Source organism: Polyodon spathula, chromosome 16, assembly GCF_017654505.1.
Source record: "Polyodon spathula isolate WHYD16114869_AA chromosome 16, ASM1765450v1, whole genome shotgun sequence".
Taxonomy (NCBI): Eukaryota; Metazoa; Chordata; class Actinopteri; order Acipenseriformes; family Polyodontidae; genus Polyodon; species Polyodon spathula.
This window is the reverse complement of record NC_054549.1, coordinates 10,222,312-10,359,679: the sequence shown is the minus strand read 5'-3', so window position 1 is coordinate 10,359,679 and position 137,368 is coordinate 10,222,312. Positions and strand designations below refer to the sequence as shown.

The window sequence follows — 137,368 nt, the reverse complement described above, 5'->3', positions numbered from 1 at the left end:
AAACCAGAGTACCTAGCAATACAAAGCAACAAATACATTATTTCAAACGTGCACAGAGTAAGGATTTTTAAGTCAGGGTTGGTTTTATTATTTTTTTTAGCATGCACAAAATTAACAACAACAACAAAAAAAGAAATCAAATGAAACAGGAGTTAGTAGTAAGTTCTTAATGAAGTTTAGTTTAAATGTCAAATTCGAAACGCATTATAAAGCGTGACCCCCCCCCCAAAAATCGAATTTACTAAGAATTCTTCCATAGCTGAAGAATGCACCCGAAAGGGAATTCCATAATACAATCATGGAATTTCCTATCTGAAATAATGCCCGACTCCTTTTTATTATGCCAATTGTATTATGCTGTGACTCTGTAATGCTGAGAATGTTATTTATTTCCCTTCTTTACAATGTTTATTTAATTTGCAATAAAAAATAAAACCGAGTCAACTCACTGTAGAACTCGCAAGTCTTCTACAGCAATTCACTTGATACACTGATTACAGTAACGCCTAGACAGCATCACCTGACGCGCCCTGCTTTGTAATGTTTCTGTGTTATTATAATTAAAAAAAAAAAAAAAAAAACATGACAAAGTTTACTGATTTGCTGTAACACTCCCCCACTAACCCGGCTTCAGCAGCTGTAGTTGGACCCTAGCGCCTGCAGGAGGCAGAGCCCAGATATAGGAGTGGTGCATTGGAGTTACTGAAGTCAGAGCAGCAGAGACTTGTACTGGTGTAGAGGAAGGAGATCTGTAAGAAGCATTACAGCATCAGCAGTCTGCGTGTGTGTGTGTGTGTGTATAGTCTTGCATGCGTTTACCAGCGAAAATTACAGCAATGGATGCGCCACTCACCGCCGCATACCCATCCTTAGACCGGGGGACGGGGAGATAAATTAACGGGTTTATTTTGTATTATGGTTTTGTACTTCTGATTTAAAAAAAAAATCGCTTTCTTTTTATTTATTTATTTATTTATTACAAATACAAAAGCTGGGCAGACAGCAATGGTTGCTCCGCAGCGATCCCAATTGCCAGCCTCATTCCAAGGGATTCGAGCATAGGAAACCCAGAGGAGGAACCGGGTGGTCTCATTTTTTGGGGGAAAACGAAAATATAAATCACAAGTGTGCAATCTGCTGTATATAGGAAGGTTCGAAAGGAAGACGGGACTTTTAATATAGCGGTTTTTTTTCTTGTTTTTTTGTAACACAGATTCATGATAATGAACTCGTTGCATTTCGCCGAGTTGTCTCAAGCATCTGGGTTCTCCGTGGTCCCAGTAGCCGGGTCTGCGAGCAGGGGTGCGCGCCCGGCGGTCACCACTGAGCTGCGAAACGACTTGGGCTCCAACATCCATGTTCTGAAGACATTAAACGTGCGGTTCCGCTGCTTTCTAGCCAAAGTGCACGAATTGGAGAGAAGGAACAAGCTGCTTGAAACACAACTGCAGGAAGCCCTCCTCCAGAAGTCCCGCTACCGACCCTTTTACACCCGGAACCAAGCGGTCCAGACCGACTTTTCGTCTTCGGAACCACCGCCCCCTGGGCTCTACCACCACTCTCGGCTGCCCGGTAACATCTGGAGCTTCACCCACGTTCGCAAGCAAGGGGAGCGGTTCGAGACGTTGCAGGGACCCGGGGTGACGTGGACGCATCCGGACGGGGTAGGGGTACAAATCGACACCATCACCCCAGAAATTCGGGCGCTTTACAACGTGCTGGCCAAAGTCAAACGAGAGAGGGACGAGTACAGACGAAGGTAAGTGGGGTCTCTCTCACTCCCACGCCTTAATGATAGTGAGCAAACCTCAAACATTATATTTGTGTGTTGAGGTATATTGGGTGTTTGTAATTTTAAACCCAGCTGCAGTTTTGCAGATTTCAATGAAACGATCCAATCCATCTGCAACGATTTAGCTAAACCGGATGTGCAGCTATGACCACAAGTTTCGCATCGCCTTATAGAGAGAACAGATTTTTGCTTCATAAAGTCCATTGAAACCTTCTGAATAACGACACGTTTAACATATTGAATTTCATGCCGCATTGTAATTTTCCCATGAACTTAACGAAAAACTGACAATTGAAAAAAATGTGACATTTCGAAATCTAACATGACCTACTGTATGGCTTCCGGTAGATTTTTGCGGTATCATTTTGTAGTTTCTTTGATTACATGGTGTTAAGAGATACATTGTGTGTGTGTGTGTGTGATTTGTTTTTTCTTAGCTATCAAAAAGCTCACTTTATTAACATTCTTTTGGGGTCGCTGCTAGTATTATCATTGGAGATGTAATCGAATTCTGTTTCCTTTTGTGCAACGTCCTGCTTGGACATTTTAAAAGTGATGTTAATACACACCTTATTATTACATTGCCAAGAAGTTAATGGATTCACAACCAAATGTTTTGCCATTCAAGGTTCCCGGGGTAAATTCTTCGCAGTTGACCTTTTAATATTTGATGCCATCCCTTTTCTTAAATAGGTTTGTCCGTGTTGTGCTCAAGTTGCACATGGTGTTAGGTGTGAAGTAAACCAGGCTGTGTCACTGTGAAGCAACTTCAGAGCTGGAAACAAGGCTGTGATTGTATATAGCTGGTTTGGGATTATTGTAGGTGACCATTTCTCATGAATTACTTTTAAACTGTTTACTTAAATTCCCAGTAATTGTGTGTTTTTAAAATGATCTTAATTACACTAAATACTGTCCAAAAAATGTACAGGTTTGTGCACCTAGCAATTACAGTGAGTTCACATGTTATGCTGTTGATGTGAAAGACCCAAGTTCATGATGAGTTAGGCAGAGTATGTGTTCACACCAGCTACAAAGCCCATGTATTCTTTAAACGCGATCCACTTCAAGTGCAATGAGCCATGTTGTGCTCTTGGTCTAGTGTCACGACACAGACCTCTATCACGATATGATATATCATGCAAGGAAAGTATCGTGATTCATCGGTTACACCCGGATCAATCGTGTCGTTCCTGAGATAGGCGTTTCTCGTTTAAATAGACTGTCTGTATTTTGGGTTAAAATGAATTAGCAGAGACTCGGAGTAGGGATCTGCTTGAGCAGGTAGTTTGGTTCCTAGCTGAGCCGCTCAGATAGATGGCAAGTATAAAGATCCCTCCTATTGCATAAATAAGCCTCCCTGTGTTTAGGTCTTCATTTGACATGACAGCAGGTACCAGTAAAGTAATTGTGCAACTATGTGGAATATGTACATGAATCCACAGCTTTCCACTTCTTGGCATGAAGTTTCAGACCATGTTTTTTAATTCACCCCATTACAGCTCATATGTGCATGTGTGTGATTTACCCAACTGAAGTTACCATTAGTAATATTAGTATTATCTTTTATAACTTGAGTGTTTTGCAGGTATGCCTTTTACCTCTGAAGACCTGACTGCACAAGCTTAATGATAGGAACCATAAAGTTATAAATATGGTGTTTAAAGTCTTGGATTCCTCAAAGCTAGTCCCTGTTTAAATAGTCTTTTTTTTTTTTTTTTTTTTTAAATAGTTTTTTTAGTTTGGATGACTTCAGCTGTCATGTTTTAATATGATCTCAGGATAGCCTGCTGCTGTTGAAGCAAGTTTTTCTTGACCAGCTGAGTGGCTGAGGCACATGCCAGGGGGACATTAAAAAAAAGAGAGACTTTCTTTTTTTAAATGTAAATGTTTGGCGGTTGTCCTGGATACAGAAGCTAAAGAGAATTAAAAAGAATACCTTTTGGAACATCTGCCCCTTCTGCTTGAGCCCCTGAAAGTCAGCTGGGGTGGACAGGACAGGACAGATGTTTTAATGGGCCAGCATGCAAAAGTAAAGCATGTGTACAAATAATAAGCTTTCATAGTCTTCATGTGTGCCTAGCCCCGGGGAACCGAACAACACATCAAACAAGCAGGTTGTATTTTATGCTTTGCAGGTATGGATTTTTTTCTGTCAGCTTTTTTGCTCCAGCAACTGTTTTTCAGGCGTGTGTGAACCACCACTGCATACTGCTGTCTGCAACTAGCAAATACCTGGTTTGATTAGACCTGCTGTTCTGCTCGAGTAACTAAAATGAGTGAATGAAAATATATTGTGTTAACTAACAGGGGTGGGGAAATCCTGTGCAAGGGCTTTTTTTTAATGTACGCTGTTAAGATTGAGTAACCCCTGTTGGAATGAATGAAATCTCAAACAGTGTGGGAAATTAAACTGTTTTTACAGTGCAGTGTGATCCATGTGGGGGTTTAGGAGCATGATTGGATACTCACAAGCCTTTGACTCAAAGTGCACCATTAATAGAGGTCTCTGTATGCAGCTTGTGGTACAATGTGGTCTGGCCAGATCCGCAATGGAATGGGGTTCGTACTTCTCGCCCGTCCTCTTGTTTACAGCAACGGTTTGACCTCAATAACCCGATTGTCCTGAAATTATACTTACAGGAACAGCTGACCTGTGTGGAGTTCTGTCACAAACCAGACAGACATAAGCTGTGCTGAGCCGGCTGTGTCTGTAATCTTCAGAAACTTAAAAAAAAAAAAAAAAATCACTTCCAGGAATAGTCTTGCAGCTGTACCATTTCCTGCAGGTTGATTTTTTTTTCCCAGTTAATTCACAGTATTAATCCTCAATCAGCCCAGGATTCTTGCTAGTTATTTTCTTTCTGTTGCTTGCTGTTCCTGTGCCATTTGGCATCACGCAAGCTCATTGTAAACCCTGCAGTCTTGTGAGGACAGTTTCACAGCCGGGAGAAGCAGGAGTACGTGAATGAAAGTAACAGTTTGAACATACATTGGTTCCAGTTCTTGGACAAAGCATAGAGCTGACAAGAGACCTCAAGAGGCTCCCAGTAAAACTTGGACTGGTTCAGACCTCTGTGCAATGGGAGTCTTTAGCCATCGCTCCACATAAAACCACAAACATGTGCTGGAAAGACCAGCCTGCAAGCCTGGGACGCAGCTTCAGCAACAGATGGAGCTCATTGGACAGCACAGGGTGTTGAAAGAGGGGGTTTGCCTGAGCACCCCAGCATATGTAGAACAGGATAGGAAACATTCTGTATCAAGACCTGGCATAGTCTTCACTTGCATAGCAGTTTGAGCCATGTGTGCTGTAATTATTGGTAGCCTAATCTAAGGGTGCATGGTTGTGTCTAACTAAGCACACACTAAAAAATGCTGTAATGTCTCAAACTGCAGTGGAGGGAGACACAGACAGGGACAGTAATTGCTGGAAGCAGCTTCTCTGTGTTTGTCTCTGTATACACTACAAAGATCCCTATTCATTCAAGCTCTTTTCTTTTTCTCTAGTGTGCAATTTGAAATATTTTGTTGAAGGGATACAGTAGCACAGTGATGTTACGAATCCTGAGAGAAGCGATAGCAGTTTTGTTGTTTCATTGACTTTAGTTCAGGGGTTCTCAAACGTGTGTGCGTGTGTGTGTTTGAGAATACATATATAGCTTCTCACATACCTGACCCAGATCTCAAAGTATTTAGGTAGATGGTAACCCGAGACTCCAGCAGTGTGTGTCATAAAAATACCCCTCCACCCTCCTCCCCCTGAGGCTTAGCAATCCATCTGTTACTTCCCCGGTGTCTCGTCTGTGATCTGGTCCTTCATATCTGATCTGGAATGTGATTAATGCAGCAGGCTCAGTAATAATCAGGGTGAAGCCTCTGAGCTGCACTCCTGTTTTGTCTCCAGATTTCAGAGGGCTCTAGGAGGAAGTGACTCTGTGCTTCCTGGGCTTTGTGCTCTGCGGCTGGGTGGGTGAGAGGGAGGGGGTCGGGTTGAGTGAGGTCATGCTTTTCCTGTGAGAGACTGTCTTGCTTGTGACGGTTCACTGGAGAGGGACTAAAGCAACCCCTCCAGTGTTGGGAAACCTTTTTTTTTTTTTTTTAGGGAAATGGTCCCTATGGTAATAGTATGTTATTTGTGTAGGGGGTGGGAACTCTTCATACCAAACACTGGACAACTGGTCATTTTGGGAAGTTTGTCTGGGAGGGCGGAATGAATAATATCATATTACAAAAGTAAAGGAGAACCTGAAACCGTTTTCCAGATATGGGGGCACGTTTATGCCGTATAGAAATGTCAAACATTGACTGCATACTGAAAGGGATTATCCCCATATAACCCCTCTTAAGGGATATTTTATAATGCAGCTGCCTATAAAATTCACTCTTGTACATCACTGCTGTGATTCTGTCTTGGTTTGTGACACTCTGTAATATTTTAAGCCTGCGTTGGGATCTCTGTTTTCCGGTACAGTGTGGTGGCCCTTTCATCTGTTAATGTATACAGGTCTTAAAAGGATTGCTGCACCGTGCATGAAACAGAATTGCAAAAAGAACGCTGTCGATTTGAAGATTAGAGAAGGACTGCTGGCTGTACCAGTTCCATTCTCTCATCAGACGCAGTTTATAAAGGAGGCTGGGCAGGAAGCACTCAGAGTCTCAGCATAAAGACCAAGATGTGACCTGATGCTCTGCCGGACAACTGATCAAAAGGCATTCTGTCAGTTTCTTTATATGCACAACATGAAAGTTTTATTGGAAAAAGGTTTGTACAGCAGGCAGGGTATTTTTGCAGTGTAAGGGGTTACTCTGTGTTAAATGCCCCGAGCAGAATCCACCTCTGACACAACATGAAGTAATACTGCGCTTATGTCAAATATTGTGTTATCAGACATTGTAAAGCTTTTTCCAGTCCCAGGCCTCCAAAAGGAAGGGTGGATATTTGTATATGTAATAGTGGCATGCACTGATAATGAAAGAAACAGCACCCTAAGGGCTAACCTTTTAATAAAAAATATTACACCTTTTTTAAGATTTATGGCTGAAAAGGAACTTGTGTATCTGTCAACAAATGCTGCTTTTAAAATAATATTCAATCACCAGAATAGATTGAAAAATAAGGTCCACAGTCCACATAATTTCCTAGTCTCATCTTGGCTAAGTGCTTAAACATAACTAGGTTTTGGAAGGGACTGATAGCATTTAGCCGTTTCTAATTGAATCAGGACAGTGCAGTAAGGTAGGTTTGGTGGGGGTGAGGTTCATATAGGGTCATTTCTTGACTAGCCTATAGAGGATTCCCTTCAAGAGTTCAAGAGTTCTTTAGAACTTAGAATGTCTGTCGTCACTGGGATCTACTTCAGTGCCCTCTAACGATATATTAAAAGTGGACCAGAGTTCTACTGCAGGAACCTGAAGGGCTGCAGCTGCACTTTACCCATTACAGAGACAGTTTTTAGGCTCTTAAGAAAGATAGTATAAATACTTAATTATTGTTTAGTTGAAAGTCTGTCAGTTGAAGAGACTTTTCCATGGATTCTTTGGGCATACTTGCTGATAATGGCAATTGTGGCTTCAAGCGACGTGCGTGCCGTAGCGCCCCCTTGATTTATTAACATTCGTACTGTACGGCAGCTTGTAGCTCTGCTGCTGACTTCATGAACTGAACCTCGAACAAAGGAATCTCTGTGAACACAGCAACGTATTCATCTGCATAAGAATGGGACCGGTTATCGCAGAGTTCTGCTGTTCTTTTTAAAAAATAAAGCTTGAAAAAGCAGGTTCGTCAGTGCAAGAGCTTAATTAATCCTTTGTTTTGCCTCATCGATTTAGTGTGGCGGAGGACAACATGCCCTTTGATTTGCAGGGATTAATGAGGGAAAAGCATTTTAAAACTTCAGAAATGCTGTGGTAAACTTTTATAAAGGTACTAAAAGTCCTGTTGTTGCTCGTTTTTTTTATTCCATTATCAACTAACCATTTTTTGAACAAGCTGTCTGTCCAGAACACCAGTGTAATTGGTCTTCATAAAACACCTTCCTCCTCAGTGTTTTATGAAGACCAGTGATGCTCTGCCCTTGGTGTAGTTGTGTCGGTGTAGTGCTTTCTCATGTAGGGGATGCAGGAGGCATGGGAAATGGTCAACCCTAAAGGCTAAGAGTTTAAGATGGTATATTAATCTCCAGTGTGAACGAGGACCCCACAGCCTCATCACTGTTTGTCTAGATGGAAAAGCAGGAGTGAAATTGTGTGGAGGTTGCAGCTGAGTCTTGCTTTGGGCAGTTCAAACCCGCATTGCATCCTGGCACTAAAGCAAAACGCTGTTTTAATTTGATTGGGCGCTTGTTGTTGTTTTTTGGGAAATAGACTGGCATTCTCTCTCTCTCTCTCTCTCTCTCTCTCTCTCTCTCTCTCTCTCGCTGTCACGCTCTTGTTTAACCCAGCTATCCTGAAGCACAGACCCGTCCGATTGGTTCTGTGTGCTGACACTGTCCTGGCACCCGTCCAGACCTCATTGAAAGACAAGATGAGGGAGGGGTTTCATAAATATGATTTTGACCCATCTCTCTGGGTCAAAGCCTGAAGTCTTGTAAGAGTGAGATTGAGCTTTCAATTTTGGTACAGGAAGTGACAAAATAGTGTAGCTGATCCCACACACACTGCTATACACTCAGTATATTCCTGACCTCCAGCTTGTGTTCCTGTAACTGCTCAGTCATCAGAGTCTGCACTTTACTCACTGTGCTGCAGACTCTTCTGATTTAAATCCAGAAGCACAACGCTGTTCAGGAATAACTTGAAGATGTGTCATTTTCACCATGAAGTAATGCTTATTTAATGAGCCGAGGAGTAATAGTCTTGAGACCACAGTCGTTGCAGCCATTGCTGAAGCAGGGAATCTCTAAATCCTGCCTGTGTCCCGATACTGTTTCACTGGGGGCCGATTCGGTATTCTGTCTGGTCGGTATAATTACGCTGTCAGCTGCAAGCAGTGTATCAGCTGTTTGAAAGGTCGTTTTCACGGGGAATATCTGCCTGGGTTATTTACATCTCACCCAAGGAAACGCGCCAGTTTGTGTGGCGGGGACGGCGAACAGCAGCTAATGAGCTGAGGAAAGTCTACAGGGCCGTGCATACTATTAGCAGCAGGGCTGTGCGTTTGCTTTGCTGAGCCCTGATAGAAACACGGGATAGGGACACAGCAATTGCTGTTTGGTATTCTGCAGTGGAATTGATTGTTTTTTTGTTTTTTTTTTAAATCAGTTTTATGCTACTTTTAGGGTTCAGTGCTGAGTATTTTCTAAAGCAATTTGAAGTGATGTGTGTGTGTGTGTGTGTGTGTGTTCCTGTGCACTGCTCCTGCACGGAGCACTGTGACGGCAGTCTCTTCCTCCCAATTCATTTAGCCTGCTTGCGTCTTGCCAGCTACCTGTGGATAAAGTCACGGCACTGACAGCCCTGTTCACTGCAGCGTCAGACCACTGCTGTGAGGCTGCGGATCTTGGGCTGGGTAAATGTAATTGATATCGCCTCCCTGTCCACTGTGTGTGCCAGTCGGCCCTTGGGCAGCAGCGTGTTTAACGAAAGCACCAGATGAGCTGCGATCAGGTGTTTCCTTGTTATTTTATTTGCCTGTCTGATAAACAACCAGGTCAACGGCCTACATTAACTACACTGCACTCTGTTAAGATTATTCAGTTATAGATCATTCCTCGTACTGCAATTTCACATCAGACTGAGGGAACCTGGTGTAGAGTGAAAATGTGTTGGCAATCGCATTGAAGAAAATGTGTTGGTGGTGTTAAACCAGTTTGTTGGAGGTGACTTTGAGGTTGCTAAGGCAACTGCACTTGTCCTTGGGCTTAAAACGATTGAATGATAAGTCATGTGCTAGAAAGTGTGGGAAAGGAGAGATTAAACAGTTAGCCACAGTAATCTTGAAAAAGAAGGTAGTTGGTGGTTGGTTGCACCTGTGCGAAGTAAACAGAGGAGAGAAAAATGAAGAGACTGATATGATGAGTTCATTTAAAAAAAAAAAAAAAGGGAGCAGCCAGTACTTGGTGCACAGATCTGAACTCCCTGCCCTCCAGCACACAGTTGCTTCCTGCAGAGATCACAAGCGGTTAGAATAATAAAGGTAAGGAGCACACATGGTTTCTGTACTGCTGCCCAACACTCCCTTTTCCCAGCTGGGCATTAGAAAGCGCAAGTCCTTTGCAGTTGTGTTTTTTTTTTTTTAAATCAAAAGACAAGTAAGCAGCATTGTTGCAGATTATATTGTGAACTTCAGCCTCTGATGTTGGAGGACAGCTGTGTGTTATGTTGCATGTGTGTTTTTTTCCGGGGGGGGGGGGGGGGTTTGCTTTGAGTGCTCCATTTCATAGAGAGGTGAGGAGCAGGTAAACCTAACGCAATTGGCATCAATCCCTGCAGGGTCTTCCGATCTTAATGAAATTTAGATTTATTTTGTCTGGTTTTATTTAATCTAATGCTTAAAGCATCCCTGATAATGTTCTTTTGATTCGCAGCACGATGCAGTATTATTAGTGTAAGGTGATTTTATTAAGGCAGCATGGTCATTACTATAACAGACTTGCCACTGGCATCTTGTTCTTGGATCTGGCCAGTAATGGGTATATCTGGGTTGCTAATGTAATAATGCTCTGCTGTTACCCAGTCGTGACGTCTTTAACCCTGGTTTAAAGTCTCCACCATAGGAAGGCAGCTGTACGAGAAACGAATCCCCCATTCTAGCCATGTCAAGCTGTGTGTGCATCGGACACGTCCCTGATATGACTGTAGAGCCCCCAGTGTAACCTGAGGAACCTCCGGCACAGAACCACTTATAACGTGGTAGAGTCACGGCTCCCGTTTGCACCAGAGTGCCATTCCACTGGGATCTGCATTCTCGTTATAAGGTGAAACGGCGCTATGGCTCTGGTATTGCTGTGTTACTGTATTGTCAGTCCTTCAGTATTTCCCAGCTGAGCCTTTTAGTATTGAGGTTATGTAATTGGTTTGAGGTAGAGCCAGCCCTGTACCTGAAACTCCAATTACTGCGAAAACATTATCCCAAAGAATTTCAGTGAATCCAGTTGGGGATGTAGACTTGTTGTTGTAATAAGCATTCCACAGCCTGCTCTGTGCCGGTACATGCCAAAAAATCAAACGCCTAACACAGAAAACGCAAGTCTGTGCTTGGCACCTTTTTAATAAGATGATTGTTCCGTTTTAGAAAGTAATCCTCTGTACGTTCTCCAAGTTCTAATCACACGCAATCCACTGTGTAAACACCTGGCCATGCCCGTCGCTTTGTTATATGAATCAGTCTTTTTTTTTTTTTTTTTTTTTTGGGAGGGAGTGGGGATTATGTGTAACAGGGCGGCTCAGCTGGGTAAATGATTACACTTGCATTATGATAACTGAGCTTTTCTTTTTTGTTGTTCTATGGATTACAGTTTGCGCCTCCATTCATGTTGTTTTTTTAAATGATAAGGATGCGTTTGTGTTGCTTATAATCTGGTTTTAAATTGCGCCATTGAATTAAAATAGCTTTTAGTTCAGGGGCTGGGGAAGTGAATTTAGCCGTCCCAGTGACTTGCTTGGGTCATTGTGGTGTCATTCATACAGACAGACATACAGTGCATTGAATCGGGTCTTACTGAGCAAGCTATTGGACCTTCAGATCCAAGAGCCCTAATAACTACTCAGCCAGGAGATTACTAAAGTAATCTAAAGTCGTCCTAAACCATTAAATTGCTGGGGCAGCCCAGGCCATCATTGCAGCTGATGGTTTTTTGTTGTTTTTTTTTTTTTTTTATAGAATGATCTCATAAGGAGTCTTGTAGATGTTGCCAGGGAAAGTTTAAATGGAACAGCACCCTTTAATTATGTTGAACAAATTCAGCAGTCTTCATAGGCATTTCCATTTTAACGCACCCTGTAATCTGTTATCTGTGCTAGCTTATGTTTGATAGATCTTTAGAGGTAAAACGAGGTTTCCATAGCTATGCATTTTAGTTTTTTTTTTTTTTAAATGCAGACTGGATTTATAGACTGCCAGGCAATACTGAACTGTAAGTTGACACCAGTGCTTTGAGCTGGTTCGGATGTCTTGGTGCTGGTGTACAGAGCGCAAAACAAAACAGAAAAAGAAATCTTTGTGTGTGTGAGAAGACTCGCCAGCCCCCTATTGTTCATCGCTCCCTGGGGTAACAGTTATTTGGCTTTGCGTGAGAACCTAATAGTTAGATTTCTAGGGGACAACAGGGATTAGTTGCCCCACCCAGTACTGTACCTTTTATACCTAATTATATAATCATTAAGAATAGGCACATGTTTGAATTGAACACTAGCCTGCTGTATAATTAAGGACATGCCTTTTGCTGAAGGGTACAGTGATTTCATGGTGCTTTCCACAGGTTTATGCCTGCTTGCCACCTCTTATGGAAGAGTATCTCAACGTTTTCGAAACGTAAAACTCACATAGGTGCGAATTTCAAATGGTGAGACCTGCAGGGAAAAGGTTGATCGATGAGGCGAGGGGAAGCATTTCTTGGTAGCACAGTCAAACAAAAGGGTGTTTATTCCAATAGAAGGGGTCTCGGAACGTTTGCATGAGTGGAGCATTGTGATTGATTTGAGAACATTCCGTGTTCTCACCTCGTACGCACCAACGAGGTGCATGAACCTGAACCCTTGGGACAAAACAAGCCTCGAGTCACCATAGTAACCCTCTGTTTGGTGTGCATCCCCGGTATGTGCTTGTAATGCGTGGGAGAGCCTGGGTGCTGCTTTTAATAGGGGAGTGAGGAATTGAGCGACCAGCTGCGAGACGGCTGTGGTGCATTGCAACTCAAGCCCGAAGCGCTAATGACGGACCTGGATTGGAATTCTTCGTGGTCAGTCTGGAACTGGAGATAAGAAGCAGAGGAATCCAGTAAAATGTGACCTTCGTGTCGGTAGCTGTCTGGGGGGCTGACCCTGCAATACTGTCTGCAGGGTTAGAAAATGTTATTTAAAAAGAAATCTGAAATCAAATGGTTTGGCAGCCTTTAAATTACATTGACCCACCACCCACACCCTTCACTGCCAAATGCCTTGAGAATCTAATCTAGCTCTTGCCAAGCAACCAATGCTATTTTATTTCCTTCTGAGTACCAGTGTTACTCGGCTCTGTTCATCGCATGTCTCTGCGTCAGGCACACAAAGGGTCGTTATGTATTTGTGTTTGTGTGCTGCTTTTTATTTGTGGATAATGACAGTAAAGTAGAGTTTGGTAGCACACTGTTAACATGTGGCAAGGACATTTTCCTGGGCAAGCCTTAAAATGATCTTCTCGCAGCCTGTAATGCTGGTTTTGTTTTGATACTTTTCTCTCTGTGTATTTTTATTTGTTTTGTTTTGTTTTGGAGGCCTGCAGTGAGCACTGGAAATGGGGTGCTTTGGCAAGCAAGGATCTCTCAATTAATCTCTTTGACAGGTTGCACAAAGGTTGCTTTGAAAGCAGAGCTCAAAACACGGCTTGAAGCGGGCAGGATTATTATTATTATTATTATTATTATTATTATATTATTATTATTATTATTATTATTATTATTATTATTATTATTTCATTTTATTTAATTTATTATTATTAAATAGCCTGGAACTGGAACTGCTTCCTTGAGAATACAATAATCCGAGACAAATCCAGGAGAAAAAGCAAAGTCTGTGATAATTCAAAACACAGCATATATTGTGTTCTTTCAGCCCCGACAAGCCACTTATGCATCACTTCAGCTAAGTGCCGTATGAATCAGAAAAAGTTGACAATTCACGATCAATCACTGCACACTGGATCAATTAAATATACTGATTTGATACGGATTTAGATCTTGGTATTTTAGTTTTTCAACCATATACAGTATTACCTGCAGCTGTGGATGCATTTTCAGCGCTGGGCTTTGTATATTCAGTTCAACAAACTCGAGCTTGGAGGAGATCTGCAGCAACAACAAACTCGAGCTTGGAGGAGATCTGCAGCAACAACAAACTCGAGCTTGGAGGAGATCTGCAGCAACGACAAACTCGAGCTTCGAGGAGATCTGCAGCAACGACAAACTCGAGCTTGGAGGAGATCTGCAGCAACGACAAACTCGAGCTTGGAGGAGATCTGCAGCAACAACAAACTCGAGCTTCGAGGAGATCTGCAGTAATAAGACGTGGGTCAGTCTTAATTGAATAAGTCTAAACCTTAGATTGTCATTGAGGCTCCTGGAATTCGCACTTATGGTCTTGAAGTGGTATATGGGGAATTAGTCTGGAACATAAAGGAGTTAAATACTACTGAGTGTAATAATATTGGATTTTACTATAATAGCAAGAACGACGTTTAACCCCTTTTAATATGGGACTAGGAAGGGAAGGGAGAACATTTGCATAGTTGGCTCATATTGTACAGTTCCATTACCCAGACATTCTGTGTGATTGTTGGGGATGATAAGCAAAGAGAGCTGAAAGCAAAATCCTGGTTTGGAGCTGTGATCGTTTAAAGTTTTAATCTGAAAATGTAAATCCGCAGTCTGATATGGTGTATGTTTTATTTTTGAAGTTTAGCATGTAGGAGATGACATTTAAAACGGATGTTTATGACTCCTGTGCTAAAGTAGCTCATCCTAGCCTAGCATGCATGCATTTGCTTAAATAGCTTCCAGTAAATCAAGTGTTTGTTGGAATGTGTCTTTGATGTGAAAGGCTTTCCCAACAATGTTTGAAAAGCCAGGGCTGGTCCTGTGAACCGTACCCGATAGTAAAATGATCAGATGCCTCAGATTCCAAGCGTGCCGTTGAGTCTGTCCTCTTACTTCTCTAGTGCACAGTATTGTCAGGGAGCTGAGCCTAAACCTCAGGAGCGGCTACAAGTGGAATTCACTTTCTTTTAAATGGAAACTGTTGCATCCTCGTTTTAGTACTTTGCATTCTTTCTACACAGATTTGATTAATCTTCATTCAGTGGTAAAAACAGGTCAAGTTGTCAAATATTAGGGCTGGTGGCTTTACCAGTGTTATGGCCGATGTTAACACCAAATTCTCATTTATATAATAATTGCACCACTTAAAAGTAATCCTTATGTTTTTAAAATAACAAAACATGTGTCAGCTAATCAGTTAGGGATTTATTTAATAATACAGTTTACCTGATCCCCCACCCCAGTACACAGTGCCATCTATGGAGTCACCTCTCCATAGAGATTAGTATATCCAATCCAATACAGTATGATACTCTCTGTTAAAAATGAAAATATTTTGATGAACCCTTTTCCTTTTCACAAGGATGTGCTGACGGTAAATATTCCAGCAGTGAGCCTTTTAGCTTCTGCACATCGTTGTGACTAATTTAAAACGGGATGCTGTCAAACCGAAGTCCTAATAATGAACGGCCTGATAGTTGGTATGACAGCCCCTTGCAAGTCTAGTGCTGCTCAGCAATCAGGGGGAGCATGTAGCATCACCATAGACTCACCTAGAGCTGCATCTAGCAACTAAACTGACAGCTGCAGAGTTCATCGTGCAATTATGATGTAGCGTGAGGCTGTCTGGGAACCCAAGCTTGAAAAGTTCTCTGTGACTTTTTAATGACAGATTGTATACCTTGATATCAGAGAAACATCTTCGCTGTCTATTGTTATACCTGGAAAAACAACCTGCTAGAACAGCAATGTAGTCAGCCGTAGCCTTTGGATCTAATTGGCCTACAGCAATAACGTACTTCAGTTACGTAGCTGAACACTGTTCAGGTTGCACTGCTACACAGAAACGTTCACCTAACATACAATGCTGCCTTGGAGATCAAAACATAGTTTTGTTTCATGTTAATTGAGACTCTTGAGCTGGTTTAAAAGGTAAGCCGCTCATCCCATGAGTAACACAGGTGCAGATTAACTTAGTCAAACAATTCAAAGCAGCTTCTATAGACTTCAGCACAACAGAAGGGTCTGAGTTTCAAAAGCCTGATAAAATATAACATACAAGCAAAAAATGATGAAACCTTGCTGGGCTGTTTTATAAAGAGTGCTTGGAGTTTATTCCTGTGGGGGTTTCAGTTTGTTATGCTTAGGGGGATTATCTAACCTCAAAGAACAAAAGAGGGACTGTCTCTGTTGTGATGGGTTTCCCCTATGCAAGTTTGAGCTCTTCTCTTCACTTCAGTCTCGCGCACAATTCCAAACTTAAACTGTTTATACTGTGACTTCCAGTTCTAACTGTTAGGCTGACGTCTCCAGGCCTGTCGCATGCAGTCATATCCCAATCGGAAAGAATGCTTCTGCAGTTTATAAACTTTATATAAACACAAGTTCAGCATCAAGGTTTTCCAAGCTACTGTGTGTGTGTCATGAGTCTCTGCTACCCTTGAGAGAGAGAGAGAGAGAGAGAGAGAGAGAAAATACCCTGGAGCTTCTGAAAAGAAATTGAAGGACTTTCACACTGGCTATTTACTGTAGAGGGCTCTCTGCTGCCATGCACCCAGACCCTGAAATTTTGAAACAAACTGAAAACCCCAAAATTGGACTGGCATTTCCTTAGGCATTTTCTACCTGTGCAGATTCGGACAGTAAAGGCCCTGGGGTCTGGGTATTCCTGCCGGTACTAATTAATCAGTCTGCTGTAGTTCAGCATGTATTAGGCTAGAATTACAAAAAAATAAATAAATAAATAACATGAGACTTAGTCGTGTTACTGGCCCATTACCCCGTCCCGTGTGTGACAGTTTGGAGCACATACACCCCCTCCGGCATTGTAATGTAAGATGAAAACATGATGTAATACATATATTTATAGTTATACAGCCAAAAGCTTTCTAAAGGATATTCTTGATTCAAACTTTATAGTGATTTCCTGTAATGAGTGTGAAGCGGGTCTGCTTTTTTATATAACACAACGTTAATGTGGATGACACTACATGTGTACAACATTTGTGTGTGTGGAAACAACCGATGAAACGTTTAGGAAGAATTCTAAACTTTTAACACTTGGAAAATGTTTAAAATATAAAGTAGTAACAGCGCTGTAATGGTATTTGTTAGGAAATCTGATAATCCGTTCTACACATAGGAAGTCAACTGACACAAACCCCTGGCCACTCACCTACATGGTGTTCAGAAAGCCAAGCAGCCATCTCCTCATGACTCTTAGATGTATGATAAGTTCACCTCGGGCTCCTGCCCTTGTGACATTCCCTACTGTAAGAGCTGTTCTCATTCAGGCTGGGTTGTAATGCAGGGAATGATTAAAAACATTTAAAAAGTAGGAACCTCATGCTATGCATAGTTTAACTGTCTTGTGTTTTATTTATGGCAGCCTTTTGAGTTATTACAGTGCTGCGTGTTTCTCCGTGGAGAAGTGTATTTGGGTGATGTGCAATAAAGACGGTGCGCACACAGCTCATATCATGCCTTTCAGGTCTGAAGTCAATTCTGAGAGTTTTTGCTTATGAAGATGTAACAGCATTCTCGACCATCTGTCAAAGTCAAAGGCTCTGATCCTAATTTACAGCTTAAAAAAACTGTGGTGTTGGAATGGTATAACACAAAATCCTGAAGCCAGATTAACAGTCAGCATTTATTAATGTGTGTATTTTGCACCAAGCAAAAACAAACCACTATAAACGGTTGCCCAACTAGCAAAACATGACTAAAGGGTCCAGGTTTTGGGGAATTGCCTTTGATCTCATAATATAAATCATATAGTTTAAGACCTGGCTACTGTATATGAGGAGCCCTGACCACACAGCGCCCCCTGATACTATGCTGGGGGTATTGCAGATTATAGAGCCGATCAAGATTAACCGTAAAGGCAGGCAGGATTCCAGGGCAGTTAAGTTCAGCCCCTGCGTTGTTTGCCATGTTGACAGTGTCTGATGTTTTTTTTTTTCCAGATGGGAGGAGGAGGTAGGCAGAAGACAGGAGGTGGAAGCCATGGTGGAGACACTGCAGGAGGTGAGTGCTGACTGCAGTGTGCAGAACATTTGAAGAAGTCATTGTCCTGCAGTTACAATATTTGGCCAGTTGGTGGCACTCTGCTATGCCAAATTATAATTCAGTGTAATTTTTTAATATATTGTACTGAATTTTGTGTCTTCAGAATGCACAGGAGTCCGAAGTCATTCAAGAGGAGCTGAATGATAAAGTGGAGCGGCTAAAGGCAGAAGTGGTGGTCTTCAGAAGCCTCATGACCGACGTGAGTATCTTATTATTCACAGGTGCTCCCATAAAACTCATAGAGATAAGGCCTTATTGTAAATCTGCATATTCCAATAGTGCTTGTGAACGCAAGGGCTTGTGTTAACGAATTGAAAATCCTAACCGGGATCGCACCAGTCGAGATGCAGCGCTTCACTAAGGCTGGTTCATACTTCAGTCTTGCGCCGCGACCACCTGGAGTTGAACTGTGCCGACCAGTCTCCCTGTGATCACCAGACAGTGGCTCGACGAGAAATTGCTCGCAGAGGTGGCTGTGTGATTTTGAGGGCTGAACCAGTCTTTACAGTGGAACTGAAGAACAGCAGGTGTCACGTGAACTAGAGCAAGAACGAGCCCAGGTCCGATGCTGAGCCCACAAGTTGTAAATATTGACCTTCAGATGCTTGTGTTGCATTGACATTTGAGGGATCAGGAATGTAAAGATAGCTTTTAATTTATATTATAAACGTGGATTAACTTGGATTCTAAACTAATTGGAAGCTAGGAGTGCAAGCACTTGTTTTCTTATCTTTTAGTGTCTTAAGAGGTTTAAATGTGTTTCAAATGTGTCAATGAATCAGACTCCTCTGAGTACAGTAGCAGTGTGTATAGTGCCTAGTCACAGAAGGAACCAGTTTGTTCCTATTGCAATAACAGCATGTCAGGAACATCAAAAGCACATTTCTAGGTGCTACATTTTTTATTTTATTTTTTTTTAATATAAAGTAGAACTTAACACTTCCAAGCACTGAGGGCTTCTGTCAATTTAAGGTCCTATAACCAATAGGCTAAATTGTTTTCAGTTAAAGTAGTACAAACACATTATGTCCCTCCTGAGTATGTGCTGGCTTCGCTCCACCCCCCTGACGACTATTGGAAGAAACTAAGCAGGACAAAGTATTGTACTCCCTTATTTGGTATTGTAAGCAGCAGAACAATGGCTTGAAAATGCAATAGGAGAAAGGATGACTCAAAGAGAAAGGTTAAGCTCCTGTCTGAGTAACTGGCAGGATTTAAAAATATACACAGCCAGTTGCTTTCAGGAAATCCTGTACTGTATTTCTCTTGTTGTTGCTGTGCTAGTCTGCCTCCCCTCCTTGCCTAAAGCTGCTAGCTGGATTGGAATGTGCTGTAGCTCTTTTGGCAGGGGCTGCATCTGGTTCCAATTTTAACATTTTTGTCTTGATTTTTAAATTCATTCACGCAACTGTTTGCTTCTGCGTCACTCCTCCAAAATACAAAAAAAATAAGATTTAAGGAAGCAAGCAGTGCCGACCTGTAGTTGGAGACCAGGCCTGGGTCTCCACCCAATCTCGGCCTCTAACCCCACGTGTGATCATTTAAAAGTCTCTAGACTTCCATGTGCCTACGTCCTGACTCGGCTGTAACTAATCGGAGCTTTGTTTCTTGCGCTGTATCATCCATAACTAGAGTCCTGTAACATGAGAAATACTAAAAGTTCAGTGACGAAGTTTCAGTGTTTCTTATGTGGGGTGTCCTGTGCCCTTCCCCATGCTATTTTGAACACCACATTTCTGGGGATAATTCATCAAATGTGATTTATTTTCTCATTACTTATGATTAAGGGTATCAAGAGGCTGCCATGGGCTGCCCAGAGTCCCGGTTTAAAGCTGATTGAACGTAGCTGGAAACATCTTGACATGAAAGTAAGAGCCCCTAAAAAAAAAAGAAACAGCATATCCCTGCCAGTGTGGAACAGCTGCAAGATCAGGTGTGGCTGAGCCTACTTTACGATGAATTATCCCCCCAAATAAATGGGGTGTTTCAAAATGACTGGGTGTTCAAAAACAAATGGTGTCAACCTCCATTACTTTAAATGCAATTAAAATCGGCAACACCGTATTGGAATGTCTGCTTAAGTATAAATCTTTAATTCTATTAATTAGTAATCAATACGTTCATTATGACAGTTCAGTATCTGGTGTATCTGTTCCACATTAGGTGTCGTTCCCCCCCCCACCGTTGTCCTAAATAATTACCATAGGTTTAAAAACAAGAGTAACGGTACTCCTTACAAAATGCATTTAGGGCTCAGCCTTTAAAGTTTTCCAAATTTATTTTCCTAATAGGAGAAAATAAAAAAGAAGAAACTGGAATGCATGTCAGTTCCGGGTGCATGCACGGTATGTTTTGTCTCTAGTTTTGTTTCGCAGATCCTTTTTTTTTTTTTTTTTTTTTTTTCTTCGAATTTGAGGGGAAAGAGCAGTGTGAAGTTTGCACTGGAGCAAAAAAGCTTAGCAAGTCGTTTCATCTCACAGTGTGCTGCTGCCGCGGCCTCGTCCTCATATCCTGTTTCTTCCTCCTCCCTTGTTTAGCAAATGTCTGACCTGGACACAAAGATCCATGAGAAGGCGATGAAGGTGGACATGGATATCTGCAGGAGGATTGACATCACGGCCAAGCTGTGCGATGTGGCGCAACAGAGGAACTCTGAGGACATGTCCACAATGTTCCAGCTGAACCCACAGAGAGCCCAGTCCGAGCAGAACAGGGTACGCACGTCCTACTTCTCGACACTGCACTGCTTTCTTTTTTATAGATTAACGTGTTGTTCGTTTTCTGTGTGCTAAATTGATACCTCACTAGGGAAAAAATAAACTAAAATAACAGTACCCTTTATAAAAGATCAGATCACAAGGAAACATGAGGAAAAACATTTGGTGTTTTAATCTCTGTACAATAAGTTCATGTATTCCTCCAAAAGCTGTATTCATCCAGTATTGGGAAATTATACATTTTGTTCCCATATAACATTCTAAAATCAGGGGGTCAGACAGGCTCCCAGCAGATTAAAACACTGAACCTTCCCTTCTGTTTGTTCCTAGAAACGTGATACCCAGATTGCTTGGCCCTTTTTGTCTTTGTGCTGGAGCTTTGCATTTTAGCTGATGGTCTGCAGAATAGCTGCTTTGCTTGTGGGAGTACTTGCCAGTGGCCAGGGGAGGCTGGCAGCCAAGTCTAAACCCCGAACTTTTAGCTTTGCAGAAGTTCAGCTGCTAAACAACAAAGTGAGAGTGAGGGGCTGCTTGTGCTGATGCTGTAACTTGTCTCCCAGCACTCAAGGAGTTTAGTATTGTGCAGTAAAGTGAATTACCAAAAGTGGTGCATTGTCCTTTCTTGTGTTGTAATGTAAACTGAGAAGGTATGTTACTGGCATTGCTGATGCCCGGGACAGCAACATTAAATGACACGCCAGCACTTAAAATTTTACATATATATGTCGATTGTACAGAATCCAACTGTGATGAAATGTGCTTGGGCTCTCCTTCAGCAAGTATTTAAGAGTATCAAAATCTGAAGATACATGGAGATGCATGCCCGTGTGCCTTTATGCACGTACGTAAGACACATCTAGATTTGTATGCATACTGATCATCCAAATGTGATTTGGTTAGAACTATTTTTACAACATATTATCGAGAGCATCAGAATCTGGGGATATGTGGAAGAAACTGTCCGCCACTCTTGAAGCCTCACGTGCACAGACCGTGTATGCGCTGTAGGTCCCGGGGATCTAATTCTAAAGGAATACATTCCCTCCTGCGTTTAGGCAGTGGTGTGCAAGAGGAAGGCGCGCAAGCCGGTTTCAGACGAGGAGAGCTCCGAGATGGAAGCAGAAAGCGCCTGTAACTCCGACGACGAGGTCCCCGGATCTCTGAACATCACGGACGAGATGAAGCGCATGCTGAACAAGCTGTAAGTGTGCACTGGCTTTGAGCTACACCCTGCAGTGCGCGCCACACAGCCTTTCAATGGGACATCATTGGAAGCCTCTTCAATAATATGCTTTCAAGAAGATTGGGTGGAAAGATAGTTTTGCCTAATAACTTTCAGCCCATCTCATGAAATACACCTTTTTTATTATTAGTAATAGCTAATTTCACCAACTTAAATGGCTGCCGAATGCCAACTTCACTAATCTTCAAGCGTCCTGATGTGGCTCCTGATTGGCTGAACATAGTTTATTGTTAAGGTGAACAGTTGCTCTAACTGTAATACTGTTTTTTAATGTGTTATAAAGAGAGTAGCCAGTCTTGGAGGGGTGGGGAATAAAATGGTTTGCACATGCACGGGCATGCCATTAATAATGCAAAATGACAGTCCTGCAGTGGCACCACCAGGTCAGATCAGGAACTGCATCTATATCAGAATGTACTGCAGCTAGAGCATCACAGTGTGTGATTGTGCATCCTCTATGGAAGGATGATTGTACTGCTCATCATATTGTGATGAAAAAAACTTGTCTCCTTTGTGAAACTCGCCTTCTGTTTCTGGGTGTCTTTCTACCAGTTTAATAGCTGGGTGTGCATGGTGTTTTAATATCCCCGTGGCTGTCGTCTCTCTCTGTCTGTCGTAGTGTCTTTCTTTCTCTGTCTCTCTCTGTGGACTCCAGTTGAATGTGGTGGCTGTTCTGTTTGTCTCCCCCCTCTCTCTGTCTCTCTCACTCTCTCGCTCGCAGAACTAGCTCAGATTCTTCATTTGTTGCCAGGCGGGAGACGTATGACTTTGAGGATGACGACGACTGTGACAGTCTGATCTGGGAAGAGAACGAGGAAACCCTGCTGCTGTGGGAGGATTTCGCCAACTATAACACTCCGGCTGCTATCGGCCCCTCTGCTTGCGCCAATGCCAACACCGAGGCTCAGGGAGAGGTGAGAGCCCCTCCACCCTTGTAAAAGACTCCCAGAGTAACAGCACAGCAAAGTGTCCTAAAGCCTAGTGAAAGCAGGGCAAAGTATAGTAAGCATTGTAAAAAATAGCTAGGTATGTGAAAGCATATTCATAAACATGGCAGATCAGGGTAAACCGAGTTAAATGCATAGTATACTGATGGGAAAATACCATGGTAGTCTTTTTATAACAGCAGCTACATTCACACTATTAAAACATTTTCATGCCTGGTGTGTCTGATAGCGTGACTTATCCTTTCTTTCTTTTTTTTTTTTCTCCTTGTTTTGTTTATGAACTCACAGGAAGAAAGTTTGGGAAGTCTGATTGATCAAACAGAATCCCTGTTCAAAACCAGAGAGCAGGAGTATCAAGAATCAATAGGCCAGATCGAGGTGAGGCAGTTTCTTTAAAACCGGTGCTGTGTCAAGGTTTCTGTGTCTCTTTTGGGTAGCTACTAGGACAGTCACTAAAAATGGTCCTGTAAGGGGTGTAATTATTTGTGTACGACACTCAGCTACTTATAGTCCACAAAATGTGTCTTCGATGATGAATAAATGTGATTCTACATATACCTCAACAAAATAACCATGATGTATTACTACACATCATAAACAGTATGGTTAACCCTAACCCTACACATCGTAAACAACAGACCAGCAGGACCTGCATAGCGGATATGCATCGTGTAGTGACTTTAGTATGTGTGGCTGCAGCCCTGTTTATCACACTTCTTCCCAGGTTGTGCTTCAGCCCCTGTCGCTCCCACGCTAACCCCGACCCTGTCTCTCCCCTCCCTCACAGCTGGAGCTCGCCACAGCCAAGAGCGACATGAACCGGCACCTGCACGAGTACATGGAGATGTGCAGCATGAAGAGGGGGCTGGACGTGCAGATGGAGACCTGCAGGAGACTCATCAAGGGCTCTGGCGGCAGGTGAACCTCTTCTGCTTTTGAATTGCAAGGCGCCCAGTGGGCTATACCTTTTATAAAAGTTCCCCAAAGTAAAAGATCTCTTTGAGCATTGCCGTTGTTGATACAAAAGCCAGCTTAAATGCCATACTTTGTGTGTGTGTTTTAAGGCAGTAATAAAATCAAGGGGTTTATGGTCGCTTGCATAACCGGTGTGACTATGAAGCAGTAATGCAAATTTGAGCAAATGATGCAAATTCTGAGCATTATACAAACTGAGTATTCGTTATTTTCAATTTTTTTTTTTTCTGCTGCTACAGAAACTCTCCATCTGCTAGTTCGGTGGCCAGCAGCGACTCAGGGAACACAGATGAAATCCAGGATGAACTGGAGAAGGATGGAGAAGGGGAAAGCTCCACCAGTTGATGAAGAATGGAACTGTGGACAAAATTTACATTAATAAGAAAAAAAAAAAGAAGACTTTAATCCATCTTTTCACTGGTGACCCTGCTTTTGTCCAGGGTTCTGAAGACCTCCTTAAACTAGAACCCTCTCCCTGTTCCACCCCCACCCAAAAGGATTGGTGCTGTACATTTCTATTCTTGTACAAAATTATTAATATCCTGCTTCAAGAGTGTATATAAAAAAAAATAAATAAATAAATGTAGTATTAAGCTGTACCCCTTTCCTTAAGCACTGCAGGTCCAGCACATCCCAGACTGGCTTACAGGTTGTCAGGTTGTGCATAATTAAGAGCAAGGTACCACTGGGGCTAAAGACTATACAGTACGTATAGCAATGTGCATATGTATCACAGTATATGTGTCCCAATTTGCCTACTTGTGTGCTGCATAATAAGATCCTAAAGGTAATTTTTAATGCTGGACCATTTAGTTAAAAAGGCAAAAATTGTGTGAGGTAGGGAGAGTGTGTATCGGTACGAACTATAAAACACTCTTCTTCATTCAAGAACCGTTTGCTCTTGCTTTTGCTCTTGTATCTCGATACAAACGATGCATACTTCTGTTACGATATACATCACGTACGTATCACTGTTCACTGATTGCCAGAGAAACTGTTACACTCCTACTGATAAGTAGTCCGGTTACACGGGGGATTGTGTGCAGCTTTATAGCACAGTGAAAACCGGATCACTTTGCTGTGTGAAATACGCAGGCTGCTCACTGCACTCTTAACATGCTAGAAAGATGGAACTTGGTTGTGTTGACAATAGACAAAACCTACCTACCCAGGTCTGCAGTGCTCAAGGATCTCCACACAGCCGATGCAGAGTAACACAGTGTTAAACTACTATGCAATAAGCTAGCCTTATTTATGGAGAGAACTTTTTGCCTTTCTTTTGCTAGGCAGGAACTTCTGGATGTGTCAGTGAAAAGAACGCTTCGATCTGTTTTACAAGTGCAAAGCAAAACAAGGGAGCCTTACCTTTTGTGTAAAGCTGCCTTTTATAAAAGGAACGGTGTCCTCAAGACTATTTCTTTATCGAGAGGGAAGGTGAGCAAAACCATAATTCGGAGAGAACAGTGTGTAGGAACTTTGTAATCGCCATGATACTGAGAGAAACATAACCGGAACCCATGGGTCAATGCATTACCAAAATGTATTAAATCTGAACGCTAAAACACATGCGTACTAGTATGTTATTGGAGATCTATGTAGGCTACCTGCCGTTTTTGTTTTCTACAGTGCACTTCGATTAAGTATGGATACAGTACTTGTACAAAGACGGTATTTGACAATCAGTTTCCATGTTACCAGTTCAATTCACTTCACCCAGTTAGGGGAGGGACTGGAGTGTGGTTTCAGCCGAGGGGCTGCTGTGATTGGATGCATTTTCTCATGTCGCTGAATCCTTCTGAGCTCTTCAGCTTGCTGATTTAAAGCCCCTAGGTGGACCAGTGATAGTCAGTCTTGTTTCGAGGGGGGAGGGGGTTGCTTCCTGCGTTGTTTTATACATGTCCCTCAAAGAAATGAATGCCAAATGGTACGCCGTTCCTTTTGAATGCTTTTACTTCAAATAAACTCTTAAAGCCATTTCTTGTATATAGAGATCTAATTAGTGTTTTTTTTTTTTTTTTTTTTTTTTTTTTTTTTTTATTATTTATGTATCATACCTTTAGTGGCCTTTTTAAAAACAAAAATGGTTGTATGTAATTTTTATTTTACTTATTTGTATATTGGCTTTCCCTGTGTTTTCTTTTTATTATTATTTGTATTCCAAAGCTTTGATTCTTAAGCATCGCAATGAAACTAATATAGCCAAAGGGAGGAGGATGGTGGTGGGAGTGTTTGTGTCTGTTAGTGGGGGGGGGCAGTCTCTGTTAACCATGCTTTTAAATCTGTGTACAGTACAGTAGTAGATATTATGAAACAGTCTTTTGTTCAAATATATATGGTCAAGGAAGGGACTATTTGAGTATTAGCCTTTTCTGAAGTAAGGGTGGAAGTTATAGGTTATACACAGTGTATGGACAGCATGGCAAGTTTTAAGTTTGTTTTTATTTTGTGCCTGGTTTTTAACTGAGTCAAAACCAAACCTACTTCAGAAACTGCATTGCGGTCACACTGTTCAACAGTAAGTTAGAATCCAAAGGACTTATTGGAACTCATAAATGTTTCACAAACGAGAATGTCTGGGTTTACACAAGGTAATGATTGATCGCTGTGGGGTTTGTTTTGTGTGCGTCTCAGTTCAGACAGTGTCATATTGACAATTTCTGTTTTTTAGGATTTCAAGTGTAAGAATTCTTACTGTACTAAGAGATATCATTTAAGAACCAGTCCTGCCTTAGTACAAGTAGGAGCTAGAGGAAGAAGAAACTTAACCAAACCTTTTTAAGTACAAATAATATAAACACATTTTATCTGTATGAACATTTCAGCTGAGTGGCCCCACTCGCGTCCGATTTAGAGAGGATGGCGTGCTGCTAGAATAGTTATTCTGTGCCTTCTCAAGGGGCTTTGTAACACAAAAAGAAGCAAAAATTGTCAAACTAAATGGGCAAAAAATAGCAAGTACACATAGCATGTACATTACAACATATCCTTAAAAGTCCAGCTGGTGAATGTCTTGCTACTGTCTGTTGCGCGGGGATCCTCATATGTATGTCATATAAGGCCCCCTTTTGCACCAGTTAATTCCTCCCTTTATTGATAAGGGGACTTAGACATAGTTTATATCCCCCACTATTGTGGGGGGAAATAGAGATCGCTCACACGAGTGAGTGTAGCTGTTTTCTGTTCAATTTGTTTTTTTTTTGTGTAATAAGGGAGATGTCTGAAAGTGCATGGACAGTAAGAAACAGACATCACTGTCATTTGGAGGGGCTTGTAATTTCTGCTGGACTGTCCTCAAGTTCTAATGTGTCCTGTTAGTCATCTCGTAGAGGCCAATAGATAAAAAGTGCTGTCCTCACTTAGGGGTAAAGTAGTTTGGGGCACACTGCCTGTGTTCGTGTCGACTCTAGGGATTCGTAGGAGGTCAAAGTCTCTGTACTTGACACACACAGTACAGGGGTGAAAATAAGACTCCCATTGCATAGCAGTTTAATCCATTCCTGGTTTTACTTTGAGTTTAATAAGACACACCTGGGCTTGTTACATACACGCTGTGGCTAATCCAGCTTGTATTAAATACTAAAATCTGGAATAAATGAATCCGCTATGCAATAAGAATCTTATGTCCATCCCAGCAGTGCTCCTGTGTTACTGTTTTTAGAAGGTGGTAGAGTCATGGCTCTCGTTTGGCCCACGTCATTCCACCAGTACAAACTCACAACTACAACTCCTGACTATAGAACTGGGGAGCAATCTACAGCTGATCGAAGCCTCTTGATTGACTGTCATGTCTGTTTTATTGAGTTATATATATATATATATTTTTTTTTTTATTATTTTATTTTAATTACATTTTTTTGTTTTATGGATTTTCGGTAAGAGTCCAACGGGGTTGGTTTCACAGACCCCGATTAGCACTAATCTTAAGTAACAAGACTGGTGCTAATGAGGGTCTGTGAAACTGTCCATAATGGAATTCATGTTATTTCTGGCGATTGTTGCCCTGGGAGTAAAGGCACCATTTCATGAAATTCTGTGGGAACCTGAATTAGCTGCCCATTTCACAAAATGTACAAGATTCTGCACTATACTGAAAACACGGTGTGTGTGAGAGAGTCGTTTCTACAGGAGCAGTGAACCCATTCAAATGCATTTTAATAGCAGCTGATACACCTGCCTACCGGGGTAGGTGAGGTGAGCTTGTGGCAGACAGACAGCCAGCACAGTCATGCAGTAGGTGGTCCTGGTTTTTAGATATCGTATCATTGTTTTATCTGAAATTATTGTTTTCCCCAATCACCTGCCTTACCGTTGCTGACTGTCTTTTTATTATTATTGTTATTATTGTTTTTATTTTGTTTTTAGGATTCAAAAAGAAACTACTGATTTAAAAGCTTTTGTTTTACTGTAATGTTGTAAACAGTTTAACTTTTTTTTTGTTGTTGTATACAATATATAAAAATGGGCTTCCTTTAAAAAAAAAAAAAAAAAAAGCACTTAATATTGATGAGGATGTAAAGGAGAGAAATGAAATAAACAAACGGGATACACAGGTGCCATTGATTTTGTCTGAGGTCCTAACAAAGAGTTGTGTCCTATTTCTGTTTTTGAGTGTCTTATCGTCTTGACTGTTAACCCAGTCAGTACCGAATATTTTTCTTTGCAAAAAAATCACAACACAAGCTGTTTTCATGTAATTCTATACATTCTAAATCAATGTTTCTAAATTGAAATCCTTGGTTTTTACTGCAAAATGTGTCGTCCCATTTTGAGGACAGGACAGTGAGATGTAGCAGAAATCGGACCAGTGAAATTCCACGCCGGCTAAGAAGCTTTTTAATCGTTTAAACAGCGACAGATCTTAACAGCGCCGCCCCAATATGGTCTGTCGCGAATCTCTCACCCATGTGTTTTTGTTGCATTCAAAGAAGAAACATAGAGGCTTACAATGGGCCTACAGTCCCTTCATCATTATTATTTAAATTACACGAGCGGCAGCAATTTGAGCAACCTGAATGATCACAGTCCTGAGAGGTGTTTATACAGTACCGAGCCTCACAACCTGTCTGCAAGCCTGTTACATTGAGGGAGAAGACCACTAGCCAGCTACATGGGAGGAAGTATAGCCCTGCTTTTTCAAATGCATGGATCCTGCTTATTACAATGATACCTGAACCGCGTTTCCAGACACTAGGACAGTTTAACACTGTTCAGTATTTTCGACTCACACCCCAATGCATCCTGCTAAGCGTAGTGCTGCTGTGAAAGGTACCTGAGAGGTCAAACGTACCCGAATGCGCTGCGATGCGAGATTAAAAAGCCTGAATCATTTGACCTCGTTCATACACCTGCCACAGTTGCCAGATTTCTCGTTCCCGTTCTTCAAAACGAGCCCAAACAAGACCAAAACAAGCGCAACCCGTGTTAGAGCATTGGCGTTTATGCAAATTACAACCAGCGACTCTCAAAAATTAATCTCGTTTATTATAAGCGGACTTGGCAACTCTGACATGTGCCCGCTTTATTAATAGAGCGAGTGTATTTGGCGTAACTACTATTTGATTGGCTGGCTGGATTTCCAGCGACGCTGAGTGGCCATTCAGAGACTCGCCCATGCTACGCCTCCCACAGACCAGTCCAAAAACAGGGGTGGTGAAAGAATCTCAATTGAATCTAAAATAACTATAAAATACAAAATTAAGAATTACCAAATAAATTACACGATTAAACCTGAAAAAAAAGCTATCTATGTGTCTATGTGATTTAAAAACAAACTGAGAACAGAAATACTTTGTTAAAAAAGGCTCCCCCACCCCCCTTCACAGATGTTGCTGCCCGGACCGCCCTTACTGTCATCGAAGTCGGCTGGCTGTACTTTCCTAAGAGCAATTGGCTGCTTTATACACGGTATAGGGTTTAGGGGGTGTATTAAATATAGTGCAGGATTATATTTATAATTATATTTTATTCATTTACAAATCTAGTTTTTAATATTTTACTGAAATATGCTGCGATTAGGAAGAGCTGCCTGTCTTTCCCGGAGAGGGTATGTTGTTCCTTTTTCATAATTATTCCAGTAATTTCTTGTACCTGCTGTCTCCTTGAGGCGTCTTTCACATGCACACCAAAAACCGAGAGCCTTTCCGGTATTGGCAAATAACGAACCTCGTTATAATTAATAATAAGATGAGATAAAAAGCGTGCTTCGAAGCAGCCCAGCGTATGCTTATGTGTTCTCCGTGCTGTGTGTCAGTCCAGTGTTGGAGTCGTTAGTGGTTGTGGAATGCATTACTTGTTTTGCTTGAAGATTACCAGGATAATTGTATTCAATGCGAAAAGGAGGTCGCCATACCGGTTATACTGTTTCATTAATTGTCCTGTAATGCAGCAGCATCCTTTCGTCTATGAAGTCACAATGCCGTCACGCTGGTTTTAGTTCAGTTCATTAACAGCATTATAAGAGACGCAGAACCATGCTAAAAACAACACCCACTGGTATTATTTCCACTCACACAACACTGTGAGTGTATAGACCAGTAGGACTGCTCCAGTGTTTTGTATACTGTACAAATCAATACATTGACTGGTACTTTCCCAATGTAAATGCATGGCATACATGATCGTGCATCAGCAGACTTTGCTGTAGATTTGTGTATGATTCTTTTGAGATGATCGCCTGGTAGATTCTAATATTCCAGGTGTGCAAGAATAGCCTATAACCAGTACACCTGCAAGCATTTCATTGTTTGTTTTTCTCCCTGTATAAGCTACTCCTATATAAACACAATTAGCCTGATTGTTTTATGGTACTGTAGAGAGTTTATAGTGATAGGCCCAGATAAGACAGCCGCTGCAAGACTATAAAGAGTTAACTTGCTGGCTATTGTATCCTGATGGGAAATCCTAGGATTAGAAAAGGGGCTGGGTTCCACAGTGGCCTGTCACTTTTTTGCACTTGAGTGTAAAGTACAGTGTATGGATTTTACATTACATCTACAACACTATAAGTTTACTAGTGATCCTGGGTATGCCTCTTTCCACTAATTCTGCAGAAAAAATGAGGCCTTGCTTGCGTCTAGAGTGAAAATAACATCAGTAAAGCTAAGATCATCAGAAAAAACAGTAAGGGACTGGCGAGGAAGGGTGTTCTGCTGAGGAGAGGTAAGAAATGTTCCTGTTAAGCAGATCAGCATCTGTCATGATAAGAATTCTAGCTGTTCTGCAGCAAAATGTTGTGTCCTTATCAAGGCTACTGAAATGATCTGAAAAGAGCCAATCCTGCTGAGCTTCAGGGGTCTGAGCAGATCAGATTACAAGCTGTGACTGTACAGTAGTGACCCTTGTCACGGTCTAGGTGGATTTGCCTGTTGCTTTACAATTCTGGAAAAGCAACGTCATGAATGCAAATCTTGTTTTGGGTCACGGTAAGGCAGTTGAACCCCTCCTTATTTACGCACATTTTCACAAATGAAAAAAAACTGCACATTAAATTGTGATAAATAGCAGGTGTAGTTAAACTGCAGTTTAATCGTTTAGGCAGGTAATGCACATTTTAACTAGCACTGCCTAAAAACGTGGTTGCATTTGTGGGTTAATGGGCTCATAGAAGTTACACAGACGTTGTGCAAAAAACAAACAGTGTCTGGTGCCGTTTTTCCAGCTGTTTAAACTTCTCTGTGGAATATTCAAGGTCTTGGTCTGCCTTTTATAATAATTAAACAGATTGAAGTAACTTTTTTTTTTTTTATAGTGATTGTAAATGTTGTGCATTATAATAAATATTTAACTGCAAATATAATGTTAACTAACTACAAAACAAAATCCTAGTATTGTTTTAGCATAATTCTGTATCTTGCAATGAAAGTGCATTTAAAAGGGGACAGAGGCATGCATAAACCACATTGGGATCAAGCTAAATAAATCGTCGATAAATCAAAATAAACCATTCGATTTCCCCAAACAGATTTTCAACCCAGTGATTGAATTTGGCGCTGCTGCTCATATGTTTCCAGTGCGGTTGTTTGTTCCAGGGTTGCAGCCAGTTACCAGTGAGGCACACACTTTGCAACCCTCTGGCAACTGCATACAAATTGCAACATCGATTTTTTTGTTTTTTTAACTTGACCAACTGCTGCTCTCCTAGTTTGCCTCTGTAAGGTCAAGCTTTTGCTGAGTTGTGATATTTCTTTTGTCACAGCTCAGCTGTCAGTTTTTAAACATTAAGACGGGTGTAATGATTAACCAGCCACTGAACAGCAGGGTGTTTCACTGTTAAAACTGCAAGAGCAAAACCTGTGTGTGACTCTTTTTCCCTGCCATGATCAACAGCAGTGAGCAAATGATCATGTGAGCAATGTGTTCAGTTTTAGCTTGATTAGCAGCAATAGTGTAATCGTAAACCTTAAGGTACTGGAACGCTTTTAACAAAGTGTCTTTCTCCATCTTGTCAGAATGCTTTATGTGTGTCAGTGGCAGAACGACAGCCAAATCTGAGCCAAGTTTTGGCATAGCTGAGAGGATTCCACATGGAAGAGCACGTTTAGCCTTCTTTAAGAAGTAGGTTGTAATAGAAGTTCCTCATGCTGTTTTCATTGCTTACTGAATCAGCCTAGTATTATCGGCTTGACTCCACCTGTGATCAGCAGCTGCAACACCCAGCAAGAAGCCATACTGCAACACTGACCCCCCTCTCCACTCTGCAGGTTTAGAACTTATCCCTGTGCAGCTGTGGAAGTTAAAAATGAGCCAATCCTTGATTTCAAGCCAGGAAGCTCTGAAAGGGACGCACTCCAGAAGGTAAGTGTATGGGCTGTAGGGAGAGCTCATGACCATGAGGAAATAACAGGTGGCAATATTTAGTATTTTTATACCTCTTTGCAGTTCAATGGCGTATGAACTTTTTTTTTTCTGTTGGCTGGCATACTGCGTGTGGCCAAATAATTGTAATAAGGAACATTACACTTGCAAAAACTGTAACGTGCATGAGAGAATGTGTTAAATAACACAGTTTAAGAGCGATAAAACAGTTTAACCCTGTGGGATAGGGGAAGTTGCCCAGGCAAGAAATAAACAGGTATCTATTACAAAGTATAGATGGGAAACTTAACATGGAACAATTATACATGCAGTGACTGAGCAGCATATAAGACAAACTGGGGTTGGTATAGATGCACTTTTTTCTGCTTGACAAACTTTCCTAAAGTTTTTTTTGTATTCATTTTTAACAGGCACTGAAAGAGTTAAAGGGGAAGACGGAGGAGATCCCATGTGTGATTGGAGATGAGCATGTCTGGACGAAGGAGATCAGATACCAGCTTTCAGTGAGTGAACTGTAGGGTTGCAACTAAAGATGTCCCGAATGTAGATATAAAATCACAAAAAACAAAAAAATATAATTTGTATCGTAAAACATTGGGTAACGCCAGACAGCCAAATGTGTTTCAAACCTATTTCTGCTTCTTGCTTACTTTGGTATAGGTATATTATTGACCATTAACCTGTCCCCCTGCAGCACTGTCCCCAGTAAAGAAAGTGTTGCAGTGGGGACAGTTTAGTGGTTAGTATACCAGCTGAACTTGGGGAGATGTCTGAGAGCCCTTTTTGAAGTCACAGGAATGTGATAGCTGAAGCAGAAAAGAACTTCAAAAGAGAATACATTAGTTAAGCTATGTTATATATTTTATGAGCTGCCCTTTAAATATTCCTATGAAGCCCATCAGACCTTAACACTTGTGTTTTGTATCTGTTTTTGCAGCCTTATAATCATTCTCACAAACTGGCCAAGTTTTGTTACGCTGATAAGGTGAGTAAAACAGTCAGCTGGTTCAGAAGATCTGTGAGGTCCATTGTTGTTTCCTCTGCTTTAACCTAAGGACGAGGCGATTTGTAAATACCAGGTATGTGCTTTTTTGTTTTTTTTTCATTACTATTATTTTTTCTAGGATTTGCTCAATAAAGCTATCAATGCCTGTATGGCTGCCCGGAAGGAGTGGGACCTGAAGCCGATTCAGGACCGAGCGCAGATCTTCTTCAAGGCTGCCGACATGATCAGCGGACCCCGGAGAGCAGAGGTGCTGGCAAAGACCATGATCGGCCAGGTGAGCACAGCAGCAGCAGCAAGCACGGAGGCAGTATAGGTCTTGGATTTGTACACAGTTCATTTTTCTTTCGGGGACACTGCACAGACGGTTGGGAATCCATATTTATCAGGGCATATTTCCAAAGTGTTTTCACAACTGTGTTAATTAATAGTGCCTGTTAATATTACAAAACCAATACCAAACTTCTCGGGTAATAATTGAAAGTCTCCTAAATGCTCACCATGGTTTAATGTGTAATTTTCTCTTTTCAAGAGACTTGTCCCAAGTTTTTTTTTTTTTACCTTTTTATCCCTGGATTGGTCTACTTCAGATACTCTCCAGTGATTCCCCCTGCAACAGTACAAACAAGAATGTGCTGTTTCAGTCCTGTCGCTTTAGAACTGCAGCAACCAGTGCATGACTTTTATAAATGAAAGCAGGGAGCTTTGCAGATCGTCGTTGTTAGATTGCTTGTGCTCATTAATATCCTGTCCTGCAAAGGGATCGGTGCTGATCTCTCTCAGCTTTGCTCAGTTCTAGCGCCCCCTCTGTCTCCGCAGGGTAAGACCGTGATCCAGGCTGAGATCGACGCCGCACCTGAACTGATCGACTTCTTCCGCTTCAACGCGAAGCATGCTATCGAGCTGCAGCACCAGCAGCCTCTCAGCATAGAGCCCAGCACCAACACCATGCTGTACCGCGGCCTTGAGGTGAGCGCCCCCTAGAGGAGGCGTGGGAGACAACATCACTGTCACGTGTGCACCTGTGCTTTTTTAATTTTATTATTGTTTTACAGTATTACTTATAATATGTGGTTTCTATTTTAAAAAATAAAACTACAACATATTAAACTATTAATCTTTTTTATATAACCTTACACTATTTTATATATTTTTTTACACTAGGGATTTGTTGCAGCTGTTTCACCCTTTAACTTCACTGCTATCGGAGGAAACCTGGCAGGGGCGCCCGCTCTGATGGTGAGTGCGTACGTGCAACAGCTGACTCCAGCATGGAGCAACAGCGACACCTACTGGCAGACAAATTCCATTTCATCTGATCACCGCTTGAGACAACAGCAACTTGCTGTAAATGCTGAATGAGCGTGTGTGGCTTGGGGTGGTTGTGGTGAGACACTCTCTGAGGACATGTTTGGGTGTTTGCAATTATTTACCGAGCAAACAGGTTTTCTATATAAATTAAGTAAATGAATGACGAACGTGTCTCGAGGCTCCTGAACCCTGTTACTGTGTCTGATTGCAGGGTAACGTGGTTCTGTGGAAGCCCAGTGACACGGCCATGTCTGCCAGCTATGTCGTATATAAGATCCTCAGAGAAGCCGGTCTGCCCCCAAACATCATCCAGTTTGTGCCGGCGGAGGGGCCAGTGTTTGGGGACACAGTGACAGCCTCCGAGCACTTAGCGGGCATCAACTTCACTGGCAGCGTGGCGTGAGTATACCGGACATGAGCCCAATAGGAGCTTTTCTGGGATTTTGCCCATCTGGCTCCTGTGGTCACTCATACTGGAATTGGGAATTGTACAGTCAATGCAGAATGCCCTAGCGTTATCCTAATACAGTGAAATACATACAGTACACTGCCGTTAAGGATTCTGCCCCCTGTCTGTGAGATGAGATGAGAGTAAAAGCTCTAAGACGAGGCCGGCTCTTTTTTTAATTGTGGGTTAGACGGTCGCTTCCATCGTGCACCTAGCATCCACCCTGTTACACATGCATTTGGAATAGAAAGGTTCATTTATGATGTTTTTTCCTTCTTCAGAACCTTCAAACGGCTCTGGAGACAGGTAGCAGAGAACCTGGACCAGTATCGAAACTTCCCTCGCGTTGCAGGAGGTGAGCTTTCCATAGATTTACATAGTGGAGGTAATGGAGAGAGTCTGTCACAGCTATGTCGCTTTAACTATGTATCTAATCTTCAACTGCTTGTCCAGTTGTCATGGTAGGGCTGTTTCATCGTGAGATTTTGGAACCAGGTTTCAAGGCACTATCCCTGAAAAAGTGGCTTTGTGTTCCCTCAGCTTCATGCATGTATTGCTGGGTGATCTGAAGCGTTCTGTTTTGTAGGGAACATGTTTGTTAGTCTTGTTCGTAGTTGCCTGTACCTGCACTCTGACTTCCTTCCTTCATTTCTTTCTTCCTTCTTGGGCTGCAGAGTGTGGGGGGAAGAACTTCCATTTCGTGCACAAGTCTGCGGACGTGAGGAGCGTGGTGAATGGGACGATCCGCTCAGCCTTCGAGTACAGTGGGCAGAAGTGCTCAGCCTGCTCCAGGATGTACGTCCCGGACTCCCTGTGGCCCCAGATCAAGAAGCAGATGCTGGAGTTGCACAAGCAGCTCAAAATGGGAGACGTGAGTCTGGCTGATTCCTACATGCACAGTACCAGCCGCATTTTCAACCTTTTTGGTTTCCAGCGCTAGCGACCTCTATATCATTTTCATTCATCATGCCAGTTTATAGAGGACATCTTAGCAGTTTGAATTGTAATTGTATATATAATTTTTTTTGCCTTTTTCATGCTCACAAAACAATTTTTTTTCTCTCTTCTCTGTGTAGCCTGTTGAGGATTTCAACAATTTCTTGTCTGCTGTTATTGATGACAAGGTAAAGGCATTACTGATTATTATTATTATTATTATTATTATTATTATTATTATTATTATTATTAAGAAATATGATTTTTCCTGTTAAAGAAATGGTATAATTACAATAAGCAACTCCTGTTACAGTGGAGTCAAGCACATGTCAAGATCACTTTGAAATAATGAAACATCAGTAATTTAAGACTACATTTATTTCATTTGCTCGGAACAAGTAATGATTTCTTGATTCTTCATCCCCCCGCAAGTCTTTTTCCCGTATCAAGAAGTGGCTGGACCACGCGCAGTCCTCTCCGAACTTGACCGTCGTGGCAGGGGGGAAGTGCGATGACAAAGTCGGCTACTTCGTGGAGCCCACCATTATCGAGACAAAGGACCCTCAGGACTCCATCATGAATGAGGTAGCAAAACGTTCAAGAATAGCTAGAGAAGGGGATCCAGCACTGAATAGGCAGGGGAACCTCGATCTTGAGTCTGACTGTAAGAACCGTGCTTGCAAAGACCAGACTCTAGATAACATAGTGGGGGGACCCTTGAGAAAGACTGGATCCATCACCATAGAATAGGCTTCTTAACATGTTGCTGCTTTCCAGTTCTCATGTGAGATTGGCTGTGAAACGCGTTACTTGCTTTACATGAGATCACAAAAACATACACAATATAATGAGACTAATATTGAACGTTCCGTATTCTGAACATCTGAACCGGAGGGCTGTCTGGATAATGGTAGTGCGGAAATTTTCAAATAAAAAATCTTCAATATACTGAACAAAAACTTGTATTATTTTTTTTTTTTTTTTCCTACTCATAGGAAATTTTCGGTCCAGTCCTTACTGTGTATGTGTACCCTGAAAAAGAATACATAGAAGTGCTGCAGATGATTGACAACACTTCCCCTTTTGCCCTCACGGGGGCAGTGTTCGCCCAGGACAAGTAAGTGTTTATACCTTTCTTAACCTCTCATTTCCAATCACTGGTGACACTGCAGTCTCTCCAGAGACAAGTAATTGATTCATTTATTTATTTATTGATCCCTGGTTTTGTTTGTAGGAATGTTATAGCCGAGGCATCAAAGGTTTTGAGGAACGCAGCCGGCAACTTTTACATCAATGACAAATCAACGGGATCCGTCGTGGCCCAGCAGCCGTTCGGAGGCACACGTGCTTCAGGTGAGGAGTCCAGGGTCGGGCTAAGAGTCAATTAAGTCATTTTAGGACTATATAGGAACAAAGTCATGGACTGGAACAGACGACAAGATATATTGTATGGTGACGTGCAATTAAAACGCATTTAAAAAGAAAAAGTCGTTCTTACTGCTTGTGGATGTTTTTTAAATTTGAATTAAATAGTTTTTTTTTTTTCTTGTGTCAGTGACCAAAATCATACATTTAAATAAAAACTAATACAACATTCTTCAGAAAGAATTCCACTGATGTGAAATGTGGTATATGAATTAATATATCAGCAACAGAAGATTGAATCCTAATTGCAGTATACATGTGTTTGGGGAGCTGTAATTACGAGCAGTTTTCTAATTGTTATTTCTCTGGCTTTACTTCCAGGCACCAACGACAAGCCTGGCGGCCCCCACTATGTGCTGCGCTGGACCAGCCCTCAGGTGGTGAAGGAGACCCACGTCCCCCTGACTGAGTGGAGATATCCCTACATGATGTAAACCAGACCTTCCCGGCAATTTCACGCAGGAGCACAAAGTCAGGACCTTCCCAGACAGTGACAGGCTTGTCCAACTACTTTTCAATCAACTATTTAAAAAAAAGAAAAAAGTACCAGTATTTAAAAAATAACGTAACCGTTTTTGGACTGTTGAATACTTGAGTAATGCAAACCTTGCTCAGCATACACTTGCCTTGTGAATTCTGAACCCTGCTACAGTAGCTACAATGTCCATAACAGCAGGCTACCCTGAACTTTGCTACAGAACTATGTTGAAAGTGTTTTTTTAGGCCTGGTGAGAGTTTCCAGTGTCCATCTATTGCCGTCAAGTCCAGTGACCTAACCTGTAGTGCCTGAAACTCCCACTAGCCCCAGGCACCCACCATGGGTCTCAGAACTGCCTTTGTTTTAGGTATACAGTATTATTGAAATGATCACGTGCCAGGAGTTTGAACCTTCAGGCCTGTGGTAAATCAGCTCTGAACTGATTGCGCTGTAGGTTTTACTAATAGAAGTAGTTCATGCAGCAATCAAACTCATTGTTTTAAAAATATATTAAATTGACTGTAGTTCTGAATCCCCAGACTGAGTGCAGGGCTCTGTGCACAGCTAGTGTGAGTTTAAAGCCATGCTTATGAAAGTGTACTGTGGATGTATATCATGGTAAATGCATAGTACTATATATATATTTAAGTAGGACTTGCGTAAAGAGAATTGAGGAATGGTTTGTTGGTGCTGGTCTTGACTGATATAAATACCTACAAATGTGTGTTCTGTTTCTATAGCGGAGCAGATAGAGGGTCAGGCTAATGCTGCAAGCCTGTGATTTAAAAAAATTAGCCTGGCTCCACCAATGCAGGACTGCAAACAAATAGTCACACAGCCTCCTGAACCCTAGCAGTCGAGAACCACCGAGGTAATGCAGTATCTCTCTGTGGCTTCTAAAACGCAGAGTTCAGAAAATCTTTTGGCAGCTTGTTTTTAGCAAGATTAGGGTTTTTCTAATGTATAATACGACAGGCATATAATACAACATAGATTGTATATGGTTACATAAAAAAGGTTACCGTGACTCAGATTTTAATCCTAATTATATATATATATATATATATATATATATATATATATATATATATTAATTAGCGTGAGTAATAATGTTTTGATGATTTGCTGCCTAACATCATGTTTTGTTATGTAGATTTTAATTGCATTGCTCCTGTAGTAATTTGCACTTCCAAATACTGATTTATTTTAGTAAAATATTTAAAAAGTTACTGGTTTACTGTGTGTTTTTACTTATGAACTGGGGAAGCAGTAGGAGCCCGTGCTGGTGCCCTGATCGAGCGTCTTTTGACTGAGCTGGGTTGTTTTGATTCTGCTGATACCACAGTGCAACACACTCCTCTGTGTTCTCAATGAGGGGATTAATTCATGTAAATGGGGTCCCATAACAATCCAGCATACTAGGGGCTTTTTTAGTCTTGTGGTTGTTTTTTATTTTTTATATTTATAACATTGCAACCTTGAACTTGAACACTTACATGATGCATTTCTGCATTCTGTCCTAAGAGCTTACTGCAGGATAGCATGGTAAAAGTGGAGTGCCTGGACACTAATTAGGACCTGTCCATACCCGACTGGGTTTGGCATCACCCTGGTGTGGGGCATGTTCTCCTGGTATACCACCGGTCCTTTGATTACTCTGGAAGATGGAATAATTGGCGTATTTTACTTAAGCATGTTGACTGTGATCAGGGAAGACGGCACCAGCACGATATTAGATACAGGTCCTAATAAAGTTAGCAGGCAATGTAAAGGAAAGCGAATTCATGCTAGAATTGCCAGGCCTGCTTCAGGAAGAATTTACCATCCATGAGTTCCCCAGCTTGTTTTATTGTGATGAGACTTGGTAAGGACATTCCAAAGCACAAGTAATGGAGAGTATCGGAATATGGGAATATATAGCTGCCATCCATAAGTCCATCCAACTATACACATGTAGCACTTGCTTTGTGTACATAGTGGAGGGAAGTCTTGCATGACAAATGATGTACAATTAAAGAGTACATGAGCTGTTATTACACTATGTAACACAATTTTTGTTCCTGGGTAGTAAGTGTTATTTCCTAATTGCTTATGTCTCCAAAGTATAGAAAATGGCTATTATTCCCCACAAACTTTGCTTTTGTGACCAGGACAGTGATATTTCAAAATATCACTATTTCCAATGGGAGAACAGGCAAATTTGTGTCTTTTCGTTCACATAAAGTCAGAAAAAAACAACATATAAATCCAAATTAACATGTATTTATACTAAAGTAATGCAAAAATGACTACAAAAGATTTAGAAGTGAGTAGTTTTTCGAGAGTTACGATTATACTGTTGCGATTATACTATAGTGTTTGTCCTTTACCTAGTACCTGCGTCGACTTGCTCTCTCACATTCCCACACAGATATAGCTACCATTCTCCACAGAATGAGTTTATACAATAGCCTATCTAACATGGTAGCTTTCTCTAGTGGTCTGCACGTATCTGAACATTGTAACATATTCACTTCTAATCTCTGCTTCCTTTACTGTAAAATACCTGTCTATTCCTTTCGTGCACCAATTGAAAGGGAGCTACGTCTGTGCTTTTGCAGAGATGTGGCTGTCTTACACAGACATAATGACAGGTTTTACAAGCAACGAATCCAGTCACATGTTCATTATTTTCATTCGCTATAATTCCAAAAGAATGCTATACGTCTGATTTACCTGTTGAACTATTATCCACTAGATGATATAAAGCAAGCGGCAATACAAACCGAGAACACTGCTTAGTCAGCTAACTCCTCCCTAATCGCCTCCTGCTTTAGTGCAGGAAACACTGGGGTAGTGTTATAAAGTGGTACATCGTCACAATGTGGTACATGTACCAAAATGTGACACATGTAATGTTAGAAAGTGGTACGTTGTGAGATATTGGTACAGGTGCAATCAATTGTCAAACAGAGGTACATTTACCATTAATTATACATATTTTTTTTTTTTGCAAACTTAAACCGGAAACAATCATTTTTTCTAAAAAGAAAAAACAATTAATGACGAACAAGACAAAATGAAGTCCACCACAAAGTTGCAGAGGTAAAAAAATGTACAAGACCCAATCTATTGCGTATTATAAATATTCGCATGCAATGGTGGAAAAATATGATAAATAAATTTTAAGATGAAAAAGACTGAAAACAGCATAAGGTACCAGATTTGAATGGGCACTTCCATGCTTTCTAAGTGTAAGTTGTTTAGTGCGCATACCTGAAAATAACAATACAGATGACAGATCCAGTTACAGATGAGTACCCTGAAAGGACAGAAAACATTTTTGGTGATTCAAATTCAGACCCGAGCCTGATCCGAAAGTTACATTTTGTTTGACCCGAACCACAAAAAAGTTCACATTCCAACCCGTTTCTGCGGGTCACCTGCAGGCCCCCGCGGGTACCCAACCCGATGCAGGACTCTAATTCACAGTCCCTCTATTATTATTTTGATGCTTGTTATTCTGCTGTTCTTATTTTACACTAATTCAGGGTATGCAAATATTTAAAATGCAACATTACATATAGACTGCTGCTGGCACCTAGATTAACTCAAATGTGGAAAATACCGGTAGTATGAACGTTGCTATTGTAGAGCTCTTGACTCTTAAATAATGTTCAGTTTGTGTTGCTCTATATCTTTGCCTAACAGCGACCTACATTTTTAAAATCATTTTACAATCCTTCCACAAATCAGACATGCTGTTTTTCTGATTATGCAGTCCCCAAAGTGGTAAGCAAATTAATTTTAGCCTCAAACTGGCCAGTATCCCACAGTATGTAAATTCTACTATAGAAAAGCACATGCATGCACACGGTCAGTGTAATCTATACCCTGAGGAACAGCAGTCATGGCCTTTTCTTCTGTTCTCTTATTCACACACTTGTGTGCTGTGACCTTGGCTTACTCTGAACCCAGCTGCACAGAAACACCCAGATCCCAGTTTGAGTTCCAGCAGTACAGTGGTTATTTGATTGCTGGATTATTCCCGTTCATGAATCACTTGGTATAACCAGTTCAGTGCCTGAACTGCTGGACTGCAATACGTAAGTGATCCATTCTTTGTTTGAAATGTTTAATACACGTTTCTATACACGTTGTCCCAGCATGATTGTGCCTTCTCTACATACTGTGAGGTAGAACTTACAGAACTACCCGTATTCCCGGCTTGTGTTATGAATGGGTTCATGTACATTCTAGAACTACCCGTATTCCCGGCTTGTGTTATGAATGGGTTCATGTACATTCTAGAACTACCCGTATTCCCGGCTTGTGTTATGAATGGGTTCATGTACATTCTAGAACTACCCGTATTCCCGGCTTGTGTTATGAATGGGTTCATGTACGTTCTAGAACTACCCGTATTCCCGGCTTGTGTTATGAATGGGTTCATGTACATTCTAGAACTACCCGTATTCCCGGCTTGTGTTATGAATGGGTTCATGTACGTTCTAGAACTACCCGTATTCCTGGCTTGTGTTATGAATGGGTTAATTTACATTCTCAGTAGATGCAGAGTGTGAGATGGGATTCATTAAGTACAATAACGAGAGAAAAAAAAATAACGTCATGTTTGCAGTTTTTTTTTTTAATTTTCATGTTAAACGATCATTAAAACATTACACTGGATGTATTCAAGTCATCAATATGATGAAGGGCTAACAGCATCATCAGTCCTTGCTACAGCGTCTCTACCCAGACTTTACAGGACGACGAAACACTTCTCTGAGCATAGAAATTCACACAGGGGGTCACATTCCCGACACACGTCATCTGGGCAAGTTTACATTCAGGTGTTTGTTACCCAACAAAAAATATACCTTACAAAGGCATGAGAACATTTCTTCATTATTAATGTATCCGATTACATTCTGAAATAACACAATTCACACATCGTAAGCTCTCTATAAATATTATAGAGCCTGTTACAATTTATACAAAAATAATTTTAAAATACCTTCAATATTGAAGGAAACAACACTGGCATTTTTAATTTTTCTTTTGCAATGCACAGATTCGCGTAACTCTAAAACAAGCAGCAAAAACAAAGCTTTTCAACAGAAAGCGGAACCCGACAAACTTTTGCAAAACAAAATGCCTAATTTAAAAAGGGGGAATTCACATTCCCTACTCGGAGAGGATTTCTTCATGGGCTGTCACATGCAGTCACGGCAGCACCCTCTTGATGTTTAAACGAAGGCTGTGTGTGCGAGTTTACCAGGGTCTCCACAGCACCCCTCTTGATGTTTAAACGAAGGCTGTGTGTGCGAGTTTACCAGGGTCTCCACAGCACCTTGCCGTCGCCCTGGGAAGAGCCTTTGAGAAGGTCGTGCTGGGAGCCCAGTGCAGCTGCAGAGCTGAGCGGATCCCGCCCGCCCGCCTGCGTGTTCTGGAAGTGCTTCAGAACTTTGAACTGGGATTCCTTCGTCGGGTCTTGGAAGGACAGGAAGCGCAGCGTCTCCTCCAAGCACTGGTAGAAGCCGTCGCTGTAGCTGTGCTGCGGGGTTGCTATCTTGAAGGAGGCCGGCTGGCTGTTCTGTCGCAGGTAACCCACGGCCATTTCTAAGATGTCGGCTTTCTCCAGCTTGGAGCTGGGGTGGTGCGCCTTGAACTCGCTCTCCAGCAGTTTCTTCAGCTGCTCGATGCTGACGTTAATACGGTCCCTGCGCATTTTTTCCACCACTGGTTTTCTCATCTGTTGGGAAAGAAGATAAAAAGCAGATTAAACAGCTGTGTAGATTTCTGGTCTATCAGCATCGATATTCGTGTATGCGCACCGTTTAAAGCGTCCACATGGCTCAGTACTTACTTTGAGTTTGTCTTTAGCGCTTAGAGCTAGGTTGCACACGTTGATCGGAGCCATGCTGTATGACAGCTGCTTCAGGCAGGCAGGCAGGCAGGCAGTGCTGTGTCTGTTAAAGGTCAGGGTGCGTTAATGCATCTCTGTCGCTCTTGCTGTCCTCTATTTATATCTCTGCGGCTGTGCAAGAAAGTGTGGGTCTCCGTCTTGTAAGGCTTTCCCACACTCGGGAGCCAATCAGTGCCCCCGGAACGACAATAGAAGCGGTTTCAATTACTTCACGCTAAATTGGCTGCGTATTGCTCGGGGATAATACGCGTTTTCTTGTGAACAGGTGGAGTGTGTGCAGCACAATGGAGAGCGCAATGGTGGGATGGGACCTGGGAACGGGCTGACCCCGAGGGAGACAGAACCGCTTTCACCATCGCGTTCTGGAATCACATGACGTACCATTCATTAAACCGGAGTTCTAAAAGTGTGGACATGGCGGGAAAACTACCAAATGAAACTTTTTGTACTGTTTTGTTTTGGGTTTTTTTTTTTTTTTTTTTTTTTTTTTTTTTTTTTTTTTGTCGACTGCTTCAAAGGATTTTTAAAAGCCTAATGCCCCCCTTTTTAATTGCGGGGGATTAAGTGGGATTTCAGGCATTCTTCTGTGAGTTCCCGCTTAAAACTTTCTCAGAGTTTACTGGCAGATGTGCAGAATTTAGCTGATAATTTTAGTAAATCGACTTTATTAATCTAAATACAAAAGTCTAAAATAATATAGTTAATAACAGACCTATCAATAGCGACAAACCTAACAACAACAACAACAACTAATTAATAATAATAATAATAATAATAATAATAATAATAATAATAATAATAGTAATTCTCAGTATAACTCTTTGTGTATAGCAGAATGCATTTTTATAAATTCAGTGTGCATTATTAATTACACATATTATAGGTCGCTTTGTTTCAGTCCTTTCTAATTACATTTCTTTTAATTCACAGTCCTAGGCTGTAAGTGGCTTTCCCTGTTAATTGAAGTATACCGCACACGTTGTGTTCTAAACATGAACTGCACTGAACCACATTCAATACCCTTTTAATTAGCCAACAATAACTAGATGATTGCTTGCTAATTAAAACGTGTTTAGTAAGTTTGGTTTAAAGTTCTCTGCAGCATTGTCCCTCTCACTTCCTATATGGAATATTGAAACTACGAGACTAGCTGCCCCAATCTGCAGTGCTGGCACATGTTTGAATTGATAACAGTTGAAATGAACCGCGTTGATTCCTGTCCAGATGCTCCATAGGGAATTGAACGCTAAACAGAAAAGCATGGCTAATAGGCACGCTTCCATTGCTGTCTGTGTGAATACAGCGTGTGGGAAAGCAAGAGGAACCCGGACTCCAAGATTCCTGTTTGAAGAAGAGGCATCTGTTACACAAAAGAGCAAGCGGTATGTGGTTATATCTGTGGCTGTGAATAAGGGGGGGAAAACAGACGTGTTAATCAAGCCCAGAGAGTGTTTCTATTCAATCTCTGATAACGAGTTTGTCTTGCATTAACACGTGGGTTTTCTCCACAGTGTAGAAGCGTACAGAAAAAAAAATAGTTCATTGCAATACGATAAAACCTATTTTAACAGTCAAAGCAACGCGGGAAGGCAGATGAACCAGGACACAAACTGACAGATGGTTTAAAGATAAGAATGGTCTTTTTGGTTAATGGACAGACAGACAGGTGGAAGTAGAATCAGCAGTCCAGGTTACAGGGAACCGGGCCTTGGACCCGTTCTGGCTAATCCACAGAGCTAACCCATTCATCCTGGTCCCTCTGAGTCTACGTCCATTGGTCTAGGGTCAAGACTTGGTCCAGTCACGACTTTGTCTCAATCCTTGGTCTGGCTCTATCTCACCCCTCTAAATTACTCTAATATGAACATCTCATCAGATTCTGGGTCTGAAGCCCATTGGTCTTGGTCTATCTGGGTTCCAAGTCCACTGTCCTGGGTATTTTCTGCTCCTAACCGTGCAAAAAAAACCCAAACAACCTATAATGTATCCGGATTTGTGTGTGTAACCCCTGTGTGTCTAAGTCCTGCATGACTCCTTGAGCAACACAACATGACTTGTTTAATTTAGATGTGAAAAGAGCATGTGGGTTTCTGGTTGAATCGAGTAATCACATTTTCTTTTTTAAATTCTGTTGTTGTTAAGAATATTCACCAAAGCGTTTGTTTGACGGTGTTGTGCTAGTCCAAGCATGCTTGTTAGTCTCAAGAGTCAGCGCCAGAAGGGCCTGTGCTTGCTTTCGCCAAGTCTGCTGATATTTTCTAGAGAATTCTTTCTGAAGCACCATCCCTGCTGAGCACTGCTTTGGGTTACACAGAGCCTTTCAGATATCTGTTTCCCTGGACGGTAGAGAAAAGAAAACAATACAGAGCTGTTATCCACAAAGGTCTGCTGCTAATTCAGATGCCTTATTCTTTTTTTTTTTTTTTTTTGCTGGGTGTCATATTCATCATGCTGAATGTCTATTCACTAAAAATAAATGTGGAAAGGGATTCCCACACTCGGGATCTTTCAGTGATTCCAGGGGGGGCACAATAAGCTGTCGCTGTAATGATGACAAGAGCTCTCCAGCAGCTGAACAGGTGCTGAATGCTGGATCCAAACAAGGGGAATAAAGATGGTCAAATAACCCCCTGTGGCATTCCAGTATCACGTGGTGTGCCATTCACAGGGACGTAATGAAAGGGAACTGGCGGGAAAATTGTCCCTTATCAGAATTACTTTGAAATATGGTACTTGGGACACATTGCTATGATTTAAAATTGTAACTATACAAATAGCACGTTTTAATTAAAAAATATATATATATATATATATATATATATATATATATATATATATATATATATATATATATATTATGCTTTTATTATGGTTTTTACGTGTTGCAATAAGTATACTTTGCAGCTGTGCAAAAGTAATGCTATTTATCATTTACAAAATGCACTTTATTTCAGCAACTTTTAATGTAGGTTAAAAAAAAACCGTTTAGTAACTCCTTATTGACTGTCGTAGGTGCACTGGTGATTTCCCATTGTGTTCAATGCGAGATTGATAAGTGATTGACACTGCTGTGCTGCTGATGTCCAGATGGCGATTGAAGGTGAAGGCTGGGCTATCTCTCTCTAACAGCCGCACTTCCTTTGTGCGCTGCCCCGGACAGTGAATGCACTGTGTGTGGGAAAGCAAGGCAGGCCCGGGCTCCCACATTCCTCCGGAACACATGCGCTGCTGGGTCTATAGTGGGGCTATTCATAAAGCTGAAGCTTGTCACTTTTATATTCAGAGAATGCTTAGATATGGAATAAATACACAGTTTGACCTTCCTGAAAAGTATTTAACGTGATTACCGGTACAGTTGTATTTTACATGAGTAATAATAATAAAGTATCTGTTTTGTAAGCAAAAGCAAAAAAGGCACATTTTTCTGAGTAGGAAACGATATAAAGCTCGCAATTACAATTATTGCAAAAAAAAAAAATGCCTTTGCCTTTGTTTCAAAGCATGTGAAGGTGATGGTGCACATCCCCGTGCAGACTCCAAACAGCACCAGCAGAACAGTCGAGAGCAGGAGCCTTCGGCTGGTCAGGCGCCAGCTTACTGGGTGGGCCCCCCCGTGCTGAAATGTGAAGGGCGAGCTGTGCCGTGAGCCGCACAAGATTCAACGGGTGTGGAGCTGACGCGCGGGCTGGGGTTGCTGGGAGACAGGTGTGCAAAGTAAGAATTTCTGTCTTGCATTGCAGATGGTTCAGGTCCTGAGATGAAGCATCTGTTGTGTACGAGTTACAGTTGTGAAGTGTTTTCAAAATGGCATTGGGAAGGATATCGCTGTCATTTGGAGATTTAGCGCACATACAGTTCATATAGTTATATTTCATTTCTTATATATTTTTTATGTTCTTTAATTTCCTTTCTCACTGTATATTTAAAAAAAAACAACATATTTAAACCGATATTTACACAATTCAAATTCGCCCCTTCTTTCTATGAAAGAATACGTAGATGCACCTGTCTGCTATAAACCGTGGTAATCTTTTGAAAAGTGCCCCGTGTCCTCAAATACCTGCAGCAACGTTCTGCCTGTTCCACGCGTCATTTTCACCCAGGACACCTGGCCCTTGCTTTTGGAATGCTACCTGTGAGAATCCGAACGCTTCACCTTTCCCACGCTCGGTAGAGTGTTAGCTTGACAGGTGTAGTTCGTGTTGTGCGTCTCTCTAAGTTCATTCAGGTGTGTACCATGAAGACTGATAAGCTGAACCAATAAACTAAACAATAGCTCCTCAAGGGGCAGCAGCCGGCTGCTGTTGCGGTTGTGTGTCAAGAGTTATCGGTTTTAACGGCTTGGTTACACAGTTTAAAATAATGCGTGTATTCAGCCATTGTTTTGTTGTTGGGACTGGGTGTTTTTCGTGTGGATCTGCTAATATTTGCAGTACACGCATGGTCTTGCAGGGTTAGGTGCGCGCAACAATTCCGCAAGGCAAAGCAGATGGCTGTCCCTGGTCTGTAAGCAATGGGGTAAAATAAGGGTCTGTGGTTCTTTAAATATCTAATCTCCGCAGGTATGATGAAAGTGGCGCCTGTCGTTGTGAAATCTCTCCTATTGACTTCAGGGCGTGTGGGTGAGAGCTTGGCGGAGTTTCCCACACTGTTCATCCATTCATTGCTCAGTTTTCTCAGGGAGCCGGAACAAAAGAAGTGTGCCTTTTATTGATGGAGATTGACAGCTGCCTTTTATTCGACATTCCCCATAAGAACGCGTGTGTGTGTGTGTGTGTGTGTGTGTGTGTGTGTGTGTCTAAACTAGAAACCGGAATAAAGCCCAGATTTCCTCCCAAAGTACCCCATGATTATGCAGCCGAATTAAAACGATTCTGTGTGTTTTTTTTGTTTGTTTGTTTGTTTGTTTTTTCTGGGGGGGGTTGTATTGTTTGTGATATACTTCAGACGCACTAAGATAAACATTACAGTCGCCTTAAATGTTAACCACAGTAAAAGCATAGCAAACTATAATAATGCATGGTAAAGCATAAGTAAACATTTAATAAAAAAGGAGAGGATTGATAAAGCATATTAATAAATCTGGCAAATTGGGGTAAACTGTGTTAAATGCATAATATAACCACGTGAAAAAGCATAATACACACTTAAGGTTTACTGTTGACAATTCTAATAATTATAATTAAGAAATACAGATTGAGCTCTTACTGGGTATGGTTTAAATATAGAACCACGGTTCTTCAACAGGTTCACAATGCCTCTATCAAGCATTGGGACAGTGTGTGCAGGTGTAGCCTCAAAGGATCTTACAGTTGCGAAGTCCAATCTGTTTGGTTTTCACAATACTCGATCAGCTCTGTGTTTGATCTCGGCTACCTGCAACCGGCTTCTGTTATAGTGGGTGGAACTTTCCCAGGTTATTAAAAAACCGACACATGACACATGCCCCTGTTTCATGCTGATAACCCGCAGGACGAGTCGCTTAACCATGCAGTAATCGATGTGTCTCCTATTGTTCTGCGGGATTCGCCGATTGGCTGCTGAGTGTGGGAAACCTAACCGAGCAAGGGACCCATGCATTCACATGCAAATCGTGCGTCATACATACAAGAGAAGAGCACTCACTCGAACCAGAAACCGCTCAGCGCGCTCTGAGAACTCAGCGTCTTTACCTCTCAGCCCCTTTGCTCAAACAAAAATGTCACCTTGCAATTTCGACAATGAACTCTGTGACCTCAAGCTCACCAATAAAGAAAAAAACAAAGTAAGTAGGACTAGACAGGAAAGCAACATTTGCAATGCGTTAATGAAGTCATGTTTGTAAATGTATTGTTGCGCTCCGAATGCACAGATCGCTAAACGCGTTTGTTATCGTTTTTGTTTCTGTGCAGCTAAGAAAACCAGTGGTGGAAAAAATGCGCCGAGACCGCATCAACAACAGCATCGAGCAGCTCAAGACGATCCTGGAGAAAGAGTTCCAGAAACACGAGCCCAACAGCAAGCTGGATAAAGCCGACGTCTTGGAGATGACCGTGAGCTTTCTGAAGCAGCAGCTGAAGCCTGAGCCGGTAGCCCCGCAGGCGGACTACAACGAGGGCTATTCCCGGTGTCTACAGGAGACCGTGCACTTCGTGTCCCTCTGCGCGCCTCAGAAAGGGGAGCGGCTGCTGAACCACTTCTACCGAGACAGGAAAGCCGCCACGAGTTCCAGTTTCCCTGCATCTCCGGTGACTGTTCCCGCTGGCCAGACCTTCACCAAGCCAGTGGTCCCCAGCCCCGAGAGAGCAGTGTGGAGACCTTGGTAGATCTGCCACTAAACCCGGGGAGGGGGGTGTAAACCCTCCGGTAGTTTGGAATGTTTATTTCCGTTTTTAATATTGTTTCAAGCTGCCTTCATGTTGAACGGCGGTTGTATAATACATGTGAGCACATCGTTTTACAATATGTTTAATATGTACGCATTGCGTTTACAGGATGGTTCTTTCTGTAGTTTGTGACAGCGGTCCTGCACTTATTAAGGTTTCTTATACAGGAGAAACGTCAATGCAAGTGTCTTTGTTTTACCTGCAGAGTATGATAGTCGCCTTTTATAAAGGTATTGGGTCGATTAGTTACTGGCCTATTTTTGAGATATTTTCAACATGTTCCCTTCAGTGAAAGGGAGAATTGATGGGTGCATTTCAATGTGTCGCTGTTACATCACCTCGTGTAATGCTGTAAATGCATATAACTCTACATTCGTAGGAGAAGCGTTCTCCAGTGTATTCTTTATCGCTATGGGAAGTTTTAAAAACTTTTTTTTTTTTTTTGGTCATAAAGAATCTTAGTTGCCTTTTATAATGGCACGATGTCATTTTGTATCGTCCTGTTTGTAACAATCTGTGATTGGAAACACTATCGGGTATAATAGGAACATTAACATTATAGTTGTTGTTTTACTTTACCGATCATGTTTTAATGATTATTCTTGGATGTATTTCTGTTGATGAAAGTGTTAAGCATACTTTTGTATGATGATATAATACACTCGCAATAAATACTTTTGAATTGCATATGGTTTGTGTTCTCAGTTCTTACGCATTGGTTCGGGCATCTATCTATACCGATAGATGTGTACCTATCTGTAAACGAATTGTCTCTGATGCAGCAGGTAGTAAAACACAAACATTTTACACACATTGTAATGCCAATGATTAAACTTTGATGGGATTCCTGTCTCTTCACCTAAAAACAGAAACAACACACTTGTGCCTTAACCCGTGACTGGACTTTAACGATACCTAAAATTCCCAACCGACCCCGATGAAGTGTAAACGATTCAGACCCATGCTTCAATAAGGGTTCTCTAGTTCTTGACAAACTCGTAAAGGTAGCTCACTTTGATTTCTTCCTGTGCACTTACATATTACCTAACCTGCCCTTAACCCAGTTATCCTTTGGTTAGGGACGGTACCTTTTTAAACAGCCCTGTTCCAATGAAGCGAGCTGTACCTTTGAGAGAATCCGACCAGGCTGTCTCAACAGGTGCGCTAATTTAGACTGAAGGTTGTGTTTGATGAGAGTGGGCAACGCGTGGCGCGCAAGTACCCATTGTAAATTAAAATAACAATTCAAGCCGCCTTAAAAAAATAAGTGGTTACGACTGAGGCCTTGGTCAAAGGGACTATCTGTTGGGAAAATCATGCCGATCTAAAACACCAGGAATATAGACCTTCCGGTTTAAGAGGCATGGATGAAAACACAGGAAGGGACTTGCGCACGCTGAGGTTGCAAGACGTTTTGGACTGATAAGTACCAACACTGTTTTTTTGTTTTGTTTTGTTTTGTTTTCTTGGCTGGTTATTGCAATATTTTTTTGAGTCGGAGGCTACACGACTATCAAATGTATCCAAGATCTGTCTTACAAACAGTAATGTAATTAACAAAAACACGACTTGATCCCGTGCTCCCACTCCCTCCCGTCTGTTGTCCCGAGGGGTTCCTATCTCTTATGAACAGTCAGTCAGTTAATCATGAAATTAATACTTATTATTATTGTATTTATTTATTCGTTGACTGTCTATTGTCTCACCGGATGGCCTATATCAAAGTGTGGGGAAACTCAAACAAGCCAGAGGCTCGCCTCTTCAGTATCCTTTTATCTCGTCTGATTCACGGCGCAAGATAATAAGAATACCAGGTACCTTCTTTCCCGTGAAGGTCAGGCGCCAATGGGAGCGTATGCTGGGGCATTACGTCATTTTCAACTGTTAGGTTTGGAGTGTAGATATTGTTTATAATAACGGTTTATTTATTTCTTTCAAATGTAAAACCTTTCTTATAAGGTGCCTATACAATTATAAAACTATTGTGAGTAATAGAAATAGAGAGTTATCATATTACAGTATATTATCAACATAAACAACAGCGTACACCGAAATATTCATTTCCAGCTAAGGACTGTACAGCACCAACGTGTGGGCGAATTATCAATTACACACCTGAGCAGGATTGATAGTGCCCGTTCCCGGGAGCGCTCTTCTCGCTCAAACAGCTGGCTGACACGCGTGACGGTGCCCGGTGCTTGTGGGAGTCTCCTTTCTGGGCGAGTTTCATCAGGACAGTAGAAGTGTGCCTTGCTAAATGGCGCAGGGGGGGGGTGGGGGGGGGGGGTGAGGTCAAGCTTAATTTATCCCTGCTCGCAACATTTAAAGAATATGCAACTGGAATCTTCATTTCACATTTGTGTACACTTGTCTGTTTTTTTTAATATAAGATCGATTTTTAAGGCATAATTACAACGACAACACACCATGTTTTAAAAAAAAACTTGTTTTAAAAACATTTAAAAAAAAACAATTATGCTATATATCTAGAAACGCGCTTTTTTATAAAGAGGCTTTCTTAGCTTAATGAGTTTTAATGTAACTTTTAAATTGCCGCTTTTGTGTTATTATGTGTATACTGTATTTAAAATGTCTCTCTGTGGCTGTTGTATGCGTGACTTGCGATACAGATGCATTGTGTTTTGTTCTTTTTTTTCTCTTCAGTGGGAAGCGCCTTTGCCTCCGGCAGCGGGTCTGAGTTTCGGGGGGTGGGACTTTCCCAGGTTCCAGAAGCACAGGCCCTGCACACAGCTCCCACACGCCGCTGGTACTGACACACAGCAATGGGGCTACAGTGTTTAAATCACAGTGGGATATAGATTACAGGCCTCTGTAATAAGTGTTGAGGCACCTGCGCGTTTCCTGAATTAGCCGAGTAAGAGTCGACTGGTGTTATTGATGAAGTGAGAATGTGCCTGAAGTGACAGATTTGGCAGGTTTTCTGTAGATACAGGCTGCCGCTGTAGGTCTAAAGTTTGCTAGCCCGTTTGTTGTCTCTTACTTTCTTCGATTGTAATTTTGAGCGACGTGGTTAAATGATTAGAAGCAGTCCGTCATACAATCAGATAGAAAGAGCGGCGTGTGTCCGCACCTCTGTGCTGATCACACTGTGCCCCGGTGAGAAGGATTTGATCTCTCAGACTGGCACCGGGGGGGGTCTCAGTTCCCAGGTGTTAAGACGCATGGATGACACTGTCTGCGGAACCACACGTTTTTCTATTCTGTCTCAAGCTGTCCTGGATAGGCTGCACTCCTTTGATGCAAACGGTTTTTTTTTTTTTATTGGGGGAACAGAAGAAGCGTGCCTTGAGCGCCAGACCAGACACGTTTCTGAACATTACGCAGCGGGTGTTCTTACTGGAACACGGATATAAGGCTTTATAACACAAACATAACACAAACATTTTCTTGAGGTTTTTTTTTTTTTTGGGGGGGGGGGGGGGGGGGGGGGGGGGGGGGTTATATTGTAAAACAACTATTATTATTGAATTGCCTGTGGGTGAATCAATCGTTTGGATGGGCATCAAGACACGAGTTTAAAAAACAAAATATAAAATGTAACTATAAGTTAAGATCTAGATGACCTCTTCGTCCACAGTATAGCTCAGTTTACGAATGGACACGGACAGCTGAAGCAATACACACGATGGGTTTACGCCTGTATACGTTATATACCTTGTACTGTATAGCTGTACGCAGTTCTGAGCTATGAATGTTCCACAGAAGTGTCAGATAAACCCACAATGAAGGTGTACGACAGGGAAAGCTGTGGGCTACTAAAATAAACCACAGCCTAAATATGACTCAGAGGCTGGGTTTATTCAGCCTCACATTGGAGCGCTCGGTCTAGATTGATCATTTTTAAATTCCTGTGTGTGTATTCCCGTGATAATTTCTAAGAATTAAATAACAGAAACGTGCGTCATTTGGCACAAATAATAAAGGATGCAATGCCTTGCCTCTTCTCTGAGCGGATTACCTTTATTTCAGGATGCAATACGCAGGTCAGTCGCTCGCTCTGTGTTTGCTAATGCTTTTTGACACTGTGCGTCACAGGGGCTGCTCTTCGTGGTTTGTAAAGGAAGAGCGCACGTGTTTATGTTTATAATGGGTTCCAGTGTCCTTTCAGAAAGCTATAAGAAACGACTCAACACAAAGTACAATCAAGTGGATTTATTACTCAGGGGCCTCGTATAAAACACGACAACATATTTTTTTCCAGATACTGAAATACAAGTGCTAGCAAGAGATAGCAATAGAAACCATCCTTGCTATTTCATTCATTCACATTCATTATAAAAACTGTACATTATATATACACATGTATTGTTCATATGCCTTGACAGCGCGTACAATACGGTATGAACCTAATATAGTTCACAGTAAAGCCTTTACAAAAGGCAGGACATCTAGAGCAATTTCTATAATAAAGGAGGTACAGCGGAAAGGTCGGAGAACAAATCTCTTTCATTTTCAACCTCATGCAATTACTGTAATATACAACAATGCAGTTCAGTGCAAACCTACAAACCGTGTAGAACTGAATTAAAACTCACATATAGAACAATGCTGTGTTCTCATTTCAAAGCACGTTCTATAGCATAATGAGATTTGGAATCTCTCGCCCTGATCAGGTGAACTGAAACAATACACGGAACGCATACATTCCTACACAGCCACAGAGAATATCTTGAATGCAAGCTCTCCTCTAGTTTGATTTGATATGTGTTTTCTTTTTCTTTAATGTCTGATTTACCAGGGTCTCCACGAGGGGCTGGTGTTAGCCGGCTGTTTCGTGCAGACCTGGCGAGGTTCAGAGTTCTGGAGAGGCTGGGGAGATAAGCGACTCAGGGTGGCGTTCTGTGATCCGTAGAAACGCTCCATCACTCTCAACTCAGCGGCTTGTTGGGGCGCCTGGAGAGACAGGAAGCGGATGGACTCCTGCAGACACTGGGAAAAGCCCTGGCTATAGCCCAGTTTGGTGCTGGTCTTGACCTGTCCTTTCAGGAAGCCCGCGGTCATTTCTAAGATATCAGCTTTCTCCAGCTTAGAACCCGGCTGCTGTTGACGAAACTCCTTCTGAAGAAGCGTCTTCAGCTGCTCGATGCTGGTGTTGATGCGATCTCTGCGCATCTTTTCCACGATCGGTTTGCGTAACTGTGGAGAAAAAAAAAATGGAACAGCTTTAGTGATTTGTCCTCCAAGCAACCAAGACGAAATGTGAGACAAGAGTATTAAAAAGAAAACATTTCAACCATATTCAAACAAACCCTACCTTATTCTTTTCTTTGGTTGTCACTTGGAAAGCACTGTGCATGGTGGAAGGTGCCATTGTCGGACGTCTTGGCGCTTGCTGTCAGTAGTTTCTGCAATGCTTTGGCCCGTTGCTTGTCTGTGGATATGGCAAAGGACCTCGTGTATTTATAGCCCACGCGCTGTGTCAGATATCGTGGGTCTGAGGCTTTTCCTGCTTTCCCACACTCGGCAGCCAATCGGAGCGCGTCAGCAGCAGTAGATAACATCGATTGCTCCAGGTTTTACTGCCTTCATGTCGGCTGCAGACCCGCGGGACCCGCCCAGGTCGATAGCTGGAGTGTGTCAGTAACAGCGGCGTGTGCTTCTGCAACCTGGGAAAGTCCCACCCCTCGAAACTCAGACCCGCTGCCGGAGGCAAAGATCAAACGGTTCCCACTGAAGCGCAGCGCAATTAACATAAATATGTCAGGCACATGCAAGGAAGCCCTGCGTTACATTGCGGTTATAATTAATAAACAATTCCTAGAAACTCGTTTTGCATAGACTGGCACGCTCCATTCGCTTCACCGGCCTGTATAACAGTTTACACAGTACATTTGTAAGTTATTTTTGCAGATCTACCGCGCTTTCCCCATGGTTCTTCTTTTCCCCTAGTTTACCCTGGTTTGCCACGTTTGTTAATATGCTTTATCATACCTCTCTGTTCCTTACAATGCGTACCCGTGCTTTACCATGCTGTCACTACGCTTTATTAGACTTTGGTAGATGCGTTCACTATGGCTATTGTTTTTATTTTTTATTTTTTATTTTTATAAGAGCAGTAACAGCGCAATCCACATAAAATGTTTCAGGTGTCCCGTAGAGCCTAAAACACACCAAAGATTCAAAATAAGAAACTGGAGGCCTTTGACAATAACCTGATATAAGACATAGCAGTGCACACGTGTCGGTGTTCACTACTGACATGGATTGATTGGCAAAAAGCAAAATATTCAGAAATATTTAAATATTTTTAAATGAAACGAGAGAAATTAGATATGTTTATGCAAGGCGTGTGCTCACGTCTTGGTGTTAATCACACTTAAGATGTGCGCAGGGGTTTTGATCCGTGCGATTCGCACCTGGACTCACTGTCTGTGAGCGTTGGTGTCGGCGGATGTTTCTCTTGGTTTCAAGTGTTACGACCTGCGTGTGGCACACTTTGATCCACCCGACTGCAGTCCTGTATAAACAGTGGCAGGTAGATTTCAGCAGAATCCATTCTCATGACTCGTTTTGTTTTCGACTCGTTTGACAGGATCTGCTTTAAACCAGCCCTACAGACATGAGGAGGCTGCATTTGGTTATAGCGGCTGTTCGTGTTTGTAAGATGATTGTGGGAGGTGGTGTAATATTCTATGGGTTACAGAGATCATTGCATGTTACCAGCACATGATGTAGTTATGCATTTCACTTAAGAGCATTCTTAAGTGTGTTCGCCTCATGCTGTATATTGATTGATCCATTCATGTTTGAAGTACATTATTGGTAGATGTGGCAGTTAACCTGGGTACTTCTGTTTACTGCTTCGGTTATAATTTAAAATAACACCCGCAAATTAAATGGATCAACTTGGAAAGTTCAATATAAATATTTTAATAGAAGTGCTGAGTAGAGCGTAGGCTGCTCGATCTAACCCGGACAGCTGGAGTGAGTAAGCTATGCGAAAGGTAATGCTCTTATATCGGTGATGCCTGGTCACCCCTATTCTTTGTGATGTCACACGTGTCCTTGGTCTTACTGCAAATAGAAGACTGTGGGTGCAAATCTGGAACAGTTTCCCACAGTGTGGGCTGTTTGTTGCTCAATACTGAACAAAAGAATTAACGACGGCAATTGGATAGTCATTGTATCCCAGTGAAAGCCTGACGTCATAGACCAACTGGAGGGAAAGAAAAACGATATATTGTCCTCAACATCTAGATATGTGAAAGGAGTCATTTATTACTATAGCTAAAGTTGACAATGAATGGTCGTTTAACTTTTTTGAAAGTGTGTGTATTATTTATTGATCTCGCGTATATAAACGTTACACTTTTAAAAAAGAATATAGATAAGCAAAGAAAAAAGTTTGTCAGAGCATGGCAAAGTTATATAACGCGACGTGGAAGGACTCTGTCTACACACATGTGTGCTTGCTATTGCATTAAGCCAATGATGAACACAAACTTGTTCCATTCTTGCTGAAACAAGTGAGTGCGCCAGATTACAATGGCATTCCTGGGCAGCGAGAGGCAAACCAAGCCAGACTGCATCGTGGAGCCTGAATGACTTTATAACTTGTGACTTTACTCTCCAGAGCTTTCCCACACTTCCCCAGTTCAAAGAGTTCAGATTCAAACAAAGGGAGTGTGCCTTGTTAAATGCTAATGTGAAAGATATTCTCCATAACAAAACTCGTGGGACTCATAGTTCTATTGACGCTTGTGTATGTGTGTGTGTGTGTGTGTGTGTGTGTGTGTGTGTGTGTGTGTGTGTGTGTATATATATATGTGTGTGTATATATATATATATATATATATATATATATATATATATATATATTATTAGCGTAACCAACGTTAATAAAAGTACCATTGCGACTATTCTGGTGCTCAGGTGACACGAGCCAAAATGTACGTCTACTTGACTAAGTTTACTATTAGTTTTCATTTTATGCTAGCACTGCACACAGTGTGAAAAGATTAGTTGTTATAGGGGAGAGGTTATGAGGTACTTTTTAAAAGCCACTATTGGGAAACCATTATTTAAAAAGAAATGCTGTATTTTATTGGTGGTAGGGACCATACTTGGCTTCTACCTACATTTCAAATCTTTACCCATTTTGTTTTCTTAAAAGAATTCCCCGATACCACTCCCAATTGCACCTCATGCCCTGTCTCTGTGGGTGTGGGGCACTGGGATCTGTGAGTGAGTTTTCCAACGTTTCCCACACTCTCTATCCATTCATTGCATTCAATTGGGTAACAAAAGAAGTGTGTCTTGTTACACATTACATTAGTGATGGTGTTTGATCTCCCATTGATGCTGAAGGAAAGCTTACTCCCAGCAGACCATCTGGATCGCAATATATGTCATCCTCCCGAGTCCAGCAGACTCTTGAAAGTCACTTCACCTGTTGCTGTTTGACTCTTTCAAGCGGTTGCAAGGTGTTAGTTTTCTCTTGTAGCTTTACCTTTGTAACTGATAAACAAACAGAGATGTCAGAGCGCTCTATCATCACTCTCTCTGGGAAGAGTACAAGTACAATGACACTTATTTAAGATGATGCTTTCTGAATGTGTGTGTCTGGACCCAGTAACAGGTGCATAAGCCTACCTGTATACTACAAGCCATGCATCTTAATATCAGTACTGTAACATTGCAATCACATTATGTATTACTCTGCATATATTTTTATAAATGAATGGCAGGGTACAGTACTGTGTTTGAGAGACAGAGGCTGAGGAAATTGGCCAAAACATTAAAGGCTAGGGATCTACTATATATAATGTATTCATCTGCAGATTATTTTCTGCTACAATATTACTGTTTGTCAGTATTCTAATATTGATCCTATTCTAGAGAATATTCCTTTGTATTCAGTTTTAGCTCTGTCCCTTATCCCGACACATCAGCCCTCAAGCACGCCCCATTGTATCACACACCCCTATTCAGCAGCAAGAGGTCTATTGTTCTCCCACATTGTGCTGTCAATTTAACAAGTATTGATTAAAGATTTCCCTATTGTCCCTCTGAATGCATTGATTCTGCTCCAGTGTGGGAAACTGCAGTCTTGCAGGGACCCACAGATTGATATGCAGATTTCAGAGAGTGAATACAAGTGTTTAATGTCAGATATAGCTGAATATCAAGGTATGTGTGTGTAATATACAGCATGAGCTAGTTTGTATGGATTTACAGAAGTTTCAGCACCAAGGATAGTACCTGTTACCCAACAGACAGCCTTCTCCCTCACTGTCTTCACTGCTAATCACAGCAGGAATTATATTCAAGAAGAGACACACAGTAAAGAAATATAGTTCAATTGCTTTATTTGATTGACACATGAGACATGTGTCACTCACAGATTTCAATGCTGGATTCATCAGACAGTTCTGAGGATACACAATACACTGCATCGATAATGCCCTGATACAGGCTACTCAAAAAGTCCACTTCTACAGATACTCTGCACTCTGATTTACAAAATCACTACCACACCTTGAAGAAAACTTCAACACAACATATTTCATATAAGATTCACTCAGCGTGAGCTACTCTTTGAGATACTGCCTTTATAAAAGGCACACATGCACATTATACAGTATTTAAAATAATGTTTTTCAGCAATGCACACACACGTCTTGTCTAACAAGGTACAATAAGAGGATATTGCCTTCACAGAAGACACACACACATGTATAACTGTATTGATAGTATCTTAATATTTCTTTACAATGAAGGATCAAGTTCATATTTTGGGAATAATTTTTCATCAATAATACAGATTTCTTGTGTAACAAGATACAATAAAGAGATGCCACCTTCAGAACAGGTCGTTATATAAATACTGTTTGAAGTATTTCAGTTTTACTTTATAAAGAAATACCAAACAGTTTCAGCAATGCGTACACACTTCCTGTGTAATTATATACAATTACAGATATATTGCCATCACAAGAGGCATGAATACCCATACTATTTCAAATAATTTCTCTTCAGAGAAAAGTAACTTTCAAACAATTTAAAAATCGTTAGCATTAGCTATGCACGCACAATTCTTGTGAGACAAGATTCCATTCAGGATATATTGCCTTCACAGAGGACAGGAATACCCGAGTTTTACTCATCATAATATTTCTATAAACAGAAATGACTTTGAACTAAACAGCGTCATCGCTGCATACACACTCCTTGTATAACAAGAATGAACAGATACTAGCGTACACAATATTGCCCCAGCATTGGGTAACTATTGTGTTTCCTTTCAATCAATGAAAGTAGCATTCAAATCTTCTGCACAAGCAAAAGAGGAAGGGAAACACCCCCTACACAATGAGAATTACTGTATATGCCCATCATAGACAGGCATGTTGAATTCTGTATGTCAAAGTGTTCAAAGTGACAGTGTCCGTTGTGATCTACCAGGGCCGCCAGAGGGCACTCTTCACCGGGGTCGCCTCTTTGACGGGGGTCTGATGCACTGGACAATTCTGCGCAGCTTGGAAATGGTTCAGTAGTTTTCTCTGGGTTTCTGTCTTCATTTCATCCCGGGAAAGGAAGCGCACGATTTCTTGCACACACCTGGAGTAGCCTTCGTTTCCCGTCGCTGGCCGGGCGGAGGCGCTCTGTCTCAGGTAGCAGACGGTCATTTCCAGGATGTCCGCTTTCTCCAGTTTGGAATCGGGCTGCTGCTTCACGAATTCTTTTCCCAGTAACGTCTTGAGCTGCTCGATGCTGCTGTTGATACGATCTCTGCGCATCTTTTCAACCACCGGTTTTCTCAACTGTGAAAAAGAACAAGGTACAAATTCGATTAATAACCTGGTCGTGAGGAATAACAATTGAAGTTTTAAAAACACAAAATATTAAGAAAATAATCATATGTGCTCATTTAGTCTCAACTTACTTTGTTTGTCATTGCCACGTGTCCCTGTGAGTATCGCATAGCTGCAGTGATTGTAGGTGCCATTGCTGGAGTCACGGTGCTGTTAGTATCGCTTTCTCTGGAGCTTGGAAGTGTCAGATCTGCTGGTTTTCGCTACAAGCATCTCCCCTATTTATACTCTCCAATCTCCATACGAATGTGTGGGGCTCGGGCTTGTTGGAGTTTCTCACACTCAGCAGCCAATCGGCGCGCTCGGGAGGACAATGGGAGAAGCTGGAATTGTCACATGCTGAATGAAGTGCTTATTGACGGAGGAGAATAGCCAACTCCCAGGAGAGCAGGTGCAAGGGGGGGGGGGGGGGGCATAGCGGGTGACTTGCAGGGGGTTATGTGAATCTGGGAAAGTGGTGACCCCACCAAAAGATCAGATCTGCAGCCTGATCTTGGGATCAATGACATTGAAACATCACAGCACTGGTAATTGAAGTAAACACAGGCATGTGCCACACATGTTCGGATAGCAGCAAATGAGCGACGCAGAGAAGCATTATTATCCGATATGACACGAATGGCGTTTTACTCCACGGGAAAGGAAACCACATTACAGGCAGTAGGCTCTATGGCACCATTAACGGCGTGGTGCCTGAGTAACAGATTGATGTCAATCACACTTTCCCCCCAATGAGAAGTGTTTGATCCTTGCATGCGGCATCAGGTCTGTGTTCCTGGGCAGAACTTTCCCGGGTTTCAGGTGTGAGGACGTTGTGCGCGATGCACGGCACAGTTCTAGAACTGTGTCCAACCAAGAATATGATTCGAAGTTATTCGATTATCCACAAACACGTGCACGTTGTCCATATTTTTCTATACACTATTATATTAACATTTAATATACTGTCATTTTGCTAAATAAACGATTTGGGTCGATCCCTTGTGCTCGCTTCCACATGCACAAGTAGAAAGACGTTATCGCTTGTCACAAGGAGCACAGCTAAACAGCTACTTCTAGAGGAGACCTCCAGTCTCTCCAGGGTATAATAATGCAACTCGAGCCTTCATTGAACTTTGGAAACTGCGCTTCCCGCTCTCGCTCGTATTCATTGCTTTGAACACTATGACAATAGACGCGTGCCTTGTTACACAGCGCGTAATTCACAGAGATCTCCTTTTGATTGTGAATAGAGGACACGCTCCACCCCAAACACCATATGTGTGTTCACTGTGTGGAAAAAAAAACTGACAGCGTTACTCATATTCATACCCCATCTATCTCAATATCTTCTCTCAACCATTTCATGTTCACTTCTCATCTGTATCGACGCAGTCGCTTTACACAATTAAACAGAGAACTCAGATGTTACCAAAGTAATCAGTTAAAAGTGTAAAATCTGTTTCTAGAACCAAGCTGCACGTGTGTTTGGAATGTGATGGACTCCGAACGTTCTGCAGCCCGTTCCCAGGTTACAGAATCTCACTGCAGTGACGGTGTAGCCTTCAAGCACACCCCATCACCTGCTCTCCTGGGACTGGGCTATTAGCAAACAATACACTGTTAACGCGTGCTAGCCCATGCGTGTGCTATTGCACTATTGGCTCATTTACGCCCCCCCCCCCCCCCCCCCCCCCCCCCCCCCCCCCCCCCCCCCCCCCATGTTGCAGGTATTCCTGTTTTCAGCTATTATTAATCCAAATAAATGCATCAGTCAAGAATACCTAGAAGATATGATCAGATTGTATCTTCCTACTATAGCACTGCCTCCCCGTCTGCTAGGTCAGTGAGTCTCACCAGCCTCGGGGTTTAACAGACTCCTAGAAGTGTGGGTCTTGCACTCGGTGCAGTTTCTCACACATGCATGTATTCAGCAAAACAATGGGAGCAGCTGGAACCCCGTGGGCAGGCGAAGGGGCGGGGAGCACTCGAGGGGCAGTCTGTTCAATGGTTTTGTTCAGCGCTGGGAACGAGCTGACCCCGGGGCTCCACACACAAGCGACCCTGACACCCATCGCAGGCTGATCTGATGTGAATGTGTTACTCAAATGCGTAGATTGCACTGGGCGTTGGTCGTGAAACCAGAAGCGCTTCCTCTGAGGCAAGGCTCTGCTGTGATGGCAGCAGTGTTAGTAAGCAGGTTCCTATCAGAGCGCGTTCCCTCATCGAAGACATAGCTCTGGTACCGTTTCATTGGCGATGCCTTTAATATAGAATCTGCCGAATGCCTATAGAATATACATTCGCCTTCTAGCAATAAATGTATCTTCTTCTAATGAAAGGTGAAGAATAAAAAAATAAGGTTGACTCTACAAAGTCTGAAACTAAATTTGGGAACATATGAAAATGCAATACAAGATGTCAGTGTAAAATCAATTGTGATGGCGATTTTTTCATACAGAAAATAGCAAGATATATATTTTTTTCTAAACATGATTACCAGTTGCTTTATCCTCATTTAAAGACTGTTTTTGTATAAATTGTCATATGTTATGATACTGGTTCTGTGTCAATGAAAAGGATGTTGCCACAATGCCCTTCTAATTCAGATTGGCATTAAAAAGGCACGCGTCTTTTGTGTGAATGTGACCTCTCTGAGCCGGTGAAGGGTGGGAAAGCTCTGGCGAGTAAAGCCACAAGTTGCGATGAGATAAACTCAGCGACATCTGTTCGTTCATAAAGTTTATGAAGACTTTACAACGACAGATTTATTATTCTCAACACCACAGGGGAATATTATCAGCACAGTAATGAAAGCGCATGTACATGAAATGAAATAATGAAATACACCTGCATGTATTATTATTATTATTATTATTATTATTATTAATCTAATGTCACATGACGGGCGTTTTCCATACAAATGAGATATGCGATCATTTAAAAAACCATTTATTAAGTGTCTGTTTATATTTTACAGATTTCCCGAATCAGTGTAAGACTACACGAATACCTAAACCGATCGATAGCGCTGACTGACAGCGATCTGAATATCAGAAAGCATTCATTTTCCCTCCAGATGGTCTGTGATGTCAGGCCCTCGCTGTCATACAATAAAGACCCAATTACCATCACTAACGCGACATTCTGCACGACGCGCTGCTTCTGTCCTGAATCGAGCGCAGCACAGCACAGAGTGTGAGAAACTCTGAGCAGCCTTTTACTCACAGACTCTACTGGCAGGGAGAGGAAAGCTGCATCTGTGACATCTGGAAGAGCTGCTCTAAGGATGTGCAAACATCACCCATAGAATTGAGGACAGCTTTTAGCAGGGTTTCCCCACTCCAGCTCCAGCTGTTCTATTGAGAGCAATGAACCCGAGGCACTAATATAACGCCGCGCAAACACATGCGCATTGCTGCAAACCGGAGCAACAGGAGGGGTTATTCAAACGATCCAGATCTTTATATATCTATCAAATCAATTTCCAAACTGTTCTCCGAAGCTCATTCTAAACTATATTACAGCACACGTGTCAATTGTATAGTTATTAAATACATTACAAATAGTTACAGGAACGACACGGATGTGGTTTAGATGTCTACTATTTTATAATGGATTGTATGTTGAGTGATAGTCTAATAGCATGTATATATATGTTATTGGATGTCTACTCTAATACAGTATATATGTAACTCGTGCCGCGCACAGCGTCCTCACACCTGAAACCCGGGAAAGTTCTGCCCAGGAACACAGACCTGATGCCGCATGCAAGGATCAAACACTTCTCATTGGGGGGAAAGTGTGATTGACATCAATCTGTTACTCAGGCACCACGCCGTTAATGGTGCCATAGAGCCTACTGCCTATAGTGTGGTTTCCTTTCCCGTGCAGTAAAACTCCATTCGTGTCATATCGGATAATAATGCTTCTCTGCGTCGCTCATTTGCTGCTATCAGAACATGTGTGGCACATGCCTGTGTTTACTTCAATTACCAGTGCTGTGATGTTTCAATGTCATTGATCCCAAGATCAGGCTGCAGATCTGATCTTTTGGTGGGGTCACCACTTTCCCAGATTCACACAATCCCCTGCAAGTCACCCGCTATGCCCCCCCCCCCCCCCCCCCCCACCTGCTCTCCTGGGAGTTGGCTATTCTCCTCCGTCAATAAGCACTTCATTCAGCATGTGACAATTCCAGCTTCTCCCATTGTCCTCCCGAGCGCGCCGATTGGCTGCTGAGTGTGAGAAACTCCAACAAGCCCGAGCCCCACACATTCGTATGGAGATTGGAGAGTATAAATAGGGGAGATGCTTGTAGCGAAAACCAGCAGATCTGACACTTCCAAGCTCCAGAGAAAGCGGTATTAACAGCACCGTGACTCCAGCAATGGCACCTACAATCACTGCAGCTATGCGATACTCACAGGGACACGTGGCAATGACAAACAAGGTAAGTTGAGACTAAATGAGCACATATGATTATTTTCTTAATATTTTGTGTTTTTAAAACTTCAATTGTTATTCCTCACGACCAGGTTATTAATCGAATTTGTACCTTGTTCTTTTTCACAGTTGAGAAAACCGGTGGTTGAAAAGATGCGCAGAGATCGTATCAACAGCAGCATCGAGCAGCTCAAGACGTTACTGGGAAAAGAATTCGTGAAGCAGCAGCCCGATTCCAAACTGGAGAAAGCGGACATCCTGGAAATGACCGTCTGCTACCTGAGACAGAGCGCCTCCGCCCGGCCAGCGACGGGAAACGAAGGCTACTCCAGGTGTGTGCAAGAAATCGTGCACTTCCTTTCCCGGGATGAAATGAAGACAGAAACCCAGAGAAAACTACTGAACCATTTCCAAGCTGCGCAGAATTGTCCAGTGCATCAGACCCCCGTCAAAGAGGCGACCCCGGTGAAGAGTGCCCTCTGGCGGCCCTGGTAGATCACAACGGACACTGTCACTTTGAACACTTTGACATACAGAATTCAACATGCCTGTCTATGATGGGCATATACAGTAATTCTCATTGTGTAGGGGGTGTTTCCCTTCCTCTTTTGCTTGTGCAGAAGATTTGAATGCTCCTTTCATTGATTGAAAGGAAACACAATAGTTACCCAATGCTGGGGCAATATTGTGTACGCTAGTATTTGTTCATTCTTGTTATACAAGGAGTGTGTATGCAGCGATGACGCTGTTTAGTTCAAAGTCATTTCTGTTTATAGAAATATTATGATGAGTAAAACTCGGGTATTCCTGTCCTCTGTGAAGGCAGTATATCCTGAATAGAATCTTGTCTCACAAGAATTGTGCGTGCATAGCTAATGCTAACGATTTTTAAATTGTTTGAAAGTTATTTTTCTCTGCAGAGAAATTATTTGAAATAGTACGGGTATTCATGCCTCCTGTGATGGCAATATATCTGTAATTGTATATAATTACACAGGAAGTGGGTACGCATTGCTGAAACTGTTTGGTATTTCTTTATAAAGTAAAACTGAAATACTTCAAACAGTATTTATATAACGACCTGTTCTGAAGGTGGCATCTCTTTATTGTATCTTGTTACACAAGAAATCTGTATTATTGATGAAAAATTATTCCCAAAATATGAACTTGATCCTTCATTGTAAAGAAATATTAAGATACTATCAATACAGTTATGCATGTGTGTGTGTGTCTTCTGTGAAGGCAATATCCTCTTATTGTACCTTGTTAGACAAGACGTGTGTGTGCATTGCTGAAAAACATTATTTTAAATACTGTATAATGTGCATGTGTGCCTTTTATAAAGGCAGTATCTCAAAGAGTAGCTCATGCTGAGTGAATCCTGTATGAAATATGTTGTGTTGAAGTTTTCTTCAAGGTGTGGTAGTGATTTTGTAAATCAGAGTGCAGAGTATCTGTAGAAATGAACTTTCTGAGTAGCCTGTATCAGGGCATTATCGATGCAGTGTATTGTGTATCCTCAGAACTGTCTGATGAATCCAGCATTGAAATCTGTGAGTGACACATGTCTCATGTGTCAATCAAATAAAGCAATTGAACTATATTTCTTTACTGTGTGTCTCTTCTTGAATATAATTCCTGCTGTGATTAGCAGTGAAGACAGTGAGGGAGAAGGCTGTCTGTTGGGTAACAGGTGCTATCCTTGGTGCTGAAACTTCTGTAAATCCATGCAAACCAGCTCATGCTGTATATTACACACACATACCTTGCTATTCAGCTATACCTGACATTAAACACTTGTATTCACTCTCTGAAATCTGCATATCAATCTGTGGGTCCCTGCAAGACTGCAGTTTCCCACACTGGAGCAGAATCAGTGCATTCAGAGGGACAATAGGGAAATCTTTAATCAATACTTGTTAAATTGACAGCACAATGTGGGAGAACAATAGACCTCTTGCTGCTGAATAGGGATGTGTGATACAATGGGGCGTGCTTGAGGGCTGATGTGTCGGGATAAGGGAGAGCGCTAAAACTGCATACAAAGGAATATTCTCTAGAATAGGATCAATATTAGAATACTGAGAAACAGTAATATTGTAGCAGAAAATAATCTGCAGATGAATACATTATATATAGTAGATTCCTAGCCTTTAATATTTTGGCCAATTTCTTCAGCCTCTGTCTCTCAAACACAGTACTGTACCCTGCCATTCATTTCTAAAGACTATAATGCACAGCAATACATAATGTGATTGCAATGTTACAGTACTGATATTAAGATGCATGGCTTGTAGTATACAGGTAGGCTTATGCACCTGTTAATGGGTCCAGACACATACATTCAGAAAGCATCATCTTAAATAAGTGTCATTGTACTTGTACTCTTCCCAGAGAGAGTGATGATAGAGCACTCTGACATCTCTGTTTGTTTGTCAGTTACAAAGGTAAAGCTAGAAGAGAAAACTAACACCTTGCAACCACTTGAAAGAGTCAAACAGCAACAGGTGAAGTGACTTTCAAGAGTCTGCTGGACTCGGGAGGATGACATATATTGCGATCCAGATGGTCTGCTGGGAGTAAGCTTTCCTTCAGCATCAATGGGAGATCAAACACCATCACTAATGTAATGTGTAACAAGACACACTTCTTTTGTTACCCAATTGAATGCAATGAATGGATAGAGAGTGTGGGAAACGTTGGAAAACTCACTCACAGATCCCAGTGCCCCATCCCCACAGAGACAGGGCATGAAGCTGCTTATCCACACCCATGCCAGTGATGAGGACAGGGAGAGGAGCGGCTTACTTATTTGCTACTAGAAAATATTGCAGCGATTCAGATCACAAGTGGAAACAGTTATTTCAATATATAATCAGTTGTGATTTAGAAAGAGGTAGTTTTCTATATAAAATATCTATTAAACACTTTGTCATTCACTAACACCAGTATTGCTTGTTAAATGGTCTCTAGGTAATTAATATATTCAGGTTGTATTCAGTATAGAAACACACCACAGGTTGTTTCTGCAGATAGAAGCTATGGAAAGGTCTGGACTGTATACAATGTACACACTGGCGTCCTCACTGGACTAATTCGGTTGCTCATTCTCTATGTTAAGTTTCATTATTATTTGGAAATTAGTTTAAGTTGTTCCTTGTGTTCATCAGGCTCTTCATTGAAATATATTAGCCTCGGCTTATTCCCAAGTGTGCTGTTGCTGAAGATGCCTTTCTAAACACAGATTAGCATTTAACAAGGCACACTTCCTTTGTGCATCCTGAACTCTCTGAATGGGCAAAGTGTGGGAAAGCTCTGGAGAGTAAAGTCACAAGTTATAATGTCATTAAGACCTCACAATACCACTGGCATCTGTGAGTCTTTATCTCTGCTTGTATAGGGATGACATCACTCTCTGGTGCTGTCATCACAGTCATTGGGTGCTATTGCAATGAAGAGAACAATGTGTCTTGTTATAATACTGTGCACTAAAGACACACATCTCCCTGGAGTTATTATTGATAAACCCCCTCTCTTATTACTCATTTCAATATAAGATACCTGTCGTTATGCACACCTGCACTTATTCAAAGAGGGTTAATGTTAGGGGTTTGTGATTTCCAGTGGACTATACTAGTAATGCAACATTTCCATAAATAATTTCCTTTTAGATATTTTGAATCACATGTCCTGTATAGAAGACAGATTCCGATTTCTTAATCACCAATAGATATTATTGAAAAGGAATAAGCCTCTGATCGCCTTTCCCTCCAGATGGTCGGTGACGTCAGGCCCTCGCTGTCATACAATACAGACCCAATTACCGTCACTAATGCGACATTCTGCACGGCGCGCTGCTGCTGTCCTGAATCGAGCGCAGCACAGCACAGAGTGTGAGAAACTCTGAGCAGCCTTTTACTCACAGACTCTACTGGCAGGGAGAGGAAAGCTGCATCTGTGACATCTGGAAGAGCTGCTCTAAGGATGTGCAAACATTACCCATAGAATTGAGGACAGCTTTTAGCAGGGTTTCCCCACTCCAGCTCCAGCTGTTCTATTGAGAGCAATGAACCCGAGGCACTAATATAACGCCGCGCAAACACATGCGCATTGCTGCAAACCGGAGCAACAGGAGGGGTTATTCAAACGATCCAGATCTTTATATATCTATCAAATCAATTTCCAAACTGTTCTCCGAAGCTCATTCTAAACTATATTACAGCACACGTGTCAATTGTATAGTTATTAAATACATTACAAATAGTTACAGGAACGACACGGATGTGGTTTAGATGTCTACTATTTTATAATGGATTGTATGTTGAGTGATAGTCTAATAGCATGTATATATGTTATTGGATGTCTACTCTAATACAGTATATATGTAACTCGTGCCGCGCACAGCGTCCTCACACCTGAAACCCGGGAAAGTTCTGCCCAGGAACACAGACCTGATGCCGCATGCAAGGATCAAACACTTCTCATTGGGGGGAAAGTGTGATTGACATCAATCTGTTACTCAGGCACCACGCCGTTAATGGTGCCATAGAGCCTATTGCCTATAGTGTGGTTTCCTTTCCCGTGCAGTAAAACGCCATTCCTGTCATATCGGATAATAATGCTTCTCTGCGTCGCTCATTTGCTGCTATCCGAACATGTGTGGCACATGCCTGTGTTTACTTCAATTACCAGTGCTGTGATGTTTCAATGTCATTGATCCCAAGATCAGGCTGCAGATCTGATCTTTTGGTGGGGTCACCACTTTCCCAGATTCACACAATCCCCCTGCAAGTCACCCGCTATGCCCCCCCCCCCCCCCCCCCCCCCCCCCCTGCACCTGCTCTCCTGGGAGTTGGCTATTCTCCTCCGTCAATAAGCACTTCATTCAGCATGTGACAATTCCAGCTTCTCCCATTGTCCTCCCGAGCGCGCCGATTGGCTGCTGAGTGTGAGAAACTCCAACAAGCCCGAGCCCCACACATTCGTATGGAGATTGGAGAGTATAAATAGGGGAGATGCTTGTAGCGAAAACTAGCAGATCTGACACTTCCAAGCTCCAGAGAAAGCGATACTAACAGCACCGTGACTCCAGCAATGGCACCTACAATCACTGCAGCTATGCGATACTCACAGGGACACGTGGCAATGACAAACAAGGTAAGTTGAGACTAAATGAGCACATATGATTATTTTCTTAATATTTTGTGTTTTTAAAACTTCAATTGTTATTCCTCACGACCAGGTTATTAATCGAATTTGTACCTTGTTCTTTTTCACAGTTGAGAAAACCGGTGGTTGAAAAGATGCGCAGAGATCGTATCAACAGCAGCATCGAGCAGCTCAAGACGTTACTGGGAAAAGAATTCGTGAAGCAGCAGCCCGATTCCAAACTGGAGAAAGCGGACATCCTGGAAATGACCGTCTGCTACCTGAGACAGAGCGCCTCCGCCCGGCCAGCGACGGGAAACGAAGGCTACTCCAGGTGTGTGCAAGAAATCGTGCACTTCCTTTCCCGGGATGAAATGAAGACAGAAACCCAGAGAAAACTACTGAACCATTTCCAAGCTGCGCAGAATTGTCCAGTGCATCAGACCCCCGTCAAAGAGGCGACCCCGTTGAAAAGTGTCCTCTGGCGGCCCTGGTAGATCACAACGGACACTGTCACTTTGAACACTTTGACATACAGAATTCAACATGCCTGTCTATGATGGGCATATACAGTAATTCTCATTGTGTAGGGGGTGTTTCCCTTCCTCTTTTCCTTGTGCAGAAGATTTGAATGCTACTTTCATTGATTGAAAGGAAACACAATAGTTACCCAATGCTGGGGCAATATTGTGTACGCTAGTATTTGTTCATTCTTGTTATACAAGGAGTGTGTATGCAGCGATGACGCTGTTTAGTTCAAAGTCATTTCTGTTTATAGAAATATTATGATGAGTAAAACTCGGGTATTCCTGTCCTCTGTGAAGGCAGTATATCCTGAATAGAATCTTGTCTCACAAGAATTGTGCGTGCATAGCTAATGCTAACGATTTTTAAATTGTTTGAAAGTTATTTTTCTCTGCAGAGAAATTATTTGAAATAGTATGGGTATTCATGCCTCCTGTGATGGCAATATATCTGTAATTGTATATAATTACACAGGAAGTGTGTACGCATTGCTGAAACTGTTTGGTATTTCTTTATAAAGTTACACTGAAATACTTCAAACAGTATTTACATAACGACCTGTTCTGAAGGTGGCATCTCTTTATTGTATCTTGTTATACAAGAAATCTGTATTATTGATGAAAAACTATTCCCAAATATGAACTTGATCTTTCATTGTAAAGAAATATTAAAATACTATCAATACAGTTATGCATGTGTGTGTGTCTTCTGTGAAGGCAATATCCTCTTATTGTAACTTGTTAGAAAAGACGTGTGTGTGCATTGCTGAAAAACATTATTTTAAATACTGTATAATGTGCATGTGTGCCTTTTATAAAGGCAGTACTCGAAGAGTAGCTCATGCTGAGTGAATCCTATATGAAATATGTTGTGTTGAAGTTTTCTTCAAGGTGCGGCATTGATTTTGTAAAACAGACCAACTGTAAACTGAAGCTGCCTTTATTACAGTCCTCCTAGTTTCCATGGAATTGTATTGAGAAAACAGAACCATTGTCCAAACTCTCTTGGCAGTCTCTTATTGAAACGATGCATTGCTTGGCGCGTTTTCTGAGATGTCAATTCAGGAAAGTTGAATAAAAATCACTGAACTTTACACTCGCAGTGTGTTTATACTTTCTTTCATTCTCCTGATTGTCAATCAACCCTAATATAAAGAAGCTCAGAGTTGTCACTTGTTGAATTCTGGTCTAAAAAAAAACGTGTTTTTTCCTGTAGATTATAAACCTTTCAGATTATAACGTAATGATACGTCTTCATAATAATAATAATAATAATAATAATAATAATGTAGTTTGTCATCTGAGTTGCAGTTAATATAACTGGTCTGTATTGTGTAATAATGGAGCTCCTATCGGCATCTCAACAGCACCTGAAAAATGAACAAGATTAATGGGAACTGCGCTACTTAAAAGTTAGTTTTCAATAACTTGTTGGTTCCTTCTTCCCTTGCGGTTCTCCGGACGGCCATTTTTGTAGTTTTCTTCTCAGTTCGTTGCTGGGGTGAGCGGCGTCGTTGATGAGATATGCACCTGTGCACTCGGCTGTTGTCCCCTGTTTCAAAGCATTGAAGAGGGAAGTGTGTGGGACAGTCTGACCGACTCAGCCTCACATGAAAACGGGAGCGGGATAAAGAGCCGGTGATCTCGCCGGCCGGGTAATGGTGTGCCCCTACCGCGCAGCCGAGACCTGTTACCCGGGTGACGAATGGAAGCGCGCAAGAGGATAAGACTTAGGGAAAGGTTTCGTTAGCTCCCGGAGATGTGTTTTCACATGCGGGAGCATGCCCGGCGCTTTTGCAGCGGCAGTGCAAACACCTGCCTGCAGCGGGGCAGAGCCTCTTCCTGACAGTGAGCCGTGAGCCTGCGCTGCGCGCTGTTTCCCACACTCTCTAGCCATTCGTGTCTTTCAATCCCCTCAAACAAAGGACTTGTGCCTTTCCCAGCACTTAGCGACGGGCTCCGTCTTTCCTTTGTGCTGTAGGGGCAAATCCACTGCCGGCAGACCTTCTGCTTGGTCCCTCTTTGAAAAGGGACATCAAACAGAGGAAGCAGTGCTATGGAAAGGTCGTTCATTCGGCCCGCTCCGGCTCACACTTGCATGTTGGAGCCTGTAAACTTTTAACGCTCTCAAACTCAAGAGTTCAGCAGCCCGCTTGCAGCAGTTATGGCACGGGGTCGCATTGTTAGCGTTCACGACAGGTATCCCCAAGATAGCAATCAGAAATAAAGGTACGTGGTCCCCAGTGGATATGTAATTGGCAGAACATTTGAAGTAGCTCTCATTATATATATAGTGAACTGTAGTCACCTGAGCTTATTACCTAAATGCCATGGCTAATCTAAATGGATTTACTGGGGTACCGATTAGGAAACCTGGAATGGATCTACCTGCTATGCAATGGGAGTCTCGTTTCCATCCCTGAAGTATGTGAATTGGGCCTGTGTGGTTTGTAATGGATTGACTCGTTGCTGAATGTGCTGCATCAGTATCCCGGAGGCAAATTAAACAGATTGTCACAGTGAATATTTTGAGAGGTGTCTGTCAAGGGAACACTGGCTGTATTATTCCTGGAACAATTCATTCGTTTTAGTCTAATCACCATTCAGCAGTGTTCTAGGGCTGATGAATTAAGCCAGGTTAAGCTTGCAGGGTGTCTGCTGGCAGTTAAAAGCTCATTAGCAGGCACTGCTCCACAGGCAAAAGCTAGCTGTGTGCCTTTGATCTTGTGTGAGCGCTACATTGCAGCATTAAACCACGCAGGACTAGAAGAAGAAGAAGAAGAAGAAGAAGAAGAAGAAGAAGAAGAAGAAGAAGAAGAAGAAGAAGTTGTTTTTTTATATATATTTATTTGAAGTAAAACATTGTATTGATGCTTTTAAAATGTTCATATAAAAACTGAATGAATTTGTGCATATTAGGCACAGCGCAGAAACCGGGATATGAGGACACGGCTGGAAATGAAGCGAGAGACACGCAGATTTTTGAACAAATCTGAAGAAAAAAAAATCCATAGAGTAAGGAAAATAAAAAAAAAAAAAAAAAAAAAAAAACTTTTCGACTTTTTAAAGTTGGATTAGTGACTTGCAATAGAAGCCTTGGGTGCGCTCTGAACAGAGGGGCTGGTGTTGTTGCAGGTTTCAGCCACTAGATGGAGACCTCGGACGTGTTTTGGTGCCAATTAGAATTCGGCTCCTGCTTTATTAGTTCTCTCTCCAGACGGTGCAAACTACAGCAGCCTGGTGTGCGCTTTTCAGTTTAGCGTCATTACAAAGTAAAAACAGTAGGCACTGTGATAAGCAAGGTTATAGTTCATAAATAACTCAACTGTAGAGGTTTACGATACATTGTAAGCTTTTAGGAATTGTTCCACTGGAGTTACAACACGTGTGAACACTGTACTGTATCGTGGACACTGGTTTGTGAAGACATATTGAAATAAGTATATTATACTTGGTTTTCAAACACCCTTTTTTCTGTGTGTCGTTTAAAAATAAACACGGAATGAGAGCAATTAGTTGTGTGTTTATTTATTTATTACTTAATTCAAGTTTGGCACACAAATTGGGTCTTTGGGCAGAATCTGACTTCAATGACCGTCATTACGCAACGCTTTACGTCCTTGACGCGTGGTTACTGAGCAAATATCGAAGATGGCGGCGTGTGTTGAGATAGGCGGAGGCGGCCACAGTATGGATAAGAGCATCACACTCCCACCAGATGAGATATTTCGCAACCTGGAGAACGCGAAGAGGTTCGCAATAGACATAGGTAACAGAGCTCCAAAATCACGACGTTGCTGTGCTTTGTTTGATACAGAAGCCATGCTGTAAGGTTAGCTGTGGTGGTCTATTGGGGTAAAGGGGAGTTGGAGACGGCTCCTTGTGCGGGGCACAGCGCGGCTTGTAGTCTTTATGTAGGTTATTCCCAATGTATTGCAATACAAAAACTGTGGAAGTCGGACTACAGTACCCAAGATGCATCAGCGGCTTGCCAGCGGGAGGGGTGTTCTGGGAGCTGTAGTTCTGTATTCAGCGAGTGTGTAGATGAGTATGGATCGTTTTGTTGTGCTGGACTACACACCCCAGAGATCGCAAGGAAATCCACGGCGCGTCGGGATTTCAAAGTGCGAAAGCAACATATCGCTGTGGAGATCTCGGTGTAAAGTGTTTAGAATTTTGTTTTTGGAACCAAACACCTCGTACGTCGTAAACATTTTGATATTACAAGACACTGCACTTTTGTAATAATACTGTACATGTTTGGAACGCTAAAAGATATCCACAAAATAATACAAATTAGCAATACGTGGTAAAATATGTCAAAAAATTCTACATACGTTATCACTCTCCCAGTTAGGAATAGCAAATCGCCAGTCTAATGCCCTGCCCCGGTAGATCCGTGAGTAATTCGATGTAAGACTCGAAGGTGTTTCTGCTGGTTGTTTTTGGAGCTGGTATATTTGGGGTTTGTGTCGATGTGTTACAGTTACGTGTTGTTGAGTTTGATAATGATCTACTGGCAAACCACTTGTTCGGGCGCTGGTGCCTACTTTGCATTGCTAAATGTACACGTTGAAGATGTACACGATTGCTGTGTTATTACCCCAAAGCATAGCTACTGTGTCGCTCAAACTAACCTAACGCGGGCACACACGGGCAGGTCATTCCCCGTTATCTGGGAGATGACCTGTGGGGTCGGCGCGTTAACGCGCTATTCAAGTGGCCGCTCATTTGGCTGAGGCGATTGCAAATGTAAAGGGTTAGAATCCCCTAGAGTTGCAGGATCTCGTATAGTCACAGACGCGTGATTCGAGCAGGGTTTACTGTAACCTTGAGCTTCCCCCACCATCTCGCAATGAACACAAAGCGCTCTGCAAATAAGGAGTTCTTTCCGAGGTAGCATTTGCGCAAAGGCTGTTGGAGAATGCAGTTAAGTCAATAAAGTTTAGTGCACACCGACAGCTTTGATGTCCTTGTGTCTACTCTTATATAACTTGATTCTTGCTCTGCTAAGGAGTAATATTATGCTTTCTTGTTTTTTTTTAACAGGGGGATCTTTGACAAAACTTGCATATTTTTCAACAGTTCAACATAAAGTAGCCAAAGTCCGGTCTTTTGACCACACTGGAAAGGCAAGTGAATTCTGCATGAATGTAAAGCCTTGCACATTCTCTGTTAGCACAGTGTTACTATTGCAGTCTGAGACCAGGCAAGCTTTACTGTCACTACAAACACAAGCTTGTGATCTGTACAGTGTGTCTTTAGTAACAATGTCAAAGTGCTAGGAGAGTTCTGCTCCCAGCTCTGGGTTCCCGTTAAGCCTTTTACTGCTGCCTGTTGTCCGTAGCTTCCAGGCTACGATCACGTATGAAGCTGGCTGGATAAGCATGGTTTACGCCATGTGCTGTTACTGTTGGGAAAATCCATCTAGGATCAGCCCATTGCATCGATAGCAACCTGTTGTGTGGCAGGTGAAATGAACAGTGAGCTTTCAGGCAAGCTGGGAACGTGTCTCACTTTGAACAATGTCATAGGTTTTTTAATGATGTCTTAGGTTTTTTTTTAATGATGTCATATGTTTTAATGATGTCAAGTTGTATCTGTTATCAAAACCCTTTGTTTTGTGAACCTACATTTTGCAGCTAGCTTTGTCCTTTGTAATAAAAAGGGCTGCAGTGTGGTGGCCTTCATTGGCTCTGAATCTTAATGCAGTGCTATGTGAAGTTGTTAATGCAATGCAGTTCTATGCAAAGTTGTTAATGCAATGCAGTGCTATGCAAAGTTGTTAATGACGATGTCATAGTATCTAAAAGTAGAGAAAGCCAAAAAGCAAGCGGATCAATTCAATGGCAAAGCGGTTCTTCCAGGAGACGGAGGACGAGCCCCTCTATGAGGTCTCGGTGCAGGAGGAGATCACGGCCCGCCTCCACTTCATCAAGTTTGAGAACGCCTACATCGAGACCTGCCTGGACTTCGTCAAAGACCACCTGGTCAACACCGAGACCAAGGTCATCAAAGCCACCGGGGGCGGAGCCCACAAATTCAAAGACCTGCTTGAAAAGAAGCTCAAACTGAAGTAAGCACGAGAGTTCAAGCCTCGTGGATTTCATCAGTCTTTAGGAGTGATCCCTGTATAGCCGCAGGTCAGAGGTTGATGCAGTCCAGCCTGTGATTCCCCATGCTGTGGTATAGATGAACTCACACTGCAGAAGCACAGTCATGCACTTTGTTTGCGAGTGTCACTGCATCTTAAAATAGCTTCAGTTATGTCAGCTGTATTCTGTAATGTTTTAAGCAGTGCTGGGTGTTCAGGCTGCATCAAGGGATTTGCTAATTTACTTGCTGCCGGCACTGCAGAGGTAGGCAGCTTAAAACAACATCCATTTATTTCACACAGCTGTGATGACCTTTTCAACAAACTTTTTAACTTGAAACGGTTTCCTTCTTCTTTTTTTTTTTGCATCAGAGTTGACAAGGAGGACGAGATGTCCTGTCTCATTAAAGGCTGTAACTTCGTACTCAGGAACATCCCCCACGAAGCGTTTGTGTACGTGAAGCACGCGGAGCCGGAGTTCCGGTTCCAGACCACGCACCCTGACATCTTCCCTTACCTGCTCGTCAGCATCGGCTCCGGGGTCTCCATCGTGAAGGTGGGCTTGTTTTGCAGGAGCTGCCATCAAGCAGTCGTCCCAGGTCACAGTTTCCTTTAACGGATCCACATGCACGCTTTCTGTTGTGTTGGACTGCTTTTTGTGAAGAGTGTCCCCATTTGTAAGTTCTCAGTGATTGCACCTCCTGTAATAAGCAGTGTCTGTCTGCAGGTAGAATCGGAAGACAAGTTTGAGCGAATTGGGGGAAGTTCCATTGGAGGCGGTACGTTTTGGGGTCTAGGAGCTTTACTGACTAAAACAAAGGTAATCATTTTATACTTTGTGGGCTGACAAGCTGCAGTTAGTTTGTTTCATACTTTTTTTTTCACTAATTTCAGCACAAACTTTCTAGAAGGACTATCCTGGGATAACTGATTAGACCTGTACTGGAAAAGACGTTTTAAAAGGCTGTACTTATGCCTATCGGTGTGTTTGGATTAGGACAGGATAGCTTGTTAGGATTACACAACTGAGATGCATTTCTAGTTTAGATCTTTAAGAAATCTACATTTAGGTGTGCTTCAATAATATTACACCAATTACTTTAGGCGGGGGGGCTCCCCCAAAAAGTGGGGTCCCCAGTATGAAAGTTTTGAGAACCGCTGCTTTATTTTTAACCAGTCTTTGTCTCTTGTTTTCTGTCTCGCCACGGAAGAGGTTCGATGAGCTGCTGCAGCTCGCCTCCAGGGGGCAGCACACCAATGTTGACATGCTGGTGAAGGACATCTATGGGGGAGCCTACGAGAGTCTGGGATTGACCGGGGATCTGATAGCGAGCAGCTTCGGCAAGTCTGCCACCGCAGATAAAGGTAGGAGCAAAACGGGGGGGGGGGGGGGGGGGGGGAGCGAAACGCTGCAGCTGCTACACCTCCACACAGACATGCCAGTGCAATCGTCACACATTCATCTCAGCACTGGTAATGGATTGTTTTAATGTGCCTGATGGGGAACATGCATTTACTGTTTGTGTTGTCGGTTTGTATCAGAGTTTTCCAAAGAAGACATGGCAAAGAGCTTACTGCACATGATCAGCAATGATATCGGCCAGCTGGCCTGTCTCTACGCTAAACTGCACAACCTGAGCCGAGTTTATTTCGGGGGGTTCTTTATCCGGGGGCACCCCGTTACAATGCACACAATCACCTACAGCATCAACTTCTTCACCAAGGTAAACCAGCTGACAGAAAAATCTCAACATGCAAGCGACGGTTTGCATGCAAAGCAAATGATATTACTAATTCCGTGCCTTGCTTAGTGTTTTTTGGGTTAAAGCTTTGAACTGCTGTGTAATAAAGTAAAATTATTCATTGTGTTTCTGTCCTGATCTGGTGGGTATATTTGCATTGGGGGGCTGAGGTAGCTTCACATGCATCTTGTCTTTTCCAGGGAGAAGTCCAGGCTTTGTTTCTCAGGCATGAAGGCTATCTGGGATCAATAGGAGCATTTTTAAAGGGAGCGGAGGAGGACAGTAAGTTTGAACTGCAGGGCAGGCTGCTGCGCTCTGTAACGTATCTGGCAATGCGTTCTGTAGCAAGGTTGCTCGAATAGAAACACGATTTTATATCGCGTTATTCACCATCAGGGCACGCCAAGGCCTGAGAAATGCAGAATAGTCTTGATCTCTAGAACGTCTTTGAGGCAGGGGGCTCCACCTAGAGGATTCTGAAGTATTGTGTCCATGGGTTTGCATCAAGTAATAATTTATTCGAACACAAACATTATAGGTGTGTCTGTCCTGTTGCTCTTCCAGTTGTCAGGCATGCTTTTGTGAAAGGTGGGCTGGGGTGTGGGTGTGCTTGCCTGTTGAAGTGTCTCTGTGCCCGGTGCAGATCCAAACCAGTACAGCTGGGGGGAAAACTACGCTGGCAGCTCGGGCTTGATGAGCATTTCCCCGGACGTGTTCCCCATGCAGCGCACCCGCAGTGGAACGGTAAGTGCCAACGCTGGCCCTGCGAATACATATCTGTGTGTGTTATCTGTGGCCAGTCTAGTCTGCTGGGTTGAGTGGCTCTACCTTCCATTCACTAGGATGGCATTAGCGTGTTCTCTTCTTTCCCTGACCTTTTTTTTTACAGTGCTTGCGTGCAGAGTTAAATACAATGTTGAAAATGCTCGCATGCCCTGTGGCGTATGTTAGTGTAATTCATTGATTGACCTTCTCTTGCCTCTGTAGTGGCTACAGCATTCAGACCCACAGTTGTTAAGATGATTACAAGTAACCCTGTTGGTTTTTGATACACGAAGGAGGTAATGATGCAGTTGATTCAGTGAACTGCACTGTGATGTTTTCAGCATTGTGTTTGATGTAGCGATTCCCCCCCCCCCGTTCTCAGTGCCTGCTTGGTAGCTTCCATGTGCATTCGGTTAATTTCTTTCGAACATGTCCTTATTTGATTTCTTTTTTTGTTTTTCCCTTTCCTCTCCATCTCCATGCTCTCTATTTTCCTTCAGTTCTTCGTAAGTAATTCCCTCGTACTGTTTTGTGTGTGTGATGTTCCCTCGCTGTGCTTGCACACACTCACGCTGGCAGCACACAAACTGCAGGCCGTTTTTAAAGGGTGCACCTCACTGTACTGTATATGAGGAGTACAAATAAGAGATGCTATTGCTGGAATCGCTGCAAGCAGTACGTGGAGTGACATTTCATACATAGTTTGTAACGAGACGAGTCCCGTGTTACGGCTGTAGTATCTGTATGCAGCGTCGACCAGAATGCCCTGTGTACAGCACAGGGAGTCTTGTTGGAAACGGCTGCCTGATCCAGAATAGCCCTGAATCCAGGGATCTGCAGCACAATTCAGAAGCGTTTGTGCTGCAGTGATGATGAGAATTCCGTCGATCACATTGTCCCATTTAACAAAGGGTCGGGATCTGTCGCCTCCACGTTCTTTTAGGACAGGTTGTTCGGTTCATATCTACCTTGCAACCCGAGCCGCACTTTCCCCTGAAGCAGGAAATCTCTGGTAACAGATGGGACCAGGTGCTGCTCAGAGACACACACACACACACACACACACACACACACACACACACACACTAGCTTGGACGCAGCTGTAGATTTCATTGAAGCAATAGTACTTCTCGCAGTGGGAATTGACAGATTACTGGCAGTCGTTTTGGCAGCAATGCCAAACCAGTCCGCTTAACGGAATCACTGGCTAATTGAATCAGCTTCATTTTGCAATTGAACCATTGCATTGTCTTCGACATTCGACCCAATTCAAACCCCAGTGCTTCGTGTGAAGGTTTACAGACAGACAGAGGAAGAGGCTTTCACTGTTATCAAGGGTATTATTGCTTCATTAATAGGTTAAAACATGTGGTTATTGTTATACTGTATATCCTCTTGTGGCCCTGTGTACATTAATTCTGTGCATTGTTGTCCATTGGCTATTACTGTTTTCAGGTCTGTCTCTCTCTCTCTCCAGTTTGACATGCTGGAGATGGACCGGTTGGAGCGGGAGCTGGTGAACCTGCCCTTGCTTCTCGACTCCTCGTCCTACATTCCTGACACCGTAGACCTGACTGAGGATGCCCTGGCCCGCGAGTACTGGCTGTCCTGCTTCGAGGAGGCCCTGGACGGGGTGAGGACTCGCGGAGCCCCTGCAGCACCCTGTCCGATTCGTATAGAGCGTTGCACTGAGATACCCTTAAATGCCGCCCTCTAGCCGCCTGGCATCCTGTTGTCTTGTTTTGTGCACAGGTGGTGAAACGCGCTGTCGCCAGCCAGCCTGACCTGCAGGACGCCAGGGAGCGAGCTGAGAAATTCCGTCACAAATACCGGCACAAGCTACAGACTCTGAGGCATCAGCCCTGGTGAGTGTGCCCGTCCGAACGGGGCGGGCTCTGCTGACCAGTGGAATTGCAATAATGAACGGTACACGCTGTGTAAAACCTCCTTGCTGTCTGTGGACCTGACAAAGTACCCTTGTTGGTTTCAGAGCTCTTTCTAATGTTTAGTTCTGCTGTGTGCACACTTGAAGTTTCTGTCCCTTTCTCTCTGTTTGCTCTTAGTGCCTACGGGTCCCTGACAGTAAGAAGCTTGTTAGACACCAGAGAACACTGCCTGAATGAGTTCAACTTTCCAGACCCTTATTCACAGGTGTGGCCTGTTATGCTCTGTGTGTGTGTTTGTGTGCACATCTATATTTCTTAAATACATTTTCAATGCAATTTGACCTCAAGCATAAAAACCCGCAGTGACAACACTGTACCACAGTTTAACCAGCATCTCTTCTTGTGTGTGTGTCTTTACCCCAGATTAAACAGAGAGAGAACGACCTGGCGCTCAGGTACTTTCAGAAGGTAGTGTCGTCCATGGAGATGCTCAGCTGGGAGGACCGTCAGTTTGCCCTGGTGAAGGGGCTGCTAGCCGGGAATATGTTTGACTGGGGAGCGAAGGCCGTCTCTGAGTAAGTAGAAAAGCGGGGAAGATACTGAGTACTCCCGTCAAGACGACCAGGTGAAATATCTCGATTTCGGAGTCCTTTTCTTAGCGCTGTTTTCTTTCTCTTTGAATAGCGTGCTTGAGACTGATCCAACGTTCGGGTTTGATGAAGCTAAACGACAGTTACAAGGTACGAGAGCCACGCGGTTCTGAGTTTGATCTCCGCGGTTTATCACGAGAGCGCAGTGCGGCTGAGGTTTCCTTGCAACATGCCTGAGCCGCTGTGATAAAACACGGACTGAGCCGAGAGCAGCCGCCCTCCCCCTGCTGATCCTAACGCGTGTTCTCTCCTCCCGCAGAACGTCCTTGGCTGGTGGATTCGTACAGCAAGTGGATTGAGAGGTTAAAGGTAGGAATCTGCGAGGGGTTTGCAAAAATGTAGGAATTGGAATCTAACAGGTGGCTTCCGAGCTCTGCAGGGGGAGTGACGTTTTTAATTGCTCTCGTTGGTACGGAATTGGCAGTGCGTTCTGCTTTCGAGCGACGTTCACTCTTCGCTCGTTCTGTACCTTGCTTTGCAGTGCGAGGGAGGGCTCGTGGTTTGTTCCAGAACACAGAAAGCACCACCCTTAAGTGCTCGTCTATCTTAGTTTCTCATTAGTTTTCATTTTGATTTAACTGTTGGTTTTGTTTTTTTGTTTTTTTAATAAGACTTTGTTTGTTTGTTCCTGGAAATCAGTGGTTGAATTCCGTGTATACTGGCTTTCTCTTTCAGGGTCCTCCTCACAAATGTGCCTTGTTTTTCGTAGATAATAGTGGAATAGACATCATTCTGGGAGTGTTTCCCCTTGTCAGGGAGCTTCTGTGCAGGGGCACCGAGGTAAGAGTTCACGTCTTCACTCGGCTCACTTTTGCACTAAAATATGATTCGCAGGTGACCTTCTTTTACTGCACTGTTCTGTAGGTTTTGGCTGTCTGTGTGCATTAGTTTGCAGTAATCTTGGTTTGCATTAGGATCTGTTTGGAGGGGTGGTTCTGACGCTGTGGATCTGTTTGGAGGGTGTGGTTCTGACGCTGTGGATCTGTTTGGAGGGTGTGGTTCTGACGCTGTGGATCTGTTTGGAGGGTGTGGTTCTGACGCTGTGGATCTGTTTGGAGGGTGTGGTTCTGACGCTGTGGATCTGTTTGGAGGGTGTGGTTCTGACGCTGTGGATCTGTTTGGAGGGGGTGGTTCTGACGCTGTGGATCTGTTTGGAGGGTGTGGTTCTGACACTGTGGATCTGTTTGGAGGGTGTGGTTCTGACGCTGTGGTTTAAATCCTTAGCGTTTTTTGAAATGCGTCCTTGTTTGTACCTTTCCAGGTTGTGTTAGCCAGTAACTCGGGGCCAGCTCTGAATGACGTCACCTATAACGAGCTCCAGATCCTCACGGAAAAGATAGCAGCAATGGACTCGGTCATACAGTAAGGTTTTCCTTCCTCTGAGCATTGCGCTTCATTTAGTGTGTGCTTCACCCTTCACTTGAATTGGATTAATCTTCTAATTTTTCCAAACACGAATGAAAGAGAAAACGTGACCGCGAGGCAGAGCCGCGGTTGGAATGAACTGCAATAGAAGCAGCCTCTGAAACCAGGCAGCCAGCCCTGGCGCCTCCAGTGCATGAGATTGTAATCACTTGGATTGTGTTTTTAAGGAGAGCAGAGCTGTTTGCATAGCTAATCCTGGAGGGGTTGCTCAATTAAACATGCTTCTGAATTGGTTTATTAACTGGCAGACTGTACCGATGTGGTGGGCACCTCGTTTCTAAGGGAAATGGCGTGCGCTGTGTAATCATTTTTTTCTTTTGTTTTTTAGTTCTGGGATCACAAAGGACAGGTTGATTTTGGTTCAAAGTGGCTCCAGCTCTCCGTGTTTAGATTTGAGGTATGTGTGCTGCTGCTTGCCCTGCTTACTGACCCATCTTAGAAATCTGTGAAGAAGCGGGGTTGCATATTTCAGGGTGGCTGTGTTGAGATTTTAGAAGTCGTTTTGGTTTAGGTCATTCAAAGCGCCTTTTTGGACGTCTTGTCATTTTTTTTTTCCCCCCACAGCCGCCTGGACAAAGGCTTGGCCACTGTGGTGAATGAGCGGCACACTGACCTGGTGGTCATCGAGGGAATGGGCCGCGCCATCCACACCAATTACTACGCAGTGCTGCGCTGCGAGAGCCTCAAACTGGCCGTCATCAAGAACTCCTGGCTGGCTGAGCGACTGGGAGGGAAGATCTACAGCGTGGTGTTCAAATATGAGCAGCCCCGCGAATAACACGCCAGCGCGAGACCGCATCGCAGGGGGGGGGGCGGGGGGGTGAGACTTTAAAAACGGCACCACCTGTACTGCAATTTTTATTGTTTCATAGATCTGTTTGTTTTTGGGGGGTTGGGAGTTGGTGCAAAAATCCGGCTTCCACAAGTTGAAATCAATAATTGGACGGCTTTAGTGAACGGATCTCAAAATAATGTGGAAATTGATTTGCCCCAGAATGGTACAAAATGATCTGTGCTCTGTCTCCTAGGTGTGTTGCACACTTAGCGACTGCAGCCATTTCCTGTTCTGAAATGGGTGTTGGGCTTGTGGTGTTGCTCTGAATATAATCCCACCTTCATCTTTCTGGCCAATGCTGGACAAAAAATGGTCCCGCTTGTACTGCCAAACTTTAGCAATGGCAGTGTCCCTCCACTGTAGCCCTGGGACTGCGTCTCTCTCTGCTTGCGGTGTTGGAAACGAGGTTCCCATTGCACAGTTACTGCACTCAGTCCAGGTTGTACTTTGGATTGGATTGGAAGACCTCTTTTCTGAATGTAGCATGCACAGCGGTCCCTAGTAAAACATGGACTGGCTCCCACTGCTGCGCAATGAGACTCCAGTTCTTCAGCATCTAGTAAATGCCTCTCAGCATTAATGCCTCGTAACAACACTGTAAATGAGAAGGCAGGGCTGGATCTGTAGCTGGCTCACCAGGTTTTTAAGATAAAATGAAGTGTTGATGAGTCACGAGAACCATTGCTCCGTGCTTAATTGGTAGTGAAGGTTAATTAAACCCTGGGAGGTGTTTTTTTTTTTTTTAAACACATTCTGTCTCCAGTTACCAAAGATGATGCTCTTTAAGTCTAACCAGTGGAGAGTTCCCATAGCGTGCTGAACCAAGTCCTCTCCAGACAGACAGACAGACAGACAGACAGCCTTACTGTTTACTGAAGCATGCAGCAAATCCACAACGTTCACTTCTCAGTGTGGCCACCAGGTGTCAGTGTTTGTGCACTCGTTTCCTGCAGGTGGTCTTCACCTTTCCCAAGCTGTGTGTTTCTTTGCAAGCCCTGGCTGCCTCACTGAGTGAGCGCTGCCATTTAAAGCCTGACTTATATAGATTTTTTTTTTATTTTTTATTATCTGCATTTGTTCACATTCTGACAGCAGCATTTGTTTCTGCAGGGATTTTTAGCTTATTTTTCTTTTCTCCCGACTGACAGCTTATTGGTGCTTACTGCACGTGTCAGGAATAAGGCTGCTTGCTTTTCAGTAGTCTTAAGTCTTTTTGTGTGTGTGTGTGTCGCTGCATCTCTATGTAAATGTGAGCATCTTTTTACCTTTTAAAAAGACAAACAACCAAAACTGCACTTTTGTCTTGGACATGAATCGCCACTCTCTGTAATCAGATTCACGTGTTTGTTTGGCATCTCCGTTGAGGGCTGTTCACAAGTATTGATGCATCAGCCGGTCACTTCGCTACGTCACCGCATTGCGCGATTTTCACAGGTTGTGTTTTAAACAGTGTTGTTAAATGTGGAATCATCGAATGTTTGATTTTGCACAGCGCAGGAATATCATTTCTGCAGTGATCAGCAGTGTGAGCTATAGCGTGTACATTAGCCAGCTGCCACAATGAAAGCAATAGTATGTTACTTTATATAGAGAGTTTCCCCGGGTATAACGGTGTCCGTCTGCCTTTGGGGGAGGCTCAGGATATATATTGAAATGTATGCATAGTGTATGTATCTATGTGTGTACATATATGTGTTTGATTCATTTATCTTGAGAAATCTTTATTTTTAAGCTATCCAGTGTTTGTGGAAAATTAAATTGAGTATTTGTTCTTTGACAATCACATGTATTTATATGTCAAATATATTTTTAAATGTTGTCACTGAAAAAAAGAGAACGATTGTCCTTGTAAATTATTAACCCACGTCTGTGGAATAAAGATTATACAGCGAGCGGAATTCACAAAGTCTTAAGGAATATTTTGCAAGGGATATATATATTTACACTCATTTTTAAAGCTCTTTAACCTCAAAGCATGTTTATAATCTTATAAAATCTCTTCATAGCTTGGTGGATGATTGCGAGGGGGGGAGATATAGATGCCTGGAAGGGTTGCATTAAAAGAGAGCAAAGATAACACAGTGTGGTTTCTTTCTATCTGTCACAGCCAAACTACAGACCCCTAAAAAAAAAAAAAAAAAGACACCTGGGATTGTCTTTTGAGACGCTGTCTCACTTGACTGCCAGTCTTACAGCTTAGAAACAGACATCCCCTGGTCTCTCACTGAGCACCCACGCAGGTATAGGGGTGTCCTCCTGTGAGTGGAAGTTTGATTTGAATAGCCCCAGAAACTAGGGAAGGAACACAGGTAACAAGCGTCTGAGAAGCATTGTGCTTTCAGGATTCCATTCTGGAACCCATTATTTATAGAACCCTGTTAATAGAACCTTTCGTAATGATGCTGTTGAGATTTATAATCGAATTTACAAACGCTCCCTTGAGTAAGGGGGCCGGCAGCAGTAGTTTTTCAAATGATCGAATAATAACACAGCCTCCAAACATAACAGAGAGTAATTAACTCAAAGCTGCAGCGAGCAAGCTCTCTCTGCAGTTTGCCTCAGCCTTATTGTTTAAATGAAGATTAATGGAGGCATATGACTTTAGCTTTTAATGTATTTGTGATTTATGTGTTTACGCAGGGACTTGTAATGCGGTAAATGATTCTGCCTCATATTGCAAAGTTGCCATTTGACTTTATAATCACTCGTGCATTGTAACTTAATAATGGGGTTAAACACTTTACAAAGAGAACAGCGCAAGCAAATTTAAAATCAGCAAAGCAGCCAAATAAAGGCCGCTTGATTTGAATTGTGCTTTGTCTTTTTTCTGTCGTCTGCAGCGTTCTGAATAACCCTTCATGAAAACCTTGGAGCCTTTTCGTTTGTGCATCGTCTTCATTAAATAGTTGTTGCCTTGTTTTATCGAGCTGCTTGGGCTTTCTTGTAAAGAGCAAAGGGTCTTGGCTGTAGCAGGGAGGTGGTGTGATAATAATTAAACGAGACTAGTCTGTCCTCAGCCTTTCGAAGTTTCCATGGAGCTTTGTAACCCAATTCTGCAGGACAGGAGCAGTCAATGCGTATGCAAGCCACCCCATTGGGAGTCAGACAAGGCAAAGGTATTGCACACTGCTGGCACGCTGTTGTAAAAGTGTACTCTTCAAGGTATGGCATAGAGAGGTATGGGAAAGCTATAAAGGCATAGCATGGGGAGGATGCAGAGATACAGGGTCCACTTTTATATAACGCCTTTCATAGTAGACCACCATCACAAAGTGCTTTCCAGAGGCAGGCTGCGAACTGTGCAGTATATGCAGAGTCACTTACAATAGGATAGCGATTTAACATCTCATCCACAGAATGGAGCGCAAGGCGATGAGGTGACTCGCTCAGGGTCACACACAGAGAGTCAGTCAGTGGCAGATTTGAATCGGTGACCTTCTGGTTACAAGCCCTGGACTTTAACCACTGGACTACCCTACCTGCTTAAGGGAGCACGCGTCTAAGAAAATCTTCCATCTCAACCACCTGTTTTGTTTTATGTAAATAGAACCAGGCTTCAGAGCTGTAACAAGTCGAAACTGAGACAGCCCTATTAGGTTCACACAGGGTTTCTGACAGCTGAGATAATGTAAAGAAACCGGACTGTCAATAAAGCCCACTTTCTGATTTAGTGCAGTATTAAACTGATAATGTAAGTTTTAAATGCATAACAAGTTTAAGATTGCCGCGGGACGCTGTAGCTTTAAGAGCGCATACAGAAATTGGGCATCTTTGGAGCGGGTGTCTGGGAAATGCTTTGGCTTGCTGTTTTATCTTTGTGTGTGGTCTTCCTGGTGGAATTAAATTATATTACCCAGCAATAAATAAATAAAAACTCTCTTTATGACCCGGTGCTTACAGATTGATGTCCCTTGCACTGAATCCTATACAGTAATTGTCTAGTTTGTTGGTACAGGTCTTTTTCACCTTAGACTGTTGGTTTTGGTTTGTAAATCAAAGTCGATTTATTCTTGGAATTCTTGAGTTTTATATGGAGTGCTTGTCAAACGCTTTTGGGCGTGTCTCTTCAGTTCTTTCCCTGGTGCTGTACCCCACCCCGGTGTTTTGTGTCTCTCTTTGTCTGCTCCTGTGTTCCATCGGTGTCGCTTTTGTTCCCTAACCCTAACCCCCCCCCTTCAACTCGGTCGACCCGACGCTCTGTCTGCCCGGCGTGGACGCGCAGTGCGGCGGCGCGCACAGACAGTCCGGCTCTATAATAAAAGCAGCACGCTCACTCCTACACACAGACCGACAGACGCGCACATGCTGTCTGCTAACTCGGACCTGGCATCTTCAGCATCACTCTCAATCTGTCTCTCCCAGTCCGATCAGACATTTACCAGTTCAAAAAACAGGTAAGAAGCAAATGCAATTATTATTATTATTATTATTATTATTATTATTATTATTATTATTATTTTATGATATATGTATTTGCTATTCATTTTAGTTTGTTTTGTGTGCCTATGTATATGTGTGTAGTTTAATGCTCTTTCCAGTTCATTCGTTATATATTAGTATACTTTCTTATTTGTGCACTCTATATAAAGACTTTGTTTTGTATTTGTAATGTTGCCCAATGCAATGTAGACAAGGGAACGGCGCTGCTTCTGCGGACCAGAAAGAGAATCGGACTGGGCAGCCAGTCTAGTATTACCCCGTTCTGTAATCAGCCCTTCGGTTTGTAATGAAAATGTCACTGAAACAACACGAAATGAGTCTTGTTGCAAGTCTCAGCCGGGTGCAGCAGCAGTAGTATACACATTTAACACAGGCTGTCTAGGGGTCTCTTAACTTCATATAGTCAACCCCTGCACGCTTTTCCGTCCGATTCTTGCTGCACCTCGTTCCTCTAGTATTTCTTTTACGCAGCTGATCAATTTACAAAGATCGCAAGCGATTCATTTTGCACCTTCAAGCTACCAAGTGCAGATGCATTGCCGTGCAGCGCTGCAGAGGTTTGGAAATCGCTCAATTCTCGTGTTATTGATGAAAGCAAGCTTCAGAGCGACAATCCATTATAACCGCTGCTCTCATTACTGTATGTTCTGAATAATGATGCTTCATAGCAAGAAAGTGAAAGGGAGTAACAATATCATTACAAAGCCAGGCTTCTTTATTGAGACAGTGTACTGTGTGCTGCATTGTGAGGATGGGTCAGGAGGGAGAATCAAGCTTCATGAAGTCCAGCCACGGTGAGTCACCTTGGATAGGAATGAAACAAGCAGCACTGTAACAGAGCTCAGGAGCACCTGTGCTTCCACAATCCAGAACTGTAAAAGAAAAGGATAAACACACACTGTACTAAAGAAACTTGCAGCCCTAATGCACTGGTGGCTTTGATATTTACTACAATACAAATATATCCTTGCACTTCCGTGCTAAATCCTCCTCAATGCACAGTCAGATAAATCTCCAGAGTTTCACCTGGTTCACCTCCTAGCACCTTTTTTGTTTTTTATTTTATTGGAAATGTTCTGTTGATTTGCATAAGAGTAGCTTTCCGATCCTGTAAAATATATATTAAATGAAAGGTCAGAAATCCTTCTCTATTGTCAAAAAGAAATACTGCTGTTCTTAAATATTACCAGTCAGATAGCTTGTCCAATAGAATATGAATTAGATCACTGAATATTCATTCTAGAATGCTGAATGCCCTTCCGTGATTCTCTTGTGTACTCCATTAACAGAATGATTTCATTTTCCAGGCTTCCATTATAAGTGGCATGCAATAGTGGCATGGGAAGTATTGATAATGTGCAGTTCCATAAAGCATCAATATCCTACAGATCTGTATAGATGACTCGGAATGACCTTGGTATAATAAAACCTGTATTACCAGTCACCAGTACAAATCGGTGACCGGCTCTTCCCAGCCTGTGATAAAGCCTATCTGTATGGGATTGCATACCTTCCCATCGCAGTCAGCTATCACACATCACTGCCCTCTAATCAGAGTGCTATTGCTTAAGCAAAAGCATTGCAAAGTGTAGTACAGCACAGTGCATGCATTGCAATCCTAGTAAAGCACCCTGCATATTTACCATGGCCAGCCTGTGCAGTGTTGCATCTAAGACTCTGTCTGCTTTAAACTGCCTTTACGTTGTACCTGGCATCTGTCAAATCAGCCACAATTAAGGCAGCCAGCACCAGTTTTTCTGCGGAGCATCTGTACCGTGCAGCAGCTGCTAAACCCTTCTCAATGTATAAAAGCTGAAACTGCTCACAACGAGTGCCATTTTTAAGAAGCTTTCACCTCCAGTGAGTTCCAGTGTGGGAGATGAACACTGCATCTTGTTTTTTTGTGTCTTGGTTTCTTCTGAAGCAAGCGAACTGCATCGTGCTTGGAGCAAGCTCACTGGTTGCTGCTAGAGATCGTGGGAACAGATGGTTATTGGGAGATAGGGGCTCAGCAGGTGGACTAGCACAGTCATTAACATACACAATGCCATCCCTACTGCGATTGCATTGCTTCTGCTCTCAAAGCGGAGGCCTTCATCCTTCTATTCACAGAGCATCTCTCCCCCTTTCCGCAGCACGCAGGAGAAACAGAACCTTTCACTGCTCTGTATGATTCATACTGTAGCAGACAATGACTACCAGCTCCTACTGCCAAAGCAAATCACACAAGCTAATCACTCTTGTAGGGAGAAAAAAAAAACTCTCATTATTTACAACACCCCCTTTCATTGGCCACATGTGATTAACTCCCACGTACAAGTAACTCCACGCTGGGATATTGCATTAGCAGAAATCCTTGAGGTGACAATGTAGCTGCGTTTTCTGCAGTGTGAGTGTTGATTGCTTTGTGTTTGATTGTAGCCCGAGGTGTCTATGCCGTGTGCATTGCTAGTTACGCTCTGTGTTTGCGTGTGCAAAGTTCTCTGTGTGTGCAGGGTGTGCGGAGTAGCGATGGAATATTCTTTCAAACAGAGAGATCAGCACTCTTTTATAGAGTGGAATGGGGGTTGTTTATTTCGTTCATTTATGTATTGCTTTCCTTTGCATGCATTCTTTTTTGATACAGTGGTGCATAAATACATTATAAAAATGAACAAGCTATTTTTTGCAGCTATAGTTGAGGTAGACTTTATTTCAAGCCACGTCGTGTTTAAAAGCATTATGTGACTGTTTCAAATTCAAGTTCTGTCTTAAGTTCCCTGGAAAACAATGCAGATTTAAAACCTTTTAATGAACAAAAGCTATGGACTGTCAGGGTTACTTGAGCACTGGGGTTGATTGGAAATTAACGGCTGTGATCCGATCCCTGGTTTGATGGGCACAGCTGGGTCCTGACCTCCTGGGGGTTAGCTGTGAGTCCAGCAGCTAACGAGAGGCGGTGACTGTTGGGGGCAGGGCATTTATAGACCAAAAACCAAACAAAACATCTGTAAGGAGAATAATCGGGTATAAGAACAACCAGTGAACCGTCAGGGATTGGTCCAAACCCCATTGCATTCCAGGCTGTCCCTAGAGTCTTGTGTCTAGAACGCCTTTTAATGTTTAATAAAATATTAAGGTAGCACGTGGTGTGTTCGGTGTCTCTTATTCCAACAGAAATAGTTTCATGCATCCGAGCTCTGCTTTGCAGTCCAACAAGAGACACCCAGCACACACACACACACACACACACACACACACACACACACACACACACACACACACACACACACACGCGCGCGCGCACAGCACGAGCGCACACACACACACAGAGCACAGAACACAGCAAGTACAGTAAGGTATATCCCGAGCTCTGCTTTGCAGTCCAACAAGAGACACCCAGCACACACATGCACAGCACGAGCGCACACACACAGAGCACAGAGCACAGCAAGTACAGTAAGGTATATCGTGCATTGTGCTCTGCATAGAATTTCACTGTCCCAGATCAAATCTAAAGCTGGCTAGTGTATTGAGTACAGCAGCTCGATACGAATGCGCAGTTCATTCTCTGGGTGTCTGTTGATTTCCTGTAGCTGCCAACAGCCCAGGCTAGAGAAAACAAGCTGTTCTGTCCAGGATAGACAGGGTTTGTGAAGGCGTATTGGCGTGTGCTAGATACAGCTACACACTATAATACTACGCTCGCCATCCCAAACCGTCTTACTGTGGGTCGGTGAAACATGGCCTGTTTTTAAATGAATTGTGGAAGATCTGTTGCACAGTAGATGCCTTCGGGGCCGAATATCATCCGGTTTACCCCCGAGGTACCTCTTTTGAGCTCGAGGGTGCGAGAGGCAGCTGGTTTCGTTGGTTTCCATTGGGTGGCAATAGGGTTTTATCACATTTCATTGCCGTTGTGTCTAAACAGGCGTCTGGTAGCAGAAGTGCCCTGGCTATCCGCTAACGATGCACGGTGCTGATTTTAAAAGCGTTTCGCGTGCGGCAGCGTCTGTCCCTCGTCCCTTTGGCTGTGATAATGCTGTTGCAATTTAAAAAGGTCTGGGGGAGTGTTCTGAGTCTTCCAAAGGAGCCAGGCTGTGGCTTTGCCTCTGTGCTGCTAAGGCTAAGGGAGGTGTTTTAAACCCTGATAACGGTGCAGTTGGTATATTAGTGGGAGCTGACCGCTCCCTCCTTTCCCTGTGGTCCGAGATGCCTTGTTTAAGTGGGGCCCGTGTGGAATTGGAATGTGGTTGCCATGGGAGGACTGGTTCAGTGCAGGGTCCTGTCACAAGCTGGACCGCACTGCAATCAGGAGGGCCGTGGTTCAAAGAATCTGACATCATTCCACAGCAGAAACTGCTTTGTATTAATGCTGCTCGTGCATGTTGTACTGCAGTTTGCACAAAGAACTGGAAACTAAACCAACCTTACACTGTATTCTGACGGCGTTTTCCTTTTACAGTGAAATGCTGTACACATGCAAGGAGTTCTACACACCTAATTTTCCCAAAACTATTTTTTACTATTGAACTTAAAGTCCATATTTATTAAACAATCGATGTTTCTAAATGCGTTTCAATGCCCCCCCCCGTAGCTCCCCTTCGGAGAGGATGGCTGCTCATCCCTGGTGCCTAGCCCTGCTGCTCGCCCTGCTGCTGGTGGGTGACTTCACCCTGACGGACAGCGCCGAGCCCGGCTCTGGAAACAACAAGAGGGTCTCCTCCCAGCAGCCGACGGGCACTGCCAACTACCTCCAGAGCCCTGAGCTGTGGGCACAGCAGCCAGGGCACCACCACAGACAGGGAGGTCGCAAGGACAAGGCCAGCACGGGGCTGCTGTCTAGAGAGGTGCAGCAGCTGGGCCGGCCCGAGGACGACGGCACGGGCCTGGAGGGGCTGACCCCGGTGAGGCTAGAGCTGGGGGAGAGGGAGAGTCGGACCTTGGCCCTACAGGACGAGCACCACGGAGGGGGGTTCCTGGGGTTCGGGATCCCCTTCCACGAGCGAGACAACCACCCGCCCAGCGCAGAGTCCACGCTGAAGGGAAGAAAGCAGCACAAGAAGCACAGGGGCAGGGACAAGGCCAGGCACGACAAAGGTGAGGGGTCAGGAGCGTTCTATAAACACAGATCTGAGGGGTCAGGGGCGTCCTATAAACACAGGATCAGAGGGGTCAGGGGCGTCCTATAAACACAGGATCTGAGGGGTCAGGGGCGTCCTATAAACACAGGATCTGAGGGGTCAGGGGCATCCTATAAACACAGGATCAGAGGGGTCAGGGGCGTCCTATAAACACAGGATCTGAGGGGTCAGGGGTGTCCTATAAACACAGGATCAGAGGGGTCAGGGGCGTTCTATAAACGCAGGGCCCTGTTCACAGAGTTATTGAAAGGTCTGTTTTGAGGCATGACAGGAGATTGGCTATTGATGAAACTGTCCCATAGTATTCCATGAATATCAAGCTGTATTTTATTCACAAAGATGCAGTCTGTCCCTTGTCTTTTCTGGGATCCTTCAAAAAAAAAAAAAAAATTGCTCAACATTTGCTCAATTGGGATATGAGCAATTCCCTATAAAATGGGTTTCACTGGGTACCCATGTGATAAAGGACATTTTCACCGGGTAACCCTATGATACAGGATGTGTGAGTTGCTGGTTTTCTGTTTGTTTGTTTTTTAACTGGGGTGTGGAAATGAAATTTGAACGGCTTATTCAATTTCTGACATTATCTACAGTGCAGAGATTTTACTTTCCATTCCCTGGCTCCACATGTTGTTTAGATGAGGTTTCTAGATGTCCTTGGGCTTCTAATACAATATATCATCATGGTTATCCATTCAGAACATCTTCCTATCTGAGCACTTCACCGCGCTCCTCCCACACAGCCAGTGATTCATCGATGTCAAGTATCTAAAGATGCGAAACGAGAAGCAACACAATTCTGAATGCTGATTTAATGACGTTTGTTACAAAGCTGAGTAACTGTGCAGCTCTGCCCTTCATGGATTGGAGCCATCATATCTCCAAGAGCTGCTAACTCTGTCCATTCCTGTTCGTTCTGTGGCATCAGAAAACGAAGAGCTCTTCCAAGCAATCTGCTCCGAATCAGCTGGAGCTTTGTGCTGTCAGGCTCCTCGCTTGTGAACTCTGTTCCAGCTGACGTTAGGCAGGTTCAAACACTGGACTCTATTAAATCAAAATTGAAAACCTACTTTTATGACTGTGCTTTTATATACCTGGTTCTAGCTGGAGTGTATTGTGCATATTTATTTACTTAGTTTGTTTTTAAGTTTGTACAGCGCTCTGGATGCCATGTTGTGAAGGGCGCTGTATGTGTTGTGCTGTGTTGTGTTGTGTTGTGTTGTCACAATCACACTGTAATCCTGCACCAGGGCGGTTTGTGGATCCAGAGCCGGGTTTGCTGTTGAAGCAGGTGGAGGTGTTTGATGAGCCCCCCTCGGAGAGTGCCTCCCCCTCCTCACCCCCTGCGCCCCCCTCTTTCAGCACCAGCTACACCATCACCACCACCACCACCCTGGTGACCATGGCAACGAGCCAGGAGCCCCCAGCACCGCCCCCCGCCGCCACACGACCAAAGGTATGCCTGTCTGTGTCTGCCTGCCTTCTGTCTATCTCCAGTCGTTTATTAGAATTCAGAGTGTTTGCTTCCTTGTACGCTACACTAGTCAGATTGTGGGTTATTAATCTGTTCCTCTGCTAGTTGATCTCTTAATTAGAGCTGATTGTGTCAGAAGTTATAACTCGCATGATTAATTCTTGACAGGTGTAGCACTAAGTGAGCCAAGTTGGAGAATTTAATGAAATTGCTTTTTGGGATTATCCCGGTGTATTGCTCCCCTAGGGTTGCTGCTGCATCTGGCTGCTTTCACACCTTGCATTTCATAATGAGATTTCCCCACACCTCTGTCAGTGCTGCTCACCACGGCTGTGATTGGAGCAGAAATATTTACACTGCTGGAGAGTGTGTGTCCCGTTAGCCCATATGCTCCTCAGCCACACACACTACAGTTCTCTCTGCTGTTGTCACGTTGTGTGCAGTGTGTGCTGCTTCTGTTTTTGTTGCTCTTTCTTTTTACTCCTTGATCTTGACCCATTAATCATCTCCAGCATCCTTCAGCGCATCTGGCAGATGCATTCTAAACACGTTTCCGTGCGCTAATTCTGTCTCGGCAAACAGGGAACAGGCACGCAGCAGCGTGGATGCCTGCAAGCTTGCCAAATCTATCCTCTGTATGTTTTTAATAAGCTGAACCAATGTGTGGCGAGGTCCATTCGCATTTTCACACTTTGCACAATACGCACGCAGCACAGTGGTGCCCAATTATCTGCCTTTGGTATAATGTTGTACCATTTTTTTTTGGTTTGTGTTAAGAGCAGATCGGTGTTGACATATGTTGGTACTACTGTGAGTGACTTGGGTCAGCCCCCGTGATCTGTCATTTCAATATACCCCCCCCCCCCCCCCCCCCCCCCCCCGGGAGAGTGCTCCCTTGGGACGGTGAAATCCATTATTATGAATTGCGCAGAACAGCTTTACAGAATGGCTCTTCTGCACAGCTGGAGATAACTGGTTGTGGCCAGACTGCATGGTCTAGTTTCTGTGCTGTAAGGGTTTGAATTACTGGCTGATCCATCCAGAAATCGTACAGCAAAGGGACAGTGTCCTGTTTTACTTGTCAGGGTTGTCTGGGTGCACACAGCAAGAAAAGATGCATAATATAGAACTCTAATCAAATACTCCCATAATAGCAGTCTAGTAAAATTGAATAAAGCATAGGTAAGCATTGTAAATAATAGCGAGGTATGGTCAAACCTATTAATAAGCATGGCAAGGGTAAACTGTGGGACATGGATAGTAAAATCATGGGACATGCAGGGTAAAACTGCCAAAATACCCTGGTAAACTTTTACGATGAATTTTAGTCACTCACCAATACAGCCTAGTATCAGCGTTTTTCTGTCTGATTGATGCCAACATTTCACTGCTTTCTGAAATGATTTGTGTGCAGACCTGTGTCTTTATTTTCAGAAACCCTCGCAGGGGCGTGTGAGGTCAGATGGTGATGTCATGCCAACCCTGGACATGGCCCTCTTTGATTGGACGGACTATGAGGACCTCAAACCTGCTTGGCCCTCCTCCAGGAAGAAAGGCGAGACCGCAATTCTGACTAAATATTTCAACATCTTTCAAAACTGTGTTCACGCTTCCTTCTGTGACTTGTCGCTTATCATAAAGTGTTCCCGTGCAGGTACTCTAGCAGGGATGCGAGGAAGACTCCCATTGCATAGCACTTTTAGCCTTTCCGTGTTTACTGGGAATTTAGGCAAACCACTAACTCTCCAGTAAAACCAGGAATGTCTCAGACCGCTTTCCAATGGGATTCCTGTGTCCACTCCGGATTTGAACGAACTAATTCTATGCGTCTTACATGTGGCAATATCAGAGCAGTGAACTGCACCATACGAAAGTACTCGCTATGCGATCATTTCCCAATGCAGTACCAAGCATTCGGAGTACTATGGGCAGGTTCGGAGAGATTCCCTTTAAAATCACTTCCCAATTCCGATTCCAATCACAGTGATTTTTCAGTTGAAGACATTTTACTCCACCAACAGTAAACTGTCACCACTGTGAGAAGCTTGTTTTACCAGAAAGCTGCTAATTGCAATTTTGATGAGTTGGAATTGATAATGGGAATGGGAATTGTAGATTCGGAATTGATTTTAAAAAGGAACAGGACTCGACCCAAGCCTGACTCTGGGCAGCGGTATTGCCGATGCAGTCTGGCAGCGTCCTGACCTGCAGTGTTTCCTGCAGACAAGCGCCGCAGCAAGACCCTCAGCAGCAGGAACGAGACTCTGGAGGGTGAGGCCGAAGCCGAACCATGTGACCACCACCTCGACTGCCTGCCCGGTGAGTGCCAGCCCAGTCTCCAGTCTGTCAGTTAGCTCGGATTTTGCGATCGTTGGAATGAGGTGCGGTGACATCTGCGCGCAGGATAATGTGTTCTGGAATTTTGGCAAAATGCCTCACTGTGATTGGTTGATTTGCGCTCCCTCTCGCTTCCCCAGGGTCCTGCTGTGACCTCCGCCAGCACGTGTGCAAACCGCACAACCACGGACTCAACAACAAGTGCTTCGACAATTGCATGTGTGAAGAAGGTGAGTCCCAAGCAGCACAGACCTGGCACAGCTTTGTAGACGTGCACAGAAGCTTGTAACGAACGTCCTCCCAGCGGCTGATGGGTTAATGCTACTGACACCCGCGTGTGACCCGTACTTCCCTCCCTGCTGCAGAGCTTGCTCTCCAGTTGAACGGTAAGGTCTTTGAACCGCGAGGTCAGCGCCTTCGCGTCCAGCCTCTCTGTTCAATCCAGATGCTGATTCAGTATGAGCTCAGCTGGTACAGAGGCTGGGATTGAAGCTTGTTCTTTGGTTCTCTGACCAGGACTCCGGTGTTACGCAAAATTCCACCGGAACCGGAGGGTGACACGGCGAAGGGGTCGGTGCATCAATCCGGAGTCTGCCGACAGCGACCAGGGCTCCTTCATCACGGCCTGAGAGCAGGAGGGCACAGTGACGCTCCACGCCACACATATCCAAGCGTGCTGGAACAACTGTCTCCACGCAAGGTCCACGTGACGTCGGACGCGTTCAGCTTTTTATATTAAACGTTTCAATTCTGCTTTATCGTGGATCTTTTTTTTTTTTTTTGTAATATATAATACTGTATATCTCAGATTGTTACATTGTGCAAGGATTTCGTCTTTTATGAAATGTGTTTTGTGTTACATTCAAGATGCCAAAACTGCTGTGAAATCACTGCCCTTTTTTGTATAAAGAAAACGAATTTCATTTCCAGGTGTTTTTAGAATTTATTTTGGGGGGGGGGGGGGCTTTTACGTCGGACCTAGACGTTCCAGCAGACTTGTGGAACAAGCTGCACTGGTGAAGACTCTGGAGGACAGCGATGGAGAGCCTGGGAATAGTCTAGATCATTATAATGAGAGGGGCGGGAATGAGACTCCCACTGCTTAGCAGTTTGGGCCGTTCCATTTTTTACTGTGAGCTTCATACAACATGAATACACTGTGGCTGATCACAGTAAAAACCTGGAATGGATCAAACCGTTATGCATTGGGAGACCTTTTCCGATCACTTAGAAGGGTGGGTAGTCTTGAAGGACAACTTGTGATAGAAACTTGCAATTGCAATAGCTAGATATTTAGGTGAAACTTTAAAAGAAGAGGAATTTCTAATGTAGTATTCTAATGAATACTAATGAAGGTCAGGGTCTGGGAATAAGTAAGCCCTGGAGAGGGGTCTGGTGGATGCTGTGATGTTGTGATGTGCTGTATATCTCCAATGACTGTTAATAAAGAGAGACTATTTAGTGCCTGTGAGACTGAAGCCAATGTGAATGCATTTACTTCCCTTCCTATTAAACACTGTGGGGGGGTCATGTGATTAGTTATTTTAATCTGTTGTTTGTTTGTTAGAAATAAGTTTTGTCTATTGACCTAGTTAAACCAGCCTGCTGAAGTAGTGCCAGGGGCAGCTTTAACAAACTTGTGAGGAGAGGAGGAGAGGGGGGGCGCACACGTCGTATTTCCACATGACCGCCTTTCACAGCTCGCTGTCATTGAGCCGGGGTCAGGGGGTCGGCAGAGGGTGACCCTGACACAGGGAAGCAGCGTGTGGAACCGGCCCACCATCTGCCCCTGTAACAGGACAAAGAGATTTATTAATAGCTGAGTGTGAAAGAAAAGAGAGGAGGAGAGAGCGGAGTGGAGACGCACAGCCCGTGCCCCTCATCCACTCGCTCTCCCCCACCCTGCAAACAGCGCCGTGTTTAGCTGCCTGATTTATACAGCAATAGCCCTTCCGGAGAAAACAAAGCAGCCATGGTCTGCAGGGCTGTCATGATTTACTTGTCTGAGTCTAGGCTGTGAACATCCAGCTTTCCAGGAAGTGAAAGAAAGAAAGAAAGAAAGGACAAACCTTTTTTTCTCCTAATTCTCTAATTTCTCCACCATTTTATCAACAAGAAACATCCAACAGCAAAGCAAATAAACATCTCAGACGTTTCATTTATGCATAAGCGCACAGGTGTGAACTGAATGATATGAATATATGAATGAAATGATATATGCACCTGAATACACAATATCACAATATAACAACTGAATACACAATATCACAATAGAACAGAGAGTGTAAACAGTCTGGTACACTAAACACTCGAATACTCCATCCCAGTCTACAAATAGGCCTTTGTGTGAACACTTGTGCTCCTCACAAATGTGAGGCATCTAGCTGAATGTTTAGCAGCGTGCTGCTGGGAGCTACGAACCCCACAGGAACCAAACTGAACGAACAAAAGAAACAGCCAGAGCTGGCGGGGTAGATGGGAACCGGTCGCATCACGCCACTGTGTCTGACTTTGACTAATGTGTTCTGGATGTTCTGACATAATGGATCCGAGACCTGCAACCCCCATGGAGACATACGGGGGAGCGCAGGGGAGCGGGGACGGGACAGGACGGAGACTCCAGGCATCACCAGAAGTGACCCGGAAGACAAATGAGCTTGTCAGAAGTAACATGAGGAGAGAATCACGCCTCGGAGCCAAAGGAGCACCGAACAGGGCATCTGGTCCATAGAACAGAAAACAAACAGATGGGCAAGAAGTGGAACCGAATGGTGGTGAAAAAAAACAAAAAAAAGGTTGGTATTATAAAGCTCTCTGCGGGCAAGTTCAGCAGCTAGCTGTGCACACGAGGCTTGACACTTCCAACTTACAAATGCAGAATCTGGTTCCTCAGTTTTAAATGCCATCAAAAAAAAAACTGCAGTTACAACATTCTGCCACTGTGTGGCACTGTGTGCTATACCAAGACCCCATTAAAAGTGAGCGCCGAAAAAACAATTGAGGTAGGTTAAAGGATTATATTAGTAAAGACGTTCTCTTTTTGTACACACCTCTGTACTGCAGTTTTGACAGCTCACAGGGTACCATTGCCACTTTTTTTTTTTTTTCAATTGGCGTCTGTAATCACTTTAACAACCCCTGTTCTGCAGTTAAAAATGAGCCATTATAGGCATTAAGATATCACCGTGATACAGTTTCAGCTCATTACTTCCACGAACCCAGCACTGGAACCAAACAAAAATCAATAATCTGAAGATTAATAGCTCAGTTACAGAGACGGGGACGGGGGACGTTTTGTTTGTGTGATGATTTTATGACAGGTATAAGATATGTTTAAAAATAGAGAAAGAGGCGTGAGCAGTCATTATCATGTCAGAATGGCACGCTGATAAAAAAAAATTGCCAGGCATTGAGAAAGGCTGCCTTTGTAATCAAGCACACAGAGCAGTGAGAGGGGTCACGCAGCTATGGAAAAAAGCAAGGATTTCATGTGATCGTGTCTTATATCCACCGGCTCTTAAACAAAGCTCTTGCACAGGCTCTGTAAAGGTTTGCGTTGGTATATTGACCCAGTAGCAGTTGCGTTTTTACGCTTGCCAGTTACCACACTTCACCGTGGTTTTACCACACGGTTTAATATCACTTTACCGTGTTTCTGGCATGGTTTACACCTTTCCACAGAAACGCAGGTTTGGTGGGATATTCAAAATGAAGTTGCAATGCAACTCTAAACCAAGTGGTTGTGAAGTTCCCTTCCTTATATTTACTTCCAGTGTATGATTGATATATATATATAGAGAGAGAGCTCGCCAGCCAGTGCCACCTCAAGCTGATGGTCTCCTAGCAACCCTGTGCGGTGCGGGCTGAGGCTGAGAGACTGTGTCTGCGTTCACGCAGATCATTCTGCGCAGATTCTGTGCAGGACCTGACCGCTTCAGCCAATGGCCGCGGTCACGCAGATCATTCTGCGCAGATAATTGGCTAAACTGGTCAGAATCTGCGCAGAATGATTCTCCGTGAACACACCCTGTTTTGCTTTTTTTTTTTTTTCCTAATTACGTGAAGTCAGGCAGGAGTCACATGGTTTGTTTTTGCTTCGGACTGAGGAAGAGAGAGGGGAAAAAAAGAAGCTGCCATAACTAGGGTTTACAGAAAAGTTTTGGAACTAGCGTAGCCAAAGGACATGGAAATACCAGCCATAAACTTAAAGGTAATTACATAACATTTTGCATTGTAGACAGCTGTGGCTAAAAGTTTTGCATCACCCTGTACAGAATGAACACATGTTTTGCTTCATATTAAAGTCGAATGAAAGCTGCTGAATAATGTTAAGTTAACGTATGGAGGTGATGCCTAACTTTTAACCATAAGCCGTGCATAACTACTGTACAGCCGTGCAAGTACTGAATGTGTTAAGAAGTCGTTTTGAACTCGTGTACTTTTTGGAAAGATCACTTGATTACTATTTAAGGAAGTTGCACGGCTATGCACGGTGCTGGGTTATTGTACTGTTTTTAAGTACCTGCTCTCTCTCGCGTAATTGGAACACGCACGTCGAATCCACCCTGAAAGTTCCGTTCTAAATGACGTGTTTCAGGTGTGTGTGGAGTATGGCACCGTACTGCACTGAGCTAACGATAAGGGATTGCATGCTGTTTAAACCGTGCTGTATACGGTACAGCATAATTAACTACTAATGGTCATAATCACCATCTTCAATAAGAATAATTATAGTAATGATGATGATGGCAATCCTTCACTCTCATGCCTCTTTCTTGTCTCCTCGACTAGGCTATCGTTTTTGTCCACTGGCTTCTAACAATATGGTGAGTGAGCTGAGCAAACACACACACACCCTTTTTTTTTTTTCAGGCACCCGTGGAATTTCTCCAGTTCTCCTTTGCCGTTTCAAGGGTGGACTGCAGCATGATGAGTAGAAATCGGGATGCGTTTATCGGTGTCTTTTTGTGTTTTAATTATTATTTTTTAATTGTAAAGCAGGAGAATAATTTCCGATGTGTAGCAGTTTGATCAGTCCCAGGTCTCCTTGTGAGTTTCCTCTGCGAGTTCCCAGCACAGGAGATGCAGTCTTGGGTTAGTTTTATCATGTGGAACGCTGGTTTAAAGGGTTGTGATTGTGAGCCTCACACCAGTTCTTCAGTCCTTGCACTTGCTTTGTGTCCCTTTCTCTCCGAGCAGGAAATACGGATCTGGGAAAGTCGCTGTGAGAGATTAGCACCCGGCTGGGCAAATCTTATTCCGTCAAAGCTTGAAAGCGCCCGTGCTTTTTAAGCCAGTTTGGCGCTGATCACGTCTGCCTATCGCTCTCGACTTGCTGAACACACTTTGTCTGCCTTAAATTTCATCAACATTTGTGTCAGACTCCTGTCTACCTTTCTGATTTCAGTGTAATCCGATAAACCTGATTTTTATACAGATTTTACAAACATGCACTGTAGTGTAAAGACTACTGTACTGTTTTTTTATTTTTAATTTATGGTATGAGTAATGAAAAATAACAGCATTGTGTAACAAGCCCGTTCCAACCAAAACTGGTAGTTCCATATAACTGAGGACTGTGCTATGGGATTAGTATGTCTAGAATAATGGGTTCGGGTTTAAACAGTCTGTCAAGCTTAACTATATTAGGTTGGGACACTTCTTGTATACAGTGATTGGGAGATAAGTGAAAACGGTGTATTCACGAAATAGGAGAAGGCATTTGAAAAAGATGGCAAACGCAGCTTTGAGACTCTCCTGCAGCTCATGAAGTCCCTGAAAGAATCCCTTATTCTGTGTGTCTTGTGCTTCCCAGGGGTTTTATGTACCCGTGGCTCCCTGTATCTTACGCGTGGAGTAACGTCACCGTCCTAGCCATTGGGGTTTGGGCCGTCGCTCAGAGGGACTCCATCGACGCCGTGCTCCTGGTGAGTTTACAGATCTCTAACCTCATTGGAAGCATGTCAGGAAACGAAAGCACAGAATGCTGCTGTAGCCAGAACTCTCTCAGCGCTAAGTAACTGGGCAAAGAGACGCCCTCTAGTTCAGTGGATTCAGTGTCTTTTATAGGAGCTCACCCAGATCCAGGGTTGGTGAAGTGGTCGGCAGTGTTGGGACACTTGTAGCTGAAAGTGTTGAAGGAGATTCAGATTGCTGCTACAATTGCTGCCCATTTTTTTTTGTTCCCAACAATTTCTCTTCCCAGTTTTTGATCGGAATGTCGATAACCATCCTCACGGATATCATCCACTTCGGGATTTACTACAACAGCGGGCCGTCCCTTTTCCGGTTCTGCGCCGGCATGGCGATCCTGAGTCTCATTCTCAAACCCGCGTCCTGCTTCTTCGTCTACCAGATGTACCGCGAGAGGGGTGGAGAATACGTCAACTTCGGTATGTAGTGTGTACGCACCAGCAGCCCAGCACACAGGCGCAGGACCTGTCCCATGCAGTGCATCACCACACAAGTATTGTATTGTATTGTATTTATATAATAAAACAGACAGACAGACAGACAGCACAACCAGAAGTTTTTAAACAAAGCAAAAGCACTGGTTCTCTATTTATCGAGTACTTTATAACCTCTTCAGTGCAAGCTGTGCTTTTTTTTTTTTTTTTTTTTTTTTTTTTTTAAATCATTCTGGAACAGTATTCACACTTTCTAGTGTGGTCCGTGTGGCTCTGCACACAAACGTCCTTCTTTACATTGCAGTCGTTTGCTCTTGTGTCATGTCTTGCTAAGATTATGTTGCGCAACTTCCTGACTTTTTTTTTCTTCTTCTCCTTTTCGGTTTTCTTTTTCACCCTAAGACCTGGAGACTTCTTCTGTAGACAGCCGATATACGATGGACAGTGTTGACAGTGTCCCCCACATTCGTCACTACTGAAACCACCACCCCCCCCCCCCCCCCCCCCCCCCCCACCCCTCCTGCCCTCCCCCTACTGCCCGACTGAACTGCCCTCTTGATCCTCTGTGTGCGAGCTTCACCTCTGACCTTCATACCTTCACCTCAGCATCCTCCTGAAACGGGACAAGCCGCTTAATGCCTTGTGTGTCTCCTTGACCAATCGCATGCTGCTTCCTTCCCTGTCAACCAATCCAATTGCGATCCAGGTCGTTGCTGCCTGCCGGCACCTCTGGTTTTTGCAGCTAGCTAATCGGATGACTATATTTGTTTTTCCTTTTTGCCTGTGTAACAGTGCAGCGAAGGTTCTGCACACGCTCTATCCCGTCAGTTTGTGACGGCTGTGTGCTTTGCTTCGTCGCTCTGTGTTCCTTTTTTTTTCTTCTTGTTGCTTCTGACGTTTGAAGACTGTTGCTTGTATTTTATGGCTGTTGCACAACTATGTTACACGTTGAATATCTGGGACCCGTGAGGAAACAAAGTCTTGAGTCTCGAGGATCCCAGTGCGCAGTTGTTTTTTTTTATAATAACCCTTTTTTAAATGTCATTTCCTAGCAGACCCTCTGAAGGCTGTCTTCCAGTTTGTTCTCTTGTTTATTTTGGATGGAAATGATCTAGTAATCCAGCAGGTGTTTCTCTTACTTTGTGGAAGTGCTCTTTGTTTGCCTTTTACAGCTGATCATCTTACTTACGGGAAGTGTCTGTGGAAATAGAAAGGGAAGTAAACGTTGTTCAGTACCACAGCGCAGATGACCAGGTACATCTGGATATTGTGTTATCTGTGGCTTTGCAATCCAACTCAGTAATTCTGTACAGCTTTAACCCTTTCAGTGCCGCCACCTCATCATACTCATGTATACTCAGTAAAGGAGTTCCTTTTTGAGTTATATAAACTTAAATTCTTCAGCGCGACAAAAGTAATTCAGGACTGAAAGAGTTAAAGGCAAGCTGGCAGACCTGCAGTGGAGTGGAACGGACGAGAAGAAGCTCTCTAGCCCTGTTGTCAGCGCTTCGTTACCATGAAGGTGGTTGTTTGTAGTCTTGTTGATGTTTTCTCTGACACGCGCTGTGTTCATGCAGGTTTACCCAGCATGGCTCATAACAGAGACTCTTATCAGTCGATCGACCAGCAGAACTCGGGACAGGCCAACTCCCACTATGCAGAGTTGGACGAGAGCAAGGCTGGACCCCAGGCGTACTGAGGAGGGGAGAGAGAGAGAGAGCGACAGTCATACTGCCCTCCCAGGACCAAAGGGGGTGTATATCGCGTGAGGAAGACTCCACACATACAGAGTTGTATCTTTTAGCTGTATTTTGCTAAATGTTACAGGCTGTCTGTGTATTTATTTAGTTGTTTATTTATGTCACATGCACCAAAAGTAAGATAAATAAGATTTTCTTTTGAATTCTATTTGAAGTGGAGCAGAAGTTTAGTGAACCTGGCTGTATCTTCTATCCTGGCTGTTTTTTACAAGATTAAAATGGCACATATACACTAGTAAAAATATTTTTGAAATCAATAGTTCTGAATCGCGTCTTAGTCCAGACTTGGATTTCTCTTCCAACTGCACAGCAGTTTCCATCGTTCCAGGTTTTCCTGTGAGCTTCGTGAACCACAGTTTGTGGATAACAAGCTCCTTATGAAGCTCCTAGTAAAACCAGGAACGGATCAAATGCTCATGCAATGGGAGTCTTATTTCCAGCCCTGGATCAGCAACCCAAACACTTTCCCGGGAAGCTGTTTTCGCTTCTCCCGGCAGACCTGTGTGATGCCTCCCTTCACAGTGTGTGAACCAGCAGATCAATATCCTTTCCACAGAGGAGCCACAGCAGTACCGCGTCGACCTCCAAGGCATCCCATATCGAAACCCTTTAGTGTGTTAGTTAAAGCATGTGTTTCCATAGGAACTGTGCTTGGCAGGGCCACGGGCGGTGCAGTACACTCGGTCAGGCTTATCTTTGCAGGCTGCAGCAAAAACTCCTTCCTTACAGGATGCAGCAGTGTACTCACATGAAGGGTTGCTGAAAGTGCTGCTTGTTTCATCTGCTGTGTTGCTTCTGTTTTGTGTGTGTGTTAACCTGTTTCGCTTGCCTTTACTACAAAAAGAAGATATTGTAATAGACTCAGTTTGTACATAGTTGTTGCACTTGTAATGAGACCTGAAAGCACACCGTGCCGTTTGCCGCTTTCTTGCCTTTTCACATCTGCCTTTGTGTTGCCGTAGTTGTTGCTGCTGCTTTTAGTGTTATTTCTGTCTCTGTTTTTGAAGTGCTTTCAGGAAGGTGATCTATCATCATGCAGTACTGCAACACGGCCCATTGATTTCTCATTCATTTCCACCGTCCAGGCAGGGAAACGACATGCCCAAGCGGTGTCCTCTTACAATTTCACTTTCTCCAGTAGAGCACCACTGCGCAGGAACGGGAAAGTGCAGGCGTGTGGACGCTGGCATTGTGCTTGTGTGTATTTTCCCCGGGGGGGGGGTTCTGTACAGTTTCTCTGGTATATTTGACCTCAGAGAGAGAGAGAGAGACAGATGTAACTAATACCCTTGCTTCTCCATACTGCCTGTGAAGATAGTATCATACCTATTAGCTCAAGCAGAGCTCCAGTGAAATGTGCCGTCTGGTTTTTTTTTTTTTTACTAGCTGAAGAAAATGATTTATCGCCTGGACCTCTCTGTGGCGCAAAGCGAACAGATTGGCTGTGGTCAGGGAATTTATTATTATTATTTTATTTTATTTTATTTTTTTTTATTTTTAAGAAATCTGTGGAATAAAACATACCAATTTTCTTTCCAGGGTGTTGTGGTAGTGGCTTTTCACAAAATGAGTGCGCCTGTTCGTTTTGTTTAATATGCTGCCTTCCTATACTGTTTAGAATAAAGGTGAATATTTAACTGGTACTTTGTTACGGTTTTTTGCGTGAATCGCCTTTAATAAATTTCAAACGCATTAATGCAATCTTATAGTGCGAGATTACACACACACACACCATCTTTGTTTCTTTCTATATGGGTGACGGGAGTCTGCCTTTGTAAACGGTAGCGTGGGGTCTCAATGAATGACTGACCTGGCTGTTAGTGACTCCTCTCCGCAGACGGTAACGCGCTTGCGAGGTCGGAGACGGAGGGGGCCGGTGATTAATTGCTGACTCTGTCCTTCATTGATATGTGAGCCTCTTTTATTCTTTTATTAACAAGACCGATGCGCCGCGCGGGAGCCCTTTCTACCCGCATGCAGCCGCAACTTCGTGTAACCTTGATTGCAAAATAAAAATAAAAAAGAATGAATGAAACACTGTTTAACCCTTTGCTGCCCAGCGTCCAATATATTTGACTGAGAAAATAAACAAATAAATAGGAACGAGGGCATAACCAGGGCAGCAAGAGTTAAAACAATTATACAAACGCGCTTCTGAACTGGACGATTCAGCGGAGGCAAAAACAGATCAGGGCACGCTTCTTATACTAGTCCGAGTTATCCGGGAATTGCAGAGACCTGTAAGCAGGGACGTGGTTTACCGAGGGAATGCTGGCAGCCTGATGCTGTAGAGTGCGCGTCGCTTTACGCGGCTGAGTCAAGGTGAATCGATGTCGCCAGAGTTTTTCAGAAGATCGTTGTATTGTATGTCAGTGATAGTTTGCATCAGGCAGGTAAAGATTGAAACGCTTAAACTGTTAGGGAAAATTAAAAAAAAAAAAATCTTAAGCGTTTAATCAGAAAACACCCTGTTTTATGAGGCTGGCATGTATTTATTTATTGAGTTTCCTCATGGTTTTACAGTGTCTTGACGCGCTGTTTGCTGCGCATTGTGTGATTGAATAACACGATATCTGCACCGGTATCTGTTTCCCGTGATATTTAGCGCTTAGCATTGCCTTCCAGTCACCCTCAGTGCCCTTGTTACGCATGAATATAAACGATCTGTATGCTGGACACTGGAAGCATTCACGTAACCAAGGAAAAGCATCGCGCTGTGATGTCATTTGCATTGTTATTAATATTGCGTTGCTGCCTTCTGTTGGTTTCTGTTCATGGCACAAGTTTTGTACAGTAAATGTGTTCATTGCAAGCTCTCTGAGTCGTCTTGTGTCTTTCTGTTTTTGTTTTAAGGTACTGTGTAGAAATAAATGCTGTTTAAAACAAAGTATTGTGTGATTTCTGTTTTATTCTTTATTTGCCCTGTGTGTTTTAGTGTCTTCTTATTTATTCGTTGTTCGTGTATTCTGTGTGTGTTTGCGAGCACCATTGCAGAGCTACGTGTAGCGCACCGGCTGGGAATCTCCTCTATAACTTTAGCGTAAGCGTCACCTGTTCAACAAGCCACGAGTAAGCTTTTGGAAAAGGTCAGGTTCCTTCAGAGCCCTACAGATATGAGTTAGACAGCACGGGGTGTGTCTGTGCAGCCTCTCAGCCCTTGCGAGTTTTCTAATGGGTGTTTTTCCTCTCTCCTTTCATTATTGATAATTAAAGGTGCGTACAGTCCAAATACAAGTTAAAAAATGTTTTTCAGTCTCTCCTGGGTTTTTTTTTTTGGTATTGATATGTCTTCCTGCTGCTCAAGAGCGCAGATGTCATTTCGGAATTAATGTGCCCTTGGACTGATCCTGTGAAAGCTACACAAAGCCTCACTGCTCGTAATTGTATTGTAATGGGAAATACCAGGTTCAATACCCTGGCTGTGAATTATACTGAAAAGCTGAAATGAAATCGCTCCCGCTAACCGTATTGCTTTCCCTCTAATTTCTTGGTTGTTGTTGTTATTATTATTATTTACGGTTGGAAACAGTGTCACTAAAACTGTCAACCCGCATACTACATATTAAAAGGGGCACCTCATTCAATCCAAACGGTTTGTACCCGCTGCGTTTTTAATCATAGAAGCCCAAGACTGAAAACATTGCTGAGTTTAAGGTAATAAAACAGGCCATTGTGAATTGCCTACCCCGTCCCCCTCCCCATCCCTCCTCCGTGCTGCCCCGCGGGGCGTGCTGTTCATATCTGTTCTTTCAGTACATCGTTCATCACGGAGCCGCCGACGCGGGGCTGCGCGCTGGAACTGATGCGCTAACCCAGCCGGCGAGGAGACTGCTAGCGGGATAGATCACGAACAGAACCGGATAAAGGGGCGCTAATGAAGACGAATGAATTAAATAAAACGAGAGGGCATCCTTTGCCATTCGAAAAAAAAAATTGCAATATATTAGTGCATTAGCCGAGAGTCTCCTGTACTCAACTGGGACACATAGATGACCCTGCCCCACACACTTCGAGGGGAGTCAAAGGTACCTCTGGTTAAACACACATAAAATATACTGTAGCTATAACTATGCGTGCACTAAAAGTCATTTTGTGGACGAAATGGTGCATGATCCATAACTGACGGGGTTCACACCACCACTCCAGGTCAAACAGCTGATGACAGCACGACCTTTTCCAATGGGAAATGACGCTACATTTTAAATTACTGCGCCGTCAATCTGCTTTCGGGGTCTCCTCCAGTAATTGGGTCCTTAGGGATCGTTACAAGGTCGTGGAAACAATCATCGATTAGCGTGGCGCACAGCGCGCCTTGACCCCTTCACCATTGACAGCCCCCCACCCCCTTTTTCCGTATTCCCCATAGTTTTCAGAATAAAAGGCAGTTTGGAATAAAATACATGCTAATGTCAATTAGTGACACGCTGCTGTTCTACAAACCGGTAAGGTCAGCCGTGGCAAATCCCACAGGAAATGTTTCAGTTCTGAGAACACCTCAGGGAGAGGAAGAGAGAGAGCGGGATGGGGGAGGGAGAGAGAGGGATGGGAGAGAGAGGGAGGGATGGGAGAGAGAGGGAGGGAGGGGCATTGCACAGTGGATGGCTGCTGGGTCGCTATGGCAACAGAACAGGTCTTGCTTGGGGCCTTGAACTGTAGGCCAAAACAAAATTTTAATTTCTGATTGAGTAAGATTAACAATAACAATTTTTAAATCACGTGAGGCTGGTTGTATCTGTTCCCTTAGCAACAACAGCCCTATTAGTAGTTTTGGAAGATAACACAGAAATATTGAGTCACACTTTGATACAACAAGTCTCCAGTCTTGAGAACTGATTCAGTGTGGCCCCTTTTAACATCTTTTTAAAAACATCAATTTTAAATCCACGTTTCGTGTTAAGCAAAGTTGAAAATGTACTATGGCAACTATGTGTATGGCAACCTACACATACCAACAAACCTAACATAAACACTTCAAAGTATACATCCCATAAGTTGGTCAACTCATTTTAACATCTACCGGTGAGAGCCATCATTAACCCCCACGTTGCGGTGACTCCCCCCTAGTGGCCGCCGAGGCGTACTGCAGCAGCTTGGTACATTCCAGCACAGTTCCAGTCACAAAGACGGGTTAACAAAACGGTATTGCTTCCCGAGTTCACCTGTCCTGCACGAATCCTATCTATAAAAGTTTCATGCAAACATCTGCATAATCATTTTGCAGTTTAACAGACATTTCCAAAGCTCATATAAGGGTTTTTTTTTTTCTTTTTGCACCAGACTTTACCTCCTAAGTAATACTTGACTATGCGTTGATATACTTATGAAGGGAAATAACCTTCCTACGTGCACTGTGACATTGGAAAGGTGGACATTACGTCCAGGTATAGGGACCGTGCGGTCTCACAGGCATCCGCTAGGCGGCGGTAAAGAGACGGTTCCCTGTACAGACAGAGCTTGGCTTGGATGATTTGCATAGTCGCGTTTGCATTGAGGGCGGGGGAGAAGCCGCGATGTTTCTGCAGGGTAGCTCCTGGTCTCCAACATGGCTGGCAGTAAGTTTGTGCCGGAGGGGCGAGCGAGTGTTTGCAGCTTTGTCCTGGGTCTCTGTGCGGTCTGCATCCCGCTGCTGTCGGCTGCCGGGTCAGACGCTGAATGGGTTCAGACCCTGCTCGGCGGAATACGCAGTAAAGCAGCAGTCGCTGTGTATGTCGCGTCGGTCAATGGACTGTTGCTGGTCTTCTACAAGGGACCTGTCTACCAGGTAACGCAACGCATCCTCGCTCCTAACACTCACACTGGTTTTGTGTGTGTCTTTTTTTAAAATGTTATTTGTATTTCTGTAGCTCGTTAACGTGCGCAAGCTGGCTGTCACTTTGCAACGGTTAGCTGCAATGCTCGCTCATTTCAATGCATGCCAACGGAAAAATGCATTGCTTCAAATAATCTTGTGCGCACAGACACACGTTCAGAGTTGTTTGTGATCCTGTTATTAAGCATTGAGGTCAGTTGTCTCGCCGGATTTATTTCCCCAGTACAGTCTGTAGCACTGGTGGGCATTTCAAATAGAGGCGTGGATCTCATGATCCGCCACACGCATCGTTATCTTCCTTGAGGTTTGAAACTAGAGCAAAAGTTATATTATGGAGGACTGTTTTGTTCTTTCAGTTTGTACAGTATATGTTTGTAATAATAATATGGAATTGCTAATCGGATTTTCCCCCGATTATAATGTATTAACACAGAGACGGGCTGTGCAGTAGGTATTTCTGCCTCAGTGAAGCGGTGGTGAGACCCCCCTCTCTCTCTCTCCCTCTTTACCAGGTTGCAGTGCGAGCCTGCTTCTTGGGGTTTGCCTTTGGCTGTGGCCTGCTTGTGAGCTTCAGCCAGACATCATGGGGACCCTTTGGCTGGTAAGCGTTCAGCAGTGCTGCCTGCTAGTTTCCTTAACCATCCAACGGACCCCAGTCTCTCTCGCCAGCTCCTGCATGCTCACAATAGTTTAAGTGCAATTGTTTTCTGATTATCCTGTCTGTGAAGCCAAAGGCTGTCTAGGCTGTGAATTCTGGGATGGGCTGTTTGCAGGTTTAACTCTAGGCTGAAGACATTAGTAAACGCTGCGTTTCATTGTATTGCAGCAGTGGAAATAAGACTCCTGTTGTGAAGCAGTTTCATCCGTTCCAGGTTTTAACACAAGCTTGAGTAGCCACAGTGTATAGGTTACAAGCTCAGGTGTGTCTCATTAAACTAGTGCACACCGGTACTAATCGTTTAACACCTGGAGTGGATCACTCCACTATGCAGTGGGAGTCTTGTCAACTCCCTCCCTGTGAATCCTGCTCCCTCTGTGTTGCTGCTCGCAGGTACATGTGCTCGCTGTCTTTCTTTCACTACTCGGAGTACCTGGTGACGGCCGTCATCAACCCGCGCAGCCTCTCCCTCGACTCCTTCCTGCTCAACCACAGCCTGGAGTACAAAGTGGCAGCGGTGTCGTCCTGGGTGGAGTTCACTGTGGAGAAACTGCTCTTCCCAGGTCAGTGCGTCCTCACGCTCTAGCTGTGGATGAAACTCTGCCCTTGTGTAGAGTGAAGGGTTGGTTTGGGAAGGGAGGGTTGCATTGTTACAGCAATGACCTGATGCGCAGTCTCTCTCTCTGCTGTATGAAGCACCCTTCTTGTGAGCAGGGCACAGCGGCTCGAGCAAAAACGAGAGTGCTGCATCACTTGCTGTTTTGCAATTTTTGTTTGTTTGTAGTTTTATCTCCAATTCATTTGTTTTAGAAAAAAAAAACTTTTAGAAAATATCAGGATTTAACTTTCCCCACTGCAGAGCAGTTTGAGCCGTCCCACACTGGAGCGTGAGCTTAGACTTTTCATACAGGCAATTACAAGAGGTTGCGGCTCTTTACGAGGAATTCCAGTCCGGGATTTTGTTCCAACCTTGTTGAAAATCCAGGTGCAATTGAATAGTTGGCCCTGGGTGGAGCAAGGCTCTGGGCTGCTCGGTTCAGTGATTAAACACGTGGCTGGAATGGGCTCCAACACCTCAGAGATGCACCAAACTTGAATGATGCTGCAACACACAGTGGGTGCAGGCAGGGGGGGTTGAAAAGAAGACCCTGACGTGCTTGTGGGGTTGTTTTTCTGCAGAGCTGAAGCCTCTTCCCTGGCTCAGTGCTCTGGGGCTGCTCATGGTGCTGATCGGGGAGTGCCTGCGGAAGTCTGCCATGCTCACCGCCGGCTCCAACTTCAACCACATCGTCCAGAACGAGAAGGCGCAGAGCCACGTGCTGGTGACCGCCGGAGTCTACTCCTGGTTCAGGCACCCCTCCTACGTGGGCTGGTTCTACTGGAGCATCGGCACGCAGGTAAGCCACGTGTGAACCAGCCACGGGAAGAGTTCCAGTGAGCAGGAGGGAGGGGGGGGCTAGCAGCCCTGTTAATGAGGATAGTTTTCAGAAGAGGAAAGGAAGCAGTAATTACAAATCTACTAAAAAAGAAACACAAACTGTCACATTTAACATGTCTACTCTATTTATTTTAAATAACCAAGCAGTAATAATCGCAGCTACAGAAACAGAACTATCTCGCTTATTTTTCCAAAACAGAGTGGCTCGCTAAAAGTGGTTGAAAATACAAGAGTAACGATCGTTTGATAAATGTGTGCTTGAACTGGAATCGATGGTGATCCGCAGGTGTGCGGAGGGTTAGCTGCAGGGAGTGGATTCCAGATTGCACAGGCGCTGTTGTAATCGCCCCGGGGGGGCGTGGCTGTGACTCTCGTTGCAGGTGCTGCTGTGTAACCCGGTGTGCCTGCTGGGATACACCCTGGCCTCCTGGAGGTTCTTCCGGGAGCGCATCGAGGAAGAGGAGATCACGCTCATCCACTTCTTCGGAGAGGACTATCTGGAGTACAAGCACAAGGTCCCCACGGGCCTGCCCTTCATCACAGGGATCAAGATGGAGCCCTAAGCACCCACACACACACCCCCTACCTCCCAATCACCCCACCCCACCCCTGCATCCTAAACAAACAGCCCCCATCACCTTCACTCCCCTGGGGAAGCACACCTCACCGAAGGGACTCGAGCTAGCGGAGCGCTAGACACACAGGGGCGCGCTTCTGAAATGCACAGTGAATTTCATTTGAAGGGGCTGGGGAAGGCAGTGACTGGAAGGCTTGGTGAACTCCTCAGGGAAGGTTCAGTTAAACCCCTTTTGCCCCTGGGATCCCCTGTTCCTGAAGGCTGCAGAGTGTCCCTTTACTTTAGCACAGAGCTCTGTCACCAGCTGGAGCTCGGCTTGGTGCGGCTGCAGGCTTGCTTTGCCGGTTATTGTTTTTATTGTTGCTTGGTTTCTGGACAGGGAACTGTCTCGAACCGCAGGTCAAGGGGGTTAACGATTTGGGGAATGAATCTACAAGGGCTCTGTGGAGTTGAGAGGCGGCGTTTGAATCCTGGTCTTTTTAAATGCCCACCGCTCTGCGTTGAGTACCGTGTTGTGTTTTGAGAAAGCCCAAAGCTTGCTTGCAGAATGTTCCACCCAACAGACAGACACCGAGACAGGGTGTATTTCTTATAGCTGATAATGTGCCCATTTTGGTTGACAAATAAATGTTCTCTCTTGTATTATTTATTTGGATTAAAATAAGGGCAGAACCCAAGCCTGTGTGTTTTTTGTTTAAGCTTGTTTATTCGTTTAGTAAAAGATTCAAAAGGCGTTTGTGTTCAAACCAAATCAGTTTGTGTTTTCCTTATTGTTTGGACCACTGAAGAAATGCAATGCTAATTTTTTAATTTTGTTCTTTTTTAATTTAATCAGGTTTTGAAAAGCTGTCTGTTGCATACAACGTTCCTCACAGTGTTAATACATTGCAAAGTGTCACATGTCAATTATCATTCAAAACCCCAGGTGTGATTGTAAATATGCACTGTATTGGGAAGAGTTATAATGACCTTTTCTATTGTATTTTAATATAATTAAGAGATCCAGACTCTGGCGGGGGGGGGGGGGAATGCAAATAAAGTGCTTGTGTTACTAAATCTTTTTTTTTTTTTCTTTGAGTTTTCTAGTTTTCACGAGTGGCCAAAACTCCTTTCCAGTCCCCATGTTCCAGGGATGGAAGTAAGACTCCCGTTGCATAGCAGTTTGATCCATTCCTGGCTTCACATAAAGTTCTTCCTATAATTATTAATGACCACAGACCCTGGACTGCAATTAAACTGAAACAGGTTGGAATGAAAACCTGGACCGGAGTCTGGTTTTGGTGCCGGAATGCGGATGGGGTTTGCAGTCCTCAAGGAACCCTTATGTATTCTTTAATCTAACAGTTAGCTCAGTTGTTTTCAGCTCTTAAAGAGTTTCAAGTTAACTGTAAAATCGTGGAAGTAACTTCATCAACTTGTTAGGAGCTGAGAACAATTAAAAAGATCTAATTAAGCTAATTGTTAGTTCAGTTAAGGGTTTCGTTAAGTAATTGAGTGCCGAGTTGGAATGAAAACCAGAAGACCGGTTCCGAGGAGCGTAGTTCAGAGCCGCGGCTGTAGAGTGTGCTGCAGCCTGCCTGTCTTTATGTATATGGTTTGCTATTGAAACAGATTTGCGTGCTGCAGTGCGTGTGCGGGACAGGAACCACTAGTTCAAGAGTGCCATCTAGGGGCAGGGCAGTGTCTGTGATTTTTTTAAAAAAAGGCTTTAATGTCAGGGTCGGTTTAATTAAATCCATATTTGAGGAACACTTTCTTTCCTGTGATTTTTTTTTTACTATAAAGACACATCTTTATACTCGCTGTCTAAATGCTAAAGTCTAATCAGGCAAGCAGGATTCAAACCCATTTCACCTGTCGTACTCTGATATTTTCTGCATTGCACACGATCGCAGTCAAGCTTGGAATATGCAAAGTGAAACATTTACAATTTGTAAAAAAATAAAAGCCTACGAGGTTCTGTTGGTTTTGTGTGAAGGCAATCCCTGGTTTTGTGTTCTTGGCGTCAGTATCGGGTTTTTGTTTCCTGCATATGAACTTAATTTCCAGTGCATTATCTTCTCTGAAATGCCTGTGAAGACTCAACACTGCTGAGGGTCGTTGGAGGACAGTAGGTCCTCTTTGTCTGTCGGTGGCCACTGTTCTCCACTTTCTCAGCACGAGATGCCAGTGAAACCGAATGTTCAGCCAAAGTTTACTGGAACTTCCTTTTGAAACTTTTTGTATTTGTTGAGAGGAGAGTATTTGAAAATTGAAATAAAGCTGGCTTTTTTTGTCTCTGCGTCTGCAGCTGATGTGTAGTTCTTGTGTTTTTTCGACGATCATCGGTGCATGAAACTGCAGGTTGTTTTAAAGAAAGGTCTTCGTTTGTCAGGCTGCACCATTCCTGCAGGTCGTTTCCATTTGCAACAGGCAGAGCTGTTTACAGTTTGTGGTGCAGATGAAAACAATAGATTCAAACCGTTCTGAGTAGCTGTCTGATTCCATTGTCACTAAAATGAATTGGTTTTCTAATCCGGTTATTAGTGCATGCGCTGTACGCTGCAAAACCATCACCAAGCGACAAGTTACAGAACCATCAGTGGATTTAAAATTGTATACAGATAAAATTGCACATCTTTTACCTTTTAAAAAATAAATACTCGGAGTTCAGTTCTAAAGTACTGAAGGATTAACATGTTGTGTTACAGCTACAGTAATTGTGATGCATTACAGCCTATAGAAAACTACTTAGTTTAGAATAATTTACTATAAATTTAAAAGTAATTTAAATAACATTTTGACCTTTTACCAGAATACTGCTTAAACAAAACACGAAGACTAAATACAGACTAAAGATATCTAAACTCGGCCTCTTCAGATGAGTGCTGCAATATTGTACTGTCCTTCAGTCCTGACAGCTGCTCGGTTCCTTGGGTATATCTTCCAAGATCCTGCTCGCTTCTTCAACGCAAACGCCCGCCTGAAACCTAGTGGCAGCACCGTTGATGCCAGGGGGTGTGCCGTCACAGAGAGGCAAATTAACAAGCAGGGTTCTACCCAGGAGCAGGTTTACAGAACGATGCCAAGAGTTCCGCTGAGGGACTCTTGCAGCATCAGGAAAGGGCAGCTGCTGCCGAGGGGCAGTCCTTCATCCCCAAGCATCCGTATATACAGTCGTGCAATGAGACTCGCACCCCAAAACAAAGATGCACGGAAAAGTGTGCCCCTTGACGCGCGTCTCTGCTGAAGGACAGGAAGGGGGTTTGCGTCTCTGTTAAACGGGCAGTTCTTTTCTGCCAGGGGTGTCGGCGCTGTTCTTCTGCTTCCCCGAGCGGTAGTAGTCTTTCGTCTTCAGCGTTGACTCCTCTGGCAGGATGTTCAGAGAGCGGTTGTCGATTATTTTCTCTCTGTTCTCCGCCGTCTTGTCCCGGCTTTCGTCGGCGCCGCTCGCCAGGTCGTTTCTTTAAGACAAACAAAATGAACGTTTCGGTTTGAGAACGTGCCTGGAAAGGAAACGGATCTGTACAATACCTTTTCAGAAATTGCACCACAGTAGGGAAACAATCAAAGTTACGTTAGTGATATATTTCGTTTTTGTGAGATTCAGTGTATTTTGTCACTGAAGTGGAACACAAAGGTTTGATGCCTAGAATAGGCACAGGCAGATTATATGAATCTAGTCCTATAGATCAGGGATAGTGCTGTTCCAGCTCCACCTGTACAGTTCAACTCTCCGCCTCCAAGCCGAGGAATCGGAACGCACCTGTGCTGAGCCTCGCTGCACGCCGCACTGTCATCATAGATGTGCAGCATGGTCTCTGTCCGGTCATCCTTCAGCTCCTTGGACTCCTTCAGCCTGTGCAGAGGGGAGGTGAGATGTTTAAAAAAGAATAGTAGCAATCCAAGCCAAGCTGTTGTTGAACAAAGATCTCCAGCTTGTCATCTCTTTCTTTTACAGTATTCACTTTACCAGTCCAAATGGGTTCCAGGCTCCATTTGCAAAAGGTTGAACTTGATTTTTTATGATATTTGCGAAACTGCTCTGATCTCTTTAAAGAAGCCGCTAGCAATCCAGAGCAGTCTCGTGAATATCCCTCTTTTAAATGACAAGTTAAAGCTTTTGCGAATACGCTGCCATTGCGGATTGTGAAATGTTGGCAGAAAACGCTGACAGGTGCAGCTGGCTGAGGCTCTTCTTCCTCGTGGCGAAGAGGCTCGCTACGACCCCCAGCCTCTGTCCTGGTGGCTGTGTTTTTTTTTTGTTCACCGGGAGGCACCGCTGTACTGTGAATAGGCTGGTGTTGCACTTTGTGAAAGCGCTGTGCAGTGCGTTTCAAAGGAAGGGGTCGGCGGCGGACCTGGGTTCGAGGCGCTCCTTGACCTTGGCGATGGAGCGGATGTAAGGAGTGATCTGCTTGGTGATGTTGGTCAGGTAGGTGTTCTCCTGCCTGAGCTGCACCAGGTCGTGGAGCTGAGCTGTGCGGAGACGAGAGAGAGAGAGCATCAATCACTCAAACACTCGCTGATTGAAGGTTTGCATTGTCGGTTTATGTCTCAGTACGGCAGTAAAAATGCAGCGTCCCGGGAGGAGAGGAACATTTGCTGCCCTCAGTTGTAAAAGTGAGAGGAGGAAGCTTTTCTGATTTGGAAATGAACGCATTAATAGTGTTGTGATTTATTTAATACCTGCCAATTTAAAATGCTTCTTAAAAGCAAGTACTCGAGCACACACTCTGTTACAATTTCAACACTGCATGGCTGTTTACAGGTCCAGTAAGGATAACCATTAAAACCTGCAGATCTCTGTAGTACAGGGAAGACAACACCACTCATAACTGCAAACCAGTAAACTAATCTAATGCTCTAAAGTGCATGCCTTTTCCAATATAAGAAGCAGATTGAATTAGTTATCCTAGGGCGGTCATCTTTCTTGAACTTCATACTTAGGAAGAAAATAAGTGTGAAATTACCTTCATAAATCTCTTGTTCGTTTGCAACCCTCTGAAAAGTTTCTTCCCAAATCTAAATGAAACAAAAGAGAAGTGAGAGCTGCGTTTCGGACACGAGTGGCGTGCGGGACGCCGTTTTCGCGCTGGACGGGGTGCGGGTGGGATGAAGGGCCCTACCTCCTCGAACATGGCGCGCATCGTCTCCACAGAGAAGTACTTGGAGGCGATCTGCCCGTCCATCTGCAGGGACTTGTGCAGGACGTCCCCGATGGTGTCTGTGCTGACCAGGGAGTGGTGCTTGGTCAGGTCGCGGTGCATCTCCTGCACCTGGTCCTTCAGCTTCTGGATCTCCGTTTGAAGGGTCTGCGCGGAAAGCAGGGAGACCCCTCAATCACGCCTCAATCGTCACATACCGCACAGAGAGGTCCAGTCACGGTCCTGGACGGCTGATCCACTCCAGGCTTAACAGGTACCGCTAGATCGTGAACTACTTCAGGGTCTGGATGCAGGTTTAACTAGTTCAGTTAAACAGTTTAGAACAGGGTTCAGAACAAAGACCAGGAGGGGAAGGGCCAGCTTGGGACACCATTGCTTAGTAGAGCTTCTGCATGCTGTACACAGGTTTGCATGTTATATACACCGTACACTTGAGTAACAGTATTATACATTGTGGTACATTATGATGTGTTTGATAGGGGCGGTCCACAGGTGCGTGTTATACAATAGATGCATATCACTTAACTCTGTGGCATAGTCGCTATACACAGGGTGCATGTTATACTCTGGTAATTAAGGTACGCCGAGACCAACGGCAGTATTTCTCATTCAATCTGAAGCATTAGATCCTGATTTTGCACAGCACAGCAGCATTGCCTTGGTAAGTGCAAGTAACAGTGTAGCAGGTGCAGTGATAACCTCTCCAGCACTGTCTCTCTCTGCTCCCCCAGTGGAAACGAATTCCTCTGGAGGGGCTGCTACTCACTCGGTACATGTTCTCGTAGCTGCGGCAGTGCTCAGTGAAGGGGGTCTCGTCTCCTTCGGCCAGCAGGACCTTGGTGCTGATGTAGCGGTGCGCCGTGGGCTTGTGGGCCGCGGAGAGGGACATGTCGCTGGAGGAGGGGACCGTCAGGGAGAGGGGTGACTGCAGCCTGCAAGAACAGCATAAGGGAAACACGTCAGCACGGTCGGGACTGGGGCGCTCCCTTTCTGCCTCTCTCACGTTTGCCTTTCTCTTGCAGCTTGCCAGCAGAAAAGTGCAGCGAGAATGGTAAGTGTATTACTGTAAAGAAAATGCATAGGAAACGCATGACAAATGTACAGAGCCTTGTTAAAAGGAAACCTCTATAGCATATGCAGACCCCTCCAAACCCCTAACAGAATCTCTGATGTCAACATGACCACGGTAGTTAAAAGCAGGATTAGGTGCGTTTATCCTCCCCAGGCTTTGCTTTGGGGGAGCGGCTGCTATTCCTCTGGTCTCTTGTGCTCTCTCTCTGTTGTGCTGCTTGACACTAACCAGCCCAAACACATTCTTCTGCTGACTGGGTCCCTCCTGTGCGGGCTGTCCTTCCCTGGCCCCTGTGCAGTGGATTACTCGCTCTCTCTCTCTCCAGAGCTGTTTGAACTCACAGACTGCTGCGCCAGCAGACCCTTCTAATGCAAGCCAACACACCAATCCAACGGCAACTCAAGCATCGCAGGACATTCTTTATAATAATAATACACTTGTGACCTTGTTATTAGTGAAGCTCGTTCAAAATCTCCACCCTTCTGCATTGATCGGGTCTGACTGCCTGTTGCAATCTACAAGGTGAATTTCTTCCAGATCTCCTAAACTCCTGTCGACCTGTCTGGCTTGACCTGACACACTGTTACTACAAAGCAAATTTTACAACAACTCACAGGACGCATGTTTTAACCCTTTCAGGACAGAAATCTTGACGTGCGGTTTTGCTCGCTGTAGGACGCCGTGGAGGCGAGGTAGAAACCTGCATTTTCGGGTATGTCTGAATTCTTCATTTCGTCGTTCAGTGGGGTACAGCATAAAGAGTAGTCAGCTGTACAGCCAGACACGCCTCGCACTGTCAGCTAGGACACAAAGTCTGGACCAATTCTACAGTAAGAAGAAGATGCTTTGTAATTTTCTTTCTTCTTGAGCATGTTAGAAATTGCAATTGGTTTCCAAGAAGAGTCCTTCCTAAGTATCAAAGAATTGAGCAGAGATTGAAGAAGGGCTGGGAAATTCCAGCCCAAACAAACGGCTTTAATCATTGCTGTAAAAAAAGGAAATGAATTTCAAAAATAGATCTGTAGTGTTTTACCTGGACTGAGTTGTGCAGTGAAGCAATCCTGTGGGTCCCTCTCGACTGCCCTGAGATATCCTTCGAGTGCTGCTCACGAAATCTGGAGACTACAAACCCTCCAGACATCTGGAAGCAGCGTGACTTCAGGGGAACAAAATATGTACAGAACACGCCCCCCGCCCCCCCCTCGGAGTGCCTCCTGAGCGCTATCCTGGAGAGTTCTGTGAAATTCTGTACAGGACACCCTCTGCCCTCCCGGAGTGCCTCCTGAGCGCTATCCTGGAGAGTTCTGTTTAATTCTGTACAGGACACCCTTCTGAGTGCCTCCTGAGCGCTATCCTGGAATAAATTCTGATAAAAATACTCCTGGACCAACCGCCTGCTGCTAACGGGCCTCCCAGCATTCGCCAGCCGGCCAATCTCCTCGCAGCGCTCGCCAGACAAGCTGAAAGCAGCGGCTGATTTATGTGGAAAATTTGAGGGGGGGCGTGCGTCACTGCTGCACTCGGGAGAGGGTGAGAGCAGGGCGCGGGCGGCTGTTGTTGTGCCTTCGAGAGACCCCAGCGGAAGGCAGATTTGGCACATTGTAATGACTCCGCGTCATCCCGAACGATTTGTCCTACTTGCTTTCTAAAGGTTTCTCATTCTTATTTCACTGGGCTTCAGATCTGCTCTCTTTACTCCATCCACTGCGCAGCAACAACAGATTGAAGGATCCTTGGGGAAAACCTACACAGTCAAATCTGAACTTGCAACACTAACAAGCTCTTGTGTCCTGGTAAAAAAAAAAAAAAAAAAAAAATCAAAATACTTGACTCCTTGGTGAGAGAGAGGGAGAGAGAGAGACACACATACTGCACAGCCCTTGTGACCTCCTGAGTGTGCTCTGAAGCCAATGTCACAGTTGGCATCTATAAATATGTTGTTTCCCAGGACTGGATAACACTGAGTTACTGAGAGAAACGGGGGGGCAATGGATTATCAAAGTGCTGGCTGTGCCTCTCGCAGACACTGGAGTCCAGCCCAGATTCCAGCACCTTGACAGCACAGAGTGTGCCAGTGGAGAGAGGGGGAGAATGGAGGGCATGGGGTAAGGAGAGAGAGGAGGGAGGATGGAGGGTAAGGAGAGAGAGAGAGAGAAGGTGGAAGTTATGAGAGAGAGACGTAGGGAGGAGATGAGATAAAGGAGAGGAATAAATAAATTGATCAGAAGAATCTACCAGATATATGATCGGGAGTAAGACCCAACAATGCTCCTGTTGCCTGTGATCTTTACACAGTGCAAGCTCACAGCTGTAATGATTAAAAGCACAAACAGATTGAATAGCTGCTGCTTCCACGACCTTCTTCAATACAAGGTCTCTTTTGCATTGACTGGGTTTTCAGTTCTCCTTATTTTATGTTGTAACACGGAGCTTCTTAGATGGCTAGATACTAGACCTCATTCTGGGTTGTTACCCACACGGACAGATTGCAATAGCTGCTGCTTCCATGAAATCGGACACCGTGCGAGCAGCGTCGACAAGATCTAAGCTGTGTTGAAACCAGTGGGTACAACAGACACTACCAGGGGGGGCTGCTGTCTCTCATTGCTGTACACCAAAACAGATCACAAAAATCAACTGTGTTAAAAACAATATCAACAGAAAGGATACCACGCAACTCGCACATCCAAAAAGGTACGCTATTAACGCCTTTTTAAAGCAGTTGTTTTGTTTATTACTGTATATGTGAGTTGCATGGTTTCCTTTTATCTCAGTATTGTCCCATTTAAACCTTCTGGGACAGTTCACCTTTAAAATAAAAAACAACAATAATCGAGTCGATAACTATGACAGACAGATATTAAAGATAAACTATCGTCAAAGATTACCAAGATAATACTATCTATCTACATTCTATAATCAAATTTCAGGTGGATTGATCTCTTTCCATTTGTTGTATAATCCAATCATAGCCACATGATGAGTGTCTCTCTCTAAGTCTTAATTATCTGATATATCTGAGAACTCTATATCTATCGGGAAATCTAGACGTATGTTGCCCCACGTCTCTTATCCTATTTATCTATCTATCTATCTTGATACCGCGAACGACGACCACGGGACCCCCGACGCGGTGCGAAGGAGGACAGTCGCTGTGTCTGGACCGACAATCTCTCGAACGTCGTAACCCGAGGCTCACGTCGCACGCGTGACTTAGGCTCGCCGCGGTAGCGGGGCCCTGTGATCTGCACACAGCCAATCAGCCAGCAGAAGACTCACAGTGCGCTGGCGTTGCTGATCCCTGAGGCTGCGCCCCCTCCTCCTGTCAGCGACACAGACCTGCGGTGAGAGAGCTGCAGCAGGGGCTCCAGGCAGCGTGCGAACTCCGAGCGGTACTCCGTGTTGATCTGCACACAACACGGCACAGCAGAGGCTCAGCTGGGATACAACTCTCCCATTCGTACTCTCTCCCTGCAGCTTTGTGTCAATTCACACGGTGCATTCCATTTCATTAGTACCCAACAACTTCTTAAAGGCAATCCCTCTGAAAATCAGATTATTAAATGAGTCTATATATATATATACATAATCAAGGACTCGCGTCATGTTAATATTTGTATTGTTGCCCATGCTGTTATCTATGCTAGTTTCCCAGCAGCTCAATGTAGCTCACCTTGCAGCTCTGTGTTGGTCTCAGCCTGTGAGGAAGCTTCACGATTTTCTTTAGCCTCTCCATCAGTTGCTACAGAAGAGAGTGGATATGCTTTACACTGAGTGCCTCCAACTGCACTGTAATCCTTACATTGTAGCTGTGTAGCGTGTGTTGTGTGATGCGCCAGTGAAACTGCACTGTGTGGGTATCCAAATAAACTAGTAAAACTCTGTGCAGGCTTTATGAATGAAGAAGACACTGACACAGACTTTTGACAGAACGTTTGCTGAAGAATCCTACCAGAGTGTTCCAGTGTTTGTGCAGCTCTGGATTGCTCAGGACTGTGCTCGGGGGCTGTACTTACATAGCCCAGGTCCAGGAACTCAAACTTGTTGGCTGAGCTCAGGAAAGCAGAGCAGGAGACCAGGTGGACCTCAAAGCAAGGAGAGGACAGTTTCACTTTGAGTGTGCTGGACCGCACCAACACGCCAAAGGTGAGACACGCTTTCATTATTGGAGCTCCCCTTGGTAGAAGGATGCAATCGGGAGACCTCAGGGCTGCTAGCTCCCCACGGAGTCACTTAGAAGAGTTTCCCATGGTCGCTTGACAAGCCCAGGGTCCTTACCTGCAGGGTGGGCAGCAGGGCGGCCAGGTGAGACAGCTGCTCCTTGAACGCTTGCTCCTTCTCCTCGTGCTGGCTGGGAAATGCAAGAGAGGACCCGTCACCGCTCTCTGTCACAAACTAAGGGATGACGGTCGCTAGAGCTAAAGCACTTTAAAAATGTAAACGGCCTCGACTCCGATGTGATTGGGGTGTTTAAAAACGGAAGCCAGCAAACCACTCACCTAGACTGAACTTGCATACGCAGCCCCATGCAACACTCTCATTCCACAGTAGGGGGCAGCAAAGCCAACCAAAAACACTCTAAAAGGCAAGCGCTTTGCTCCATCCCACACCTGCACTCAGGTAGGCAAGTGTTAAAGCTGTTTGTCTGCATCAAATCAATTACAGACCAGCTCCAGCCATGCTTCTGGCTGAACAGCAGCCTGGGCTGCAGTAATCCCATTTCAAAATCGTTGGAAGCTCACTTTGATACAGAGCCACAGGGTTAAAGCTGCAGGAAACGTATTGAATAGCAGTGAAGTTTGGCATGTTCCACAGCAGCACTGTCAGTACGGATTCTGTTATGAAACAGCGCGAAATCGAATCGTTGATTAGCAATCTGACATTCGTAGAGACTGATACCAACCCCACCCCCTGATTCCCCCCCCCCCCCCCCCCCCCCCCTCAGCACCATCTGCTGGCTGGCCTGGACCTGCCACCTGTTAAGGATGGATGTTACTGGATCCTCAGCTGATGCTTTATCCTTGCACTGTAGATCTGCCTTTATGTCCCCCCCCCCAACTCTGCACTGGACTCGCCTGACCTGCTGCATCCTAGTTTATATTGTATTTTAGTGGTATTATTTGCAGTTACTGTAAACTATACTGCATTGTATATTAAGCTTGCATGATAAGGCTAAAGCTGTCACACTAGGAATGCCAGCAGTGTGGACATTATTCTCAATGGACTGTTCTCTACAGTGTCAGGCCTGCACTGTAGGTATTCAGCCATCATTTCGGGGTTGTACGTGCATCGAGCGAGTGCTGAGAACTGTCTTGTTTCAGTAGTGTCGCACTATGAACAGCTACTATCAGTGAAACTTCGTGGGATACAGGGAACTGTAGCTTGGATTTGTGTTTACCTTCGGGCTGCCTTCAATAAGATCTTCTTTCTCTCTGCCAGCTTCTCCTAAAACAGACAAAAAAAATAAAACTTAACAGCCTAGCTGTGATCTGGGCACACTGCATGTTCCCCAAGAAAACAGTGACCCCTAGTGGCGATGAAGACACCTGCATGTTGGTGATGGTACTGGTTTAGAGTCAGGACTGCAAGTCTGTGGGAGATGATCTTTACCTGCATGTTGTTGAAGAGGGTGCTGATGGCAGTCTCCTCCTCGTCCACATTGTCCCTCACCTCCCCGATCATGGCTTTCAGCAGGACAATGGCCTCTCGAGTCGACGTCTGCAACTCCTTCACTGCCTGCCAGGGCACAGGGCACAGCACTCAGTACACTCTCAAAACCACAACCGTTTCCCAATAACAATCTGTATAAAGATTGCAACCCAATCACAATCTGCAACCCATTCCTGATCAGCTGAAAACATGCATGTGATTATAGATAGTAATATAATATAACATTGAGAGAACTTTATCTTTAAAAAGCATAGAAAAAATGTAGCGCTCTTCACGAAAGTCGTATACAAATACACATGCATGTGCTACTGATATAATATATATGTGAGACCCCTAGCTGTGTGGATCAGTAATCGATTCATGAGCTAGCTGTTGAAGACTTCACATTGCAATGTGTGTGTAAACGAATCTCTAGATCCTTTGTGTAGCACTTCTACAGTTACACAGGCCACACACTGTGTGTTACTTACATCTGAATAAACAATCAGAAATGATAGCAATACTCTGCTTTGAATGCAGGGTCATAATTGCACACTCTGCTGGAGTTTAGCACCATTTCTCTCCCTGTTTCTACGCTGCTTGAATTTCAAACTAGTGGAACTCTTACCAGGACGGCTTGATCCAGCCTTTCACAGCCTTGCATATACGCTGTCTCAATATCAATGCAGTGAGCTCTGCTCTCCCTGTGCAGGGGGAAATGAACAGCGATGGGGAGTTAGAATGGGAGATGCTCTTTCTTTAATAATTGGGAGCAGTACAGATTTCTCTAAACGCTGATCAGTTCTTGCAATGAAAGCACCGCAGTCTGCTTACACTTGCGTGTCTCTGAAGCAGTTAATGCAGAGCATGGACTTCTTCTCAGTGGAGAACATGATGTAGAGCTCCTCGTGCAGGGCTGGAAACAGAGAGAGGAGCGGTTAGACCATGGCTATGTCCTCACAGAGAAGCAGATCTCTGCTCAAATGCACACCTTCACATCTGCAATGTGTTTGCAAAGATATACAGCGCGGGACAAAGGTTTTTGCCTTGCCCTAGGGAAAGAACTAATCTTCCAATGAAACCTGCTGAATAATGTTGCAAAACTTTTGTCCAGAGCAGTATTTAATAAAATGCAGTATTCCTTCCATAGCTGTGCAGGGCTGTGTGTTGCTGTGCTTTATCTGTGCAGGGCTGTGTGTTGCTGTGCTGTAGCTGTGCAGGGCTGTGTGTTGCTGTGCTGTAGTTGTGCAGGGCAGTGTGTTGCTGTGCTGCATCTGTGCAGGGCAGTGTGTTGCTGTGCTGCATCTGTGCAGGGCTGTGTGTTGCTGTGCTGTAGCTGTGCAGGGCTGTGTGTTGCTGTGCTGTAGTTGTGCAGGGCTGTGTGTTGCTGTGCTGTAGTTGTGCAGGGCAGTGTGTTGCTGTGCTGTATCTGTGCAGGGCTGTGTGTTGCTGTGCTGTAGTTGTGCTGTAGTTGTGCAGGGCTGTGTGTTGCTGTGCTGTAGCTGTGCATGGCTCTGTGTAGCTGTGCTGTAGTTGTGCATGGCTCTGTGTTACTGAGCTGTAGCTGTGCAGCACTGTGCGCACGCAAATACTCACGGCACTTCTTGTGGATCTCCTTGGTGCAGGGCAGTGTGTTGGCCAGGGACACGATCTCATGGCGGGAGAACATTTTGGCCTTGTGGGTGTCCTCTCTGCAGGCACCACACAGGGGCTGGTTACAAGTGTTGCAATAATACATTGCATCCACATCCTGCTGGCAACAGAGACAAGAGCGCGGCAAGAGCCTTTTAAAACACTGAAGCACCCCTCCCTCTCCAAACCCTATCCGAGATGAACAGGAGACGGGGCCCCTGAGTGCACTCTCTCCCTCCCTCCCTCTGTACCTCTTGGCCAGACCCCCAGATCTCAAATGAGCGACTCAGGAAAAACTAGAGAGCTTTCAAATCTCCAGTCGTCATCACTCCTCTGCCTCAAGTGTTGCCTCCCACCCTCCCATGGTCAACATGCTCCTGCCTGGGGATCTAGAGCCCTTTACGGATTTTTGGTCGACTTCACTGGTGTCTCCTGTAGTGACGGACACAGAGGCCTGCTTGTGTTTACCCAGGCCGGACTCAAGTGATATGTGGAGTGCACTCAGGGAGACCGTGATCTCCCAGGAAACCTGCTGATGTGGAATGTGCTCAGAAAGCTTTCAAATCACAGTCGACATCACTGCCTCTTCTCTCACCTTCCCACACATGCTCCTGCCTGGGGATTATTAACATCTGCTGATCACTCAGGGTTACCGTATGACTCCATGTACACCAGGACAGTTCAGGCTTTTCAGCTCATGCCCCAGTGCATTCTGGTTAGTGTAGTCCTGCTGTGAATGGTACCTGAGACAGGTAAGACGAACCAGAATGCATTGGGAGTTGAAAAAGCAGAACAGTCCCAAAATAGAGTCCCAGTGCACACGGAGTCATGTGGTGACCCCCTGTGCACATGTAAAGGAAGTCCCTAGCCTGGCTCTGGGGCTGCAGTGGCCGAGTCCTGGGTACCTGTTTCTTGCAGTCAAGGTCGCAGTTTGCACACTGGACGCTCTCTTCGCAGTCTGCAGAGTTGTCCACCAGGAACTTGAGCAGCTTGTCCTCCGGGGGCAGCGCGTTGATTCCTTTCACTATCGACTGGTGTCTGAAACAGGGAGACGGGAGGACACTCAGGACAGCGGTTCTCGTTCCTGTGCTGCTGACAGGTAAGGGTTGGGGGGGGGGGGGCGTGAGGTCAGGGAGAGTCCCTGGCTGGATGACAAGTGAAGGGCTTGTGGTGTGGGGGTGCTGATCATACAAGTGAACAGCAGAGAGCAATCAAGCAGTATTTTGCGTTTAAGGGAAGGACTTGAATGGAACAAAGTCCAAATAAACTTGTAACTGCATTGCAATCCAAAGCTGCAGAGGTTGATACCACTTAATCACAATGTGAGAAATGAGGAATTTGTAAAGGATCAGGTACGATTATGTAGAGAAATACTTTCCAGAAGTGTGACACTGAGCCTTCTCTTATTTTAGGGCTATAGATTTTGATTTGATTTGATGTATTGTTTTGTTTCATGTTGTTACTGAGTGATTGATTGACACTTCAGTGGACCCTTTCATTGAAGCCTCTTGATGGTCGACCGCAGCTCCCCTGCGTGTCTGTAGACTGATATCTGGGGTTTATTTATCATACGCTAGCAGATGAATGATCATTTACCGATGGGTTTGTTTCACTGTCGAGTTTGCAAAGTTAAACTAATTTTACAAACCGCCTGGCTTTTTAACCCTTTGCATCCTACCTGGAAATGGATTGTTTATTGACTAATATGGGTCCCAGCTACTCTGCGGTACAAACGAGATGTCCAGTGCTTTAAAAACAATGACATCTACTTCCAAAACACATACATATTCCCAGCAGTCAAGCTGTAGAATTGCATTTGTGTTTTGTTTTTTTTATAATTAGCAACAGTGTAAAGGGCCGTTGGGAACCATCTGATTAACCACAACATCTACAGAAAAAGAAAACCTCCCAGCACGTCAACCCGCCCCTCACCACGGTGTTGCTCTGGGATGGTTTCTTAGCGACAGAGTTATTGTGCTCCAGAAATAGCAGCACCCTGGATTCCTAGATTACACAAATCCTCCAGCGGGTATGGCAATTACAGGAATAGCAACACGCACACACACACACACGCACACACACACACACGCACACACAGTGTTCCCTGACCATGTGTCCCTCAGACCAGGAGCTCTGGGGCAGCGAGCCTGCTGAAGTGCTCTTAATAAGCTGGTATTGAGTTTGTGTCAAGCTGCAACGCAGGGCGATCGCAGTAGAGGTTGGCTTTCTTTGAGTTACCACGATAACTTTTTAGTGGGACCCACTGCAGATGTGGTTACATTACAGTTAGACTGTAATTACCCAACCCTCACAATGCAGCGTGATCACAGAAGACTCCATTCATTCTGTAAGCTCACAGTGAACGAAAGAATTGCATAGCATGCCTGCCTATACTCGTACATGCAGTTTATAAAGAACACGCGTTGTAGAACGAGGGGGTGTTTTACGCGCGCTGGGGGGCGGGAGGATCCCACACTGCTGTTGACGCCTCTCCTGGGTCCCACCCAGCCTGACACTTTGCAATGACATGTGAACCTGAGATTGTAATGCAGGGAACCCATAGAGTCCTTAACAGCTCAAGTCAACATTCTGCACATTAAAAATGCATTCATTAAAGATTACCCTTTTTTTTTTTTTTTTTACAGTATTCAAACTGAATTCTAAATAGATGTCAAAAGGATTCATTTTACTTTTAATACAAAAGCAAGCCAGGTTTAATCTACTCATTTTTTTTCTGCCCTGTTATTTTACTGATGCATTATAATAACCGATTAATCATCTGGCTGAAAGAAAGAAAAAAAAGGTCAATAATGCAAAAATAACCTCTTTTGAATAGAAACTTAATTGCAAAATGATTTTGCAAATCCATTCTAAAGCTCATATAAATCAAGGAATTAGAAGGCATTCGTGGCCCAGGTTCATGTCCATTGTGCAGCGATGGGGAGTGACAGCGCCCCTCTGACCAGTACAGCACTTGGTTGTGCTCCAGTTGTTTTTAAATACAGCCAGACTGCAGAATTAACAAAAACAATCACCCAGATTGCAGCTTCACTACAGCGCTCTGTGCCAGATGGTGGGTGATGTCTACACATATTAGTGACTGTCTGTGTCTCCAAACATAGCCAGATGCACAACTACTGCAGCCATGAGGCAGAGGCCCTGCACAACACTGCCACACACTACGACAGTGGGGTGAGGCTACTGTTTACACCGGATCACTGCAGTTTAACCACTGAGAGAGAATCTACATGATCTATACATATGATCACACAATGATAGTTGCAACGCTACGCTACACTGATGCACTAGTTCCGCAATTCATAACACATATTAAATGACGGCACCGAAGGACCTATAAATAGGGTGTGTGAAATTGATCCTCCCACATCGCACAGTTACCGTGCCGTACACTGCCCTGAGTGCAGGAGTCCAAGCAGCGATTTCTAAAGTATGTATAACTGAATTGTAAATGCTGTGCAACAAATGGCAAAGTTATTTTAGGCTGGTTCAGAAACCACTAATGATCAAAAGCAAGAGTTACAATTAAAAATGAGCGTCGGGTTCCATATGTTCCCTAATTCCACTCAACGCCTGCTTGTTCAGGGTTAATTCATGCTGTTTACCTCAATGGAGTCTAATAGTAAATCACAGGCTTGTTCCCATGTAAATACATTTGAATTCCATTCCCTTATTATCCCAGTTTGCCTCGCTCGTTTCTAGTCTAGAAGCTTTCTCTGTGTGCCTCCCATATACGTCTATATTGCAGTGGTGTGCTTTCCCGTACACTGCTCTTGCTTGCCTGAGCTTCACCGTGCTTTGCTTAACTTTGCTGTGCTGTGCTTTTACCATGGAATACTTCAGCACAGTCTTTACAACCCCACTGCTTGCATGCAAACAGACTTTAAAAAAAAAAAAAACAGCAAAAGAGAAACACGCACATGTACTCATCTATCTCACTCAGCAGCATGCTGGAGAGGCCGCGCTGTGCCTGCTGTCTGTCCTTCTTCACTCTGGTAGCTCGCCCTTATAAAAGCCTGCAGTGACCATGTCAGCAGCCGAGAGAAATAAAAAGAGAAGTCTGAGGGCTGCCTGTGGCAATGTGAGCATCGCAAGGCATCGGCAGCAGCTCTCCAGACAAATATAGACTGAGAAGAAAGACTTTTGAACCTGAAGAGGCCGTCATCCACCATGGATAGTGTTACAGATGATATGGGGGGGGGTTGCAGATAGCTGGCACAAAAGATCTGCCCAGACCAGCTGGTGGCTCTTCATCACAACTCATAAACAACAAGACGGTGCCAAAATGCAACCTGCGGGTGTTCTAGTGAAATGGATCTCGTTGCGCTCCGCGTAACAAACCAGTGTCTTCTTTTGATTTGATTAACTTCAGAGCCTTTGAACACACTGGGAGAATCGCCTTGGATTGTATTGACTACCTGTACTTGGCCAGCCGCACGCAGCTCGACCGCAACGCCACTGCTTAGATGAGCTCCCCTTGCTCAGACTCGACAGCTTTATAGCTCTGATTGCAAGGGACAGCGTGAGGCAAGATTATCCTTATTTCATCCATCGTTTTATGTGTTTCTTGTGAGTTAATATAGGCTTGCAATGCATAGAAAGGGTCTAGTTAATGCCAGTACAAACAGAGGAGGCCACTATCACTTACGAACACAGACAGCAGCAGTGTTACAAACATGGTATTAAGATGCAGGGTGTTGCAAGGTAGCACATGGACAGAATTATAATTTTTTTAAAATTTCAATTCAGTAATTTATTTTAATCAGGATTGAAGAGCCCTTGATGTGTGATGAGGTCTTTAAAATTCTTAAAGGGGAATAAAACAAATAGTACAAATCCCGACTGGATGCTTCAAGCAGACCTGCGCTCAGACATTGTTTTCAATTGATCTACATTTAAAACCTGCATACCCTTCTGAGTCACTTGCAAACAAAGACAGTATTGGCTAACCCTGTGTAATGGGCAGCTGCCACTGGGATTATGGCATTGGCACAAAGTCCTAGTTATCTCTTGTTATCTTGGTGTAAAACCTTTACTTGGGTACCCCGGTGTTATAAGCGGCAGGGGCCTGCCTCAGAGATGGCTGCTTGCTGCAGTGCAGTAATCCCTTTATTCCACTCCACTAACACATTACCTACAAGTTTTGCCAACTTTGCTATTGAGCAGCAGGTTTGTTTTTTGTTTTGTTGTACTGGTGTGTTACTCGTTCTCGACAGTATGGCCGACGGATATCCGTTGATACTTGTTATTCGACGCTTGCTTGCACTCATGAAGAAGACTCGGCTGATGGCTTCACTGTTAAACCTGGCAAAGGGCGAAGCGCACTGTTAAACATGGAGCAATCTTTGTACCCTTTGAAACCAACACAATGGAATGTGGCACCCTACACTGAGCTAAACTTCCAGACAATGCCGGTGTGGAGGAGTGGCTGCAGTGAAGGGAGCCGGTGCCACATTGCTGTATATCTGTGTGTGTTTACTGTCAGTGTGACTGCATGCCAGCCTTATCTGTGCTTGCTGTGGCAGCCCGTCGCCTCGTCCTGCATTCCTGACCAGCTAAAAGTGGAACCGGATTTATATTGCAGCTGCCCATCAACTCAGCCCAGCGTGATTAGTTCTGTCAGGGGGGCTCTGAGACCCCAGTGCAAAGGGACTGGCTGCCCATCAAAGCCCAGCGTGATTAGTTCTGTCAGGGGGGCTCTGAGACCCCAGTGCAAAGGGACTGGCTGCCCATCAAAGCCCAGCGTGATTAGTTCTGTCAGGGGGGCTCTGAGACCCCAGTGCAAAGGGACTGGCTGCCCATCAACTCAGCCCAGCGTGATTAGTTCTGTCAGGGGGGCTCTGAGACCCCAGTGCAAAGGGACTGGCTGCCCATCAACTCAGCCCAGCGTGATTAGTTCTGTCAGGGGGGCTCTGAGACCCCAGTGCAAAGGGACTGGCTGCCCATCAACTCAGCCCAGCGTGATTAGTTCTGTCAGGGGGGCTCCGAGACCCCAGTGCAAAGGGACTGGCTGCCCATGAGCTCAGTCCAGCGTGATTAGTTCTGTCAGGGGGGCTCTGAGACCCCAGTGCAAAGGGACTGGCTGCCCATCAACTCAGCCCAGCGTGATTAGTTCTGTCAGGGGGGCTCTGAGACCCCAGTGCAAAGGGACTGGCTGCCCATCAACTCAGCCAGCGTGAGCTGTCAGGGGGGCTCCGATTAGTTCTGTCAGGGGGGCTCTGAGACCCCAGTGCAAAGGGACTGGCTGCCCATGAGCTCAACCCAGCGTGATTAGTTCTGTCAGGGGGGGGCTTTGAGACATCACTATTTTGCTCAGCTGACGGAATACAAAATCAGCTGCCAAGCAAGCGGTCTGTGACATCTTCACTCTCGCCTGTTACAAATGAAGCAGATGAGCAGCAGGGAGATGCATCTTTTATGGATCACTGACTGCCACTCGTGTAACAAATCAAATCAGTCACGGGAAAGTACACAAAAGTATATGTGTGTGTGTGTGTGTATAAAAAAAATAATGAAGGTAGAGTCTCTACAGCAATGCAAAAGTTCAGAATTCCTTCAGCCAAGCTTTCATTTAGATGGCTCACCAAAAGAGTTTCCGTGAGACATTCATAGTCACACTCTTGGCATTTTGCTTCAAAAGGATTCGTTATTTAACTCCATCTAAACTGAAAGTTTGGCTGAAATAATTTTGAACTTTTGCATTGCCTTCATTACATGCAATTACCTTATACTGGTCAGCACCTCATCAATATCAAGCATTGTAGTGCACAAATGACTTTTTGGTTTATATATATATATATATATATATGCTATGCAATGCATGCCCTTGTCTAAATGAATCACAGCAACATACAAGAGCAGAACGTTTTGATTTGTGTTGTATTTACTGAGTGACAGGATTATTAGACCCCTTCCCAGTTAATGGGGGCAGAAGATCATCAGCTGACACTTTCTCTGGGCTGCATTGCAGTCGTGTTTGTTCCCTGTACTCTGGTCAGGGGTGGTGGGGTCGAGCACAGTAAAGAGTGCTGTACCTCGGGGCTGCCAGTGACAGCTCAGTCAGAGAGTTCAGGAGAGCTCCGGAAGCCCAGGTGACAGGTGTGCACCTCCTGCTATGGTCACAGCCAGAGCTGACACACGAATCAGCTCTCCGGGCAGGGGAGAGGACACCCCAGTCATTAACAGGGCACTGCAAATAACCGCTCTGTCAAGAAGGCTGTTTCTTCAGGAGAGGACAATGCATTACAGTGCTGAAGGAGAGGTTAACCTGATTGCTATAGACCTGCTTCTATGCAACTGTGGTGCGGTTTATTAGGCATGGCCACTTTATTAGGAACTGCTCCTGTAGGCAGGCGCGCAGTGGGAAGCAGCTGGCCCATGTCACGTGATCTTCTCAGGAAATAAGAAAAGGTAACTTGTATCTACAGAGTGTTCCTCCCATGTAAAAGTTTATCACTGTAACTTTGCAGTTTTTCCCAGTTGCTTTTCCCATGATTATGTTATGCATGGTTTGCAATGTTTTTTTGTTTTTTTTAAATTTGCTTTACCACACCTCTCTGGGCTTCACAATGGGTCACAGTCATGCAGTACCTGATCTTACCTGCAGAGGGGGCAGGTGAGGCGGCCGTCAAGGGCCCTGCCCCGCAGGCAGCTGGCACAGAAGGTGTGGTAGCAGTCCAGCAGGCAGGGCTGCTCGTACTGCTCGTGGCACAGGTGGCACACTAAAGGGTGGCAGCTGGTGTTGTCCAGGTTGTACAGGTTATCCAGAGGAGAGAAGATTCCTCCAGACATCTACAGGGAAAAATAAAACAACCAGGAAGTGCTCAGCAGTGGAGAAAATGTGGATTTGCAAAACAAAGTGCGTTCGTTTTAGACAGTCCTCGTTGCTGATACATTCGACAGCGCCAAGCTTTGAGTTCTCCCGCTTTAAGGCAAAATGTTCTTTGCTTATTTTTAGATCTAAACGAAGACAATTAAACAGTCTGATAACAGCTCAGTTGTAAGTGTGGCTGGGGCTATTGAGGGCTTACTTTAATAGAGTTCATCCAGTAGCCGGGGTGACTGCTTGACATGTGAGTGGGTTATCCAGCAGTTACATTTCTCATGGGTAACAAAGCTACACACACAGTGCAGTCCCAGGCCGATACCAAAGTTACCCTCCAACAAGTACTGAGACAATTGGTACACAGGGGAAGGGCTCTGAACATGTTAGCAGCCAAGAGACAAACAGGCTCGTGTACAGGAATACACAGCGCAGTGTAATGGATCTGAAGACACAGAGTTCAAAAACATGACATACTGAAATACTATACTTTCAACACTAAAACAAGGTAACTTCTATCAGCCAAGCTAGAACAGTGTGCAGCAAGCATGCTTCCATACATAGTTACATAGTTAATAGCATACAAACACTGTATTTATTAAAATGGAAAAAACCCAGTCAAGCACAACCACAGCTGAAGTGGATGAGTTTCAAACCATATCAGATCTAAAGTTAGAAAAGTGCTTGTGTGAGAAGTGGAGGGTTAGTTTTTGTTTCCCCAGCGTGTTATTGCAATACAAAGCCTGCGTGAGTCTGTACAGCGATCCCTACCTTGCTTAGGTCCTGTCTCTGAGCCCAGGCTGGAATGACAGAGATGTGTGAGCTCTTGAAGTTCAGCTGTGGATGCAGAGACATTGTTCTTGACGTCAGCAAGGCAGCCTACTCCCAGAAGGCTGTGCTCTAAACAAAGGGGGGGGGGGGGGGGGGAGCTTCTGGCTTTTGTAATTCATGACAACAGGGGCGCAGATAGCATTGCTCTTCACTGGCATGACAAACTGTGCCTCTATTTAATCCTCGCACATACATCTATTTATAGAATGGTTAGAACTTTTGTGTCAAGGCCCTTGTCCTTGTGTTCTGAGCAGCATTTCGATTGGCTTTTGTCTTGTTGATATCGGGGTCCCCTTCAGTAACAGGGACCCTGCTGAACAGCTCTGCGGTGCACTGTGTGAAACCTGCCCCTTGCGTGAGGCTGCATCCATACCTACATGTTAAAAAAAACACATGCCCTTGTGAAAGCTTGCTGAAAGCTGAGCACAGAGTAGTACAGCGCAGAGAAAGCATAATGAAGCACA

General features: G+C 43.9%; 14 protein-coding genes across 24 annotated transcripts in view; 10 read left to right on the top strand and 4 right to left on the bottom strand.

Moving 5' to 3' along the window:
• The window catches only part of LOC121328560 (E3 ubiquitin-protein ligase UBR4), a 50,873-nt gene extending 50,342 nt beyond the window's left edge, over positions 1-531 (top strand). Inside the window, exon 107 of the mRNA XM_041273303.1 lies at positions 1-531. This exon is cut by the window's left edge and continues 1,388 nt beyond it. The gene's annotated coding sequence lies outside the window, so the exon portion shown is untranslated.
• Positions 532-688: 157 nt separating this feature from the next.
• LOC121328570 (intermediate filament family orphan 2-like) lies at positions 689-25,709 on the top strand. 5 transcript variants are annotated; one of them, XM_041273333.1, is made up of 11 exons: positions 689-751; positions 1,214-1,759; positions 17,709-17,769; positions 17,915-18,010; positions 19,599-19,679; positions 20,349-20,525; positions 21,584-21,729; positions 22,493-22,685; positions 23,007-23,096; positions 23,506-23,636; positions 23,933-25,709. In XM_041273333.1, the coding sequence occupies exons 2-11, from the start codon at positions 1,218-1,220 to the stop codon at positions 24,036-24,038; spliced, it is 1,623 nt and encodes a 540-aa protein (XP_041129267.1). In that variant the 5' UTR covers positions 689-751; positions 1,214-1,217; the 3' UTR covers positions 24,039-25,709. The 5 variants fall into 5 exon arrangements, with proteins under 5 accessions (XP_041129267.1, XP_041129268.1, XP_041129270.1 ...); XM_041273332.1 differs by having other exon boundaries at positions 746-783; XM_041273334.1 differs by having other exon boundaries at positions 705-1,759; positions 22,523-22,685; positions 23,933-25,708.
• Positions 25,710-29,570: 3,861 nt separating this feature from the next.
• Positions 29,571-39,163, top strand: LOC121328567 (delta-1-pyrroline-5-carboxylate dehydrogenase, mitochondrial-like). Of its 2 annotated transcripts, none has more exons than XM_041273326.1 (15): positions 29,571-29,736; positions 32,393-32,486; positions 32,918-33,010; positions 33,445-33,492; positions 33,632-33,787; positions 34,330-34,479; positions 34,675-34,749; positions 35,033-35,220; positions 35,551-35,624; positions 35,944-36,140; positions 36,346-36,393; positions 36,638-36,790; positions 37,201-37,322; positions 37,440-37,558; positions 37,952-39,162. In XM_041273326.1, exons 1-15 carry the CDS (start codon positions 29,696-29,698, stop codon positions 38,062-38,064), a joined length of 1,671 nt encoding a protein of 556 aa, XP_041129260.1. In that variant the 5' UTR covers positions 29,571-29,695; the 3' UTR covers positions 38,065-39,162. The 2 variants fall into 2 exon arrangements, with proteins under 2 accessions (XP_041129260.1, XP_041129259.1); XM_041273325.1 differs by lacking the exon at positions 29,571-29,736 and adding an exon at positions 32,134-32,246 and having other exon boundaries at positions 37,952-39,163.
• A 3,556-nt stretch (positions 39,164-42,719) lies between these two features.
• LOC121328575 (transcription factor HES-5-like) lies at positions 42,720-44,445 on the bottom strand. Its single transcript, XM_041273341.1, has 2 exons — positions 43,957-44,445; positions 42,720-43,842 (listed from the first exon to the last, which is right to left on the bottom strand). The coding sequence occupies exons 1-2, from the start codon at positions 44,008-44,010 to the stop codon at positions 43,420-43,422; spliced, it is 477 nt and encodes a 158-aa protein (XP_041129275.1). The 5' UTR covers positions 44,011-44,445; the 3' UTR covers positions 42,720-43,419.
• Positions 44,446-47,086: 2,641 nt separating this feature from the next.
• On the top strand, positions 47,087-51,041 carry LOC121328448 (transcription factor HES-5-like). Of its 2 annotated transcripts, none has more exons than XM_041273116.1 (2): positions 47,087-47,730; positions 49,908-51,041. In XM_041273116.1, the coding sequence occupies exon 2, from the start codon at positions 49,932-49,934 to the stop codon at positions 50,319-50,321; it is 390 nt and encodes a 129-aa protein (XP_041129050.1). In that variant the 5' UTR covers positions 47,087-47,730; positions 49,908-49,931; the 3' UTR covers positions 50,322-51,041. The 2 variants fall into 2 exon arrangements, with proteins under 2 accessions (XP_041129050.1, XP_041129049.1); XM_041273115.1 differs by lacking the exon at positions 47,087-47,730 and adding an exon at positions 49,363-49,780.
• Positions 51,042-54,539: 3,498 nt separating this feature from the next.
• Positions 54,540-55,837, bottom strand: LOC121329102 (transcription factor HES-5-like). The gene is made up of 2 exons (XM_041274442.1): positions 55,657-55,837; positions 54,540-55,538 (listed from the first exon to the last, which is right to left on the bottom strand). Exons 1-2 carry the CDS (start codon positions 55,711-55,713, stop codon positions 55,134-55,136), a joined length of 462 nt encoding a protein of 153 aa, XP_041130376.1. The 5' UTR covers positions 55,714-55,837; the 3' UTR covers positions 54,540-55,133.
• Positions 55,838-59,709: 3,872 nt separating this feature from the next.
• Positions 59,710-61,421, bottom strand: LOC121329188 (transcription factor HES-5-like). Its single transcript, XM_041274622.1, has 2 exons — positions 61,288-61,421; positions 59,710-61,165 (listed from the first exon to the last, which is right to left on the bottom strand). Exons 1-2 carry the CDS (start codon positions 61,348-61,350, stop codon positions 60,800-60,802), a joined length of 429 nt encoding a protein of 142 aa, XP_041130556.1. The 5' UTR covers positions 61,351-61,421; the 3' UTR covers positions 59,710-60,799.
• A 4,101-nt stretch (positions 61,422-65,522) lies between these two features.
• On the top strand, positions 65,523-66,857 carry LOC121329211 (transcription factor HES-5-like). The gene is made up of 2 exons (XM_041274685.1): positions 65,523-65,648; positions 65,771-66,857. Exons 1-2 carry the CDS (start codon positions 65,586-65,588, stop codon positions 66,134-66,136), a joined length of 429 nt encoding a protein of 142 aa, XP_041130619.1. The 5' UTR covers positions 65,523-65,585; the 3' UTR covers positions 66,137-66,857.
• Positions 66,858-70,687: 3,830 nt separating this feature from the next.
• Positions 70,688-71,395, top strand: LOC121329212 (transcription factor HES-5-like). Its single transcript, XM_041274686.1, has 2 exons — positions 70,688-70,798; positions 70,921-71,395. The coding sequence occupies exons 1-2, from the start codon at positions 70,736-70,738 to the stop codon at positions 71,284-71,286; spliced, it is 429 nt and encodes a 142-aa protein (XP_041130620.1). The 5' UTR covers positions 70,688-70,735; the 3' UTR covers positions 71,287-71,395.
• Positions 71,396-74,946: 3,551 nt separating this feature from the next.
• LOC121328748 (4'-phosphopantetheine phosphatase-like) lies at positions 74,947-89,094 on the top strand. Of its 2 annotated transcripts, XM_041273779.1 has the most exons (19): positions 74,947-75,082; positions 76,363-76,445; positions 77,181-77,389; positions 77,780-77,963; positions 78,135-78,227; positions 78,619-78,772; positions 78,950-79,131; positions 79,350-79,431; positions 79,793-79,893; positions 81,392-81,547; positions 81,667-81,779; positions 81,978-82,065; positions 82,224-82,375; positions 82,485-82,540; positions 82,710-82,759; positions 83,126-83,230; positions 83,712-83,812; positions 84,204-84,272; positions 84,440-89,094. In XM_041273779.1, the coding sequence occupies exons 1-19, from the start codon at positions 74,965-74,967 to the stop codon at positions 84,651-84,653; spliced, it is 2,310 nt and encodes a 769-aa protein (XP_041129713.1). In that variant the 5' UTR covers positions 74,947-74,964; the 3' UTR covers positions 84,654-89,094. The 2 variants fall into 2 exon arrangements, 1 of the variants encoding a protein (XP_041129713.1); XR_005951717.1 differs by lacking the exons at positions 84,204-84,272; positions 84,440-89,094 and having other exon boundaries at positions 83,160-83,230; positions 83,712-83,798.
• On the top strand, positions 88,923-99,854 carry LOC121328749 (draxin-B-like). The gene is made up of 7 exons (XM_041273780.1): positions 88,923-89,104; positions 93,727-94,229; positions 95,524-95,729; positions 97,182-97,302; positions 97,971-98,066; positions 98,225-98,314; positions 98,601-99,854. The coding sequence occupies exons 1-7, from the start codon at positions 89,013-89,015 to the stop codon at positions 98,711-98,713; spliced, it is 1,221 nt and encodes a 406-aa protein (XP_041129714.1). The 5' UTR covers positions 88,923-89,012; the 3' UTR covers positions 98,714-99,854.
• A 2,285-nt stretch (positions 99,855-102,139) lies between these two features.
• Positions 102,140-106,510, top strand: LOC121329122 (type-1 angiotensin II receptor-associated protein-like). Of its 3 annotated transcripts, none has more exons than XM_041274494.1 (5): positions 102,140-102,294; positions 102,876-102,910; positions 103,900-104,011; positions 104,290-104,476; positions 104,894-106,062. In XM_041274494.1, exons 1-5 carry the CDS (start codon positions 102,268-102,270, stop codon positions 104,968-104,970), a joined length of 438 nt encoding a protein of 145 aa, XP_041130428.1. In that variant the 5' UTR covers positions 102,140-102,267; the 3' UTR covers positions 104,971-106,062. The 3 variants fall into 3 exon arrangements, with proteins under 3 accessions (XP_041130428.1, XP_041130427.1, XP_041130429.1); XM_041274493.1 differs by lacking the exon at positions 104,894-106,062 and adding an exon at positions 106,069-106,510 and having other exon boundaries at positions 102,147-102,294; XM_041274495.1 differs by lacking the exons at positions 102,876-102,910; positions 104,894-106,062 and adding an exon at positions 106,069-106,510 and having other exon boundaries at positions 102,147-102,294.
• A 5,156-nt stretch (positions 106,511-111,666) lies between these two features.
• LOC121329121 (protein-S-isoprenylcysteine O-methyltransferase-like) lies at positions 111,667-115,329 on the top strand. Its single transcript, XM_041274492.1, has 5 exons — positions 111,667-112,012; positions 112,573-112,661; positions 113,112-113,281; positions 113,898-114,115; positions 114,537-115,329. Exons 1-5 carry the CDS (start codon positions 111,794-111,796, stop codon positions 114,717-114,719), a joined length of 879 nt encoding a protein of 292 aa, XP_041130426.1. The 5' UTR covers positions 111,667-111,793; the 3' UTR covers positions 114,720-115,329.
• Positions 115,330-115,426: 97 nt separating this feature from the next.
• Positions 115,427-136,927, bottom strand: LOC121329120 (RING finger protein 207-like). 2 transcript variants are annotated; one of them, XM_041274489.1, is made up of 18 exons: positions 136,845-136,927; positions 135,852-136,042; positions 129,139-129,271; positions 128,198-128,351; positions 127,436-127,517; positions 127,230-127,305; positions 126,563-126,688; positions 126,351-126,397; positions 125,231-125,303; positions 124,969-125,037; positions 124,626-124,694; positions 124,232-124,359; positions 120,647-120,812; positions 119,842-120,027; positions 119,686-119,737; positions 119,074-119,191; positions 118,479-118,571; positions 115,427-118,176 (listed from the first exon to the last, which is right to left on the bottom strand). In XM_041274489.1, the coding sequence occupies exons 2-18, from the start codon at positions 136,040-136,042 to the stop codon at positions 117,990-117,992; spliced, it is 1,950 nt and encodes a 649-aa protein (XP_041130423.1). In that variant the 5' UTR covers positions 136,845-136,927; the 3' UTR covers positions 115,427-117,989. The 2 variants fall into 2 exon arrangements, with proteins under 2 accessions (XP_041130423.1, XP_041130424.1); XM_041274490.1 differs by lacking the exon at positions 119,842-120,027.
• Between the last annotated feature and the right edge of the window lie 441 nt (positions 136,928-137,368).

What these genes read in the sequence shown, in the direction of transcription:
- LOC121328570 (XM_041273333.1), top strand. Translation starts at nt 1,218, where the DNA reads ATGATAATGAACTCGTTGCATTTCGCCGAGTTGTCTCAAGCATCTGGG. An exon ending in TCAGAAGCCTCATGACCGAC is followed by an intron (nt 18,011 to 19,598) that starts GTGAGTATCTTA and finishes CTTATGATTAAG; the next exon opens with GGTATCAAGAGGCTGCCATG. An exon ending in AAGCGCATGCTGAACAAGCT is followed by an intron (nt 21,730 to 22,492) that starts GTAAGTGTGCAC and finishes TCTCGCTCGCAG; the next exon opens with AACTAGCTCAGATTCTTCAT.
- LOC121328567 (XM_041273325.1), top strand. Translation starts at nt 32,149, where the DNA reads ATGTGTGTCAGTGGCAGAACGACAGCCAAATCTGAGCCAAGTTTTGGC. An exon ending in AGATCAGATACCAGCTTTCA is followed by an intron (nt 33,011 to 33,444) that starts GTGAGTGAACTG and finishes CTGTTTTTGCAG; the next exon opens with CCTTATAATCATTCTCACAA. An exon ending in TGCTGTACCGCGGCCTTGAG is followed by an intron (nt 34,480 to 34,674) that starts GTGAGCGCCCCC and finishes TTTTTACACTAG; the next exon opens with GGATTTGTTGCAGCTGTTTC.
- LOC121328575 (XM_041273341.1), bottom strand. Translation starts at nt 44,010, where the DNA reads ATGGCTCCGATCAACGTGTGCAACCTAGCTCTAAGCGCTAAAGACAAA. An exon ending in GCGCTAAAGACAAACTCAAA is followed by an intron (nt 43,843 to 43,956) that starts GTAAGTACTGAG and finishes CTTTCCCAACAG; the next exon opens with ATGAGAAAACCAGTGGTGGA.
- LOC121328448 (XM_041273115.1), top strand. Translation starts at nt 49,517, where the DNA reads ATGTGTCTCCTATTGTTCTGCGGGATTCGCCGATTGGCTGCTGAGTGT. An exon ending in CCAATAAAGAAAAAAACAAA is followed by an intron (nt 49,781 to 49,907) that starts GTAAGTAGGACT and finishes GTTTCTGTGCAG; the next exon opens with CTAAGAAAACCAGTGGTGGA.
- LOC121329102 (XM_041274442.1), bottom strand. Translation starts at nt 55,713, where the DNA reads ATGGCACCTTCCACCATGCACAGTGCTTTCCAAGTGACAACCAAAGAA. An exon ending in CAACCAAAGAAAAGAATAAG is followed by an intron (nt 55,539 to 55,656) that starts GTAGGGTTTGTT and finishes TTTTCTCCACAG; the next exon opens with TTACGCAAACCGATCGTGGA.
- LOC121329188 (XM_041274622.1), bottom strand. Translation starts at nt 61,350, where the DNA reads ATGGCACCTACAATCACTGCAGCTATGCGATACTCACAGGGACACGTG. An exon ending in ACGTGGCAATGACAAACAAA is followed by an intron (nt 61,166 to 61,287) that starts GTAAGTTGAGAC and finishes TCTTTTTCACAG; the next exon opens with TTGAGAAAACCGGTGGTTGA.
- LOC121329211 (XM_041274685.1), top strand. Translation starts at nt 65,586, where the DNA reads ATGGCACCTACAATCACTGCAGCTATGCGATACTCACAGGGACACGTG. An exon ending in ACGTGGCAATGACAAACAAG is followed by an intron (nt 65,649 to 65,770) that starts GTAAGTTGAGAC and finishes TCTTTTTCACAG; the next exon opens with TTGAGAAAACCGGTGGTTGA.
- LOC121329212 (XM_041274686.1), top strand. Translation starts at nt 70,736, where the DNA reads ATGGCACCTACAATCACTGCAGCTATGCGATACTCACAGGGACACGTG. An exon ending in ACGTGGCAATGACAAACAAG is followed by an intron (nt 70,799 to 70,920) that starts GTAAGTTGAGAC and finishes TCTTTTTCACAG; the next exon opens with TTGAGAAAACCGGTGGTTGA.
- LOC121328748 (XM_041273779.1), top strand. Translation starts at nt 74,965, where the DNA reads ATGGCGGCGTGTGTTGAGATAGGCGGAGGCGGCCACAGTATGGATAAG. An exon ending in GAAAAGAAGCTCAAACTGAA is followed by an intron (nt 77,390 to 77,779) that starts GTAAGCACGAGA and finishes TTTTTGCATCAG; the next exon opens with AGTTGACAAGGAGGACGAGA. An exon ending in TCTCCGTGTTTAGATTTGAG is followed by an intron (nt 84,273 to 84,439) that starts GTATGTGTGCTG and finishes TTCCCCCCACAG; the next exon opens with CCGCCTGGACAAAGGCTTGG.
- LOC121328749 (XM_041273780.1), top strand. Translation starts at nt 89,013, where the DNA reads ATGCTGTCTGCTAACTCGGACCTGGCATCTTCAGCATCACTCTCAATC. An exon ending in CCGCCGCCACACGACCAAAG is followed by an intron (nt 95,730 to 97,181) that starts GTATGCCTGTCT and finishes CTTTATTTTCAG; the next exon opens with AAACCCTCGCAGGGGCGTGT. An exon ending in CAATTGCATGTGTGAAGAAG is followed by an intron (nt 98,315 to 98,600) that starts GTGAGTCCCAAG and finishes TTCTCTGACCAG; the next exon opens with GACTCCGGTGTTACGCAAAA.
- LOC121329122 (XM_041274493.1), top strand. Translation starts at nt 102,268, where the DNA reads ATGGAAATACCAGCCATAAACTTAAAG. An exon ending in CACTGGCTTCTAACAATATG is followed by an intron (nt 102,911 to 103,899) that starts GTGAGTGAGCTG and finishes TGTGCTTCCCAG; the next exon opens with GGGTTTTATGTACCCGTGGC. An exon ending in TGGAGAATACGTCAACTTCG is followed by an intron (nt 104,477 to 106,068) that starts GTATGTAGTGTG and finishes GTGTTCATGCAG; the next exon opens with GTTTACCCAGCATGGCTCAT.
- LOC121329121 (XM_041274492.1), top strand. Translation starts at nt 111,794, where the DNA reads ATGGCTGGCAGTAAGTTTGTGCCGGAGGGGCGAGCGAGTGTTTGCAGC. An exon ending in TCATGGGGACCCTTTGGCTG is followed by an intron (nt 112,662 to 113,111) that starts GTAAGCGTTCAG and finishes TGCTGCTCGCAG; the next exon opens with GTACATGTGCTCGCTGTCTT. An exon ending in GGAGAAACTGCTCTTCCCAG is followed by an intron (nt 113,282 to 113,897) that starts GTCAGTGCGTCC and finishes GTTTTTCTGCAG; the next exon opens with AGCTGAAGCCTCTTCCCTGG.
- LOC121329120 (XM_041274489.1), bottom strand. Translation starts at nt 136,042, where the DNA reads ATGTCTGGAGGAATCTTCTCTCCTCTGGATAACCTGTACAACCTGGAC. An exon ending in AGTTCCTGGACCTGGGCTAT is followed by an intron (nt 124,695 to 124,968) that starts GTAAGTACAGCC and finishes TCTCTTCTGTAG; the next exon opens with CAACTGATGGAGAGGCTAAA. An exon ending in TGCAGCGAGGCTCAGCACAG is followed by an intron (nt 118,177 to 118,478) that starts GTGCGTTCCGAT and finishes TTTGTCTTAAAG; the next exon opens with AAACGACCTGGCGAGCGGCG.